At 43.5% G+C, this 144,179-nt stretch overlaps 5 protein-coding genes across 5 annotated transcripts; all 5 read right to left on the reverse strand.

Moving 5' to 3' along the window:
• Positions 1–20,681: 20,681 nt before the first annotated feature.
• LOC129327892 (vomeronasal type-2 receptor 26-like) lies at positions 20,682–34,759 on the reverse strand. Its single transcript, XM_054976639.1, has 8 exons — positions 34,536–34,759; positions 32,939–33,130; positions 31,884–32,175; positions 28,494–28,688; positions 28,068–28,178; positions 25,845–26,072; positions 22,701–22,827; positions 20,682–21,592 (listed from the first exon to the last, which is right to left on the reverse strand). The coding sequence occupies exons 1-8, from the start codon at positions 34,757–34,759 to the stop codon at positions 20,682–20,684; spliced, it is 2,280 nt and encodes a 759-aa protein (XP_054832614.1).
• Positions 34,760–39,791: 5,032 nt separating this feature from the next.
• LOC129327893 (vomeronasal type-2 receptor 26-like) lies at positions 39,792–57,554 on the reverse strand. The gene is made up of 6 exons (XM_054976640.1): positions 57,334–57,554; positions 55,490–55,781; positions 52,416–52,526; positions 46,593–46,820; positions 43,744–43,870; positions 39,792–40,702 (listed from the first exon to the last, which is right to left on the reverse strand). Exons 1-6 carry the CDS (start codon positions 57,552–57,554, stop codon positions 39,792–39,794), a joined length of 1,890 nt encoding a protein of 629 aa, XP_054832615.1.
• An 8,288-nt stretch (positions 57,555–65,842) lies between these two features.
• Positions 65,843–76,032, reverse strand: LOC129327894 (vomeronasal type-2 receptor 26-like). Its single transcript, XM_054976642.1, has 5 exons — positions 75,812–76,032; positions 74,531–74,822; positions 69,722–69,996; positions 68,511–68,620; positions 65,843–66,753 (listed from the first exon to the last, which is right to left on the reverse strand). Exons 1-5 carry the CDS (start codon positions 76,030–76,032, stop codon positions 65,843–65,845), a joined length of 1,809 nt encoding a protein of 602 aa, XP_054832617.1.
• A 10,385-nt stretch (positions 76,033–86,417) lies between these two features.
• LOC129327895 (vomeronasal type-2 receptor 26-like) lies at positions 86,418–103,012 on the reverse strand. The gene is made up of 7 exons (XM_054976643.1): positions 102,792–103,012; positions 100,057–100,348; positions 98,223–98,273; positions 95,188–95,298; positions 92,623–92,850; positions 90,874–91,000; positions 86,418–87,328 (listed from the first exon to the last, which is right to left on the reverse strand). The coding sequence occupies exons 1-7, from the start codon at positions 103,010–103,012 to the stop codon at positions 86,418–86,420; spliced, it is 1,941 nt and encodes a 646-aa protein (XP_054832618.1).
• Positions 103,013–129,863: 26,851 nt separating this feature from the next.
• LOC129327896 (vomeronasal type-2 receptor 26-like) lies at positions 129,864–133,678 on the reverse strand. Its single transcript, XM_054976644.1, has 3 exons — positions 133,493–133,678; positions 131,502–131,628; positions 129,864–130,774 (listed from the first exon to the last, which is right to left on the reverse strand). Exons 1-3 carry the CDS (start codon positions 133,676–133,678, stop codon positions 129,864–129,866), a joined length of 1,224 nt encoding a protein of 407 aa, XP_054832619.1.
• Positions 133,679–144,179: the final 10,501 nt, after the last annotated feature.

The raw sequence follows: 144,179 nt of genomic DNA on the forward strand, positions 1-144,179 counted from the left end.
ATGCTGGGGAGGGGTCCTATATAGAGATGGGCACAAACCGCATTGCGAACTTCAAAAACCCACGAAATTGGCAATTGCCCGATCGCGATCCAGCGGTTCATGATTGTCCATGGCCAATGAACCAGCATTCAGGAGAGGCCTGGTTCGGTGTGTTCGGCCTCGGTTCGGGAAGCCAGACAGTCAGGCACCAGCAATAGGGGTGTGCAATGGCACCCTGGTTCGTGTTTCCCGAATCTGGCAAACCCGAATCGAGAAGCCGATTTGGGTATAGCAGAAACCCAAATCGCCCAGCCGATTCGGGTATGCCGATTCGGGTTGATTCGGGTTGATTCGGGTTAGCTTTTTCAATGGGAAAAGCCTCCCGAAGCCTCTCTGAAGCCTGGGGGAGGCATTTTCCCACCGAATCAACCCAAAATTGGTGGGGTCCTTCCTCTAACTCCCCTCTAACAACCCCCCAAGTTTCAGACCGATTGGACTTTGGGGGGCCATGTTACGGCCCCCCAAACCAGGTCCCCCTATCCTCACCTTAAAAAGGGCATAGCTTTAGGTTGCTGCTGCTGATCTTCATTCATTTTTTCCTATGGGGAAAAAATGAAGAGGCAGGCTTCCTTTGCCAGGGGTGGCATTTCGCATGCAAAATGCCCCCCAACCCTCAGGGGCCCTTCTCCCACCTCTACTCCCACCCCCCACCAAGGCTCAGCCTGCTCCCACTTGGGGGGGGCATTTCATGGCCTCCCCAAGTAGGTGCTTTTTTCTCTACTACTTACAGCTGGGGGAGGCTTGTCTTCCCAGGGGTGGCATTTTGCATACAAAATGCCCCCCTACCCTCAGGGGCCCTTCTCCCACCTTTCCTCCCACCCCCCACCAAGGCTCAGCCTGCTCCCACTTGGGGGGGGGCATTTCATGGCCTCCCCAAGTAGGTGCTCTCAGCCCCCAAAGTCCACCCCCTACAGCCCCACACGAAATCAATTCCCCCCCAGCTGCCACACACAGACCCAAATCCCCACATTAGCCCCTCACAGACCCAAATCCACCCCCAGCAGTCCCACACCCATAACCCCAGGAACAGGCTGGCAAAGGCCAGCCCTCTCCCTTTGTTCCCTATGCTGGGAACTTCTAAACTCTCTTTCCCTGGGCAATTCTGCACAGCCCAGGGGTGCCACAATGGTGGACACACTTCTGAGTGCCAGCTGGTCCCTGTGAAAGAGCACCTGAACCACAGACACCCTCCCTCAAATTATCCCACCACCTACAGAGATGGCTGGCCAGCCAGCCCCATTGTTCCCTATGATGGGAACCAACTGCACAACAAAGAATAAAACACGAACAACACAAAATAAAGTTTTTAAAAAATTATTTTCTCCCTTTCAAAGTACAAGTAGGCAAAGCATTATGACACATTACACCAGCAGTCCACCTCACAGAAAAATAACACAACTCTCACTTAACATCAGAGAATCACAAAAGCACAATTCCTGTCAAAAACACTTTATTTCTTGAACAGTGTTAGGTTACACAGCAGGGGGGCACACCAAAGGGCATTCCAGCATTCCACCTCACAAAAATAACACAACTCACTTAGCATCAGAGAATCCTACAAGGATAGACCCATTTATCCTGGAAAGCCTGGGAGAAGATACAGTGTTATCTTTTGGTTTTTTCTGTTGGGTTCCACATTTTAGATCTGAAACTGAGTTTATCCTGAGAGTGTATTTTATGAGTGGTGTTTTGGGAGCAGCCAAGGGAATACTTGAGTAAAGAAATGTGAACCATAAACATTCAGATAAACAAATTGATTTGGGATGCTATTTTGGTCAAGGATTCTGGGCAACCTTGCCCAGATTCACATGGACCCTGCATGGTAGGCAAAATGGAAGCCAAGCTCAGAAGCACTCCTGCTCCCCTAGTAATACAAACCTCCTTGCAGTACATTGGCTTCCTTCTATCACAAGAACTGGGATTTTGCTCCAATCTTTTCCTTTTCTTCCTAGGTCACTTATGGGCTTGTTTCCCACATTATTCATGATCCAGATGAGTTTCCTTTTCTCTATCTGAAGATTCCAAAACAGGAACAACAATATCTGGCAATTGTCAAACTGCTCTTTCATTTCCAGTGGACGTGGATCGGACTTGTTGCACGAGATACTGATAATGGAGAACAATTCATGAAAATGTTCCCCACTTTGGCCAGCAAGGGTGGCATTTGCATTGCCTTCACACTCAGCATTGGAACAACAGCCAATGAAGCAGATATAGCAAATACATTTTTGTCATCTGCTGCATTTCGCTTGTGGAGAAAAGTCCATGTATTTGTTTACTTTGGTGAGCCAGCATCTTTTCTAATCATACCGCACGGCATGCATAGAGCAGCTGAAGAGCGGATCAAGCCCCCTGTGGGGAAAGTCTGGATCACAACAGCTTTGTGGGACGTCACTGCTTACATGTATTATATACTTTTAAATATTCATCCCATGCATATCTTTTTTTCTTTCTCCATGCACGGAAACAAAAGGACACATTTGGACACTAGTATGACAGCTGATATTGTGCGCTTTGTGGCAAAAGCATTCAGTTGTTTCTATTCTAAACCTTTGTTGTCTGTGAAAGGCCGAATAAAATGCAGAGAAAGAGAAAATTTGGAGTCCATTTCCCAAAACATGATGGAAACTATCCTGTCTCTAGACATCTACGGCTCTTTCAACGCCATTCTCACTGTGGCGTGGGCCCTACATGCTGCATACCTATCAGGATCCAAGCAGATGTTAGTGAGGGACCAGTGGGGCCTTCAAAGGATGCAGCCGTGGCAGGTATTCCTTTCTCTTCTAAAACAGCTTAATGAAAAATAATGCATAGAATCATCGGATCATCGGATCATCGAATCATAGGGTTGGAAGGTACTGCTAGGTTCATCTAGTCCACCCCCCTGTACAATGCAGGAAATTCACAAATAACTCCCTTCCCACACACACCCAGTGACTCCTGCTCCCTGCCCAGAAGATGGCAAAACACCATCAGGATCCCTACCCAAACTGGCCTGGGGAAAATTGCTACCTGACCCCAAGGAGGTGATCAGCATTGCCCTGGGCATGCAAGAAGGGCCACAAATAACGTGGCGTCAAGTCACAAGTGACTCATGGTGACTCCCTCCTTGGGAAGTGCAAGGCATGAAATGAGCACATGTTTGCCCTTCGTTTCCCTTGCATACTAACTCCAGTCTTCTTTGGTGGTCTCCCATTGAAGTACTGAACCTCCTTAGCTTCCGAAATATGATGAGATCGGGCTATATCATCCCGTCAAACTCCCCCCCCCCCCCGCATTGTTTTTAGGTATGCAGATTTTCAATGTTCATCAGGTGCTTTCAGTGTTTAGAGCCTACCTAGATGTTCCAAACTGCAGGAATTTGCCGTGGGGGGTTACAACTGTACTGTAGCTGCTAGTTCCTGGTGGGAATTCAGCAGTAAATGCACAGCAGGGCCCAATTCAGATTAGAACTGCAGCACAGGAGAAGGGAGAATTCTGGCCTTCTCCCCTGTGCTGTTTTTGGTGGCTGAAAATAGCACAGGGGGCCCCAGGTGGGAGCATTATTTTCTCTCTGTGGAACCAGCATTCACTGCATGTACTGACCTAGGGTAGCCAGGTCCCATTACCATCTCAGAGGGAAATGGGAGACCCAGCACTCCCCTTTACTGTGGATCTTTCAGCTCTGTAGTGGCCAATTTGGGCCTGTTTGGGGCTGAACTGGGCCTGTTTGGCACATAAATTGGCTTGCTGTGAAGCACGGGAGAATTCCAGGCCCCTGCATGACTATGTCGTGCTGCCCCGACAGCATTTCCGGTCCCAAATAAGCTGACTGTGGAGTGTAGGACAGCACTGTGCAACCTGGGACTATGCCCCAGGAAGCACATACCTTGGCCTTTCCCCTCTGCTGTCCAGATAAGTGGAGGATCCACAGCTCCGAGCAGGGGACTGGTAACTAGAGGTGGGCACGAACAGGAAAAAAAAATGAACACAATGTTCATTGTTCATTGCTATTCACAAACAGGGTATCACGAAAAACCATGAACATGACCCTGTTTATGAACATGTTTGTGGTTGGCTGTTTGAGGGAGGGAGGGGGGAGACTTGGAAGGGAAGAAAGTTCCCTGCGCCGTTTGCAAATGGCGTGGGAAACCTCCTTCCCTTCAAAGTCTCCCTCCTTCCAGCCAGCTGAAGGGAGGGGGGGATACTCTGAAGGGAAGAAGGCTCCCCATGCCGTTTGCAAATGGTGTAGGGAACCTCCTTCCCTTCAAAGTCTCCCTCCTTCCAGCCAGCTGAAGAGAGGTGGGGGGGGGAATACTCTGAAGGGAAGGTTCCCCATGCCATTTGCAAATGGTGTAGGGAACCTCCTTCCCTTCAAAGTCTCCCTCCTTCCAGCCAGCTGAAGGGAGGGGGGGGATACTCTGAAGGGAAGAAGGCTCCCCATGCCGTTTGCAAATGGTGTAGGGAACCTCCTTCCCTTCAAAGTCTCCCTCCTTCCAGCCAGCTGAAGGGAGGTGGGGGGGGGGAATACTCTGAAGGGAAGGTTCCCCATGCCATTTGCAAATGGTGTAGGGAACCTCCTTCCCTTCACAGTCTCCCTCCTTCCAGCTGGCTGGAGGGAGGGGGGGAAGACTTTGTCAGGAAACCTCTGACAAGCTGCTGAGTCGAGGGTGAAGTGCCCCTCTCCCTGCTGCTGTGCAGCAGCAGGGAGAGGGAAATTTTAACCCCGGCAGGCTGCACTCAGCCGCTTGTCAGGGGTTTCCCTGACAAGCAGCTGAGTGGAGGATTTAAATGTCCCTCTTTCTGCGCTGTGCAGCAGCAGGGAGAGGGAAATTTAAACCCCGGCAGGCTGCAATCAGCCCTTGTCAGGGTTTTCCCTGACAAGCGGCTGAGTCCAGGGTGAATGCAATAATGAGCTGCTTATTTATCAATAGAATTTAAAAAGAACTTGAAGGCAGCCTTTGGTCCCTAACAGCTAACAATTTAGTTTAGAGGGCACTCACAATGTACAAGAAGAGAAAAAACAACAACAGTGAACAAACCAAACCAATTACAACAAACAACAGAAACATCAATTGGTAAAGCAGCCAACAACAGTTCCCCCTGCAAAAAACTAGGAAAAATTAACAAGAAAAGAAGCAGGGGAAAGCACCCCCCATCCAAAGAACAGTCTAAACAAAGCAACTATAAAACAGTAAGTGAAAGCAGACTGGAGGGCGCTACGAGGGGGCGCCGGGGGCAGGGGCGCATGCTGTGGAGCTGGCGGCGGCAGTGCTGGTAGCTGAGAGGGAAGAATGGGAAGCCACACGCACACCACCCTGGCTGCCTGACATGTCTGGCCCGTAGCTGCTGCAGCCTCCTAGCCTCCCACACCGCCCCGCACTGCTGCTACCACCTGCATATGCCCCTGGCTTGGCGCAGCAGCCACGGGCCAGGCGTGGCAGGCATCCGGGGCAGTGTGTGGAGCAACGGAGCAGGAGGGCTGGGAGGATGCACGCACGCCTTCCCAGCCACCCGCCATGCCTGGCTGGGAGCATGCGCCAGTGGCGGCAGCGTGGGGCAGTCTGAGCGGGCAGCCTCCCATTCCTCCTGCCCAGCCATCAGTACACAGCTGCGGGCCAGGTGCAACAGGAGGCTGGTGCGGCCCGGGACAACCAAGCAGGAGGGCTGGGAGGCCACCCACATGCTGTCCCAGCTGCCTGCCGCACCAATGGTGCTGGCTGGCAGTGGTATGCTACATGATGACATCACACGCAGTGATGTCATCACACAGTCTGGGCACATGCGCATGTGGTGGCAGCAACAGACCTGAAGCTGCCCCCGGCCTCGAGCACCAGAAATGCTGGTGCCATTCCTGATTACTAAGCACTGTCTGTTGCTGTAAGTGGGTAGGTAGGTGAGTGGAAGGAAAGTGGTATGAATGGGATGGATGGTGGATGGGTAGATATATAGGCAAAACATTCAGTGCTAGTCTGAATCCAGAACTTGTGGCACAGGTCACAAGCCATACATGAATCTACCCATGCATTCTTACAATCTTTTGCTACCTTGGGGTTCCTAATTTCATGAAAATAGGCAAATAAATGTTTTAAATACATAAATAATAAAAAGAGAAGAGATCCAGATAACCTGGCTTGAGGTATTCACTCTGGTCTCCTGTTTTTTAATTGTCTGACTTTTCTATTCCAGCTCCACACTTTTCTAAGGAATATCCATCTTTACAACACTTCCATGGGTGAAGCATCCTGGGATGAGAATGGGGATTTTGATATCATGATATGGAAAGGATTACACAATAAGTCCATTGCTGTAGTGAAAGTGGGGAGTGTTGAGAGACAGGCATCCCCAGAGCTAAAGTTCACCATCAATCAGGATGCCTTTCGGTTAAACCAGGTGAGGAAATCTATTGGTTTCTTTTTACTTCATTAATCAATTGTTAACAGATCAAAATGGGTAGCTGTGTTAAGTTTGTATCAGTCGAAAGGGGCAACCGTTCAGTAGCTCCTATAAGACTAAGAAAATTTGTGATAGGGTATGAGCTTTCATTTTCAGCTCAGCGGCAAGGAATGGGGAGAGGGTAGGAGGCAAGGTGGGAAAAAAATACAGACTGAGGTGTTTAGAGTTAAAAGAGGCCACAAGTTTATTTTTTAAAAATTTTTAAATGATTTTATTTAAAAGGAGAAATAGAAAGAGGACAGTATTACAGTAACAATAAAAATAGTAAACCATAACATTGTCATGGATAGTAAACAACAAAGAATGATATACAGCACATAGTGTGATTCAAACAAAATAAAGATCAGTTACATGAAAATAAAGAGCAAATATATAAGACCTGACTATAGACTATTTCTTCTCTCCATTTCATTACTTGTATATACTCAGAATTATCTATTCTGCATAATAAAATTTTGACATTACAATTGGTCCACTTCAACAGTAGCTATTCTTTATTTTTCTTAGATTTCTGCTACTCAGCATTTTCTGTTCAACATTCTAAAACATTGACTTCAGAATTAATTCACTGCAGCAGTAGGCATTTTTAGTTTTCCTTAAATTAAAACCCACCTATTCGGAAAAAAAAATCTATTTTTTAAAAAAATTATAAGATTGCTCTATTATATAAAAAGAAGCTATTTTCCCCATAAACACTAATTCATGCTATAATACTTTGGTTGTTGTGGATTTCAATTGACACTGAGAGATCTCTGTCTTTCAGTGCTACACCTCTGAAGATGCCAATCACAGCTGCTGGCAAAACGTCAGGAACTACAATGCCAAGACCACGGCAATACAGCCCGGAAAATCCACAACAACCACTGTTCTCCAGACGTGAAAGCCTTCGACAACATACTATAATACTGTTAGATGAATCAAAAAGAGTCCAGTAGCACCTTTAAGACTAACCAATTTTATTATAGCATAAGCTTTCGAGAATCAAGTTCTCTTCATCAGATGCCTGATCAAAACTGGGCAGATACAGAAGAGGAGGGGGAAAGAGAGAGAAAAGGGAGGGGTCATAAATCACAAGAAGGCAGAATGCAATTAGCATAGAGGCAATCAAAACATTCCTTTGCTTGGAAATGTAAACATCTCCTTTTGGTGTGCAGTCAGTTTGTAGCAGTGAAGGTGTCCAATTCCTATGTAGTATAAGCCTTCGGTAACCACAGCTCTCCCTGCCAGTTGCATCTGACAAAGAGAACTGTGGTCCCCGAAAGCCCACACCAGGCGTCACTGGGCTCCCCTAGATCACGCCTCTGTAAAGAGAATCTGTTACCTGTGGTAATGTGATAACCATTCATAGTCTCTATTCAGTCCCCGCTTGACAGAGTCAAATTTGCATATGAATTCCAATTCAGCAGCCTCCCGTTGGATTTTGTTTTTGAAAGGTTTCTGTTGAACCACAGCGACCTTTAAGTCTTTGGTGGAATGTCCTGGTAGATTGAAGTGTTCTCCCACTGGTTTTTGGACGTTTCCATTTCTAATGTCAGATTTGTGTCCATTTATTCTTTTGCGTAGAGGTTGGCTGGTTTGTCCAATGTACAGAGCAGAAGGACATTGTTGGCACATGAGGGCATATATCAGATTGGAGGATGAGCAGCTGTAAGAGCCAGAGACAGTGTAGTTGATGCCATTGGGTCCTGTAATTGTATTCCCTGGGTAGATATAGGGGCAGAGCTGGCATCTGGGTCTGTTGCAGGGCCTGGTCCCTGTGCTGGTGACTCTGCTGGCCGATTCATGATTGTAAGTGAGAAGTCGTTTAAGATTGGGGGGCTGTCTGTAGGCAAGGAAAGGTCTTCCACCCAGGGCTTCTGAGAGAGAGGTATCATTTTCCAGGATGGGTTGTAGCTCACTGATGATACGTTGGATGGGTTTGAGCAGTGGACCCAATGGCATCAACTACACTGTCTCTGGCTCTTACAGCTGCTCATCCTCCAATCTGATATATGCCCTCATGTGCCAACAATGTCCTTCTGCTCTGTACATTGGACAAACCAGCCAACCTCTACGCAAAAGAATAAATGGACACAAATCTGACATTAGAAATGGAAACGTCCAAAAACCAGTGGGAGAACACTTCAATCTACCAGGACATTCCACCAAAGACTTAAAGGTCGCTGTGGTTCAACAGAAACCTTTCAAAAACAAAATCCAACGGGAGGCTGCTGAATTGGAATTCATATGCAAATTTGACTCTGTCAAGCGGGGACTGAATAGAGACTATGAATGGTTATCACATTACCACAGGTAACAGATTCTCTTTACAGAGGCGTGATCTAGGGGAGCCCAGTGACGCCTGGTGTGGGCTTTCGGGGACCACAGTTCTCTTTGTCAGATGCAACTGGCAGGGAGAGCTGTGGTTACCGAAGGCTTATACTACATAGGAATTGGACACCTTCACTGCTACAAACTGACTGCACACCAAAAGGAGATGTTTACATTTCCAAGCAAAGGAATGTTTTGATTGCCTCTATGCTAATTGCATTCTGCCTTCTTGTGATTTATGACCCCTCCCTTTTCTCTCTCTTTCCCCCTCCTCTTCTGTATCTGCCCAGTTTTGATCAGGCATCTGATGAAGAGAACTTGATTCTCGAAAGCTTATGCTATAATAAAATTGGTTAGTCTTAAAGGTGCTACTGGACTCTTTTTGATTTTGCTACTACAGACTAACACGGCTAACTCCTCTGGATCTATGACTGTTAGATGAAATATCTAATAACATATTTTTAAGATTCAGCACTATGCAAAACTAGTTGAACATTTTATGTTCAACCTTTATGTTCAACCTTATGTTCAGCATCATACTATTTGGTACATTCAGCTATTAGTTTGGCTGTTTAGTTCAACAATTAATCTATTTTAATATTAATTACATATTCTATATTTAATACATTGACCTGTTGTGTATATAAAGAAATTCATCTAATCATGAAAAATATAGCAATAAAAAGATATTAAAGAGGAGAGAGAGGAAAAAGATCCTTTAACGTAGTTATATATTGTATATATATACACACACAGAGATATAGTTATATAAATCAACAATAATTATAGACAACAAAGTGTTTAAGTTTTGAAATAGATCTCCATCTCCATTTATATTTCTTTCCTTCTTGCCTTCTTCCAATTTGCATGCCTTGAATTGATTCTAGTAATTTGCTCAGTGTCCAAAAAGCTGTAGAGTCTTTGGATCACCCCGTTCTGGGGGACCTCATGGGTCAAAGTCACCTTGGATTCTCAGATAATCTTGTACTGGCCCTTGGCATACACTTTCTAAATCCAAATCGACCAAGGTTTCCTGGATTCCGTGAGGCCCCAAATGATTACTTCTGAATTCCATTTCCCAAATTTCCATTCTCTGGCCTACTCTTACTGGTGAGCTTGCTTGTAATGCTTGAACTGATTTAATTTTTTCTTGTATCTTTCTGAATATTTTTTGCTGTGTTTTAGTTTCTTGAATGTCTTGATTATTTTCTTGAGTTTTCTGATTTATTTCTTGTAACCCAGAGTGTAATTTAGTTCTTAACTTCTGAATGTCTTCCCTTATTCCAGTAGAAAATCCTTGAGCAGGCTGGTCTGTTTGTTGTAGAGGGTTAATAATTCTTTGTTTTTCCGCAGTGATTCTTGAATCTCCTCAGTTTGCTGCTTCTGAGTTAAAGCATTCTTATACTCTTGCTTTAATTCTGTGAACAAAGTAAATTGTCTTGAAAGAGAGGAGATTATTTTTTGGAGGTATTGTAACAATGACACCTTCTGATTTTAGTTTAACTTTGACCTTTCTCATAGCTACAGCCATTTTCTTCAAATTGACTTATCTCTTCCTTCATCTGAATACCTCATGTCTATCCTTAAAATTAATAAGATTAGTAAGAAAAAAGGGGAAGTCCGTTCATTCTTCAAACCAATGAGTGGAGATTATCTAGTTGAAATAATTCACTGGTTAAAATTACTCTTAGCCAATGGGTGGCAGTATAGTTCAATGTAATTCAGTCTGTAATGTTGCTGAGAATTCAATTCAAGCTTTTGGCCATTTTAATTAAAAAGAGCGGAGACGGTAAAAAAGACAAAAAGTATTTCCAATAGTAATCCAGCAATTATATATTCTCAGTTTATTATAGGACAAGCAATAGAAAAGATTTAATATAATGTAATCCAAAAACAGCAAGTTGGTTCAGAATATAAGGTAATTTAGTCTGTTACAGTTTTGTTTCAGAGTCTGAAGGGCAAATCAAAACATAAGAGAATAAAGCAGATAATGTCCAGAATGTTGGCACTGTCTAAACAATCTAGCCCAATAATGTTTTGGAATTGAACGAATCTCATATACTCTAACAAATTACATACTAAAAACTCTAGTAAAATTGTTTACAAGATAATACTTAAAATTAAAAAGCAGTATTTACATTGCACACAAACAGCATACCATTCAAACCCCATTTTCATTGAGCCTCCACACTCAGGCAGTCTGAATACCTGACCCAAGAATACAAAACATTATACAAAAAATATTTACAAGGTATAACTTGCCTAACTTTTAAAATTTACCAGCAGGGTCAAGTTGTAACAAATTTCAATAAAACCATTTACAAGGTTCTGTTTAACAGCATGAACCCCACTAAAACTGCTGAGGAGTAGAGTGAGTTTCAGACTGGGATCTGGAACACCCAGGATTAAATCCCGACTCTGCCATGGTGCTCACTGGGTGACATTAGAACAATCTAACCTACCTCACAAGGTTCTTGTGAGGATTAAATGGAGGAGAGGGGAATGAAGTGAGCTATGTTGGGTCCCCATTGTGGGGAAAATTGGGAAATAAATAAAGCAGATAAATACTAAATATAACTGAAGATGTGCCAGGGGAGGGTTGCCAGGTCCCCTTACCATCCTAACCAATTGCAGAGAATCATGAGAAAAGATAGCAAGGGAAACAATAATCATGACAACCTAACAAAATAAACACTTATAACAATTGTATTGTCGAAGGCTTTCATGGCCGGAGAACGATGGTTGTTGTGGGTTTTCCAGGCTGTATTGCCGTGGTCTTGGCATTGTAGTTCCTGATGTTTCGCCAGCAGCTGTGGCTGGCATCTTCAGAGGTGTAGCACCAAAAGACAGAGATCTCTCAGTGTCACAGTGTGGAAAAGATGTAGGTCATTTGTATCTACTCAGGAGGGGTGGGGTTGAGCTGAGTCATCCTGTAAGAGTTTCCCAGGGTGTGGAATGTTAATGGCGGGAGGCTTCACTGTATCCTGAGGAGGTTCTTTTGCATATGGATTGGTGCTTGATGTGCTAATCTTCTCTGCAGGGCTATTGTCGGGTGTAGAGTGTTGTGTTAGCCTGGTGTTTTTCAGAACTGGAAACCATGCTCTGTTCATTCTTAAGGTTTCTTCTTTCCTGTTGAAGTTTTGCTTATGCTTGTGAATTTCAATGGCTTCCCTGTGCAGTCTGACAAAGTAGTTAGAAGTGTTGTCCAGTATTTTGGTGTCCTGGAATAAGATACTGTGCCCTGTTTGAGTATCAGGCCATAGCAGGCCATAGACTGGAAGTCCTGTTGAGGCTTTTCTGAATATGGCACGTTGACAAAATCTTAATCTCTTGTTTCTCAACTGCCATTGCTTGCCTTTCTGGTTAGCCAGTGCCCCGTTCCAGATGTACTGAGAGCTGCCATCCTGGATATGCCAAGAAAGCTCAGGAAGGGAAGCCATTTTGCTGCTATGACTGTGATCCATGCCCAGAAGGGACCATCTCCACACAGGAAGGTAGGAGATGCAGAAGAAATTTCAGCATCTTGAAGGCAAGATGTGACCAGTCTTTTCAATCCTTTGCTCTTCTGTCTGTCGCTACAGCTTGTGTTTTAGTAAAATGTGAAACTCTACTAGGCACAAGGTGGAGCCAGAACTCTGAACACGGTGTGAGGGAAGAAAGAGAAACCACACAAGAAAGGAACCTAATAGGGAATGTTATTCTGTCTATATATGTTTGTATAAGTCTTTAGAATGCTGGATGTATTTAAGAACATCTGCCTATTAGAATAGACTGCACTCTAAGACTGTACTCATTATTAACGTAAGTCAGTCAAACAGCTTCATAACTTGTTCCTGTATTTGGTAAGAACTTTTGTAATTGACTTTCTCAGGATCAAAACCCCAGTACTCTGAAGCTCGAGTGTATTGTTAGATCTGGTCTTTGCTTTGGAGAACCTAATGACATCTTCCTACAGAATAGGTGGACATGCCCTATTCCTCAACAACTCAACATTATTACTGCAATGGCATGTTCTTGGGTGTCCAGCTTTGGATGACAGGATACAGCAGACAGATCCCTGGCTCATTTGCAGTAAAACACCAGTACTTGATCAAATGGAATTTTATTCAGAAATCATATCATTTCCATATTCAGGTCCAAAGGTCTAATTAGGAGCAATACAAGCATCTAAGCAGCTTGGATAGCAGTTTGACTGGAATGGCTACATGGGAAAAAGACATCCCTTTTCTACCCTGCATTTCCTCCCCCTCCCAAATCCAAACAATTCTTTCCCTCTGTTGCTGTGTGAGAACAGTTTACTGAGTTGTACTATCATGAAGCATTGCTGGAAAGAAAGACATATCATAGTCCAAGAGAAAGTCCAAGGCCATCAACATTCGAGCTCAACAGATAGCTACCTGGGAAAATCTGGGAACAGACTATGGGAACTATGGGAACAGAATATGTATAAACTGAGCATCAGAAGTAGAAATAACATTAGCATGACCAACCAGTACTCTCCCTAAGAAACAGTGGGCAGCTTGAGTTTATTGTTAGCTCTAGTCTTTGCTTTGGAGAACCTAGTGGCTTCTTCCTACACCATAAGTGGACATGCCCTGTTCCTCCAGACATTTCTGTTTCCCCTGGTAGCAACTCAACATTATTATTGCAGTGTCATGTTCTTGGAGTTGTCCTTGAAGATTCCCTAAGTCACAACTGGGAAAAAGTCATCAGTTTTGAGGCCCTGGTTGTGTGAGCTCTCAACAGGTAACCACTTAGGCAAGATCTAGGCGACATGTCAAGACATTTTTATTCTCTCAAACTTTTAGCGTATGAACTACTTTCCAAATGACTTTTCTTACGTTTCTTATTTGTAGTGCTAGCTGTTCTTTTGTTATGGGGCTTCTATTGTTCGTAATATGTTCTATTGCTACCAACACAATTCATCCTCCAGGATATATTCTTATATTTTAGGAACCTGATCACCCGCACATAGAATTAAAATTATTGTATTTCTTCAGGAAGCACTTTCAGAAAGGAAAAAAGGCTGTGCCCCCAATCCTTAGAAAGTAGAGAGGGGTTTGTTTTCATGTTCATTGACAAGAAGGAACTTTGTTCCCAATCCTCAATTCCCTCAGCATGTTCTTTGATCCTGACCTCTTCCATCACACATGGTCCATAGAATTCTTCACTATCTCACAGTGGCTAGCCAGAGAGCCCACAGTAAATGGTATTCAGACATATAATGTTGCTTAGATGTATGGCCTTATAGTCAAAAATATCTTTTTCTTAATATTAGAATACTGTTTATTGTAGATGCAAGTCAAATATTCCTAATATCTTTCCAGATGCAGAGCATTGCTACAAATGCCCAGACAACCAGCATCCAAACATGGACCGAACTACATGTGTTCCAAAGGTCATAACCTTCCTCTCCTATGAAGAACCTTTGGGGATCAGCCTAGCCGTCCTTCCTCTCTTCTTGTCCCTAATCACCAGTTTTGTTTTAGGACTCTTCATTAAATTCCTAGACACTCCCATAGTCAAAGCCAACAACCGGGACCTCACCTACATTCTCCTGGTCTCCCTCATGCTTTCTTTTCTCTCCTGCTTTCTATTCATCGGCCAACCAAGGAAGGTGACCTGCCTTCTCCAACAAACTGCCTTCAGCATCATCTTCTCGGTTGCGGTCTCTTCTGTGTTGGCCAAAACAATCACTGTGGTGGTGGCCTTCATGGCCACCAAGCCAGGAAACACGATGAGGAAATGGCTGGGTAAGAGTCTGGCCAACTCCATTGTCATCTCTTGTTCCACTGTTCAGGTTGGCCTCTGCATCATCTGGCTGGGAATCTCTCCCCCCTTCCCAGACTCTGACATGCACTCCCAGCCAGGAGAGATCACACTGCAATGCAATGAAGGCTCTGTTGCCATGTTTTATGGTGCCTTGGGCTACATGGGCTTTCTGGCTGCCATCTCTTTCACAGTGGCTTTCCTGGCCAGGAAGCTGCCAGGGGCCTTCAATGAGGCCAAGCTCATCACCTTCAGCATGCTGGTGTTTTGCAGTGTTTGGGTTTCCTTTGTGCCCACCTACCTGAGCACGAAGGGGAAATACATGGTGGCCGTGCAGATCTTCTCCATCTTGGCCTCCAGTGCTGGCCTGCTGGGCTGCATCTTCCTTCCCAAATGCTACATTATTATCATGAGGCCTAATCTTAATACCAAGGAGCATCTAATGAGGAAAATGAACCAATTACATTGAGTGTAAGGTGGTGGTGGTGGTATTTTCTTGCTATATCCTGATGCACATGCAACGATTAATCGGGGAGAATGCCTAACACCTGAGGTGAAGTAATAATTACCCAGTCCATAATATCTATCTATCTGTAACAATAAGTACCCCTAATCCCCAATAAAAAGAATCTTGCTTTCCACCACCCATTAAATTGCTGTTAGTTAGAAGGAAATTGCATGCCACCTAGTTTGGAACATGCTTGTAGCTGTCATCAGTTTTCATCCATTTTTATGGATGAAAGGAAAAAGGAAAATGGGGTGGTGGTCATTAGGCAATGGGCTGTGGTCCCCCTTATCCTAAAGCAATTGTGGGGAATTAAAAACTCACAGTTTGGTTTTACTACTACTGAATATACAAACAATCGAATAGCTACCATGGAACAAACTAGGAAGAATTCAATAAAGAACGCATAACAAAATAAAGAGCTATTAACTTGTACACACTTCATATCCTTGATAGTTATAAATCATACACAAAGACAGCCAACAAAATAATACAGATCTCCAAGCTGTGGCAACGTTTTAGATGTCCTTAAAGGTGCTAGTGTGTGTGTGTGTGTGGGAGCAGAAATAAGACATGTGACTGAAGAGGGATGGGTTCACCATAGGAGGTTCCCAGAAACAACTCCAAGCTCACAAGCCAAAAAAGTGCCTGATTTAAAGGTACTGAGTGACTGTGAGAGCATATAAAAGGATGCAAAAAGGGTGTGCCAAGAAAAGAGGTGCAGTAGAAGACAGGCAAAGACAGGCAAAAGGGGAGGGTAAAAAGCACTGTGGGGATAGTTGGAAAAAAGCTAAAAGCATGGGTGAAAAGAAGGGCCAAATGACAGGCAAAGATAGACCAAAAAGCAGGAAAAAGGAGGCCAAAATGAAAGCAAAAAAACCCAGTGTTGCAAACGTATCTTTTACACACTAGGCCATGTAGACGTAACGTAAACAAGGCTAACTAATATGAGCACTTGGTATGTGTCTAAGGTCTAACTGCTCAGTTTGGATTAATTGGAAGTTGAGGTACTTGGGGGTGGGACATAGAAGTCAAAACCTGCAGATCAATTCCGGATTGCACAGGACTGAGGATTTTCGCTGAACCTGGGGGATCCCCCAACTAAACAGAAAAAAAAGTTATGTCCTTGACAAACGGGCAGAGTACCCCCCCCCCAGTGTTCTAATTGCAGTATCGATAGCTGCTTTAAAGAGCTGACTAAGGGCTTCCAGTCCCCTGGTGGGGGCAGGGGATCCTCCACTTTCACCCTCCATCCTCAGCCACCACTCACCTTGCCAGCAGGAGAAAAAGGCATGGTGAACAGGCCCAGGAGGAAAAATAGCTTCCAAGCAAGCTCAAAGGAGTTGCACTCCCAGCTGCAGTGGTGGACCTACATTTTTGGGACCCTGAAGCTTGAACTGTTATGGGGCCCCTTCTCAACCAGCAAGAATAGGGCAACATCCAATGAACTCAAAGGGTCTTTCTGCCCTTGCAAGGACCTTGATGCCCAAATGGCGGAGAATGGGATGATGGGATGGAGCCCTTGAAAATGGGCAGTACAGCGATCCCCTTAGAACTATTAAACCATGCACTGACAAAGGATTCGAGGATTCAACTGCCAAAATGTAAGCCATGAATAGATTCTGATGGGCTCTGCAAGCCCACTGTCAGACTATGAAACCCCAGTTATCCAGAGTTCCTCTCCCCCCATCTGCAAGAAGCACAAGGTTCCTTGGTTTCAAAAAGTTTATTGGAAGATTATGCTCAGGATACAGGTGTCCACAATCCAAGGGTTTGAGACCCTTGGCTGAAGGAAAGCTTTGGTGAGAATGACATATGAAATGAAAGTAACAACTTTTCAAACACCCATTCCCAGCCTCCCCCCTTAGTTCTGTCTGTGAAGGCATGGGAAGATGAGGACGTCAAGGTCGTCGGCCGAAACGGGCTGATAAGAACTCTTCTCTCCCATGGATATATGCAGCCTGGGCACCACCTGGGCCTAGAGGGAGAAAGCTAAACAACTATGGATTATAGCAAGTTAATATGGCGTAACTCTGGCTAGAAAACTGACAATCAAACTGACATTCTGACACCCACACAGCTGGGTGTTTGGGTGCTGCAAGCCCCTGAGAAATTTTTGAAATTTGACCAATTACAGGGACATTTTGAGGCCCTATGAAATGGGTATTAGAGCATATTCTAAGGTAAATATTAAGTACTTTATCCAATTGGCTTATGATTCTGTCACTAAAATAGCCTTATTTTAATAACAAACTCTGTCAATTTTGTTGAAAAATTCACTCATTAAAAAAGAGAAGTTACTTCAGGGTCCCTCCAGGATTTGGGGCCCTGAAGCTTAAGCTTCATTAATTTCATAGTAGATCTCCCCTGCCCAGTTGGGTGAAACAATGTGAATTTCAAAAGTGATGTCATCGCGCTGCCTGCAGGAGTGCTGACTTGGGCCTCAAACATGAACCCAAAGGGCAGGAGCATTCCCACAGACAGTGCGATGATGTCCTTCCCAGAAGTTTTTCCAAGTGGTGAGTACCGGGTCCTTCCCCTGGAAGTGACATCATTGCATCAGCACCAGGAATATGCGTGCACAAAGAGCTTCAGAATGGTGGGTGCCTGGTCCCTTCTTCCAGTGGGTGGGTAAAAGGACGTGGCAGTCCTAAGCCAACCATTCCACAAGGAGTCTGCCTAAACCCAAGGATGTGCCTGCAAGGTCCACCATTGCAAAAGCCTCATCTACCTCTCAGTCACCATTAGAGGTGGGTACAAACCTAAATACGACCCCAAAAAACCCACAAATGAGGCAAGTTTGGGGTTCGCGAACCAGGGTTTGTGAAAGCTGCTTTCCACGGAACTTCCACAAACTGTGCTGGTTCGTTGGGTCGTATTTACAGGGACCCTTTTAAGAGCCCTGCCAAAGCAGGTCCCTTTAAACTATCAGCTGGCGGGCAGCAGAGGGGATTCCCCCCACCATCACCTGCCAGCTGATAGTTTAAAGGGACCTGCTGCAGCAGGGCCCTTTAAACTGCCCAAACCCCAGCCCCCCTACCCCCCCAGCCCCAGCCCCAGCCCCACACTTGCCTTATCCTGCAGTGCAGCATCCTTCCTCTCCTCCAAGGATGGGCAGAAAGGCCGTTTTTGGCCTCTTCCACCACCCTGGGGGCCTGCAGGATGACGGAAGGGGCTGAAAATGGTCTTTCTGCTCTTCCTGCTACGGCAGCCATTTGAGGGGCAGGGAAGCCGAAAACGGGGTAGGAGGGCTGGGGTTTGGGAAGTTTAAAGGGCCCGGCCACTGGCAGGTCCCTTTAACTATCAGCTGGCAGGCGGCAGGGGGAGATCCTCCCCTGCCGCCTGCCAGCTGATAGTTTAAAGGGACCTGCCACTTGCAAGGCAGGAAAGGGCCCTTTAAACTGTTAAATGCCCCTTTCCCTGCCGCTGTTAAGGCCAGAAAGGGGCATTTAAACCCCACGAACCATGAACTGGTTTGTAACTGGTCCAGTTCTGTGGTTCGTGGTTTGTGAAACCCACAAACCACGATCCTCCTGGTTCGTTGTTTTTTATTCTGTGCCCATGTCTAGCCACCATACCAGCAACTCTCTTTCATCCACCAACCTCCCACCCTCAGCAAAAAGGGGAGCCAGTTAAAGGGAGCCATCTTCCCCCATCTCTCCTTTACTACCACTGTTGCTGCCTCAGAAGGACTTTTGCAGCTCCCTGGATCTGCACCCTACCATGATTCTCACAGCCCCCTCCCCTCATGCATGCCATTTATATGAAATTTTATGTTTTTAAAAATTTCTATGAAGCCCCAATACAGATTGAGCGTGTGGTGAGGTGTCGAATAAAAGTGGCAAGTTTTAAAAACCTGCACTCTCATATAAAATGGTGTTGTTGAGTGAAGCAAGGAGACGTGCACCTCAGGGTCAAACTACACAAGACAAAATACACTTGAATTACACTCGAACTACAAAATACACTCGAATTACCTGTGTATTTTGTCTCGTGTGGTGAGACCCTCAGATGTGCTGCTGTCATGCCATGACTGGTTCTTTAAAACCTTCTAACAAACGTAGTCTTTTCAGTTTGTTTTAGGCCAGTCTTTAAAGAATTGGTCCAGTCTCTGATGCAATGCTTTTGGTTTGGTTGTATAAGAAGGGATGTCATTGGCTGAGGACCAACTGATGATCAACAGGAAGAGGCCCCAATCACCGGGAGTTTGCCTGCCGTTGGCAGATACCTAGGAACCCTAGTTGCCCACCCAGGTAGCCTCAGATAGAGCAGCACTGGAAGCAGGGCCTCTGAAAATGATTGCAGCAGTTGGGTAGGCCATATGGGAGCAGGTGACTGATGGAGAAATTTCTTTTATCCAGCCAGGGGTTCTTAGGAAAGTGTCCAAATGAAGAGGCAGAACAACATTGGAAATGCCTCTTTATTAGCAATGATGCATCATCTGTCAGCACTTAAACGAACAGGATCAAGTTTAGAAAAATGGCTGCAACATTCCTCCAGACACACCAAAATATATAGCTGCTCTTCCTCATCTTCCAATCATTTATAAACAACATCAATTCAATTCAATTCAATTCAATTCAATTCAATTCAATTCAATTCAATTCAATTCAATTCAATTCAAATACCTTTAATGGCATACAAAGATCTAAGACAGCAAACAGGTCACTATAAAATTACATAAAATATCAGAAGTCAATATATTTATACAAATCTTGTATGATTATAAACAACATAATACAGTAGCATTCCTTATCCAATTGAGCAACAAATAACTTTACTAGTCTTAGTTATTAGCATAAACATATCTTGTTTATCACACATACCTATACTAATTTTTCCTTAGCTAGTTTTTATTGTATATTTTATTGTTTTATGTGTGATGGTTTATTGCATTTTTATTATTGTAATCCACATAGAGAACCATGTGGACTATTAAATAGGGTATAAATATTTTAAATAAAGAGAACTAAGAAGTGTCAACAGAGAGCTGTAGCTTGTTTGTAAAACATCTCACTGATAAAGGTAGCTGCCTCTAGTCTAATTTGGATACCACCTTGGATGCTGTGTAAGTGCAAGAAGTTCGCAGAGAAACATCTAATCACTTTCACTTGTATTAGTCCTGTTGTAGCATAGTGGGTAAGTGGTTGGATTGTGAATTAGCACTCTGCCAGTTTGAATCCTACCACTGCATGAGTTTAATAGGTGGCCTTGGGTAAGCCACTCCTCTCAACACCAGCTGAATCGTGGGGATAATAATAATGACTTTATTCACTGCTGAGTGGGGCACTAATCTGTCTGGAAAACCAGGATAGAAAAACAGTTATTATTATTCAGTTACTACAACCCAGAGATGAGGTCAAATTGTTTGGAGCCATAGTCTACCATCAATTAGCTTGGTCGGGTTGAGTTTTTCTAAAATGATCAGCTTGACATTTTTAAAGTGTACCTGCACATAAGGACTGAAGAGAAGATTGATGATAGATAGCAGGGTTATTTTAATTGTCCTTGAAATGAATTGTTGGCTCAGGCCAGATGTTAGGCATTCTACCTAAGTTATGTTTGCACGTACATCAAGATATAGCAAGGAGCGCCCCCCCCCCCACACATGCACACTTTAAATTCAATGTAAGTGGTTCACTTTTCTCATTAAATGGTCCTTGGTATTAAGATTAGGCCTCATGATAATGATGTAGCATTTTGGAAGGAAGATGCAGCCCAGCAAGCCAGCACTGGAGGCCAAGATGGAGAAGACCTGCACGGCCACCATGTATTTCCCCTTTGTGCTCAGGTACGTGGGCACAAAGGACACCCAAACACTGCAAAACACCAGCATGCTGAAGGTGATGAGCTTGGCTTCGTTGAAGGCCCCGGGCAGCTTCCTGGCCAGGAAAGCCACCATGAAAGAGATGGCAGCCAGGAAGCCCATGTAGCCCAGGGCACCATAAAACATGGTGACAGACCCTTCGTTGCATTGTAGGACAATATGTGCAGGCTGGGAGTGCATGTCAGACTCTGGGAAGGGGGGAGAGATTCCCAGCCAGAGGGCACAGAAGACAACTTGGACAGCGGAACAAGAAATGACAATGGAGTTTGCCAGAGTCTTCCCCAGCCATTTCCTCATCCTGTTCCCAGGCTTAGTGGCCATGAAGGCCACCACCACAGTGATCGTTTTGGCCAACACAGAAGAGACGGCAACCGAGAAGATGATGCTGAAGGTGGTTTGTCGGAGAAGGCAGGTCACCTTCCTTGGCTGGCCAATGAAGAGAAAGCAGGAGAGAAAGGAAAGCAGGAGGGAGGCCAGAAGAATGTAGGTGAGGTCCCGGTTGTTGGCTTTGACTACAGGAGTGTCCAGGAATTTAATGAAGAGTCCTAAAACTAAACCAGTGATTAGGGACAAGAGGAGAGGAAAGACAGCTAGGCTGATCCCCAAAGGTTCTTCATAAGACAGGAAGGTTATGGCCTTTGGGACACATTGAGTACGGTCCTTGTTTGGATACTGGTCTTCTGGGCATTTGTCACAATGCTCTGCATCTGCAAAGAACAGGAGTGACCTCAGTATTAGGAATATCTGCCAGACATCTACAATAATCTCTGTACTAAAATATTCAATAAAGGATATTTTTGCCTATGATACCATATGTCCAACAAATACTGTACCTCTCAATACTATTTGTTGTGGGATCTCCGGCTGGCCTCTGTGAGATAGTGAGGAAATCTATTGACCTTTGGTCAGATTCAGAACAGCGCCTCTTATGCTCTTATCAGAGAGGTCATGTCCTAACTATATGCAGATGGAAATAGGGCCTGGGGGCACAGTTCCTCTTTATACCACCAACAAAGATGACAACACAGCCCTCCTTTCTGAGAACTAAGGAAGAGATTCTCCTCTTCATGTAAAGTCCTTCCTGAAGGACGACAAAGTTTTAATTCTACATGGAGTTGATCATGTTCCTAAAATTTAAGAAATATGTTCAGTGGGCATTTTACTTTCAGCATCCCACAGAAAATATTGGGGGGCAGCACCACCACAACCACTGCTAACAGAACCTGCATCAACATTCTGGATCTGGCCCCTAGAGAATCATCCCTTGTGTCTGCCCCTAGTAGAGCTCCTAGAAGCTGTGACTGACCCAAGGTCACGCAGCTGGTTTCAAGTTGAGGAGTGGGGAATCAAACTCGGTTCTTCGGATTAGAGTCCTGCAGCTCTTAACCACTACACGAAACTCGCTCTGCTGGACTGACCCATACCATTAGTCTCTTTATCTTTGCACTGTCTAACAGGCAGAAGCCCTTAAATACACCCATTTGACTGTCAAGAGCTGAATCATATGCTTCTTCCAGACACACAGAGGAGCCAACAGGAACAACAGTTGTCAGATTAACGAGATACTTCATGTCTTTTCAATAACTATTTGTTGCAAATATATAGGCAGAACAACTTTCCATACTGGGTTCCTTTCCAGTGTGGTTTGTGTTTCTTTCTTCATACCATTTTAAGAGGACTTCTGATGCTACCTTGGGCCTAGTAGAGGTTCACGTTTCACAACACTAGTTGTGGTGTCAGTGAAAGGTGGAAAAAATGGTTACATCTTGCCTTTCTTTTTTGTCACCCAAAGATCATTTATTTGGTGGCACCCACCTTCCTGTGTGGAGATTGTCCCTTCTGGGCACTGAATACAGTCATAGCAGCAAGATACATTTCCTTCCTGAGCTTTCTTGGCATATCCAGGCTGACAGCTTTCAGAGCACCTGGAACGGGGCACGGGCTGACCAGAAAGGCAAGCAACGGCAGTGAAGAAACAACAGGTTAGTATTTTTATTGCTGCAAATGTACCATACTTGGAAAAGGTTCGACGGGACTTCTAGTCTGTGGCCTGCTTTGAGCACTGTTGACTTCAGGCCTTGTTTCGAGGACTAGAGGAAGAACGCCATTAATAAAAGTCTGATTTCTGCTACTTCCCTATTACAGGGAAGTTGACAAAGGAAGGCTCAGAGGCCAGAAGACACAAATGGGGGGAATGGGTAGTTCTGGAAAGGATAGGGAAACCATTGAAGGATTTATTGACTTGGGTGTAGGACACACATGTGTGATTGACAGATGTCTGAGAGGTCCCAGACGCCAGGCCTCTCAGAGTAGTGTGAAGACATCAGTCTGTGTGCTTCGAAAGGTATAACTCTGCTAAAGATTGCACTACAAATGCCAGTCTGCTTCCCCTCTCCCCCCAATAACTACAAGAGGCAGAAATGTAAGGACTTTTGGGACACATCTCACTTCTGCTCCCCCACTATTTCCTCCTTCACTTCCGTGAAAGCCCCCATAGCCTCTCCCTTTTCCTGCTTCCTTCTCTCCTTCCTACCCACCAACTCATGTTTCCTCCCATCTTCAGCTATATTTAGTATTTATTTACTTCATTTATACCCCACTTTTTCCCACAATAGAGAACCAAAACATCTCAAATCATTCTCCTGTCCTCAATTTTATCCTCATAACAACCTTGTGAGCTAAGTTAGGCTGAGAGCGTGTGACTGGTCCAAGATCACCCAGTGAGTATTAAGGCAGAGGTGGGATTCAGTTCTGGGTCTCCCAGATCCTAGTCTGAAACTCTTAACTACTACATCCCAGTGATTTTAGTAGGGTGGCTACTGTTGAAGAGCAGCAAGCAGCTGGGCCTGGGTGAGTTATGGAAGTTGCATACTAGCAAGTCATCCATTGGGACTGGCCCCAATCAGTTCTCCCTAAATGGCCATTACAACCCTGTAAACTCTGACATTCCTCCTTATTTTAAATATAAAAACCAAGGATTGAAGGAGGCCAATACCATTGTGGTTGCCTAGCAATGGCCACTAAGGGCATTCATTTCTTAAAGCTACAGATGCTCCTTTTATTATGGGGGTGGGGTCGGGATTGTGTACATGTATTTTAGATTTTTTTTCAATCCTAGATCTTTTGTTAGGTTTTTAGAATGCTCAGTCTTATCTGTCCATGACCCCAGTCTCTGGATTTAAATATGCACAGATCTGGCAGTGTTAAGAATTAGATATATTGTTTGATGATTCATATCTACACAGTACGACCATTTACCACTTACAGTTTTCCTTCCATAATCAAAATGAGCTTGGGTATAAAACAACCCCCAGATAAACTAATGATTTTTTTTCATTTGGGGGTGCTTTTTCAATCCTGTTCTTATGACATAATGGAGTACAAAAACACACCATAAAAGTTTAACAGAAAACACAGATCAAAGAAAGCATTTTAAGTGCTCTGAAGAGATGTAGCCCTTCTGCTAGTTTAATTATTCTTGCTGATTGCATGGAGAATGTTTACCTCCCTTTGTGGAGATATGTTCTTCGTGTAGAAAAATAGGGGGAAATAAAAACAACCCATCAATATTATTACTTTTTAAGGTTGTTTTACATATTTTAAAAACTGTTTACCTAACATCTTATATTTCAACTTAATTCAACATAGTTTTTGTTTCAAACTCGAAAAAGGTGTAGCTTTATAAGATTGCTGTATTGGGATGAGTGATTCAATATGCCAAAGGAGAGGAGGTTGATTTAGTCAAAAGAAATGTTCTGCCTCTCAAGAAAATCACTCTCAGTGATTAGGCGTTCAGAGAATCAATGACTTATCCAACCACAAATAGTTCATTTTGCATGAATGTTTCAACCTCAAGTTGAATTGCAGGTTGGCTTGGAGGTATGAGTATGCAGTCCAGTGTGTATATAAAGTACAACATGTGTAACTATTTTTGTTGTTGTTGTTGTTTATTTATAATTTGCCTTTCTCAGTGAGATCCAAGGCGGATTACATACTGCAAGTGAATACAATATGATCAATAGTTAGGACATTCAATGAAAGATACAATAGGGTATGTTAGCTGCTAATGTGAAAAGTAGCAGAAAGCCGAACATATGGATGAAACCTTTTGAATTAAATTGTAAGCAATTAACATGAACTTTTTAGCAATATAGAACTACCAAGTATTAATGTATCTACAACAGCAGACAGTATCCAATAGCCTAGTCAATAGTCCATGTCCCTTACCATTGTTGTTGTCCTGAAGGGCAGTATATAAATTGAATGTTGTTGTTGTTGATGATGATTCATAAGGTATTCTTCCCAAGGCTGAAGACTGTAGGTTAGCCAGAACAGTGACAAAAAAGCACGTTTGAAGATGTATTGTCGAAGGCTTTCACGGCCGGAGAACGATGGTTGTTGTGGGTTTTCCAGGCTGTATTGCCGTGGTCTTGGCATTGTAGTTCCTGATGTTTTGCCAGCAGCTGTGGCTGGCATCTTCAGAGGTGTAGCACCAAAAGACAGAGATCTAGCACCAAAAGACAGTGACTGTGACACTGAGAGATCTCTGTCTTTTGGTGCTACACCTCTGAAGATGCCAGCCACAGCTGCTGGAGAAACATCAGGAACTACAATGGCAAGACCACGGCAATACAGCCTGGAAAACCCACAACAACCACGTTTGAAGAGTTACCCAAAAACCTAAAACCAACTTCTCTGGCCTACTGTGTCCTAAATAATGATTTAAAGTTAAAATTTGCAACTCTGATATTCTTGCTATTATTGCAATCATATCCCCTGTTTTATAATTTTGTCAATTGTGAGTAAGAATCAGGATTTACTTTGAGTCCTGTTATAGTGAGAGTTGGAGTATAAAATAAATTCATTCATTCATTTTGGTTTCCACATCTAAAATCCAACAGACTATTAAATCTTAACTAATGTTTAATGGAATAAAAGGAAAGCAAAAGATTTCCTCACCTGGTTTAAACTCTTGGAGAACAGAACGGCCTCCTGGTCGATGGTGAACTTTATGTCTGGGGATGCTTGCTTTTCTATACTCCCCACTTTCACTCCAACAACAGACTTATTGGGGAATTTCTTCCATATCATGATATCAAAATCCACTGTGACATCCCCATTTTCATCCAAATAAGCTTCACCCATGGAAGTGTTGTAAAGATAAATGTTCCTTAGGAAAGTGTGGAGCTGGAATGGGAGAGAAAAGTCGGGCCCTTGGAAGCTAAGAACCAAGGCTCTAACTCAACTTTGATTGTTTGGATCTCTAATCTTTTTATTATTTATTTATTTAAAAATGTATATGCCACATTTCTGTCCAAACATGGTCCCCAAGGCAGCCAAAGATGACCACAGTGCATGGGTAAGTTAATGTACAGCTTATAACCTGTGACACATCTTCTGGATTCACAATAGTACTGAATTTTTGTCCATCCATCCATCCATCCATCCATCCATCCATCCATCCATCCATCCATCCATCCATCCATCCATCCATCCATCCATCCATCCATCCATCCATCCATCCATCCATCCATCCATCCATCCATCCATCCATCCATTATTGCTCAATTGAGCCAATAAATCTTGTTTATAATCCTCCTTTCTTATTGAGAATTAAAGTGGATTACAGAGTGTAAGTCAAAATGAGCAACACCAGGGATATTCAATAAAAAATGCAAAAGGGTATGAAATTCAAAATTTGCAGAAATTTGAAAACAAGGAGAGATCTGATATAGACTGAAACAATACAAAAAGAAAGTAGAAGCATTTAATATGGACACATTAAACTATCCAGAAACTACTCAGTAGGATCACACAGCAGCAGACTGTGCTCAGTAATACAGTTTACAGTCCCTGCCCCTTTACCAAAGCTTTTGTCTGAGCCATTTCCTACAGCACAGCGTATTACCTGAGTAAAAAAGCCCACCTGAATAATTTATAGTTTGTGGGGAGCAAAGAGAATGAGAGCTTTCCTGACCCTTTCAGAAAGGCCAATCCATAAGGAGAGGCCACCAAAGAATGTGCATTTATGGGCAGCTGTTGACTTAGGACCTTTACAAGTTGGTATCTGCAGAAGGCCTTGTTCAGATGAGCGAAGCTGCCATGGTGGCACATAGGGAAAGAGGTTGTCCTGCAGATATGAGGGGCTAAGGTCATGGAGGGCTTTATATGTGAAAACCAAAACTTTCAATTGAGCCTGATAGCTGATGGATAGCCAACCGAGTGACTGCAGAATGGGAGTAATATGCATACTCTGCCTAGCTCCTAATAATAATCAAGCTGCAGCCTTCTGCACCAGCTGGAATCTCCAAGCTGACTTTGAGAGAAGACCTCAGCAGAGTACATCACAGCAGTCTAGACTAGATTTTACTGTCGTATGAATCCAGGTAGCCAGGTCGGCCATGTCAAGGTAAGAGGCCATCTTCTAGGCTGATCTCTAGGAGAAAGTCTTTTCTGCATTTGTGGCTGAAGCAGCCTGGGACCAAGTGGGCAACTTGATCCTTTGGGTACAAGTACATGCATTGACTGCTGGCATGCCCTCACTCCACTCAGAGAAAATAACATTCTCTCCTGAGGTCCCCAGGCTGTCTCAGCCACCAAACACAGCACAGGGGAGAAGGCCAGAATTCCTTTTTCTCCTATGCTGCGCTCATGCAGTTTGTAACTCTAGTTAGGCTCTAACCCATTTAAAGCACCTGATGAATATTGAAAATCTGCATACCTAAAAAAACCAGTTTTTTGAGGGGCGGGGGGAACGGCATGGTATAGCCCAATCTCATATCTTGGAAAATAAGCAAAGGTCAGTACTTCAATGGGAGACCACCGAGGAAGACTGGAGTTAGTACACATAGGAAGCTAAGGGCAAACCACCTCTGATCATCTCATGCCTTGAACACCCCTTGGAAGGGGTCACCATGAGTCAATTATGACTTGACAGCACATTATTTATTATTATTCATTAAGCTATTTCAGACGAAGAAGGAATACCTGCCATGGCTGTACCCTTTGGGGGTCTATTCTGTTGCTAGTTAATGTCTGTTTGGATCCCAATGAGTACACAGCGTGTAAAGCCCACGCCACAGTGAAGATGGCATTAAAAGAGTTGTAGATATCTAGAGACAGGATAGCTTCCATCATATCCTGGGAAATGGTCTCCAGATTTTCTCTTTCTCTGCATCTTACTTGACCTTTCACAGAAATTGAAGATTTAGAATAGAAACAATTGAATGCCTTTTCCCCAAACCGCATGATATCAAATGTCATACTAATGTCCACATTTATCCTTTTGCTTCGCTGCTTGGAAAAAGAAAAAAATGTGTGCATGGGATGAAAATGTGACACTGTATAACGCATGTAGAGGGTGAGGTCCCATAAGGCTGTTGTGATCCAGACTTTTCCCACAGGGGGCTTGATTTGATGTTCAGCTGCTCTGTGTATACCGGACGGTATAACTGAAAACAATGCTGGCTCCCCAAAATAAACAAATACATGGACTGTTCTCCAAAAGTAGACTGCAGCAGAGGAGAAGAATGCATTTGCTATATCTGCTTCACGGTCTGTTGCTCTGATGCTCAGTGAAAAGGCAACACAAACGCCACTCTTGCTGACCAGTGCGGGGAAGATTTTCATGAATTGTCCTCCAATATCTGTATCCGGTGCAACAAGACCGATCCACGTCCACTGGAAGTACAGGAGCAGTTTGACAATCCCCAGGTATTGTTGTTCCTCTTTTGGAACTATCCGGTAGAGAAAAGGGAACTGAGCTGGATCATGAAGAATGTGGGAAACAAACCCGTAACTGACCTAGGAAGGAATGGAAGAGATTGGAGCAAAATCCCGATTCCTTGTAATGGAAAGAAGGCTGTGAAATGTGAGGATGATTTGTCGTGTTGTCGGAAAGGGGAATGAGTGCATCTGTGCTTGACTTACATTTTGCACACCCTGCAGGGCCCACATGAATTTGGGCAAGGGTGCCCAGTATCACAAATGAAGCCTTCACCAAAACATAGATTAGCCGTGTTAGTCTGTAGTAGCAAAATAGTAGAGTCCAGTAGCACCTTTAAGACTAACCAACTTTACTGTAGCATAAGCTTTCGAGAACCACACTTCATAGTTTTGAGAACCACCTTACATCTGATGAAGAGAACTGTGGTTATGCTTAGAGATGGGCATGAACAGCAATACGAACTTAAAAAAGCCACAAACATCCCAATCTGCTGTTCACGAACAAGCTGTTCATGAGGCCCCATTCTAAACGAACAGGTGGTCGTTGGAAGCCTTGTTCACTGCTGTTTGTTGCCGTTTGTCAAGGCAGACAGTCTGGCACCTGCAATCAATTCCCTTGGCAACTCAGGCAGGGATTGTCTGAACTCTGTCTGAACTCCTGCTGTTGCCCTGGAAACCCCAATCTAAGCCCAATTTAGCTTGATAAGCAGATCCTTCCAAATGTGGACTGGAGCTCCAAATTTGTTACAAGAGGAAAAGACCAGGGGGACAGGGGCTCCCAGCTCTGGGTTTCAGGGAGAGAGAGCTGCTTTTAGAGAGACAGGGAGAGTGCATTGGAGCTTGAATTTTCTTTGGGTGTGGTGGGATAGGGATCTACCCCTTCAGGTTCCGGGGCTGCTGCCAGGCTCTGGGGCCAAGCTATTATTTATTATTGGTACTTTTCCTGCTGCCTGCTCAGGTAGGGTTTCTGTGAGTGGTGCAGTAGGGATCTTGAGGGCTGGAGGAGAGCCTGCTGGCCACAATGAACATATTTGTGAAGAGGATCATGTCCATCAATGTTCATTGTTTGTCGTTCATGGATGGCAACGAACAACGAACACCGTGTTTGGTTTTGTTTTTTTTCTGTTTGTGCCCATGTCTAGTTATGCTACAGTAAAGTTGGTTAGTCTTAAAGGTGCTACTGGACCCTTTACTATTTCACCAAAACAACGTCCCAAGTCAATTTGTTTATTTGCATAATATTTATGGGTCATGTTTCTGTACCCAAGTACACTCATGGCCACTCAGAAAACACCACTCTTAAAAGATGCTCTCAGGATAAACGTGGTTTCAATTCTAAAATATGTAATCCATCAGAAAAAAGCCTGAGATAACGTAATTTCTTCTTCAAGGCCTTACTGGATATATGTTTTTTTCCCTTGTAGGATACTACCAGGCCCTGGACCTGATTCAAGATACTGGTCTTTCTCTTTCTTGTCCCAGTATCTTAGGGCCAAGCTACACATGACAAATGACACTTGAACAGCAAGTGTATTTCTCCCTGTTCACTTGCCCTCCACTAAATCCACTTGCCGTTCAAGTGTCATTCGTCATGTGTAGCTTGGCCCTCAGTCTCTGGGATTGCAATCAAGTAATGGCCAGTAGCCCTATAGCTGTCTAGTACCTCATGATGTTCCACAAAGAAAAAAAGCAATGTACAGGACCACCACCCCCACACACACACTTAATTTCCCCCCTATGCCCCATGGTATCATATGACCTTCAAACTCCCGGGATAAAGATGCTAAACTCTCCAATTCAAGGATATTTGCTGCTCTGAGTCCCCCCTCTTCCCCACAAACATGAATGTGTACAAGTGCTATGTCCTCAAAGCATGGATGAATGTGGCACTAACTCAGGGTGACCTGTGGTTCCTCCTGGATTCTGGAATGCTCTGAAGATTTTAGGATCCCAAACAACAGCTCCGTTGTGGCTAGGGCAGTAGGTTGGAATGAGGAGGTATTGATATGGCTGCCCCACACCAACCTCTCCTGCCCTTGAGGCACCCTGGTTTACTGTGGAGCTGGTTGACCTGAAAAGGGCAGAGAGATGCCTGAGGTAGCAGTGGCAGAAAGCTGGAACTGAATCTGAAGAGCTCACTGGAGCTCTGTTTCTCTGTTCCTATGGCATCAGCAAGTTTGCTGCCAGCTCAGTTTTTTAAGGTATGTTGGCACTTTTGGACTCCCAAGTCTGAGCTTTTATATTTCCAGGAAGTGACGATCAGTGGCGACATCTCTGCAAAGTTTTCTTCTCTTTGAATGACGTGCTCAATTATCACCCAGTCTCTAATTTGCTCTTTCTGTGGAAGATGATGCAGAGAGTGGCCACAGAAGGACTCTTGGTGTTCCTGCTCAACTGCTCTACCCTAGACTTGTGCATGGGAGTTTCTTTCATTTCATTTCTTTCATTTTTAGTATCCATTTCCAAAGAGACTGTTTTGTGATTGGGTTGTTTTGTATGGTTTTGTTTCATTATTGTTTCATTTGTTATTGCTTCATTTTTGTAATTCTATGTCGTTATTATTTCCTATTGGTTTCAATGGAAGTGTGCCCCTTCTTTCTTAGGTCTCTGCCTTCCTGGTTTTCTATTTGAACTGGACAAAACTCAGGGGGTGGGGGCTGCAGTACTTCACTGGGTCAGCTACATTGCCAAGTATCATACAGTTAGAATAAAAGGTTTCCCACTTCTGAAGTAATGATTGAAATATGCCCATGTTAAAATCTATGGGGGAACTTTTGCGGGGCAGGTGAAATGAAATATGCTGTCAGAGGTGTGTCAAAGTGTTGCAAGTGGAGTTTGCACTGCCTCTTAGCCATGAAGAGCCAAAGAGATTGATAGGACAGGACTTGTGTGTCCTTCCTTCATGAGAGATCATCCAATTATTGCTCAAATAGTGGCAGACATTTATAATTTTTAATTCTCTAGTGAAAAGTGGTTTTACTATTTTTCAAATAGATCTGATGGACTATAAGTCACAAAGTCGCAAAGGGACACTTCTGCAAGGAAGAGGAAGCAAAATTTCTCATACCTCTCTGAAAGACTAAGGTCTGTTTCCAGAATTTCAATGTGATGCTTGGAGCCATTGCAGCAGAAGCTCAGAATTTAAGGAGTCCAAGAGCACGAGAACCCAGTAAGAACTTGTCTAAGGGATTAAAGGCTCAGGGGCTTGTTGCAAAAAACCCAAAACAAAACCCTAAAAAACCTAGTGTAATCCCTCCACTCTCTACTTCATACCAGTGGGATTTTGTAGATGCCCAGTAGACTGGAAACCTGGATAGGGATTTCAGATTCAGACCCTTCAAGAACAGCCAGCAGGTTCTTCTGACCTCCACAGTGGTAGTTTGGAATATTCTCCTTCCTCATGAAGAGCAGGTCTAACGCTCCATCGTAAGTCAGCCTTGCGCTGAAATAGTTGTCATAGATGTCGTAGCCCAAAGTGACATTGGGCAAGATCCTGGGATTCTGATTGATCTCCTGAATGGCAAGTAGGAAGGTCAAGATGATGGTGTATTTTAAGTATGAAGTTCTACCAAAAGAAAGAATACATTTTCATCTTCTGTTCATTGAGAACATTACATCAGAGGAATGGTGGATAAAAGTGCTGGAGTTTGTGTCAATGGCAAAACTTACTTCATTGATCAGGGAAAAGACATTCGTTACATTTTTGACTGAATGGAAACCATTTATAGACTTTTTACATGAAAAGGATAAAAAGGACTTGATGACATCTGGATTTCTGGATTAAGAATCATGAACAATAGAAAAAAAGAGACCTCTTATGTTTAACTTAGAATAAGTGAGAATAAAAATAATCTATATTTGTGGCAGAGAAAATCGGAAACCAATCTGTAGTTTAGTTTAAGATTTTTTTCCTTTTTTTCCCTTTTTTCTCTTGTTTATGTATTGTTAGAGTGTCTTCTTTTTAGAATTTTTAAAATCTTCTGTTTGTTGTCTATAGCTTTTATGTTATTGTTTATGGTTTAAAATAAAGAAAAAATCCACTCCAAGAACATTACATCAAAAGCTGGCTTCTTTCCCAGGAAATAAAAATGTCTGGGTTTTATTCTTAGATCTGTACTTATTGTATGTCCTTGTCAGAGTTGAGGGAAAGAGCTTTATACAAAACCATTCCAGGGGAGATGCACACTCCAGTGTTGGAAAGTGAATTCACAACTTCCAAAGACCTAACTCAAATTCAATCAGTGTTCAAAGGACCATGAAAAAGAAGCAATGTTCTTGCAAAGGGACAGAGAGCTTTGATGCTCTTGACCTTCCCTCTCCTCACTCACATTGCAAAGGCTCTGCTGGCTTCTACTGGGGGACAGGATTTTGTGGTTTCCCTGTTGCTGGTACAGCTGCAGATAAAGCTCAATAGCATCCGAAGTTCCACATGGATGGTTTTGTTGTAGTTTCCCTGCTCCAGAAGCAGCACCAACAGAGAATCAAAGAAGGCCAGCAGAGGATTTGCAATTTTTAAAAAACTGCAATAGAATATTTTTATATCAACATGCTGAAAAAAACCCAAGATATTATCATCTTAGGTAGTTCAGAGGAACCTCTGCAGGCTGAAGAAAATGAACTGACTGTTGCATGCAAGATGTTGCGTTGCTGCTCACACAGCCACCTAATATTCTCTAAAACAGATTGAGGACATTTCTCATGGACAGAAGTGATGGGGAAGAGCTAGAGCCAATGAAACTCAAACAAGTGGAGACACAATAAATCACCACCAGAAATTACTTACACTGCCTATTGTAGATCCTGGAAGATTAAAATGTTTTCCCACTGGCTTTGGAGTGTGGTGATTTTTAATGACAGTTTTATGTCCAGCAGGATTTGACTCAAGTAGAACCTTAGGAACCAACAAGATTTTCAGGGGATAAGCTTTTGAGAATCCGAGCACCCTTCTTCAGACAAGATTTATGTCCACTTATTCTTTTTGCATAGGGACTGACCTGTTTGCCTCCTATTGGAGGGCTAGCCTTTTCTTGCCTGTAGACAGCCTCCAGCTTTAAACAGCTTCTCACCCACAGTAATGCACTTCCTAACATGAACATGGGCTCTGCGACCAGGGCTTGCAATAAACCAAGGTGCCGACTCTGTCCTCATATTTATTCTAAGAACACAATCACTGGACTGAACAACATTGGCCATACCATCAAAGGCTTATTCAGTTTTGCATCTTCCAACATGATCTATGCCATCAAGCATCAGCAACGCCCTTCCATTTTCTACATTGTACAGTCATGTCTGTCCTTGAGCAAAAAATAAATGGACGTTAAGCTGACATTAAAAATGACAACACTCAAGAAACTTTGAGGGAACATACCATTGTTACCTTAGATGGGAAGTCCTCAAACTTCAAGAGGAGATTTCAGTACATGATTGAGGAACTTGAGTCCACCCACAAATTTGGAACATGGATCCCATGCTTGGGGCTGAATAGGGACGTAGAATTCTTACCTTATCACAAAAGCTGGTTTTCCATATTTCCAACCCCTAAGCATTTCTCTCCTGCTCTAATTAAAATGCTAGTTCCATTTTGCATTGAATCCTGACTCCATTCTTTGCAACATCCTTTTGTCTATCTATCTGTCATTCATTTTCTATCACCTTCCTTCCTTCCTGTTGAAGTTCTGCTAGGAAAACCTAAACGAATGGTAATGTTTAAGAGGTCAAAAGGAATCTCAGCAAGCTAGAGATCTTGTGACATGGCCTTCTGCATGCAAGGTGGGGTCTTGCTGCTCATACAGCGTGGGCATATTCTCCAAAATAAAAAATATGGACAAGATAAATAGAATGATCTACCAAGAAAAGGAGGAATGAGACACTTTGAAACCAGATTCAAGCAGAGTTAGATTCAATTTACCAGCACAAATTACTTACCTCTTGATTTTGGTAAGGGGAGGCTCTGTAAAGTTGAGTGACTGCAGATAAGCAGTCTTCAGAGCTATGATCCCACCAAGGAGGAGTTCTCCTGGTCTGTAAAAATTCCATGGTTCATTTTCATCCTTGATCAAATTCAGTGGGCATTTTGCTTTCAGCATCCCACAGAAAATATTGGGGGGCAGCAGCAGCACCAACACAGCTAACAGAACCTGCATCAGCATTCTGGATCTGGCCCCTAGAGAATCCTCCGTTGTGCCTACCCCTCAACGACAGACCCTGCTAGTTAGGAGAAGCCAAGCTCTTCCTTCCAACATCAAAACAGCGAAGACTCCAGCATTAGAGCTGAGGCTTCAGATCTAAAAGGGGGGATATTCAAGCAAACAATGGCACTTTCCACTCCTGCCCAAAATTCCCACCCAGATCCTCATTATCACAGGAGGCATTTATTCACCAGAGGAGGTGACTATTTTTTTCTTGATTCTAATGATGGCATCATTGTTTTTCAAGCTTCTCTTTGATGAAATCCCTTGATGAGAAGGAGAAACCATGATGATGTTCATAATTATAAGGGGAAGAATTGTTTATGCAACCTACTCCAACTTTCTGCCATTCTCTGCTCAGTATGAGAAAAATATGTTTGGGTTTGAGAATCCCATCAGTTCAACTCCAAATTCTCTACTGCAGCCCCCACCTGATGAGATCAGGAACAAGAAGGCTCCTGCACCTGTAGTTTTCAACAAACTGGACAATTCTAAGGCTATCATACTTTGGTCATATCATGAGAAGACAAGATTGTCTGGAAAAGTCAATAGTGCTAGGAAAAGTGGAAGGCAATAGGAAAAGAGGAAGACCTAAAATGAGATGGCTTGATTCAATAAAAGAAGCCACGTCCTCCAGTTTGCAGGATCTGCACAAGTCTGTTAATGATAGGACTTTTTGAAGGTCTTTCCTTCATAGGGCTGCTGTAAGTTGGAGGTGACTTGACGGAACATAACACACATGCTAAACTGAATTATTCAACAGGGCTATAGGGCTGTGCCATAACAAAATGGTTTGGAAAGATGCTTTTCAAAGAGACGCAGACTTTGGTCTACTATACTGTGTAGAGTATGAGTCTAGTAGCACTTATAAGATGATCAAAATTTGTGCTAGGGTATGAGCTTTTGTGAGTTACAGCTCACTTCTTCACCATGAAAGCTCATACCCTACCACAAATTTTATTAGTCTTATAGGTGCTACTGGACTCTTGCTCTTTTCTACTGCTACAGACAGACTCATATGACTACCCATCTTGATCTGAGTAGACTATGTATTGTCTGTTGATGTGACTATGTAATTTCTGCCTCATTTAATAGGTAATATTAATAGAGATGTTAGGCCTTCTTCTATAATTTATGCTTGTTAAGCCCTCACTGAGTGCGAGGAATCCTCCACTATTAGCAGGCACTTCCCACTGGTGCTCAACTGCCAGCAAGACTGGGAATGGTAAGGAGGGGGGGACATCACCAGAGTCCTGAATCACTGACATGACTTCTTGTGCACCCAGAAGACACATTAGCATGTCTCCAGGGGATTCTGGGGATGTTCTGGCATTTGGGTAAAAATCTATGGTTAAACCATAGAGTTATGCCCTAATACAGAGAGTCCCTTGTATCCCTGGCAAAGCACTGAGATTAATGTCAGTGCATCACCAGCGACGTAATGATGTTGCTGGTGAGCCCCCTCCTACCTGGTATTTCCCCCAACCCCGCACCAGTTGACAGGAGGGATCTGGCAACCCTTCTGCAATGGGAGAACTCTCAGCTACTTGCGTCTTTGCCCACTGGTGCCTCAGGTGCAAGTAGGAGGAAATGGGGGCGGGGGAGAGACTGGTGCATTGTGCTGGCTTCCTGAACTCACATCCAGTAAAAAAACAAAAGTGGCACAGCGGACATTCTAGAATTTACAAAAACTGCTAAATCATCTAAAGACCTTCCTATTTAGAAAGTGATGCGAGTGCACCAGAGTGAGGCCAGTGCACCACGCCCGACGCCTACAACTTCTCCCGGGCTGCATGCAACCTAGCGAATCTAATGTTAATGTTTATGCTTTGCTTCAGCTCCGTTTTCAGGTTTCTGCCTCGTTCCAGACTTCTGCAATCCCAATCCTATTGCATTGTTTGTTGGATGTCCCATCCTGGTGATTGTATTGAATTACACTGTGTAAGCCTTGAGTCAGATTGAGAAAGGAAAACCCACAAAACCTGTCTATATGCAGATGACATGGCAATCTATTTAACAAATCCTCTAGACTCTCTCCAAGCTTTAAACAATATTTTACAGCTTTTTGCCACTATCTCAGGCCTAAATATTAATGCAGCCAAAACTGAAATATACCCCATTTATATTAATGCCTCCTTCTGCAAGGCCATTAAAACCTCATTTACTTTCATATGGTTAGAAAAACCTTGGCGCTATTTAGGAGTTTTAATTCCAGAAGACTTAAGGACCTTTTCAAACACAACTATACAAACTGGATAACAAAATTGAATTTATTAATCCGGAGTTGGAACAAACTATACTTCTCATTGTCTGAAAATGTGATCTGATCAAATCTAGTGTGCTTCTACACTTTATTTTTCTTTTTCAAACTCTACCTATACATATGCCAAGTAAGAATCTGAAATCCTGGCAGACATCTATAAATTCTTTCATCTGGAGAAATAAAAAACCTAGATTGAGCTTTTCTATCTTATCTTGCCCATCTAAACTTGGAGGATACGGCTTGCCAGACTTAACTGGATATTATGAAGCCATCCAAATGAAGAATATTATTACATACCTTAATTCAGACCAACCAAAAGGTTGGATTGCAATTGAACAAGCCATTCTGGCTTCCGTATCTATGAAAGATTTAATCTGCAATACTCCCAAAGAGAGACCAAACCTAATCCAAATGCTTCTACTCTTAAATTCTACTTTACAAATATGGGACATAAAAAGAACATCATTAGCCCCCAACGTCTCTCCACTATCTTCTTTTTTACAACAAAAATGGTTCATCCCAGGCAACTCTAAAGAATCTTTCCCTTTGTGGAGAGCACTAAAATTAACAAGATTATGGGATGTTATCTCCAAAAATTCTCTAAAACCCAAATCCCAGCTGGAGTCACCAGCTATTGTCAAATTACCATGGTTTGAATATTTTCAGTTAAACCACTTAATTCACAGCCCAATGATACAAACTCAACTTAAAAAACCTTGCACTGATTTTGAAAAACTGTTAATTTCTCATAGTAAAAAAGAAAAAGGTCTCATCTCTATTCTTTATAAAATCCTAAACTCCCAAAAGTAGAGTAAAAAAAGGAAACTATCAGCTACGGTGGCAGTCAGACTGCAATACAACTATTTTTGCCTCACAATGGTCCCAAATTTGATCCTCAAAAATATGCTCCACTAATGCTATTAATATCAGAACAACCTTCAGAAAAATCATGCACAGGTGGTACCTAACCCCACTCAAACTACACTACATAAATCCTTCATGTGACCCACAATGCTGGCGTGGCTGCAAACAAACAGGCTCTTTTTCCCACTGTTGGGCGAATTGCCCTTTGATTTCACATTACTGGAGCTTGATCTTCAACATGATTGGGAAAATAACTGGTTATGTCACTCAACCACATCCTGAACTTGTTTTTCTTAATTTGTAGGGAAATGAGGACATCCCCATAATCCGAAAAGATCTCATTTCAATTATGGTCAGTGCGGCCAAAGCCATAATCACAAAATCATGGAAATCCAAAGTCCCACTCACAACACAGCCTTGGATGAATAACATATGGGAATTTCTCACAATGGAGAAAATCACAGACCACATCTCAAGCACTGAGAACCAGAACTTCCAGTCCAATTTATATGAGAAATGGTGGCCTTTTCTGGACTATATGGAAAAGCAAAACAAATACTTGAAGTCAACACCTGACAATCTCAAAGTTATAGCAATCTATTAAATTTTATGTTCCTTCATTGGTTTTTACCACATATATTGTAAATACTGCCAAGGCAATTGATAGCTGTTTCGAGCATATGTTTATATTCATACTGTTTATATAGTTATATGGTTATATATTTGTTTTTGTACTATTGTATATTGTTAAAAAAAATCAAAAATATATATTTTTTAAAAGATTGAGAAAGGACAGATTGAGATTGCAGGACAGACTGGTTGACTCAGAGCCGAGCTACAAGTGACGAATTACACTTGCCTGGCAAGTGAACAGACTCGTGTGTATTCCTCCTTGTTCACTTGCTGTTCACTTGCACTCCACTTGATCAAGTGGAGCTCAAGTGAATGGCAAGTGAACAGGGAGGAATACATGTGAGTCTGTTCTCTTGCCAGGCAAGTATAATTCGTCACTTGTAGCTTGGCTCACAGCCACTAAATTTAGAGCTCCCTGTAATATGTAATTCCGTTTCTCTGGGACAACAGCTTCCCTCTCCCCTCCTTCCTGTTGCATGGGAAACATGTAAAATGGGAAAATTATATGCTTAGAATCCTTAAAATGCTGGCCCCAGATATTCCCAAATGTTTTTGGTAATATTTGGGACAGAGATACCAGTATTACTAAGATTCCCAAATATCATCCAGATACTCAAATGTACCCCCAACATAACAGAAAGGTATTTTTCGGGTATCTATTTGCACTAGATATATTTGAGCGCATATCTCTAGGTCAGATTCCCGAGAGTTCATCCAGAATTCCAGCTGCTTTCCAAACTAAAGGAACTACAGTTCCCCCTTGCAAACAAGACTGGAGTAATCCGTTTCTTATTGTATCTTGAGGGTGGCAAGTTAATGCTGTCTCCCAGGGCACTTGTGTGACCAACCCAGCCCTTCTTTTTGGAATCAGCAAATGAGAGTGAAAATAAGGGCCAAGCTCCAAGTGACAAATGACACTTGAACAGCAAGTGTATTTCTCCCTGTTTACTTGCCCTCCACTCAATTCACTTGCTGTTCAAGTGTCATTTGTCACTTGTAGCTTGGCCCTAAGACTGATGAAAGCTGCAAACATGTTCCAAACTAGGTGGTGTGCAATTTCGCTGTAACAGAAAGCAAACCAATTGGACAATAGATAGCTTTATTCTTTTTATTGGTCTTGTAAGGGATAGGGATAATTATTGTTTCAGGACAGGTTTTCAGTATTCTACTTGACTTATAGTTGCATGTACATCAGGATATAGAAAGAAGACACCTCTTCTGGACACTTTAAATTCAATGCAAGTGGTTCACTTTTCTCATTAGATGCTCCTTGGTATTAAGATTAGGCCGAATTATAATAATGTAGCATTTGGGAAGGAAGATGCAACCCAGCAAGCCAGCACTGGAGGCCAGGATGGAGAAGATCTGCACGGCCACCATGTATTTCCCCTTCGTGCTCAGGTAGGTGGGCACAAAGGACACCCAGACACTGCAAAAGACCAGCATGCTGAAGGTGATCAGCTTGGTTTCATTGAAGGCCCCAGGCAGCTTCCTGGCTAGGAAGGCCACTGTGAAAGAGATGGCAGCCAGGAAGCCCATGTAGCCCAGGGCACCATAAAACATGGCAACAGACCCTTCATTGCATTGTAGGATGATGTGTGCAGGCTGAGAGTGCATGTCAGACTCTGGGAAAGGGGGAGAGAAGCCCAGCCAGAGGGCACAGAAGACAGCTTGGACAGCAGAGCAAGAAATGACAATGGAGTTGGCCAGACTCTTCCCCAGCCATTTCCTCATCATGTTTCCTGGCCTGGTGGCCATGAAGGCCACCACCACAGTGATGGTTTTGGCCAACACAGAAGAGACGGCAACCGAGAAGATGATACTGAAGGCAGTTTGTCGGAGAAGGCAGGTCACCCTCCTTGGCTGGCCGATGAATAGAAAGCAGGACAGAAAGGAAAGCAGGAGGGAGATGAGGAGAATGTAGGTGAGGTCCCGGTTGTTGGCTTTGACTATGGGGGTATCTAGGAATTTAATGAAGACTCCTAAAACCAAACCGGTGATTAGGGACAAGAACAGAGGAAAGACAGATAAGCTGATCCCCAAAGGCTCTTCATAGGATAGGAAGGTTATGGTCTTTGGGACACATCGAGTTCGGTCCTTGTTTGGATGGTGGTCTTCAGGGCATTTGTCACAATGCTCTGCATCTGGAAAAGAACAGGAGTGATGACAGTATTAGGAATTGACTTTGACAATAATCTGTTCTAAAATATTCAATAAAGCATATTTTGCAGATTGTATACCATTCACTTAACAAATATTAACCCACAGAATGCCATTTATTTTGGGCTCTCAGGTTGGCCCCTGTGAGAAAATGAGGAACTATATGGAACTTTGGTCTGATTCAGAACGGCTCTTCTTATATTCTGTTCAGAGAGGTCAGGACACAAGAATATGCAGAATTGGGGCTATGTGTACAGTTACTTCTTGTGTCATTAAAAACAACGACAACTGAACTATCTCACCTTTCTAAAAAATGGGGCAGAGTTTCCTCCTCATGAGAAAGGGATGGAATTGTGCCGTCCTCCCCGTACATAACTGCTACTGCCTTTGGCCTGACTCTTCTTTTTGAAGTGTCTTGCTATACTTTTTGACCATTTCAGAGGACAGAAACTCCTATGGGAAGCATATGAGTTGTCATTTATGGTGGGTAGGAATGGCAAACTGTGTATGTTTAGAGCTATCCAGTTCCTTCTGATAGAGCAACCCTGTGAATTAGTGCCTTCTGAAATGTCCCATCATTACCAACCTTGCTCAGGTCTTGCAAACTGAAGCCCATGCCTTCCTCTTTTGAGTCAACTCATATTGGATCTCTTCCTACTGTCAGATCTTTTTTCTGGCAATATGCACCTATTTTTGGTACTGGCATCTAGAGATGGGCACGAACAGCAATACAAACTAAAAAAAGCCAGGAACAGCCCAATCAGCTGTTCGCAAACAAGCTCTTCATGAGGCCCCATTCTAAATGAACTCTAAACGAACAGGTGTTTGTTGCACGCCTCGTTCATTGCTGTTCGTCAAGCCAGACAGTCTGGCACCTGCAATCAATTCCCTTGGCAACTAGAGGCAGGGACTGCCTGAACTCTTTCTGAACACCTGCGGTTGCCTTGGATAGGCAGGTCTTCCTTTCAAGTGTGGAGTTCCAAATTTGTTACAAGGAAGCAAAGAGCAGTGGGGAGGGAGTCTCCCAGCTCTGGTTTTGCAGACAGTGAGGGAGAGACAGTTGCTGTTGGCATTTTGAGAGAAAGACAGGGAGAGTGCATTGGAGCTTGAATTTTCTTTGTGTGTGGTGGGAGAGGGATCTACCTCTTCAAGTTCCAGGGCTGCTGCCAGGCTCTGGGCCAAGCTATTATTTATTATTGGTACATTTACTGCTGCCTGCTCAGGTAGGGTTTCTGGGAGTGGTCTGGTAGCGATCTTGATGGCTGGAGGAGAGCCTGCTGGCCCCCATGAACAACGAACATGTTCGTGGACAGGTCATGTTCATCAATGTTCATTGTAGTTGTTCATAGATGGCAACGAACAACAAACACCATGTTCATTTTTTCCCTTTTTGTGCCCATGTCTACTGGCATCTCTTTCTGCAGTACCACTACCTCTCTCCACTTGAGCCTCTAAGACATCATGTGCACCAGCACATTTTTTAAAAATTAAGGCACTGACTACTGCCTTCAAATTTTCCTAGCGTTATTGTCTTTCCTTGTGAATCTTGTCTTCTCATGGTGTGACCTAATTATGACAGCATCAGTACACTCATTTTATCTTCTGGAAAGAATTCAGGATTTCTTTGATTTAGAATACAATTATTTGTCTTTTTTGCAATGCATGTATCTGCAAAAACTCTCTTCCAATACCATATTTAAAATGAATCAGTTTTCTTCCTGGAGGACTACAACAGTTTTAAAAAGGCGGGTGATCATTGCTAAAATTTCAGAAATACTGTCAGGAAGGAGTAATCAAGTTATCAAACATAGAATGAATTAACATAGAATAAACAGTGTTACTAAACCTAGAGCATTGGCTTTTGTTAAGTTGTAATTGGAAAGGACAGGATCAAAAAATATGCAGATGGAATTGATGGTGGGCCAAAGTTCTTTCTTGTGCTGTCAATAAAGATAACAGGAGAACCTTCTCACCTATCTATGAATTGGGACAGAAACTTTCCTCCTCATGGGAACAGGATGGGTCTGTGCCCCTCCCATAAAGAATCAACTATTGTCTGAAACCTGACCATTTATTTTGAAGTCTGCCTATATTTTTTTTAGTGTAGGAGGACAGGAGCTGTATGAATTGCCATGGTGTCTGACACCAAATTAATTGTGATTATCAAACATAGAAGATGTTACAAACAATAAAATCACCATAACTATATATCTACCAACACTGCAAATGATAAACACGAGGGGGATGGGGGTGGAATCTGGAAAGTAGTCCATACTTTAAAAGTTTAGGAGAATAAAACTGCTTTGACTTGACACCCAGATGTTCTCTAAGTGGACACTCGCTGGAAATCCAGATTAGGGCAGCAAAACTGAAGAGGCCTTTTCCTCATTTGCTACTTCATGAATCTTCAAGGATCACCCCCAGAACATGACACTGTAGTAATCAAGCTGGGATATTACCAATGGAAACAGAATTTCCACAAGGCTGTCTTTGGAGGAACAGCTAGGAGAAGATGCTTCCTGCTGCTAACTTGAAGTTTCCTGCTGTATGAGTGAGTGAAATGATGAAACTGCACCGCCAACACTCATATATTTCAGGGTCCATTAACAAGAGTCCTCTTATTTGTGTGTCCCAGAAACCCAGTGAGTCGATAGTTCAGATGGACACCTGTACTCAGTGTCATTTTGGTGCCATTGAGTGCAAAAACAGCTGTACCAAAATCTCCAATTTGTCCTCCTTTTCCTTCCCCATTGAAAAGGACTGCTGTGAAAATCATAATGACAGAAAACTAACTAATTTCAAATCCAACCCAATGTCTTCACACAGCAATGCCCATTGGGAAACTACCGAGTCACAATAAACATTTAAGTCAACAGCCACAGATTTGAAAACATCACAAAATTTTTCCAAATCCACATCTGTAGTTGTAATGGCAGACAGGAAAGCAGAGGGTGGAAAAAACTGCTCACATCTTGCCTCATAGCCCTTTTTTTGCCTTTAAAGTAATACCTTTGTTGTCACCCACCTTCCTGTGTGGAGATTGTCCCTTCCGGGCAGGGATCACAGTCATAGCAGCAAAATGGCTTCCCTTCCTGAGCCTTCTTGGCATATCCAGGCCGACAGCTCTCAGTACACCTGGAACGGGGCAGGGGCTAATGAAAAATGCAAGCCACAGAAATGCAGAAAAAACAGATTAATATTTTTCTTGTTGCAAATGTGCCGTACTCAGAAAAAGGCTCAACAGGTCTTTTAGTCTATGGCTTGCTTTGAGCTGTGCTGTCTTCAGGCCCTCTTTGAGAGCTGTGACTTGGATGCAGAACTCCATGAATGGGAGACTGATTTCCTCTGCTTCTCAATAACAGGGAAGTTGACTAGAGATGGGCATGATCCGCATTACGAACATCAAAAATGCACGAAAATGGCAATCGCGCGATCGTGACCTGGCAGATAGTGATAGTCCACGGCCAACGATCCAGTGGTCGGGAGAGGCCTGGATTGTGGCGTTCAGGCTCGATTCGGTAATCCAGACACTCAGGTGCCAGCAATCTATTCCCCTGGCAACGGAGCCAGGGGAATGCTGTTTGCCCTCCTTCTGTCGCCCTGGAAACCCTAATGGAAGCCCAGTTTTCCTTGATCAGCAGGGCTTCCTTCCAACTGCAGAGCAGCAAAGCAGTTACAAGTTGGGAGAAGACACCCAGGGGAGGGAGGGGGAAGGGGTGTTCTGTAGCCATGGGCACTCCAATCTCATCCCTGCAAACCCTGATAGGCAGCTCTGATGGCCAAACACAGACAGCCAAACACAAACACAGATGCCGCCGGCATCGCCCAATGTTCCTGTATCGCTGGGAACAGCGGGGTGCCCCTCCGCTGCGGCATCCACGATCCACGGTTCAGGTTCGGGAACGGGAGATGGTCATTACTGTTTGGGAAGTCAGGATCGTGGTCTGCACCGAACCACGATCCTCTTGTCCTGTAATTTTTTTGGGTTCGTGCCCATGTCTAAAGTTGACCAAGGACGAATCAGAGACCAGAAGACACAGATGGGGAACGTGAGGAGTTCTGGGGGGGATGGGGAGACTAGTGAAGACTTTTGTTGACTTGGGTGCAGGATATGAACCTGTGAGTGAACAATATCTATAAGGGTCCCAGATGCTAGGCCTCTCAGAGCTGTGTGAAGACATCAGTTTGTGTGCTTTGAAGGGTATAACTCTACTAAGAATGGCACTGTAAATACCAGTCTGCTCCCCCCATCAATAAATATTACAAGAGGGTGGAAGAGGGTGGACATGGAAGAACTTGAGGGTGCATCACGTTTTCCCTCCCCCACTATTTCCTCTTTCCCTTCCCTGAAAGCCCTATAGCCTCTCCTCTTCCCTGCTTCCTTTTCTCTTTCCCAGACAACCTATCTTTATCTGCCCCCTTGTATTCAGCTTTTCTTCCTTCCCTCCCCCTGACAGCCTCTCCTTGGGAAAACTCTGTCCAAATTGTTCAGTGGAGAACCTGGAAGGGCTTTTGTGGGGCAACCTCACTTTGTTTCCTCTTCCAACGCTATTTCCTCCTTTTCTCCTCTGGGCAATCCCCAGATTCTCAAGTTTCTCTGTTTCCTTCTTTCATACCCACCCACTGATCTACCTTTTATCTGTTCCATCTTCTGCGATATTTAGTATTTATTTACTTCATTTATACTTTGAGTTGCCAGGTCTTTCTTGAGATTGGCTTTACTGGACTTCCCTTTAGGTAAAGTGTACTCAGATTGATAATATCACTTCTGGGAGTTTGCTTGCTATCGATGGGCATGAGGCAGCCCTATTTTTACCCCACCTTTCTCCACAACAAGGACCCAAAACAGCTCACATTATTCTGCTGTTCTCCATTTTACCTTCATACCAACCCTGTGCGGTAGTTGAGGATGAGCATGTGCGACCAGTCCAAGGGCACCCAGTGAGCACCTTGGCAGAGCAGGGATTCTATCCTGGCTCTCTCAATGCCAGCCTCCTTCACCTGGATGGGATCAGGAGAGGAGCTGGCAACAATGCCCACCCCCCTTCACTGGGCTGGGATCTGGAGCAAAGCAGGAGGCAGCACCCTCCCCCTTTCACCCAGCTGGAATCAAGCACAGAGAAGGTGGCAATGCTTACCCCCCCTTCACCCGGTTGGTATCAGGTACAGAGCAGGTTTCAATGTCTGCCGTCTTCTCCCTTCCAGGATAAGGTGCAGAGCAGGTTGCAATGCCCACCCTCCCCCTTCACCTGGCATGGAGCAGGTGGCAATGCCTGTCCCCCCTTCATCCAGCCAGGATCAGTCATGGAGCAGGAGGCAGTGCCCGCCCACTCTTCACCCAGCCGTAATCAGGCACAGAGCAGGAGGCAAGCCTGCCCCCACGCTTCACCCAGCCAGGATCAGGTGCAGAGAAGAGGTAATGCCTGCACCCCCTTCATCTGGGTTGGGATCAGGCACAGAGGAGGAGGCAATACACACCTGCCTGCCCGCCACTTTCTACAGCCCGTTGAATTTTCCCCCACAATGGGCTTTATTGTTAGTGGATTCATAAGTTATTTTTCAAAAGGCTGTGGCATATTTGAAGATTTACACAAAAAGTTAAAACCAACCTCTCAGGTCTACCCCATCCTGAACAACAGCTTAAAATTAAAAACTGCCACTCTGTTATCTCTTATTACTTTATTAATATTCCTTGTTTTATGAGTTTGTCAATTAAATGAGTAAGCAGCAGGAGTTGGCTTGAATCCTGCTTAAAGAGGAAGATGGTATATAAAATCTATTCATTCATTCCTGTTTTCATGTACTGTAACTGACAGATTATTAGATCTTAACAAAGGATAAATAGCATAAATGAAAACCGGTATATTTTCCAACCTGGTCTAAGCTCTTGGAGAACAGAATGGCATTCTCGTCCATGGTGACCTTTAGCTCTGGGGATGCCTGTCGCTCTACGCTCCCCACTTTCACTCCAACAATAGACTTATTGGGGAATCCCATCCATTTCAAGATATCAAAATCCACTGTGACATCCTCATTATCACCCCAATATGTTTCACCCATGGAAATGTTGTAAAAAGGGACCTTCCTTAGAAAAGTGTGGAGCTGGAATGGAAAAATCAGGCATTTAAAAAAAGAAGCAAACATAAATAGCTCAACCAATATGAGCTCTAATCTTTCTTATTAGTTATCTAGTTGTAACATTTATGTGCCACCTTTCCACCAAAACAGAGTCCCCAACGCAACCAAAGAACATTTAGGTTCTTCTATGGCTTATGATGTGGGTCACTTCCAGATTCACAGTAGTTTTCAAAGTTTTGTCCATGTGAAGTGTCATAAATCCTGTAAGTTTGTCTTTCTGTTGCAGTGTTTTAGATTGGGACTAAAAATGCTGCTTCAATTAGAGCTCTCAGGCCTGTGCCTACAACCACCAGGGAATTTATGAGGTGGGGCAGGGGAGGTTCATGTCTTAAACCACATGACATCACTTCCAGGAGATACTCTCGGAACCCTTCCTTATCTTTATGGTAAGCACCATCAAGACTAGGGGATTCCTAGAGTGTAACTCAAAAGTTATATCACTTCCAGGTCAGACTGCATCTCCTCCTTTTCTCCTGCAATGAACATCAGCAGTGGTGGAATTGCAAACACAATGGTAGGGGTTCTCCTGAACATGGGCACTTAGTAAGCATAGCTCTCAGAACCAAACTACATATTAAAAATTATATGAATTCACCCTGGAGACCTGTGGCTATATTGTACCTGCTAGTTCCTCATTACAGAAACTGAGTCCAGCAAAAGCTTAAGAATCTGTCAGTAAATAAGGAAAACAAAATGATGGTCCACAGACTGGAAAAGCCCAATCTACATTCTGCTTTCAAAATAAAATAAAATAACATAGCGCAGCTACTACTAGACCATCATATTAATTTCCCATACAAGCAAAATGATGCTCAAAATTCTACAACAGTCTTACCATATATGGAACAAGAAATGCCAGATGTTCAAGCTGGTTTCAGAAAAGGAAGTGGCACTAGAGATCACATTGCAAATTTTCAACGGCTAATGGAACATAGCAGGAACTTCAGAAGAAAATCAGTCTGTATTTTATGGGGTCTCAGATGCTTCACTAACGAGTTGGGGATCATAAACTTCATCACTATTTTTGCCTTATATATTATCTGCTGCTTTAAATATGTACTCCTATGTACAACCAGCACGCCATGTTGTCTAATGTCAGTCCTAGAATTGATTATGTTTGCTTCAGTATTTTTTCTACTCTTTCTTGGATCCTTCCTAATGCTATGTCGTTTAAACTTGTATCTGTTCACCTTATGGTATTGTATTGGAATGTACTTAATACTGATTGTACTAACCCCATACTGTGTAATCCGCCTTGAGTCTCAGTGAGAAAGGCAGACTATAAATGATGTAAATAAATAAAATAAATAATAATAATAAAATAACGGCAAAGCTTTGGACTGTGTGGATCAGGAAAAGCTGTGTGTAGTGGAACAGCCCCAATGACCTGTGAGCTTCTGGCCTTCTGGGGTTTACCGGTCGGAGTCCAAGACTCCGCAATTGCCTGGGCAGGCTTGCCATCCTGAGCCCTGCCTTCTGCCTAGTCTCCCGCTGTCTTGTATGCACCCTCCACGCCATTGTTATATACCTCATATTATGTTCTGATTTCATATTGTGCTATTGCTGCCATAATTTGCATTAGGTCCACAGACTAAGTTCTTGCTTTGATCCCTGCTTGAAATCAAAAGTATTTTGCTTGTTAATAATGCTGTTCACAGGAATGAGTGCCCGGCTTGTTATCTATGCTTCTCGAGTCCGTTGACGTTGCAGCTGTGAAACAGAATGGTAACCAGTTCAAAGGGAGGAGGAAACCTCTGATTCCTTTGTAATGTTGCCTAGACAAAGCTATTGTGTTCTCATGCAACTTCTGAGAGTTTCGCGCCTAAATGCAGACAGTACAAAAGGAGGGGGGAAATGATGCTTGATATAACAATAGTACCTCTGCTTGTATAGTTATTCCAGTGAATCTCTTTCCCAACTATGGATGTACCTATGGACTGAACAGATCTCTTAATAAAAGTCTTTTCAACCAATGCACTGGTGTGCTTGCTGTGAGGGACTTGGGGATCTAGCTGTCATAGACTGCCATTCCTGGAACTGACACCCGCTAGCTAGCACCTGTCTACTACAGGGACTGCCTTCTGTTCTTGATCACCACTGGGGGGGGACAGCCAGTTGCCAAGAGAGTACCCCTTTCCCATGGCGCCTATTTTAGGTAGGGAAGTTAAGCAGTGGGAGTCCATGTTGTACAGAGAACTGCTACCGTCACTTAAGAATTGAAAAGTATCTATTAATGAAAGGGGGAAAAATGTTTACATTCACATGTCTGAGCCCAGCAAAGTGCTGGAAAGTACTGAAAGTGGCCTACTTTTGAGCAGAGCACTTTTGAGCAAAGCACTTTCAATATTCGAAGTATACATGATCTTGCTCATTTCCTTACAAAACAATCCTATAACGTAGGTTAGTATTATATTGCAAATGAGGAGGGTGGGGGGAGAAAGATGCTTCCTTAACTCTGCCTGGCAAGTTCATGGCAGAGCTGAGATTTAAACTTAGAATTTTGTGGATCGCAGTTCACTCTCTCAGCCATTGTCTCTCACCCGCTCAAAACTTTCCCCCACAAGTTGCCAGCTCTCATGGTGGCATACATGCTTTTGAAAATTCAATGGCTGCTTTTTAAAAAATGTTGACGCAGGAAGTAGGAGAGAGGCCAAAATTGAAATGGTTTCCCAAGAGAAAGATTGGCTCAATCATCATCAACCAAAAAGGAGACGGCACCCAAGAAATCAGAAGGAGATTGAGACTTGGAAAAGCAGCCATGAAGGAACTTGAAAAGATTATTAAGGGTAAGGAGGTCTCTTTCAGGGCCAATATCAAGATAATGGACTCTGTGGCATTCCCCATTACTATGTATGGATGTGAAAGTTGGACACGGAAGAAAGTTGACAGGAAGAAGGTTGTTTCATCTGAAATGTGGTGCTGGAGGAGAGTTTTGCTGATACCATGGACAGCCAAAAAAGACAAATAAGTAAGTACTAGATCAAATCAAGCCTGAATTCTCCTAACAAACTAAAATGATAAGATTAAGGCTATTGTACTTTGGTCACATCATGAGAAGACAAGACTCTCTGAAAAAGTCAATAATGCTAGGAAAAGTGGAAGGCAGGAGGAAAAGAGGAAGACCTAAAACGAGATGGCTTGACTCAATAAACGAAGCCACGTCCTCCAGTTTGCAGGATCTGAGCAAGTCTGTTAAAGATGGGATGTTTTGGAGGTCTTTCCTTCATAGGGTCTCCATAAATCAGAAGCTACTTGATGGCATATAACACACACACAGTTCCTTGTGATAAAACATGAATAAATGTGCAGCAGGTCCAGGTTTCGATCAGAACTGCTGTGCAGGAGAAGGAAGAATGCCTGCCCTCTCCCCTAATAATGTTTTTGTGGCTGAAACAGCCTAGGTGGAGATGGATAATTTGCTCCTTTGGTCACCAGTACATGCACTGAATGCTTCCCAGTCCAGGCTTCCCATAAATTAAATAATGCTTCAACAGCTTGGTAATACCTGCCATGAAACAGGAGATTTTATTACTGAGAAGATCATTCAAATGAAACAGGTTGCAGATTTGGAGCATAATGAAAAGACATCAAAATTGACGGGGCTATTTAGATTTCCTGCCTGAGGAACCAACAGGCATTTCTACCTGCCAGGCATCTACCTTAAGAGCTGCACCCGATGAATTGGTAGGTTCTGTGCATTAAATGCCCCAGCAGTAATAAATGACATTGAGTTTGAAGGCACGTGTAGCTGGTAGCTTCCAATGTGAGATTAGTTCCCCTCGATAAAAGAGGGACTTCTGCCAAGGCAGGTTGTTAAAACAGCAGGGACAGGGTGTCTGTGTAGTAGTCCAGTCTGGAAGCAGGATGGGGTAGGTAGAGATACAGAGAGCTCCCCCTGCCTACCTTCCATATAGACAGGTTCTCCCCCAGCAGTGAAACATAACCAAGGACCATGGAGTACAACAGGGGAATTTCAAGCAGAATTTCATTTTGCTGATGGGAGGGGAACTCCCTATGCAGGGGGCTACTGGTGAAAGGGAAGCATCCTCCAAAGTCACCAAAGCGATTTTTCAGGGGATGTGTTCTGTCCTGGGCAACACAGCAACATCTGAGATGGTATTAACATTACAATGCATCCTATTATATAAAAGGCAAGCCATATTGGTGATGACTCACCTTTTATCCTTGTGCTTCCAGAGGGTATGTATGGTAGGCAACAATCAGAACTTGTATGGCAAACAACCAAGGAAGTCTGGGGTTACTAAGTAAGGCAAGCTAAGGGCAAACCATCTGCTCATCTCTTGCCATGAACACCCCATGGAAGGGGTCCCCATGAGTCAGTTTCAACGTTGTGGCACATTATTTATTATTCATTTTTGTGTTATGTGCCATCAAGTTGCCTCCGACCTATGGTGACCCTATGAATGAAAGACCTCCAAAACGTCCTATCATTAACAGACTGGCTCAGATCCTGCATACTGGAGGACGTGGCTTCTTTTATCGAGTCCAGCCATCTCATTTTAGATCTTCCTCTTTTCCTGTTGCCTTCCACTTTCCCCTAGCATTATTGACTTTTCCAGAGAATCTTGTATTCTCGTGATGTGACCAAAATGCAATAGCCTTAGTCTTGTCATTTTAGCTTGTAAGGAGAATTCAGGTTTGATTTGATCAAGTACCTACTTATTTGTCCTTTTGGCTATCTATGGTATCCACAAAATTCTCCTCCAGCACCACATTTCAAATGAATCAATTTTTTCCCTGTCAGCTTTCTTCACTGTCCAACTTTCACATCCATACATTGTGATGGGGAATACCATAGTTTGGATTATCTTAATCTCGGTTCCCAGGGAGACATCTTTATCTTTAAGGATCTTATCTAGCTCCCTCACAGCTGCTCTTCCAAGTCTCAATCTTCTTCTGATTTCTTCATTGCAGTCTCCCTGTTGGTTAATGTTTGAGCCAAGGAATACAACATTTTGAACAACTTCAATTTCCTCTTTGTCAGCTTTAAAATTGTGTAATTCCTTGGTAGTCATTACTTTTCTCTTCTTGATGTTCAGCTGTAATCCTGCTTTGGCACTTTCTCCCTTAACCTTCATCAATAGTCATTTCAAGTCTTCACTATTTTTTTGCCAGTAAAGAGGTGACATCTGCATATCTGAAGTTGTTAATGTTCCTCCCACCAATTTTCACTTCACCTTCTTCTAGATCTAATCCAGCTTTCCTTATGATATACTCTGCATAGAGGATGAACAGGTAGGACATAATATGGATCCTTGTCTGACAGTCTTGCCAACTGGAAACCATTCTGTTACCCCATATTCTGTCCTGACAGTAGAAGTATGTAAAAAGAGAAAGAAATACCTGCCACGGCTGCACCCTTGGGAGGCCCAACCTTTCCCTGGCTAATGTCTGCTTGGATCTTGATGAGTACGCAGCATGTATGGCCCGTGTCACAGTGAAGATGGCATTGAAAGTGTTGGAAATGTCTATAGACAGGATAGTTTCCATCAAATCCTGGGAAAGGGTCTCCAGATTTTCTCTCTCTCTGCATCTTACTTGCCCTTTCACAGACAACAAAGGCTTTGAATAGAAACAGTAAAATGATTTCACCCCAAACTCCAGCATATCATGTGCCATAGTCATGTTCCAGTTTATCCTTTTGTTTTTCTGCATTGAGAAAGAAAAAAATCCCTGTACACGATGAAAATATGGGACCATATCAGGCAAGTAGATGGTGAGGTCCCACGAAGCTGTTGTGATCCAGACTTTCCCCACAGGGGGCTTGATCTGCTCTTCAGCTGCTCTGTGTATACTGAATGGTATAATTGGAAAAAACTGTGGCTCCCCGAAATAAACTAATACATGGACTTTTCTCCATAAGTGAAATGCAGCAGAGGACAGGAATATACTTGTTATATGACCTTCAAGGGCTGTTGCTTGGATGCTCAATGAGAAAGCAACACAAACGCCACCCTTGCTGGCCAGAGGGGGGAAGATTTTCATGAATTGTTCTCCATTCTCAGTATCTGGTGCAATGAGACCGATCCATGTCCACTGGAAATGCAGGAGCAGTTTGAGAATCCCCAGGTATTGTGTTTCCTGGTTTGGAATTATCTGATAGAGAAAAGGGAACTGAGCTGGATCATGAAGAACGTGAGAAATGAGCCCATAAGTGACCTAGCAAGGAAAGGAAGAGATTGCAGCAAAATCCCAGTCGTTGTGATGGAAGGAAGCCCATGTAATGCGAGGATGATTTGGTATATTACTGGGAGTATGGAATAAGTGCATATGTGATTGACTTACATTTTGCCCATCCATGTGAATTTGGACAAGGCTACCCAGTAGTAGGAATCAAACTTTCTCCAGAGCAGCATTCCAAGTCTATTTGTTTATTCGTGTAACATCTTCTGTACACAAGGGCACCCTTATGTACACAAAGCACCACTTGGGAAATACACTACCATACAAAATTTGGTTACAAATCTAAATCTTGTAATCTAATAATAATAGCAATAATAATAACATTGGCTTTATATACCGCCCTTCAGGATGACTTAACACACACTCAGAGTGGTTTACAGAGTTTGCTATTATTATCCCAACAACAAACACCCTATGGGGTGGATGGGGCTGAGAGAGTGCCTAGAAGCTGTGACTAACCCAAGGTCACCCAGCTGGCTTCAAGTGGAGGAGAGGGGAATCAAACTCGGCTCTCCAGATTAGAGTCCCATACTCTTAACCACTAAACCAAACTGCATAAACTCTGGGATAACACCATTTCTTCTCCAAGGGTCTCCAGGATAAATGGGTCTATCTTTGTAGGATGTGATGGTCAGAAGGAACCCATCCGTGCAGGATGCTCCCAGCATTTGGCCTGATTCAACATGGGGTGTTTTTTCTTCTGTTTCTGAAATCTTAAGCTCTGGGTTTGCAAGAGTCATCTAGAATGCCTCATGAAGCTCTAGAAAATAGGAAAAGATCTGTTCTCTAGCCCTGGTTCTCACTTATTTCCTGCCCTGAGTAAAGATTCCAAAACAGCAGGGGGGGGAATGCAGTCAGATCAGACTCAGAGGGAGTTAAACACCAATTAAATTATTTGAAATATAAAATGAGGCACCATTTTTAAGCTAGTTCATCCTTAAAGCAGCACCTTGATTATCTGAGATTATTTCAGATTCCAGCTCCCACAAAACGTTCAATGTTTGTAACAGGAAGGGACAAATATTACAGCAGACTTAAAGTGACTTTCAAGTCTAAACACATCAAAGATACCAATCTCATCTACTTACTAAAATAGTCAGGGGGGAAACCCCTCCTGTGTACCTTTTCTCCCAAGATATCTGTAAGCAAGTTTTCTGTCACTGTTTTTTGATTTAATCATCATATTAGCATCATCTCCTGTCACATTTAGATTTTGTCCAAGACATATATTACAAAAAAGAAATAAGTTTTAAAGGGCTGTATATAATTAGCTATATAAGGTTTGTATCTCTGACCAGCATTTCATATATTTTTTCCATCAGAGCCTACTTGCAACCAAATTTTCTTTTCCAAATCATAGTGAAAACAAAACAGAGAAGCCACTTGATTTAACCTGCTCAGATATTTGTGGCCTTCTATCTGTGCAGGATCTGTGAAAGCACAGATATTTCTCAATATTCCTAGATGGCCACAGCAGATACACCATCCTATACCTCTTCAGTAAAATATTCGAGATGCTGGGCCATCTTAGAGACTACAGAGCAATGGTCCAGAATGAATTTGGAAGGAAACCACAGATCCTGCATTCAGGTAATGGCACAGAATACATGTCACGCAGCAGCTCCCAAGAGGAAGGCATGCAACACCAGACCACCGTGGCGTATAACCCAGAACAAAATGGAGTGGCAGAAAGAAAAAAAATAGGTCATTATTACTAGATATGATGAGATGTATGTTGCGTGATGCTCAGCTATCAATTGAATTTTTGGGGGAAAGCAATAATGGCTGCTACATATCCATAGAACAGGATGCCAACAAAACTACAGGTGCAACACATAAGACTGTTTGGAAACAAGGCCTATGCATACATTTCAAAGGGGAAAAGGTCCAATCTAGATGAAGGAATCTCAAAGGAATTCTTGTTGGATATTCATCATAAAGCAAAGGGTACAGAATCTTTGATCTATGCAGCAAAAGGGCCAGAGTGTACAAACTTGTATACTTCAATGAAAGTGAGAAGGCTACCCCATAGAGAGGCCCCAAATTGAAGAGAACAGCCGGCCTGTGTTTTCTGATATCTCTCCTTCTAGAGGGATCACACAATGATCGTTCATAAAATGATGGGCATGTGTCATTTTTTATTCTCTAGTGAAACAATGATTTTATATTGTTCCCAAACCCAGCCAGATCTGTTGGACAAGGGGGTGAAAGAAACGCTTCTTCAAAGAGGAAGAAGCTAAATATCTCTGAACTCTTAAAAACTACTGTCTGCTTCTAGCATCAAAATTTGATCTCCAGCTCCATTGCAGGAGAAGCCCAGAATTTAGGGAGTCCAGGAGCACAAGAAAACAGCAAGAACTTGTTAGAGAGATTAAAGGCTCAGAGGGTTTTCCCAAAGAAAACTAGGATTACACCCGGCCCGTTCATACCAGTGGGATTTTGTAGATGCCCAGCACACTGGAAACATGGATGGGGATTTTAGACTCAGCCCGGTCAAGTACAGCCAACAGGGTCTTCTCACCTCCACACTGGTAGTTTGGAATATTCTCTTTCCCCATGAAAAGCAGATCTAACACACCATCATAAGTCAGCCTTGCATTCGAATAGCTATCATAGATGTCGTAGCCCAGAGAGATGTTGGGCAAGATCCTGGGATTCTGATTGATCTCCTGAATGGCAAGCAGGAAGGACAAGATGATTGCATATTGTGTGTTTGTAGAACTGTCAAAGGGAAAAAAATACATTTTCATCTTCTATTCATTGAAATCATCATGCCAATCCCTCGCGTCTTTTCCAGGAAAACAAATGTCTGGATTCTATTCACAGAACTGTCACATTTTATGTCCTTTCTTATGCTGAAAGGAGGAACTTTGTACAAAGAAAGCAGCTCTCTGCTATCTAGAAAGCGTTCCAGGGGAGATGCACCCTCCAGTGCTGGGAGGGGGAACTCACAATTACCAAAGACCGAAATCAAGTCAAATCGGTGTTCCAGAGGACCATGTAAAAGAAGCAACACTCGGGAAAGGGGAGTGAGAGTTTTGATGTTCCCAAACTGCTTTCTCCCAATTCACATTACAAAGGCACTGCTGGTTTGCACTTGGCGATAGGATTTTGTGGTTTATCAGTTGCTGATAAAACTCGGCAGCAACAGAACTTGGACACAGCAGGTTTCCCTGCTGCAGTCCCCAGTAAGTTGCTAACCTAACCCCCCCCCCTTTCTGTCACCAGAACTTTTGCACATTTTACCTTTAATACTTCAAAAGGAACCTTAGCAGGGTGATGGAAATGAAATGACTCATCACATGGACAACGCTGTATGGCTGCTCAAAACACAAAAAAAGGATATCAAAGTGTCAGTGATTTTCCAGGGACATGAGTGCTGAAAGGCTATGAAAGTCAAATCAGGTGGAGTCAGATCAAATCATCGCTACAAATTACTTACACTGCTGCTCTTAGGTTAGCAAGAGAATGTCCTGGAAGATTAAAATGTTCTCCTGCTGGGTTTTGAGTATTGTGATTTTTAATGACAGGTTTATGTCCATTTATTCTTTTTGCTGAGAGACTGACTTGTGTGTCCAATGTAGGGAGTGACCAATGTGCCTCCTATTGGGAGAGGGGTTGCCATAAACCAAAATGCCACTTTCCCCTAAATTCACCTTAAAAATAGTCACTGGTCGTAATAACGCCAGCCATAACATCTCACGTTCATTCATTTGTTCATCTTCATAGAATTACAGAATCCAACCCCCCGCTCAATGCAAGATAAGCCTAAAGCATCCCTGACAAATATCCACAGTCAAACTCTTCTACCCCGGAAATTCTGTTGGTTTTCAAGGTGCTATTGTGCTCAAATTGTGTTGTTCTACTGTGGACCAAAATGGCTACCTGCCTGAATCTATCTATCTATCTATCTATCTATCTATCTATCTATCTATCTATCTATCTATCTATCTATCTATCTATCTATCTATCTATCTATCTATCTATCTATCTATCTATCTATCTATCTATCTATCTATCTATCTATCTATCTATCTATCTATCCTTTCCTTTCCTTCCTTCCTTCCTTCCTTCCTTCCTTCCTTCCTTCCTTCCTTCCTTCCTTCCTTCCTTCCTTCCTTCCTTCTGTTGAAGTTCTGCTAGGAAAACCTAAGCTAATGGTAATATTGAAGCGATCAATAGGAATCACAACAGCCACATCTGAGACATGTCCTTCTGCATACAAGATGAAATTTTGCTGCTCATAAGCTGTGGGATACCACAAATTACTTACTATTCAGTTCTGGTAAGGGGAGGCTTCTTAAAGGTAAATGGATACAGATAAGAAAACTTTAGAGTCAAGATCCCGCCAATGAGGAGATCTCCTGGCCTGTAAAAGTTCCATGGATCATTTAAATCCTTGATGAATTTCAGTGGGCATTTTGCTTTCAATGTCCCACAGATGACATCATTGGGAAGCAGCACCACTGCCGCTACCAGAACCAGCAACAGCATTCTGGACCTGCCCCCTACAGAATCCTCCCTTGTGGCTGCCCCTCAAATCCAGGCCAAGCAAGTTAGCAGAAGCCAAACCCCACTTTGAAAATCAAGACAATGTAGACTTCAACATTAGAGCTGAGACTTCTGATCCTAAAGGTGTAATATTGAAGCAAACATTGCACACAGTTCATTCCTGCCCAAATGCCCTGCCCAGATCCTTGCCATCACAGGAGGCATTTATGCACCAGAAGAAGTGATTGTGTTTTGCTTTAGATCTTGACGATCATGTCATTGTTTTTGAAGTTTCTTTCTGAAGTAATCCCTTGATGAAAAAACAACAAACTGTTATTTTCATAATTATAAGGGGGGAAATTGTTTCTGCAACCTCCTCCAACTTTCTGCCACTCTGGACACAGCAGGAGAAAAACATGTTTGTTAGAACCCCTTATGGAGTGGCCTACCTCATGAAGTCTGAAAGGCTCCCATGCTCCCAGGCTTTCCATTAAGTATGCAAAACTGAACCATTCAGTAGGGCTACAGGGCTGTAGTGTAATAAAATGGTTTGGAAGGATACTTTTGTAAAAGGAGTTACTGTGGAGTATACTACATATTGTCTGTTGCTTTAAGGCTGTTCTATGTAATTTCTGTATTGTTTAATGGGTTGTGTTAATGTGGCGGTAATGGTTAAGAGTGGCGAGACTCTAATCTGGAGAACCGGGTTTGATTCCCCACTCCTCTACTTGAAGCCAGCTGGGTGACCTTGGGTCAGTCACAGCTCTCTCAGAACTCTCTCAGCCCCACCCACCTCACAGGGTGATTATTGTTGTGGAGATAATAATAACACACTTTGTAAACCACTCTGAGTGGGCATTAAGTTGTCCTGAAGGGCGGTATATAAATCAAATGTTGTTGTTATTAATAGGATGCCAGACCTTCCACTCTAATGTAGACTTGCCAAGCCCACCAACATCGGGTGCCCCCTGCTAGCACTAAGGTGGCCAGCAGAGGGGTGGTTGAGAAATGTCAACAGTTTCCTGGCTTGCTAACATCACTTGTCGTGCACATGAAAGTGACATCCATGTGTTGCTGGGTGATGCTGGAGACAATCTGGTATTTGGGCAACACTTTCTAAGTTTAAACTATAAAGCTTTGCCCAAATAATATATTGTCCCCAGTGTCTCATAGTGATGCTCTGTCATCCCTTTGGGCACATGGGGAGTGATCAGCACATCACTAGCAGTCAAATGACAGCACCAGCTGGTTGCCAGAGGGAATTTGGCAACTCTACTATAATGTATCAGTCTATGGAAGACAGGCTATGTTGAAGCAGACTCACAACCCTTGCAGCAAGAAATCAGGCTCTTGAGTAAATGGGTTTTTATGGAGATAGCTTGGCTTCACCATAGGATATCCATCCATAGGATACACAGAAGCAGTTTAAAGGCAACTGGTGGTACACAGGCTCCTTGTTAGGAATGACACATTTGGTACATGATACAATATATCTATCCCTCTACATGTCGCCCCCCACCTCCAAGTCCATCCATCAGAACATAATCTATAGCGGGGCGGAAGGAGCTGTTCCAAGACCACTGCGACAAGCCATTTGAGATAAGGGGTCCGCTGTACTGGAATCTGGAAAGCAACAAGGGAGCAGGTGCACAAGGCTATTGCAACATATATCTAAGCTGGGTAGCAATATGGAGGGGCTGTGGGCAACAGACCTGACATAATGCAAGACTGGTGGTGTGTGTTGCGGAAGTCCTGGATTTAGCATACTCCAGGAAGTTCTGATATCACTAATTGAATTCCCCACCAGCAGTCAAGCTCCATGCTGTAAGGTGGATACAATGGGGATAACACAAAGCCATTTCAGCCACATTTCCCATAGATCATTCAACCCAGGGAACTGTAACAGACAGCCCTAGACCACTCCCATCAGGGATTCAGATACTGGCCATTTCTTTAAAAATATTTTAATTTTCCAAACATATAAAAATCATCTTATTATATAAAAGAGTAAGCGTATTCTAGACAACTCACTTCCTACTCTGGTGCTCCATCAGAGAGCACTGCTGCAGCAGGAAACTTAGGCTGAGATCAGGAGTGAAGCAGGTGGCAATGCCTGCTCCCCACCTTTACCCAACCAGGATCAGGACGGAAGCAGGAGGCAATGCCCACCTCTCCTTCACTCTGCTAGAATCAGGAAGGAAGAAGGTGGCAATTCCTGCTCCCAGCCAACATCTGGCTGGGATCAGGAGTGCAGCAGGTGGCAATGCCCCCCACCCCCCAACCTGGCCAGGATCAGAAAAGGAGCAGGAGGCAATGCTCACATTCCACCTTCACCCAGTCAGGAACAGGAGCGGAGAAAGTGACAATGCTCAGCCATCTGGCTTCATCCAGCCAGGATCAGGCACTGAGCAGGTGGCAATACCCGCCCTTTCACCTTCATCCAGCCAGAGCAGATAGCAATTCCCACCCCCGCCTTCACTCAAACAGGATCAGGAGGGAAGCAGGTGGCAAACCTCACCCTCAACTTCACCCGGCTGGGATAAGACACGGAGCAGGTGGCAATGTCTGTCCCCCTTCACCCGGCCAGGATGAGGTGCGGAGCTGGTGGCAATGCCCACTCCCCACCTTCACCCAGCTGGGATCAGAAGAGGAGCATCAGGCAATGCCCATCTCCCACCTTCACCCAGTTGGGAACAGGAGCAGAGCAAGTGGCAATGCCCGCCCAGCCTCCTTCATCCAGCCAGGATCAGGCACTGAGCAGGTGGCAATACCTGCCCTTTCACCTTCACCCAGCCGGGATCAGGAGCAGAGTAGATGGCAATGCCCTTCCCCCCACATTCACTTAAATGGGATGAGGAGTGAAACAGGTTCCAAACCTCACCGACTTCACCTGGCCAGGATCAGGCACAGAGGAGGTGACAATGCCTATTCCCCTTCACCTGGCCAGGATGAGGCATGGAGCTGGTGACAATGCCCAATCTCCACCTTCACCCAGCCAGAATCAGGAGCAGAGCAAGTGGCAATGCTCACCCACCTGCCTACATCTGGCTGGGATCAGGCACAGAGCAGGTGGCAATGCCTGCCCACCCACCTTTCTTTCAGCCAGGATCAGGCACTGAGCAGGTGGCAATACCTTCCCTTTCACCTTCACCCAGCCAGGATTAGGAGCAGAGCAATTGGCAATGCCCACCCACACACCTATATCTGGCTGGGATCAGGCGTGAAGCAAGTGGTAATAGCCCCTGCTTTTACCCAATGGGGGTCAGGAGCAGAGCAGGTGGCAATGCCTGCCCCCTGCCTTCACTTGGCCAGGATTAGGAGTGAAGAAAGCGGTAATGCCCACCCCCCACCTTCACCCAGCCAGGATGAGGAGCGGAGAAGGTGGCAATGCCCACCTTCCACCTTCACCTGGCCAGAATCAGAAACAGAGATTTGGCAATGCCCAACCACCTCCTTCTTCTGGCCAGGATCAGGAGCAGACCAGGTGGCAATACCTGCTCCCTGCCTTCACCTAGCAGGGATAAGTAGCAGCACTGGTGGCAATGCTTGCCTTCCGCCTTCACACAGCTGGGAACAGGAACAGAGCAGGTGGCAATGCCTGCCCTCCCACCTTCACCCAACAGGGATAAGAAGCAGCACTGGTGACAATGCTTGCCCTTCGCCTTCACCCAACTGGGATCAGGCATGGAGCAGGTGGCAATGCCCACTCTGTGCTTTCACCCAGCCATATCAAGAGATGTGCAGATGACAATGCCCACCCCTGCCTTCAACCAGCTGGAATCAGGAGTGCAGATAGCAACAATGCCCATGCCCTTCACCTGGTTGGGTGAAGGCATGGAATAGGACACAATGCCTGCCTCCTTCACCTGGCTGAGATTGGGTATAGAGGAGGCAGCAATGCCCATCCTCCTTCACTTGGTCTGGATCAGACACGGAGTAGGTGGCAATGACCACCCCCCCTTCACTAAGCTGGGATCAGGTGCAGAGCAGGTGGCAATGCCTGCCCCCTGCTTTCACCCAGCCACACACCCCCACCTTCACCTGGCCAGGATCAGTCATGGAGGAGGAGGGAATGCCTGCCTGCCCATCGTCCCCTTTCTAGAGCCTATTGTATTTTTTCTAACAATGGGCTTTATTGCTAGCACTATATAAAAGAGTAAGAGTGTTCCAGACAACTCACTTTCTACCCTGGTATGCTTCCAGAGGGTGCTGCCATGGCCGGAAACCCAGGCTGGGATCAGGAGCAGAGCAGGTGGCAATGCCTGCCCCTGCCTTCACCCAGCCAGGACCAGGAATGGAGCAGATGGCAATGCTCACCAATCACCTTCACCTGGCTGCAGAGCAGGAGGTAATACTCAACCCAACCTTCACCTAGCTGGAATCAGGAGCAGAGCAGGTTGCAATACCTGCTTCTTGCCTGCACTTGGCCAAGATCATAGATGGAGCAGGTGGAAATACCTCCCCCCCCCTTCACCTGGCTGTGATCAGGAGTAGAGTAGGTGGCAATGCCCACCCACTCCAGCTTCATCCAACTGGAATAAGGAGTGGAGGAGGTGGCAATACCCACCCCTCCACTTTCACCTGGCTGGGATCAGAAGTGGAGGAGGAGGCAATGCTCACCCCCAGCTTCATGCTGCCAGGATCAGGAGCTGAACAGATGGCAATGCCCTCTCCCACCTTCACCCGGGTGGGATCAGGAGCAGAGCAGGTAGCAGTGCTTGCCCTCCAACTTCACCCAGCCGGGATCAGGAATGGAACAGGTTTTGTCACTCACTCCACCTGATAGCATGCTGTGTTATAGCATCTGCTTTACTGTGTTATTGCATCTGCTTCAGCAAGAACTGAGGTTGTGCAAAGAAGTAGGGGTCACAATGGGAAAGTGGAAGTAAATCATTTGATTGGCAAATTGATATTAAAGGACAATTCATCACAGTCACTAAGTGTCAGAATTTGTGGGTTCATGTAATGGCATGGTGGAATGCTACCAAAGAAATCCATCCAAAAGTCATTCTAAAGAAAGGGGTTGCATGTATGCACTCAGAACCAAGAGACCATTGAGGTAATTTCCCCTGTCTGCTCAGTTCGTAGAGGCATCATGGACCTATTGCCACATCTAGATGCCTAGGAAAGGCTAGGGCCCAGAAGAGGAGGCTAGGTGGGGAATTTTCCAGTGGAGTGCAGAAACATGCAAAGCTGTCACACAGGGCACAGAAGTCAAAGATGTGACCTGATCTTTCTACCAGATTAGCACAATTGACGAGTGGTAGTGAACCTGGCCTAGGCTGCAATAATCCTGTCTTGTTGAGGTGACTGTGGACCTGTTTGACAAGGTTAAGTAATGGTTGTTGGGGGTTTTCCGGGCTGTATTGCCGTGGTCTTGGCATTGTAGTTCCTGACGTTTCGCCAGCAGCTGTGGCTGGCATCTTCAGAGGTGTAGCACCAAAAGACAGAGATCTCTCAGTGTCACAGTGACACTGAGAGATCTGTGACACTGAGAGATCTCTGTCTTTTGGTGCTACACCTCTGAAGATGCCAGCCACAGCTGCTGGCGAAACGTCAGGAACTACAATGCCAAGACCACGGCAATACAGCCCGGAAAACCCCCAACAACCATCGTTCTCCGGCCGTGAAAGCCTTCGACAATACAAGGTTAAGTAAGTTCACTGGCCACTAGTTCATAGCTGTGGGGACTCCTAGGGTCAGGTGACAGTGTCTATGCTCCCGTGATTAAAATCCAGGGTTGTATTGTCTTGGGCCTTGCCTTTGAGTTTCACAGTTTGGCCATGGGGTTATTACTTGATTTAGATCACCAAGGACACTGTCGTAAAGGGAGCAACATGTCGGGGGTTAACCATCCTTTTCAGAGAAGTGAAGGAGAAGGATGAGGTGGACCTGAGGAGGGAGATAAATGAATGAGATTTAGGAGGTTTACTGCACCTGGGCCAGGCGGTTGATACCTGGCCTCTTTTATGGGAGTTTCAGCAGCTGGTGGGGCACCAAGCCTTGTCTCCAGGGTGTTGTCACCTAGAAGTGGAGTTTCAGGCACCTCCCTGCCTAGGGGCCCAATGGCTTCTGGGTTTGGTTCAGGGGCACTGGTGGGTTCAGCAGTGGCCCATTGACCAGTCAGAATGGAGATCTTACTACTTGGATTTACATGCTTGGGCCTTACATGCTTGGATTTTTCCAATCCTCATGGTAGTTGGATTGTGGGGGAGGAAATTAGACAACCCCTCATCCCCCTTCACATGGACGATTAGGCAATGGTCCCCATACCTAACCTTCTTTCATCCAAGTCACATAGGATCTTGAGATGGATCCTAGAGTCCGGCATTTATATTTCAAGGCAGCACTGGTCTCACCTGCAGATGGAATAGTGCAGCTTGTACCTTGGATTCCCTGAGCTATGCTGTGGGGAGGGCCATGGTTGCTTGGCAACCAGGTTCCATCACTCCCGTTATGAGGTGTACCTATGAGGCCAGGAGTCGCTGGACAGAAGTGTTGTTAGGCTAAGGCGCAGGTTGTTCTGTAGGGATTATGGCTGAGCCAGTGGATCTCTGCCACAGTTATGGGGGAGTGGAAAGTTAAGGAGCTTGCCTCATATCCAGCAGCAACCATCAGGTGGCTTAGGTACCTTTAGGTTCACCTCCAGGTTTCCTACTGGTGCTCAACTGCCTGCAAGGCAGGGAATGGTGAGAAAGGGAGGAACATCACCAGAGTTCTGATTCATTGACATGACAGCTTGTGCACCCAGAAGATACATCAGTGTATCTGCAGGGGACACTGGGAACATTCTTGTATTTGGGTCAAAATCTATGGTTAAACCATGGAGTTATGGCCAAATACCCGAGTCCAAAGCATCCACTGGCAATGCTCTTATGTCACTTTCAGGTACACAGGGAGTAATATCAGTTCCTTGACAGGAATGTAATAATGTAGCCCCACCTGGTGAGCCCCACCTACCTGGTATTTCCCCCTACCCCACACCAGTTGAGAGTAGGGATCTGGCAACCTTTCTGCAATGGGAGAGGTCTCAGACACCTGCCACTTTGACCACTGGTGCCTCAGGTGCAAGCAGGAAGAAATGAGGAAAAACTGGTGCATTGTGCTGGCTTCCTGAACTCACATCTGGTAAAAAAAATCAAAAGTGTCACAGAGGAAATTCTAGCATTTACAAAAACTGATAAAGCACCTAAAAAACTTCCTACTTAGGAAGTAATGCAAGCGCAACAGTGTGAGGCCAGTGCACCAAGCGCCACGCCTCCAATTTCTCCTGGGGCAGCTGGATGCAACCTAGCAGATATGCATGTTGATGTTTATGCTTTGTTTTAGCTCCGTTTTCAGATTTCTGCCCCGTTCCGGACTTCTGCAATCCCAGTCGTATTGCGTTGTTTGTTGGATGTCCCATGCTGTTGATTATATTGACTTACACTATTTAAGCCTTGAGTCTGATTGAAAAAGGCAGACAGTAAATAATATAAATACATAAAGATTGTGAAATGAGTCAGTAAGACCAGAGATGCTCAATGGGACCAAAGGTCTATTTAGCCAAGCAACCTGTCTCTGAACGTGGTTAGTTAGATGCCCTCTCCCAAGTAGGAAGATAAGTGTGGCGGATCTTTCCCATCTTTCTGGTTTATGTATACTTAGAAAATATCCTCTTGGAAAAAAACATCCTTGGAATGGATTACAGGGGGAAAACACTATCATCCCCCTCCCCACCAATTTTGCCTGGTCTTCCCCCACCTGAGCCACTTCAGGTCTCTATAAACGCATGAACAAGACAATGGAAATAAACTTGTAAATGGTTGAATAAAATGGAATGCAAGAAAGTGCAAGGTGTGCTATTGTTTCTGAAAGCACATCCCTAGAGGCAATGGTGACTCCACCAGATATGCTACCAGGGTCATATGACTTTGAGGAGGTCCCTGGAATCCCAACAGTCAGAAAAACTAGGTTTTATCAGCTCCCACCATTTCTGTATCCACTGCAAGCCAGATTGGTTGACTCAGCCACTAAATTTAGAGCTCCCTATAATGTAAAATGCTATTTCCCTAGGAGAGCAACTTCCCTCCCCCCTCCCTCCTATGGCCCAGGAAACCTGTAAAATAGATGGCATACAAGTTCCCTATAACAGACAGCAAAAAAATTGGGTGAGAGACAGCAGGACACTTTTTATTGTCTTTGGGGATTGCGATAATCATTGTTTCAGGTCACATTTTAAAAATTTCTACTTGAGTTATAAGTTGCATGTACATCATGCAAGGATAGCAAGGAGTCCCCCACTCTTGCATTCAATTTAAACAGTTCACTTTTCTCATTAGATGCTCTTTGTTATTAAGATCAGGCCTGATGATGATAATGTAGCATTTGGGAAGGAAGATGCAGCCCAGCAAGCCAGCACTGGAGGCCAAGATGGAGAAGACCTGCACGGCTACCATGTATTTCCCCATTGTGCTCAGGTAGGTGGGCACAAAGGACACCCAGACACTGCAAAAGACCAGCATGCTGAAGGTGATCAGCTTAGCTTCATTGAAGGCTCCAGGCAGCTTCCTGGCCAGGAAAGCCACCGTGAAAGAGATGGCAGCCAGGAAGCCCATGTAGACCAGGGCACCATAAAACATGATGATAGACCCTTCGTTGCATTGCAATGTGATCTGTCCAGGTTGGGAGCTCATGTCAGACTCTGGGAAGGGGGGAGAGATTCCCAGCCAGAGGGCACAGAGGACAACTTGGATAGCGGGACAAGAAATAACAATGAAGTTGGCCAAACTCTTCCCCAGCCATTTCTTCATCCTGTTCCCTGGTTTGGTGGCCATGAAGGCCACCACCACAGTGATCGTTTTGGCCAACACAGAAGAGATGGCAACTGAGAAGATGATGCTGAAGGCAGTTTGTCGGAGAAGGCAGGTCACCTTCCTTGGCTTGCCAATGAAGAGAAAGCAGGAGAGAAAGGAAAGCAGGAGGGAGGTGAGAAGAATATAGCTAAGATCCCGGTTGTTGGCTTTGACTATGGGGGTATCTAGGAATTTAATGAAAAGTCCTAAAACAGAACAAGTGATTAGGGACAAGAACAGAGGAAAGACAGCTAGGCTGATCCCCAAAGGTTCTTCATAGGAGAGGAAAGTTATGGTCTTTGGGACGCATCGAGTTCTGTCCTTGTTTGGATGCTGGTCTTCTGGGCATTTGTCACAGCGTTCTGCATCTGGAAAAGAATAGGAGTGACTTCAGTATTAGGAATTGACATTGACAATAAATCTGTGTTCTAAAATATTCAATAAAGGAAATTTTTGCGGATAATATATCATTCACTTAAAAAATATTGTTCCGTTTGGTTTGGGCTCTCTGTCTGGCCGCTGTGAGAAACTATATGGAACTTTGGTCTGATACAGAATGGCTCTCTTGCCTTTTGTTCAGAGAGGTTAGAACATGCAAAATTGGGGCTATGTGCACAGTTCCTTCTTGTGCCATTGACAATGATGACAACTGAACCTTCTCACCTTTCTACAATTTAGGGCAGAGACTTTCCTCCTCATGAGAAAGAGATGAAATTGTGCCCCCCTCTGCAGAATAGCTACTGTCTGAGATCTGAACCTTGCTTTTGAAGGGTCTTGCTATCATTTTGAGCCTGTGAGGGGACAGAAGCTCCTATGGGAAGCATCTGAGTTGCCATTTACATTAGGGAGGAGTGGCAAACTGTTATAAGTGCCAGCCAGTAGCTTCTGACGTATGTCAACCCTGTGAATTAATGCCTTCTGAAATGTCCTATAATTACCAGCCTTGCTCAGGTATTGCAAACTGAAGGCCATGGCTTCCTTTACTGAGTCAACTATCTCATGTTGGATCTTTTCCTACTGCCAGCCCATTTTTTCTACATAGGTAAAAGAGGCTCCCCTGGTAATAGAATAAATACTGAACATGGAAACCCATAACCATGGGCATCAAAGTACAAATGTGTGTGAAAAAATCAATCTGTATGATATGATATAAGTATAATATATAATATTATTATAATATTATAATATATTATAATATAATATATCCATCCACATAATACTCAGTAATCAATCACAAATCAATGCAAATATATCAAACAGTTACAAAAGTCCTATATCCTGATTGTTGGCCAAAGTTGTACAGTCAGTATTAATCCAAGTTATATTAAGTATAATAAATTCTTCTCCTTTCTCTTTTCTTGTTGGTGCATGAAAGATGGGTGATCTGGATGGAGCACTGTAGCTGTCCAATATTTTTTATTTTTTATTTCCAATATTTTTTATTTCCAATAGTTTTATTGTAGAATTAAAAGCCCAATGAAAAGGGCATAAAGCAAAAGAAAAAGAAAGTAAATGAAGCTTATAAGAAGAAAGAAAACAGAGCTTAAAAATAGAAGAAAACCATAATACATATTTAATTTCCATTCTTTTTTACAACACAATAAGATACGAGTTGCCATGTAAGTCCTAAATGTAGGCAACAGTATCTATTCTCTTTTTTTTTTACAGTTGGAACAATAATGGGCGAGAAAACTCCCTGTGAGCCCAACAACAGGCCAGCTGATTATTAAATATATTTCATGTGTCTGCCTCTTCAGAGTCCAATACCGAGTGTGCCACAAACTAATCTTCAATAAAAATTTACCCTTCATAAAATGTACTTGTCAAGCCATATACAGTTCCCAAATTTGATTTTAATAAACTCGCCAAATACAAAGGCTACAGTGTCTCTACTGCCGTTCTCGGCACACCTCAGGTCTCAGCTATGCGGGCCCCACCAAGAGAAAGATTAATTAAACAGCTTGTGACTCTCAGGTTAAAGGTACAGATATTCATAAGTTAAAGGTTCATTGTCCATAGTGTAATGACAGACAGGAAACTGGAGAGTGGAAGAAACTGCTCAGATCTTGCCTCATAACCCTCATTTTTTTTTTGCCTTTAAGGTAATGCTTTTGGCATCACCCACCTTCCTGTGTGGAGATGGTCCCTTCCGGGCATGGATCACAGTCATAGCAGCAAAATGGCTTCCCTTCCTGAGCCTTCTTGGCATATCCAGGCTGGCAGCTCTTGGTACACCTGGAACGGGGCAGGGGCTAACCAGCAACAGCAACAGCAACAGAAACAATAGGTTAGTTTTGTTGTTGTTGCAAATGCACCATACTTGGAAAAGGCTCAACAGCACTTCTAGTTTGTGGCCTGCTGACTAGTCTGTGGCTGACTACTGACTTCAGGGAATTGTCTCATTCAGCAGGCACAGTTATTAGAACAGACCTGTTTATGTACATTCAAGATCCAACTTGTACTGCAAGCTTTACTGACTGGATAGGAACAGGGACAGCGTACTCAGCTGGATAATGTCACTTCTGGGAGTTTGCCCCCCACTGATTGTCACCTGAAAACCCCATTTTTACCGTACCTTTTCCCACAATGGGGATCCAAAGCAATTCACATCTCATTTTAACTTCACACCAACCCTGTGAGGTAAGTGAGGCTGATAGTGGTGACTGGTTCAAGGTCACCCAGTTAGCACCATGGCAGAGCAGGAATTCAAACCTGGCTCTCCCACATCCCAATCTCAACCCAGACATTTGGATGAGATGAGCAAGTCATGTGGTAGTAAGTAACCTGGAGGTTGCTACCACACCTGCTCCTAATGAGACTTCCCTCAGGCTGCCAATTCTGTTGTGATTGCTTAATAATGACAAACAGATTATTAAATCTTAACAAATGAGAAATGGAATAAAAGAAAAATAGTATATTTCCCAACCTGGGTTAATATCTTGGGGAACAGAATGTCATCCTTCTCAATGGTGAGTTTGAGGTCTGGGGATGCCTGTCTCTCTACACTCCCCACCTTCACTCCAACAACAGACTTATTGGGGAATCCCATCCATTTTGTGATATCAAAATCCACTGTGACATCCCCATTCTCGTCCCAATATGCTTCACCCATGGAAGTGTTGTAAAGAGGGACTTCCCTTAGGAAAATGTGGAGCTGGAATGGAAGTGAAAAGCCAGGCATTTAAAAACTAGGAGGCAAAACTAGGAGTTCCATCTTGTGGAACGAGTTGCTATGAGTTGGTTGCGACTTGATGGCACATTATTCACTACTATTCATCAAGTTATGTAAAAAGGAGAAGAAATACCTGCCACGGCTGCACTCTTGGGAGGCCCAACCTTTCCGTGGCTAATGTCTGCTTGGATCTTGATGAGTACGCAGCATGTATGGCCCGTGCCACAGTGAAGATGGCATCGAAAGTATTGGAAATATCTAGAGACAGGATAGTTTCCATCAGATCCTGGGAAAGGGTCTCCCGATTTTTTCTTTCTCTGCATCTTACATTCCATTTCATAGTCAACAAAGGCTTTGAATAGAAACAATCAAATGAGTTCATCCCAAATGCCACCATTTTACTTCCCATATTAATGTCCACATTTATCCTTTTGTTTCTCTGCATGGAGAAAGAAAAAAATCCCTGTATATAATGAAAAAATGTGACCATACTTGAAAAGTAGATGGTGAGGTCCCATGAAGCTGTTGTGATCCAGACTTTCCCCACAGGGGGCTTGATCTGCTCTTCAGCTGCTCTGTGTATACTGAAGGGTATAATTGGAAAAAACAGTGGCTCCCCAAAATAAACAAATACATGGACTTTTCTCCATAAGTGAAATGCAGCAGAGGACAGGAATGTGTTTGCTATCTGTTCTTCACGGGCTGTTGCTTGGATGCTCAGAGAGAAGGCAACACAAATGCCACCCTTGCTGGCCAGAGGGGGGAAGATTTTCATGAATTGTTCTCCATTCTCAGTATCTGGTGCAATGAGACCGATCCACGTCCAGTGGAAATGCAGGAGCAGTTTGAGAATCCCCAGGTATTGTGTTTCCTGGTTTGGAATTATCTGATAGAGAAAAGGGAACTGAGCTGGATCATGAAGGACATGGGAAATGAGCCCATAAGTGACCTAGGAAGGAAAGGAAGAGATTGCAGCAAAATCCCAGCCGCTGTGATGGAAGAAAGCCCATGTAATGCGAGGGTGATTTATATATTTCTGGGAGCATGGAATGAGTGCATATGTGATTGACATACATTTTGCCCATCCATGTGAATTTGGACAAAGCTACCCAGTATTAGGAATAAAACTTTCTCCAGAGCAGCTTTCCAAGTCTATTTGTTTATTTGTGTAACATCTTCTGTACACAAGGGCACCCTTATGTACACAAAACAACACTTGGGAAATACACTACCATAAAAAACTTGGTTACAAATCTAAATCTTGTAATCTAATAATAATAGCAATAATAATAACATTGGCTTTATATACCGCCCTTCAGGATGACTTCACACCCACTCAGAGTGGTTTACAGAGTTTGCTATTATTATCCCAACAACAACAAACACCCTATGAGGTGGATGGGGCTGAAAGAGCTCCTAGAAGCTGTGGCTGACTCAAGGTCACCCAGCTGGCTTCAAGTGGAGGAGAGGGGAATCAAACTCGGCTCTCCAGATTAGAGTCCCATACTCTTAACCACTAAACCAAACTGCATAAACTCTGGGATAACACCCATTTCTTCTCCAAGGATTTCCAGGATAAATGGGTCTATCTTTGTAGGATGAGATGGTCAGAAGGAACCCATCCATGTAGGATGCTCCCAGGCACTGGGCCTGATTTAACATGGGGTGTTTTCTCTTCTGTTACTGAAATCTTAAACTCTGGGCTTGCAAGAGTCATCTAGAGTGCCTCATGAAGCCCTATAAAATAGGAAACGATCCATGCTCAGGAATGCCTCCAGCCCCCTGGTTCCTGCTTAGTTCCTGCCCCGAGAGTACAGGTGCCAAAATGGTGGTGGGGGGGGATGCAGTCAGATCAGACTCAGAGGAGGTAAAACATCAATTAAATTATAAAATGAGGCCCCATTTTAAGCCAGTTCATCATTAGAGTAACATCTCGGTTACCTGAGATTATTTCAGATTCCAGCCCCCGCAAAATGTAGTGTTTGTAACAGAAAAGGACAAATATTAACAGCAGACTTAAAGTGACTTTCACATCTAAACACATCAAAGAGAGCAATCTTGTCTACTTCCTTGAGCCTCAGTGAGAAAAGCGGGATATAAATGACATAAATAAATAAATAAATAAATAAATAAATAAAGACCCTTCCTATGTACCTGACCCCAAGACTTCTCTAAACAAGTTGTCTGTCATTGTTTTTTATTTTAATCATAATATTAGCCTGTAATAATAATAATATTATAATAGCATCCATTTATATACTGCCCTTCAGGATGATGTAACACCCATTCAGAGTGGTTTACAAAGGATGTCATTATTATCCCCACAACAAAACACCCTGTGAGGTGGATGGGCCTGAGAGAGCTCTGAGAGAGCTGTGACTGACCCAAAGCCACTCCACTAGTTTCAAGCCGAAGAGTGGGGAATCACCATCTCCTGTCATATTTAGATTTTATCCAAGATATATGTTACCAAAGAAAAGTTAAAAAGCTATAAATAATTAGCCTTATAAAGTTTGCATCTGTGACCTACATTTCAGGTAAAAAGTTTCATCAAAGCCTACCTGCTATCAAATCTTCCTTTCCAAATTATAGTGAATGCAAACCATTTAATTTAATCCACTCAGATATTTGTGGTCTTCTATCTGTGCAGACTTTGTGAAAGCACAGATATTTCTCAACATTCCTAGATAACCACGTCAGATACACTGTACTATATCTCCTCCTCAGTAAAATATCCATGATGCTGGATCATCTTAAACACTATACACCTATGGTCCAGAATAAATTTGGAAGGAAACCACAGATCCTGCATTCAGGTAATGGCACAGAATACATGTCACATGTCACACAGTAACTCCTGAGAGGAAGGCATGCAACACCAGACAACAGTAGCATATAATCCAGAACAAAATGGAGTGGCAGAAAGGAAAATAGGTCATTACTAGACATGGTGACATGTATGTTGCGTGATGCTCATCTATCAATTGAATGTTTGGGAAAAGTAATAATGGCTGCTACATATCCCCAGAACAAGATAATAACAATAACAATAATAACAACAACATTCTATTTACATACCGCCCTTCAGGATAACTTAATGTCCACCCAGAGCGGTTTACAAAGTAAGTTATTATTATCCCCACAGAACACCCTGTGAGATGGGTGGGGCTGAGAGACCTCTGAGAGAGAGCTGTGACTGACCCAGGGTCACCCAGCTGTGTGGGGGGAGGGGGGTTTCAGAGTAAAATTGAACTTGGAGAAGAATTCTTCCCACCGCAAGTGTTTGACGCACAATCTGTGTGGGAAGCGTAAGGCCTCTAAGTTTTTATGATCAGTCCCTTAGCTCCCTTTAACCAGTGTCTCCAAGTAGTTAACGCTAATTTAATAGCCGAAGCTTCTTTGTCCCAGATCGCCCAGTGACATTCAGTCTCAGAGAATTTTTTTGACACATAGGCACAGGGGTGCAACTTTCCCTCATCATCTGTTTGCAAGAGTACCCCTCCCCATCGCAATGTCGCTAGCATCCACTTGCACAATAAACACGATTTTCATCTTGGTGCTGCAGAACAGGTTCTGAGGTAAAGTTTCTTTAAGTGGTCGAATGTCCCTTGAAATTTCTCTGGAGACAGCCACTTTTAGGTCAGCAATGGAATGTTCTGGAAGATTAAAATGTTTGCCCACTGTTTTTTGAGTGTTTTGATTTCTAATGTCAGATTTATGTCCGTTTATTCTTTTGTACATCTGACGAAGAGAGCTGTGGTTCTCAAAAGCTCATGGTACAATAAAGTTGCTTAGTCTTAAAGGTACTACTGGACTCTTTGCTATTCTGTGTTCTGGCACCCACCTTGTGCAACACCCTGCCAAAGGAAGGGCCCCTCACTTCTACTATTCTGTTATTAAGAGCAGGTGTGGCATAGTGCGTAGAGTGTAAGGCTAGCATCTAGAGAAGCCATGTCTGAATCTCCACTCTGCCATGAAAACTTGATTGGTGACCTTGGGCTGGTCATGCAGTCTCTGCCTAAGCTAGCTGATTGGGTTGTTGTGAGGATGAACTGCAGGAAAAGAGAATAATGTGAGGCACTTTAGTCCCCATTGGGGGGAAAGGCAGTGTATAAATGAAGTAAATAAATAAATAAGAGAAGTGACGGGAATGACTGTGACTGGAGTGCGCCTACTCATTACAGGAACAAGCATGATCTTGATAGACGATTGGTCTTCTAGTAAAAATCAGCTTTCTGTGTCTTTTTGCTCCTGACCCATTCATCACCCTTTGCCCACTGGGGCAATATAGAGGACCTGAACTTAGAAGTCAACCTACTAAACCCCATCTCCTTCTCCTCCTGTTTCCTCCCCACAACAGCTTAAGCCTATTCATCTGCTTCTATCAGGACTGCAACATTATTATGCACACAAGATCACACCTTCTACCTTAAAAACATAAAAAAACTTTTGGGAGAGAGCTGAAATGAAACATGATGTGTAAGCAGTTCCAATTTGTTGAACGCAAAGAATTTTGCACTGTCTCATAGCCTCAGACTGCAGAGGGGGAATACAGAGATTCAAAGAGATAGTTATATAAGGACTCTCTAGTAAAGGGTCCAGTGGCACCTTTAAGACTAACCAAACTTATTGCAGCATGAGCTTTCAAGAACCACAGCTCTCTTCGTCAGATGCATCCTTCCTTCTAAAGGGATCACACAATGATGGTTCAGAAAGTGATGGGCATGTGTCATTTTTTTATTCTCTAGTGAAACAATGATTTGATATTGTTCCAAAACCTAGCCAGACCCATTGGACAATGGGGCAAAATAAACTTCTTCAAAGAGGAGGATGCAAAATATTAAGCTCTCTCAAAAACTACTGTCTGCTCCAAGAGGACCAGAAAAAAGCATGAATTTGCCTAAGAGATTAAAGGCTCAGAGAGTTGTCCCAAAGAAAACTTGGATTACCCCTGCCCCTTACCCCCTTCATACCAGTGGGATTTTGTAGATGCCCAGCACATTGGAAACATGGATGGGGATTTTAGACTCAGACTGGTCAAGAACTGCCAACAGGTTCTTCTGAGCTCCACAGTGATAGTTTGGAATATTCTCCTTCCCCATGAAGAGCAGATCGAACACACCATCATAAGTCAGCCTTGCATTGAAATAGTTATCGTAGATGTCGTAACCCAGAGTTATGTTGGGCAAGATCCTGGGATTCCGATTGATCTCCTGAATGGCGAGCAGGAAGGACAAGATGATGGCATATTGTGTGTTTGAAGCACTGCCAAAGGAAGGAAATATATTCTCATCAATCTATTCATTGAAATCATCACGCCAGTCCCTGGCTTCATTTCCAGGGGAAAAAATGTCTGGATTCTACTCATAGATCTGTACATATTTTATGTCCTTTCCTGGGCTGAAGGGAAGAACTTTGTACAAAGAAAACAGCTGTCTGCTATTTAGAAACCATGATGTACCTCCGGTGCTGGAAAGGGGAACACACAACTTCCAAAGTCAAATCAGTGTTCCAGAGGATGCTCTTGAACTGCCTTTTCCCAAATCACATTGCAACGATTTCTGGTTTCCACATGGAGACGGGATTTTGTGGTTTCTCAGCTGCTGGTGCAGCTGCAGATAAAGCCCAGCAGCAATGGAACCTCGACATGGGAGGTTTCCCCACTGCAGTCCTCAATAAGCTGCCAACCCAACCCTCGTTTCAGCCACCAGGACTTTTGTATTTTTTATCTTTAATAGTTCAAAAAGGAACCTTCGCAAAGAGAAGAAAATGAAATGACTCAGTGTGTGGAAAGTGGCGTCTTGCTGCTCAAAACACAAAATAAGAGTGTCAGTGAAAGATGCCAACTCCCCCCCCCCATATTCACTCTAAAAAAGAAGTCACTGGACCTAACAACATCTCATGTCCGTTCACTTGTTCATCTTCCAACATTCTATCTGCCCTCAAGTGTCAGCAGTGCCTTTCTACTGTCGAAATCAGACAAACGTGTCAGTCCTTATACAAAATAATAAATGGGCATAAATCTGACAATAAAAAATCACAACACTCAAAAAAATTGGGAGAACATTTTAATCTTCCAGGGCATTCCATTGCTGGCCTAAGAGTGGCAGTTCTCAAAGAGAGAAATTTAAAGGGAAGATTACAATGCGGAACTACTGAATTTGAGTTCACGCACAATAGACACCCCCACATGCCACTGAGCCTGAGTAGGGAATATGCTGCTTATAAGCCCTGGGATACCACAAATTACTTACTACTCAATTCCGATAAGGGGAGGCTTCTTAAAGGTGAATGGATGCAGAGAAGCAGACTTCAGAGACATGATCCCACCAATGAGGAGGTCTCCTAGCCTGTAATAATTCCATGGATCATTTAAATCGTTGAGCAAGTTCAGTGGGCATTTTGCTTTCAACGTCCCACAGATGGCATCATTGGGAAGCAGCACCACTGCCACTACCAAAACCAGTAACAGCATTCTGGATTTGGCCCTACAGAATCCTCCCTTGTGGCTGACCCTCAAATCCAGGAGCAGCTAGTTAGGAGAAGCCAAAACTCATTTCAAAATCAAGGCAGCGTAGACTCCAGCATTAGAGCAGAGACGTCAGATCCTGGAAGGAAAATATTGAAGCAAACATTGACAAAGTTCATTCCTGCCCCAAATCCCCGCCCAGATTCTATCCATCACAGGAGGTATTTATGCACCAGAAGAAGTTATTGTCTTTTGCTTTTGACCCTGATGATCATGTCATTGTTTTTGAAGTTTCTTTCTGAAGCAATCCCTTGATGAAAAGAACAACAAGCTGTTATTTTCATAATTATAAGGGGGACATTGTTTCTGCCACCTCAAACTTTCTGCTACTCTGGGCACAGCTGAAGAAAAATATGTTTGTTAGAACCCGTTATGGAGTAGCCTGCCTCATGAGATCAAGTCTCCCATGCACCTGGCTTTCCATCAACTATGCAAAACTGAATATTAAGTAAGGCTACAGGGCTGAAGTGTAATAAAACGGATCAGAAGGATACTCTAGTAAAAGGAGTTACTAGGGATTATACTACGTATTATCTGTTACTTTAAGTATGTTATGACTATGTACTTTCTGCATTGTTTAATTGGTCATGTTAATAGGATGCCAGGCCTTCCACTCTAATGTAGAATTGCCAAGCCCACCACACCGGACACTTCCTGCTAGCACTAAGGTATCCCACACAGGGCAAGCCTTCCCAGATAGAAAAACTGAAGCAAAAAGTGGAAAATCTCAATCCAGGGAATAGAATACTCACTGAAAGTTAACAAATTAATTAATGCCTTCTATTAAATATATTGGTGTAAAGTGTACAGAATCGATATGAACAATATTAATGTCTTTTACTACTACTATACAAAAATACATTCATGCACAAATACTTACATACAGAAAGACATGCTATAAATAGTACTCTGTTCCACGACTGGCTACGGCCAGGCAATAAATAACCAAAAGTCCAACAACACCATGGGTTGTATGTTCTGTTCTCTTATAGGTGTGTGGATCTGTGGTGCTCCAAGTAAATGTACAAAATCCAACAGGTAAGTGGGGGACAGGTCAAAGACCAAAGTCCAAACTGAACTTCCATCGAATCTTTTTCCTTCTGTAAATGGATCCAGAGATGTCAGGACTAGACATGGGCATGAACTGCATTATGAACGGAAAAAACCCACAAACAGCCCATTCGTCTGTTCGCAAACAAGCTTTTTCATGAGGCTGCATTCTAAATGAACAAGTGGTTGTTGCAAGCCTTGTTCGTCGCCTTCGTCAGCCATTTGTCAAGCCAGACAGTCTGGGGCCTTTCAATCAATTCCTCTAGCAACGGCAGGGACTGAACTCTGTCTGAACTCCTTCTGGCTTTCCTTCTGGCTTTAACCTTTCAAAGTACTTCCAGCAGAGAGTCCTGTTTTTTCCACTGTGAAGAGAAAATGACAACAGAGGGGGAGACCCATGCATCATACCTTTCCCGGGGTGCCATCTCTCTGAAACTTGGGGGTCTTTGGAGGACAGTGAGGACTATGTCCCCTGCAAATTTGGTGGGTATTGGACATTGGGAAGGTCAGTTTGTGTGGTGTTTAAAGGGCCCTTCCCCTTGCACGTGGCAGGAAAGGGCCCTTTATCAGCTGGCAGGCGGTAGGGGGGAATTCCCCCTGCCACCTGCTAGCTGATAGTTTAAAGGGATCTTTAAGGGGCCACAACCAACGAACAAGTTTTGAACAGGGTCAAGTTCATTACTATTTGTTGTTCATGGATGGCAACGAACAATGAACAGCTTGTTCATCCCCCCCCCCCCCCGTTTGTGTCCATGTCTAGTCAGGACTCAATCCTTCTGAGAACCCAGAACATTTTCTTGAGCATCATTCTAAAGAGACTGAATTTCATTTCTCTGTTACATGTCTCCTCTGAAAAGGATTCTGCTCACCAGCACACAAAATTGGCTCGCAAGGAAGCCTTCTGGAGTCATCATCTGAAACGTTTAAAACCCGATGGACTGAACTCTGAATTGTCTCTGATGTGCTTTTTGTAAATATTTGTGCACATGCTTCCCTGGTCATTCTCTGACCCTTTAAGAATTGTATTTATATTGCTAGTTTAGTCTTTGACAGCGGCCACACCTTTGGAGGTGCTTGCCTTCCCACCAAAGAGCTTCCTGGTGGTAATTTACTAATGTAAGTGTGAGTTTTGTTGTTTACAATGTTGTGTATTGTGTTACATGCTCTTTATGCATACTAAGGATGAGCTTCTGCCACCTTACTTTCAAATTCTTTTATTTTTCAGTTCAGGTGTTATTTGTATCGCAGCTCCTGAGGAAGACGTTTTGAAACACGTTCCTTGCCTGGCTCCTTCTAGAGTCGCTGGGATCTTGTGCCCCCAGGCATTCTTGCTGACACCTGCTAAAAGAACACCAGCATCTTTAATATGAAACAATAGAAAAAACTGTATTTATGACGTTATATGTAGCACTTACCTTTGTACTCTGCTACTCTGGCTGGTTGTATTGGTCACTGCTGCCCTTCCTGATTGTACTATCATAGTACTGTATTACCATGATAATTTAATATTAAACAATAGAAAAAACTGTATTTATGACTTTATATGTAGCACTTACCTTTGTACTCCACTACTCTGGCTGGTTATATTGTTTGCCGCTGCCCTTCATGATTGTATTATCATGATACTGTAGCATGTTGCATTTCAATTGCCTATATATTGGTTTGTTACTTTTTCAATAATACTTTTTCAATAACACTTTATAGTTATTTTCTCTGTGTTGCCCTTGTACATACTGCTTGCTTTGGTATTCCCTGAGTGTTGCTCCCGTTGGTTAGTACCTCTGTTTGGCAATATAATTTGAAATTTGGAATGGCTAAGCCTCCTTTTTCTTTTCCCCATCCTGTAATACTTTAAATCTTCTTCTTGGTTTCTTTCCTCCTCATACAAAGTTATTAATCATTTCTTGCCATTTTAAAAAAAATCTCTTCATTTATATGAATCGGTAACGTTTGAAACAAAAAAAGTCAATTTTGGTAATATATTCATTTTGACTGTAGAAATTCTTCTTAGCCATGAAATTTTCAAGTTTTCCCACCTTTGGAAGTCTTCAAGAATACTTGCTCATACTTTTTGATAGTTGTCTTTATAGGGATTATAATTTTGTCCTGTTACATATATTCCCAAATATTTTATTGATTTTTTTTAGTTAACGAAACGTTATTTTTTCTATCTCTGTGTCTTTAGCGGTTGCAAATAATATTTTGTCTTCTTTTTTTTAGTTTATATCCAGAGTGGATTCAAAATGTCACTATTCACTCCATTGTATATTTTAGGGAACTAGATCCCAAACCACAGCCCTGTGGCGGCTAGGGGTGTAGCTTGGAATGAAAAGCTACTGACATGGCTTCTGCCCATTGACCTCTCCTACCCTTGAGGTAGAACCCAGCACCTGGGTTTACTTTAGAGCTGGGTGACCTGAAAAAGGTTGAGAGATATCTGAGGTGAGGGTGGCAAAAATCTGAATCTAAAAGAACGTGCTGTAGAGCTCACTGGAAGATCTATGAGACTGTAGTGAGAGTGGCAAACAAATACTGTTTCTCTGTTCTCTGTTACCATGGCATCAGTTTTTAAAGGTATTTTGGCACTTGTGGACTCCCAAATCTGAGCCTTTCCATTTCCAAGAAGTGATGTGACATCTCTGCAAAGTTTTCTTCTCTTGGAATGATGTGGTCAATTATAACCGAGTCTCTAATTTGCTTTTTCTAAGCCAGATGATACAGACAGTGGTCACAGAACAATTCTAGGTCTTGTGCATAGGAGTTTCTTTCATTTCTTTCATTTTTATTATCCATTCTCAAAGGGACTGTGATATTTTTGGGTTGTTTTGTATGGTTTTGTTTCACTATTGTTTCATTTGTTATTGCTTCATTTTCGTAATTGTATTAGTTATTATTTCCCACTGGTTTTAATGGAAGTATCCTCCTCCTTTCTTGGGTCTTAACTGGACAAAACTCAGACAGGTTGCAGTATTCCACTAGGTCAGCTACATTGCCAATTTGTCCCTCCCAGCCAGCAGCATAGCTATTTGGGGCTGGAAGCCGCATTTTGCCCTCCCTCCCTCCAGTGGAAGAAGAAATGCAGCATACTCTTCCTGACATCCAGGGATCTGGGGAGGGGACGGAGCCGAGGTCTTGAGAGGCAGCTTTGCCCAAGCTGATGGATATAGATTTGAAGAAAGGGATTTTATATACTACTTCTGTGCCTTTCAATATTACATGCCTTGCACTTTTTCTATGCTCAGGAGCCAATGTAGTATTTGTAATGCAACCTGTAAGAATATGACACTTGAAACAAGAAGATCAAGAGAAGTATGCTGAAACTCTGCAAGAACCGAGGACTAATAATATACTGCTTGTAGAGCTGCACTTATAAAATATTACGCATATGTTATATTATTCTATAAGATTCCAATAGGAATCAGTACCAGAGAGCCTTTTGTAGAAAACTGATTTGATGCAGCAAGCTGGGCCGATTCCAGACGGCCCTCCCCATCCCGAAACGTCACGCGTCGTCACGCAGAAAACACGAAATATCGTGTTTTCTCGCGCGAGTTTTGCGCGACGTCGCGCAAAACTCGTGTGAGAAAACACGATATTTTGCATTTACTGCACGACGACGCGCGACATTTCAGGATGGGGAGGGCCATCTGGAATCGGTCCTGGTTTTGGCCACCTGTGGCCTTATCTTCCTTAAGGCTGAGAAGAAACTGGGGGAAAGGGCACAGATGGGAAAAAACATCCCTTCCTACCCACAGACTTCAGTTATCAGAGGGTACCAAGGCTGCCAGATTGAGACTCATTGGCGCCATTGAAAGTATTATGCCCAGAAGAAAGTAGGTGAGAGGTTAGAAGGTGTCCTTCCAAATTGAGGGCAAGATAAGGGGGTTGCAAGATTTGGAATTCCCCCAAGTAGAGGGGCCAACCCAGAATTGCATCTTCAAATCAGAACTGACCCTAGATACCTTACAAGCCAATAAGATAACAAATATTAGAATATTGTAATATTGTTATGATTATCTGAAAGTATTAATTGCTCTGCGCTTCTATTGTAATTTTGATGAGCTTTGAACACAAGGAGACCACCTACTCCTGTGTAAAAGGGCTCCTCCATTATTTAAATTAAACAATCATATATTGCTTCATTCTACAGGACTCCATGGTGTGTGTGTCTCTTATTGTGATTGGCGGGAGGGACACCTAAGGCACAAGTTTGTGCATAACAAGCCTTCCTCAGCAGTTTGCACCATGCTTGGCCTGAGCAGAGCATACCTCAAGCTCTCTCAGCTGAGCTCCTCTGCGGCTGGTTTTATTGAAGGCCCTCAGAGTTAGGTGGCAGCAGCTGCTTTGGAGAAGCTGTGCTATTCCCCTGCTTGCTACCTTCAAACTCCAGGATGAGAGGCAGGGCCCAGCGCCAAGCTCACTGGTTTGGCAGAGACTTTTTTCTTATGTACATTTGAGGCCCATTGTCTATTAGTCAGGAGGGCTAAAGCAGGGCTGGACGGAGCCCCTGCAGTCCTCTGGCCTACCTTGGCTTCTCTCCTCTCCCACCTCCAGTTTTCACTTTGTTGGGAGGGAGTATTTACAGCAGCAACAGAAGAGATTTTGCTGTAGGCCGCAGGGCTGAAGTGCAGCCATCTGAGGGATGGATTGCTTCATACATTATGGCTACTTGCCTAAAGAGGGGTCTACATTTCCTGGGTGGATGTTTGTAGGCCCTCCCTCCTTGTGTAGGCTTTTCCCTCCCACCCGTTTACACTTACTTTCGGAAGCAATAGCAAAGGCTTACTGAGGCCATAGGGATGGCTCGCAGCCATTCCCTGCACAGCCTAAGGCATTCAGGCAGCAGGGTCCATTTTGCGTGAGGGCTTGGAAGTTTATTCAGTTGGGTGCAGCCATTTTAAGAGTGGCACTCGTTGGCCTGCTTAGCCTCCTGGCTGTGGCACCCATGTTGTGAAGGCATCTACAATATGACAGCTATGGGTGTGGACATTTTGAGTGTGGCATCTGTGTGTCCTGATTTGCTTCCTGCTTACTGGCAGTAGTGGTCATTTTGGTGGAGCTTTCGCAGCTTATCCTGTGCTGGAGGTGGCACCCAGTGGCCCACTTAGCCTTTGTGCAATGGCAAACATGTTGTGAAGGCATCTACAATATGCCCAGCTCTGGGGGTGGCCATTTTGAGTGGGCCATATTGTGGGGCTGGAATGTCCTGCTTACTGGCAATAGCAGCCATTTCAGTGTGGCTTTTCCAGTTTATCCTGTGCTAGGGCAGCCATTTTGAGTGTGTAACTTGGTGGCCTGCTTAGCCTCCTTGAAGTGGCAGACATGTTGTGAAGGCATCTACAATATGCCCAGCTTGGGGGGGGGGCATTTTGAGTGTGGCATTTTGTGGGGCCTGAATGTCCTGCTTACTGGCAATAGCAGCCAATTTGGTGGGGCTTTTCCAGCTTATCCAGTGCTGGGGCAGCCATTTTGAGTGTGTCACCTGGTGGCTTGCTTAGCCTCCTGGCATTATTGGCCATTTTGTAGAAGCCTCTGCAGCCTACACAGTGTTTGGGCTGCCATTTTGGGGGCGCTGTGTTCCTACTGGGCTTTGAAGCAGTAAAAGCAGTCATTTTACAGTACATAATATTACATAATATTACATTACTGTACATTTCCATTATGCCACCCCAAAAGGGCAGCCAGCAAATAGGCCTCCTGCAAAGCGGCCCTACCTGTGAACTCATCCTTTGAGGATGATAAAGTGGCCAAAGGGAGGAAAGAAATACTGAGCTATCAGTGTCTCTAAGTCAGGAGGGCTGAAGCAGGGTTCAGCCCAGCCCCTGCTGGTCTCTGGTCTATCTAGGAATCCCCCCCCCCATTGTCACTTTGTTTGAGAGAATACTTACAGGAGTAGCTACAAAGGCCTGGCTGAGGCTAGGGAGGGGGCTTGCAGTCATATGAAGGGTAAATTGCTTCAAACATTTGCAATTGGCTTAGTAAGGATCTACAGTCCCAGGGTGGTGACTGGTTAACCCCCTCCCATTTGCCTGGCTCAATTTTGCAGCTTTTGTAAGACTAAAGAGCTGTTTTTAGGTTTTGTCACTCACGACACCTAATACCATACTGTGTTATTGCATCTGCTTTACTGTGTTATTGCATCTGCTTCAACAAGAACTGAGGTTGTGCAAAGAAGTAGTGGACAGAAGGGGAAAGTGGAAGTAAACCATTTGCTTGCTTAAAGGACAATTCATCTCAGTTACCAGGTGACCTGCTTTGTGGGTTGATGTGATGACATGGTGGAATGCCACCAACTAAATCCATTCAAAAATCACTCTAAAGAAAGGGGGGGGCATGTATGCACCCCGGAACCAGGAGACCCTTGAGGTAAGTTTCCCTATCTGCTCAGTTTGAGGAGGCATTATGGACCTATTGCCACATTTAGATACCTAGCAAAGTCTATGGCCCGGAAGAGGAGGCTAGATGGGGAATCTTCTGGAGGAGTGCAGAAACCTGCAAAGCTGTCACACAGGGCACAGAAGTCTAGGATGTGATCTGATCTTTCTACCAGATTAGTACAAATGGCCTAGACTGCCGTAATCCAGTCCGGTTGAGGTGAGAGTGGACCTGATTGACAAGGTAGGAAAGTTCACTGGCCCCTAGTGCATGGCTGTGAGAACTTCTAGGGTCAGGTGAGAGTGTCCATGCTCCCATGATTAAACTCCTGGGATGTATTGTCTTGGGTCTTGCCTTTGGGTTTCACAGTTTGGCCATGGGGTTATTATTTGATTGAGACCATTAGGGACACTGTCGTAAAGACAGCAATATGTCAGGGGTTAACCAGCCTCTTCAGAGAAGTGAAGGATGAGGTGGACCTGAGGAGGGAGATAAATGAATGAAATTTAGGAGGTTTACCGCACCTGGGCCAGGTGGTTGATAGCTGGCCTCCTTTATGGGAGCTCCAGAAGCTGGCGGGGCTCCAAGCCTTGTCTCCAGGGTATTGTCGCCTAGAAGTGGAGTGTCAGGCACCTCCCTGCCTAAGGGCCCAATGGCTTCTTGGTTTAGTTTAGGGGCACTGGTGGGTGGAGCAGTGGCCCATTAACCAGTCAGAACAAAAGTCTTACTGTAGAACTTATATGCTTGGAATTTTCCAATCCTCGTGGTAGTTGGTTTGTGGGGGAGGGAATTAGATAACCCCTCATCCCACTTCACGTGGACTATTAGGCAGTGGTGCCCATGCCTCTTTCATTCAAGTCACATAGGATCCTGAGACGGGTCCTGGAGTCTGGCATTTATATTTCAAGACAACACTGGTCTCACCTGCAGATGGAACAGTGCAGCTTGTACCTTGGGTTCCCTGAGCTATGCTGCGGGGAGGGCCATGGTTGCTTGGCAACTGGGTGCCATCTCCCCTGTTATGAGGTGTACCTATGACCAAGAGGCCTGGAGTCGCTGGGCAGAGGTGTTGTTAGGCTAGGTCGCAGGTTGTTCTGTAGGGATTATGGCTGAGCCAATGGATCTCTGCCACAGTTATGGGGGAGTGGAAAGTTAAGGGGTGTGCCTCATATCCAAAGGCTGCCATCAGGCAGCTTAGGTACCTTTAGGTTCCCCTCCTGGTTTCGCACTGGTGCTCAACTGCCTGCAAGGCAGAGAAAGGTGAGAAAGGAAGGAACATCACCAGAGTTCTGATTCACTGACGTGACAGCTTGTGCACCCAAAAGACACATCAGTGTATCTTCAGGGGACACTGGGAACATTCTTGTATTTGGGTAAAAATCTATGGTTAAACCATGGAGTTATGGCCAAATACCCAAGAGTCCAAAGCATCCACTGGCAATGCCCTTATGTCATTTTCAGGTACACAGGGAGTAATATCAGTTCCTCACCAGGAATGTAATGATGTAGCGGGTGAGCCCCATCTACCTGGTATTTCCCCCTACCCCACACCAGTTGAGAGTAGGCATCTGGCAACCTTTCTGCAATGGGAAAACTCTGATACCTGCCACTTTGATCTCTGGTGCCTCAGGTGCAAGCAGGAAGAAATGGGGAAAGACTGGTGCATTGTGCTGGCTTCCTGAACTCATGTCTGGTAAAAAAAATCAAAAGTGTCACAGAGGAAATTCTAGCATTTACAAAATTCTAGAATTTCTAGAATTTTGTAAATTCTAGCATTTACAAAATTTAGGTGATAAAGCACCTAAAAACCTTCCTATTTAGGAAGTGATGCAAGTGCACCAGTGTGAGGCCAGTGCACCAAGCACCACGCCTCCAATTTCTCCTGGGGTAGCTGGATGCAACCTAGCAGATATGCATGTTGATATTTATACTTTGTTTTAGCTCCATTTTCAGATTTCTGCCCCGTTCCGGACTTCTGCAATCCCAGTCGTATTGCATTGTTTGTTGGATGTCCCATGCTGTTGATTATATTGATTTACACTATTTAAGCCTTGAGTCTGATTGAAAAAGGCAGACAGTAAATAATATAAAAATATATAAAGATTATCAAATGAGTCAGTAAGACCAGAGATGCTCAATGGGACCAAAGGTCTATTGAGCCAAGCAACCTGTCTCTGAATGTGGTTAGTTAGATGCCCTCTCCCAAGTAGGAAGATAAGTGTGGCGGATCTTTCCCATCTTTCTGGTTTATGTATACTTAGAAAATATCCTCTTGGAAAAAAACATACTTGGAATGGATTACAGGGGAAAAACCCTATCATCCCCCTCCCCACCAATTTTGCCTGGTCTTCCCCCACCTGAGCCACTTCAGGTCTCTATAAACGCATGAACAAGACAATGGAAATAAACTTGTAAATGGTTGAATAAAATGGAATGCAAGAAAGTGCAAGGTGTGCTATTGTTTCTGAAAGCACATCCCTAGAGGCAATGGTGACTCCACCAGATATGCTACCAAGGTCATATGACTTTGAGGAGGTCCCTGGAATCCTAACAGTCAGAAAAACTAGGTTTTATCAGCTCCCACCATTTCTGTATCCACTGCAAGCCAGACTGGTTGACTCAGCCACTAAATTTAGAGCTCCCTATAATGTAAAATGCTATTTCCCTAGGAGAGCAACTTCCCTCCCCCCTCCCTCCTGTGGCCCAGGAAACCTGTAAAATAGATGGCATACAAGTTCCCTATAACAGACAGCAAAAAAAAATGGGTGAGAGACAGCAGGACACTTTTTATCGTCATTGGGGATTGCGATAATTATTGTTTCAGGTCACATTTTAAAAATTTCTACTTGAGTTATAAGTTGTTTGATTATCACGCATGGATAGCAAGTAGTCCCCCACTCTTGCATTCAGTTTAAACAGTTCACTTTTCTCATTAGATGCTCTTTGTTATTAAGATCAGGCCTGATGATGATAATGTAGCATTTGGGAAGGAAGATGCAGCCCAGCAAGCCAGCACTGGAGGCCAAGATGGAGAAGACCTGCACGGCCACCATGTATTTCCCCATTGTGCTCAGGTAGGTGGGCACAAAGGACACCCAGACACTGCAAAAGACCAGCATGCTGAAGGTGATCAGCTTAGCTTCATTGAAGGCTCCAGGCAGCTTCCTGGCCAGGAAAGCCACTGTGAAAGAGATGGCAGCCAGGAAGCCCATATATCCCAGGGCACCATAAAACATGATGACAGACCCTTCGTTGCATTGCAATGTGATCTGTCCAGGTTGGGAGCTCATGTCAGACTCTGGGAAGGGGGGAGAGATTCCCAGCCAGAGGGCACAGAGGACAACTTGAATAGTGGGACAAGAAATAACAATGAAGTTGGCCAAACGCTTCCCCAGCCATTTCTTCATCCTGTTCCCTGGTTTGGTGGCCATGAAGGCCACCACCACAGTGATCGTTTTGGCCAACACAGAAGAGATGGCAACTGAGAAGATGATGCTGAAGGCAGTTTGTCGGAGAAGGCAGGTCACCTTCCTTGGCTGGCCAATGAAGAGAAAGCAGGAGAGAAAGGAAAGCAGAAGGGAGGTGAGAAGAATATAGCTAAGACCCCTGTTGTTGGCTTTGACTATGGGGGTATCTAGGAATTTAATGAAAAGTCCTAAAACAGAACAAGTGATTAGGGACAAGAACAGAGGAAAGACAGCTAGGCTGATCCCCAAAGGTTCTTCATAGGAGAGGAAGGTTATGGTCTTTGGGACGCATCGAGTTCTGTCCTTGTTTGGATGCTGGTCTTTTGGGCATTTGTCACAGCGTTCTGCATCTGGAAAAGAATAGGAGTGACTGCAGTATTAGGATTGACATTGACAATAAATCTGTGTTCTAAAATATTCAATAAAGGAAATTTTTGCGGATAATATATCATTCACTTAAAAAATATTGTTCCTCTGAATGCCATTTGGTTTGGGCTCTCTGTCTGGCCGCTGTGAGAAACTATGTGGAACTTTGGTCTGATACAGAATGGCTCTCTGGCATTCTGTTCAGAGAGGTTAGAATATGCAGAATTGGAGCTATGTGCACAGTTCCTTCTTGTGCCATTGACAATGATGACAACTGAACCTTCTTACCTTTCTACAATTTAGGGCAGAAACTTTCCTCCTCATGAGAACGAGATGGAATTGTGCCCCCCTCTGCAGAACAGCTAGTGTCTGAAATCTGAACCTTGCTTTTGAAGGGTCTTGCTATCATTTTGAGCCTGTGAGGGGAGAGAAGCTCCTATGGGAAGCATCTGAGTTGCCATTTACATTAGGGAGGAGTGGCAAACTGTTATAAGTGCCAGCCAGTCACTTCAGACTTATGTCAACCCTGTGAATTAATGCCTTCTGAAATGTCCTATAATTACCAGCCTTGCTCAGGTATTGCAAACTGAAGGCCATGGCTTCCTTTATTGAGTCAGCTATCACATGTCAGATCTCTTCCTACTGCCAGACCTTTTTTTCTACCCAGGTAAAAAAGGCTACCCTGGTAATAGAATGATTACTGAAGGTAGAAACCCACAACCATGGGGATCAAAGTACCAATGAAAGTGAAAAAAACCAATCTGTATGATATAACTACAAATTTAAAAATTTTTGCATATAAAGTTTTTTTTAATTTTTAAAGTGCAAAGTGATTATGTGCGTATATACATACTAAAAATACTTTAAAAATCTTACAGATATCCATTCACATAATACTCAGTAATCAATCACAAATCAATGCAAATATATCAAACAGTTACAAAAGCCCTATATCATGATTGTCAGCTGAAGTTGTACAGTTAATATTAATCCAAGTTATGTTCAGTATAATAAATTCTCCTGATTTGTCGTTTTTTTGCAGGTGCATGAAAGATGGGAGCTCTGGACACAGCACTGTAGCTGTCAGGTAAGAAATGTAGGCAACAGTATCTAATCCCTTTTTCTTTTACCGATGGAACCATAATGGGGTATAAAACTCCCTGTGAGCCCAACAAGAGGCTAGCTGTTATTGAACTTGTTTCATCCATCTACTTCTTCAGGGGCCAACACCCGGTCCACCACAAACTAATCTGCAATAAAAATTTAACCTTAAAAAAATGTACTTATCAAGCCATACACAGTTCCCAAATTTGATTTCAATAAACTCACCAAATACAAAGGCTAAAGTGTCTCCAGTGCAGATATTGGGGCACCTCAGGTCTTGGCTATGCACAACAGCCCCACCCAGTGAAAGATTATTTAAGCAGTGTGCTGATGCTCATACGACTCTCAGGTTAAAGGTACAGATACTTAGAAAGTTAAAGGTATACTGTCCAAAAGTACATCAGCTAACAGGGTTACAATCAGTTCTACCAAAAACATGTCAGGTTTAATTCACTGTTCAGACCCTGAGGTTTCAGACTTTCTAATTTGTTTCTTTCTGTAGCAGTTTCTGTTAGACCTTATATGGAGAATCCTTAGATGCAACATGTATGACTGTAAACTGAAATTCATCATTTCTCTGGTGACAATTCAAAAAGTGATCCACCAGAGGTGCTTCAAGGGATCGATTTCTGATTCTTGACATGTGTTCCATGATACGGACATGGATAGGGTGGACAGTATTCCCTACATACAACTTCCTTCAAGGAGGAAGACTACCCCTGATGTCTGGCAAGTAGAAAAGTATCTACCACTAAAGACAGATAGTCATAAGGGATTTATAGTGTTAGCAAACATAGAAGATATTACAAACAATAAAACCACCATAACACAAATAACAACCAACACTTCAAACCCAGGGGAAAAAAAATCTGGAACATGGTTCAGACATTAAAAGTTTGGGAGAATAAAACTTACTTTACCTGGTGCCCAGGTCTTCTGCTAAGTGGCCACCCAGTGGAAGTCCACAACTGGGGCAACAAAACTGAAAACACATACTCTCCATCTGCTGCTCAGTGAATATGAGAGGACAACCCACAGAACATGACATAGCAATCATCAAGCTGAGATGTAAAAGATACAGAACTTTCACAAGGCTGCCTTTGGAGGAACAGGGTGCTTCCATCTAAGCTAGAGGAAGATGCCTTCTACTGCTAACTTGCAGTTTCCCACCATAAGAGTCAGTGAAATGATGAAAGTGTGCAACCAACACTAACCTATTTCAGCATCTGATAACAATGATCCCCTTGTTTTTGTATGCTGGTTTAGATGGACACCTCTATTCAGTGTGATTTTGGTGCTTTTTTATGCAAAAACAGCTGCCCCAGAATTTGTCTTTCTTCTCCTTCTCCATTGAAAAGAACTGCTGTGTAAATCATAAAAATGACATAAAACTAACTAATTTCAAATCCAACTCAGCAATGCCCTCTGGGAAAATATCAAGTCACAATAAACATTGTCGAAGGCTTTCACGGCCGGAGAACGATGGTTGTTGTGGGTTTTCCGGGCTGTATTGTCGTGGTCTTGGCATTGTAGTTCCTGACGTTTCGCCAGCAGCTGTGGCTGGCATCTTCAGTAGAGACCCCCTCACCTCTGCAGGAGTATACCATATATCCTGCAGCTGTGGACAAGTTTATATCGGGACCACAAAGCGTAGCATCCAGACAAGAATAAAAGAACATGAAAGACACTGCAGACTTGGACAACCTGAAAAATCAGCAGTGGCTGAACATAGCCTAACTCAAACAGGGCACAGTATCTTATTCTAGGACACCAAAATACTGGACAACACTTCCAACTACTTTGTCAGACTGCACAGGGAAGCCATTGAAATTCACAAGCATAAGCAAAACTTCAACAGGAAAGAAGAAACCTTAAGAACGAACAGAGCATGGTTTCCAGTTCTGAAAAACACCAGGCTAACAAAACACTCTATACCTGGCAATAGCCTGGCAGAGAAGATTAGCACATCAAGCACCAATCCATATGCAAAAGAACCTCCTCAGGATACAGTGAAGCCTCCCGCCATTAGCATTCCACACCCTGGGAAACTCTTACAGGATGACTCAGCTCAACCCCACCCCTCCTGAGTAGATATAAATGACCTGCCAACATCTTTTCCACACTGTGACACTGAGAGATCTCTGTCTTTTGGTGCTACACCTCTGAAGATGCCAGCCACAGCTGCTGGCGAAACGTCAGGAACTACAATGCCAAGACCACGGCAATACAGCCCGGAAAACCCACAACAACCATCACAATAAACATTTAAGTCAACAGCCACAGATTTGAAAACATCACACAAATGTTCAAAATCCACATTTGTAGTTGTAATGATAGACAGGAAAGTGGAGGGTGGAAGAAATGGCTTGCATCTTGCCTCATAACCCTTTTTTGCCTTTAAGGCAATACCTTTAGCATCACCCACCTTCCAGTGTGGAGATTGTCCCTTCTGGGCATGGATCACAGTCATAGCAGCAAAATGGCTTCCCTTCCTGAGCCTTCTTGGCATATCCTGGCTGGCAGCTCTCGGTACACCTGGAACGGGGCACAGGCTAACCAGCAAGAGAAGTTGAGAAACAATAGGTTAGTAATTTTGTTGTTCCAAATGTGCCATACTTGGAAAAGGCTCAACAGGACTTCTATTCTGTGGCCTGCTGAATAGTCTGTCGCCTGCTGACTACTGACATCAGGCCTTGACTTCAGGGAATCATCTCATCCAGCAGGCACAGTTATTAGAATCGACCTATTTTTGTACATTTGAGATCCAACTTGTACTGTACGCTCTACTGACCAGACAGGGATCCAGAGGCGTTAGCCGTGTTAGTCTGTAGTAGCAAAATAGTAAAGAGTCCAGTAGCACCTTTAAGATTAACCAACTTTACTGTAGCACAAGCTTTTGTGAACCACAGTTCTCTTTGTCAGATGTATGGAGGGTGAGAAGGAACTGGCCAGATATATATATATATATATATATATATATATAGGAGGGGAGGGGGGAGTAGATGCAAAGCAATTTGCTTCTGATAATGAGATCAGTTTGCTTCTGTTAATGAAATCAGTTACTTCTGATAATGAGATAACCATTCATAGTCCCTATTCAATCCAAGTCTGACTGAGTCAAATTTACATATGTATTCCAATTCAGCTGCTTCCCGTTGAAGTTTGTTTTTGAAAGGTTTCTCTTGAACTATGGTGACCTTTAAGTCCTTGATGGAATGTCCTAGTAGGTTGAAGTGTTCTCCCACAGGTTTATGGATGTTGCCATTTTTAATGTCAGATTTGTGTCCATTTACTCCTTTGCAAAGAGGTTGGCTGGTTTGTCCAATGTACAGAGCAGATAGACATTGTTGGCACATGAGGGCATATATCACGTTGGAGGATGAGCAGCTGTAAGAGCCAGAGACAGTGTAGTTGACACCATTGAGTACTGTAATCATATTTCCTGGGTAGATATGAGGGGAGAGTTGGCATCTGGGTCTGTTGCAGGGTCTGGTACCTGGTTGGTGATTCTGCTAGCTGATTCACGGTTGTTAGTGAGAAGTAGACATGGGCACAAACAGGAAAAAAATTCAGGACTATGAAAGAAGTAGCCCCAAACGGCATTCTGGTAGAGCTGGATACAGCACACTTTTCAATGGGAATGTGCTCGTCATATTATGATTGTATTTGATTGTTGTTGATTCTCTTGACTGTCATAGAGAGTTGGTACTCCATTATACTATTTTTGATACATTCTGAGACTGTTTTTATCCTACTTGTTTGTCTCACACCTTACTAAAAGAATAATTGTTGGAAACTCTGTTCCATTTGTTCTTGGATTTATATTGGTCATAAAGCCCTGGATTCGTAAATTATTTTTCTGAAGGCTGAGGCACATTTGCAGATTTGTACAAAAAGCTAAAACAAGCCTCTCAGGCCTATTGTGTCCTAAACAACAGATTAAAGTTAAAATCTGCTACTCTGTTATCTCTTATTACTCCATTAATATTCCCTGTTTTATGAGTTTCTCAATTGCATGAGTAAGAATCAGGAGTTGGCATTAATCTTATTTATAGAGAAGATGGTGTATAAAATCAATCTTTCCATTCAGTTCTGTTTTCACATACAGTAACCAACAGATTATTAAATCTTAACAAATGATAAATGGAATTAAAAAAAATCTGTATTTCCCAACCTGGGTTAATATCTCAGGGAACAGAATGTCATCCTTCTCAATGGTGAGTTTGAGGTCTGGGGATGCCTGTCTCTCTACACTCCCCACTTTCACTCCAACAACAGACTCATTGGGGAATCCCATCCATTTCATGATATCATAATCCACTGAGATATCCCCATTCTCGTCCCAATATGCTTCACCCACGGAAGTGTTATAAAGAGGGACCTTCCTTAGGAAAGTGTGGAGCTAGAATGGAAGTGATAAGTCAGACATTAAAAAACTAGGAGCCAAGGGTAAATAGCTCAACCCAGTCAATAGGAGCTCTAATCTTTTTTATTATGTATTTATTTATAATATTCCACCAAAATCGGGTCCCCAAGGCAACCAAAGATTACTGGAGTGGACAGTTAGGTTCTCCTATGGCTCGTTATCCGGGCCGCATCCAGATTCTCAGTAGTTCTCAAAGTTTTGCCCATTTAGAGTGACATAAATCCTGCAGGTTTTCCTTTCTGTTACAGTGTTTTAGATTAGGACTAAAAACGCAGCTTCAATTAGAGCTCGCAGACCTGTGCCTACAACCAAACTTATGGAGTGGGGCTGAGGGGAGTGGGTTTATGTCTAACACAAAAGTGACATCACTTCCAAAAGATACTCTAGGAATCCTCCCATATCTTTATGGTAAACTCCATCAAGATTGGTGGATTCGTAGAGTGTAATCCCAAAGTTATACCACTTCTGGGTAAGACTGCACTCCCCACCCCTTTTCTCCTGCAGTGAACATCAGCAGTGGTGGAATTGCAAACATAGTGCCAGGGGTTCTCCTGATAATGGGCACTTGGTAAGCATAGCTCTCAGTGTCAAAGTACATTTTAGAAACTATACAAGTTCACCCTAGGGACTTGTGGCTGTATTATACCTGCTAGTTCCTTGTTACAGAAACTGAGTCCATCAAAATCTTAGTTAGAATCTAAACAAGAATTAATTTCTCACACAAGAAAAGTGATGATCAAAATTCTACAACAAAGTCCCTTAGCATATATGCCAGATGTTCAAGCTGGATTCAGAAAAAGAGGAGGCACTAGAAATCACACTGCAAATTTACGGTGGCTAATGGAATATACCAGAGAATTTCAGAAGAAAATCAACCTCTGCTTTATAGATTACAGCAAAGCTTTGACTGTGTGGATCATAAAAAGCTCTGTGTGGCAGAACAGCCTGTCTTCTCCCCTGTGGTGTTTTTGTGGCTGAAACATCCTGAGCCAAAGTGAGCAATTGGATTCTTTGGTTGCCAGTATACGCATGAATGCTTGCACATGCTGGTTTCCCAAAAATGAACAAATGCTTTACTGCTGATAAGAGGGGAACTCTGCATGAAGGTGGCTACTGGAGAAAGGGAAGCATCCTTTGAAGTAATCATAGCAGTTTTTAGGGGGAAAGTGTTCTGTCATAGGCAACACAGCAACTTCTGAGACTGTATCAACATCACAATGCATGAAGATATAACTAAACAACAATTGTTGGTTGTTGTGGATTTTCCAGGCTGTATAGCTGTGGTCTTGGCATTGTAGTTCCTGACGTTTCGCCAGCAGCTGTGACTGGCATCTTCAGAGGTGTAGCACCAAAAGACAGAGATCTCTCAGTGTCACAGTGTGGAAAAGATGTTGACAGGTCATTTATATCTATTCAGGAAGGTGGGTTTGGGCTGAGTCATCCTGTAAGAGTTTCCCAGGGTGTGGAATGCTAACGGAAGGAGGCTTCACTGTATCCTGAGGAGGTTCTTTTGCATATGGATTGGTGCTTGATATGCTAATCTTCTCTGCAGGGCTATTGTCGGGTATAAAGTCTTTTGTTAGCCTGGTGTTTTTCAGGACTGGAAACCATGCTCTATTCATTCTTAAAGTCTCTTCTTTCCTGTTGAAATTGTGCTTATGCTTATGAATTTCAATGGCTTCCCTGTGCAATCTGTGCATCTTTTTCACACTGTGACACTGAGAGATCTCTGTCTTTTGGTGCTACACCTCTGAAGATGCCAGTCACAGCTGCTGGCAAAACATCAGGAACTACAATGCTAAGACCATGGCTATACAGCCCGGAAAATCCACAACAACCATCATTCTCTGGCCGTGAAAGCCTTCGATAATACATTAAACAACAATTATTGTTTTATTCAAAGCTTGGAATCTGCGCATGGTAGGCAATGGTCAGAACTTGGATGGGAGACCACCAAGGAAGACTGGGGTTACTCTGCAAGGGAAACTAATGCAAAAACAACTGTGCTCATCTCTTACTTCCAACACCTTGTGGAACCATTTGCTATGAATTGGTTGCAACTTGATGGCACATTATTCATTACTATTCATCAAGTTATGTAAAAAGGAGAAGAAATACCTGCCACGGCTGCACCCTTGGGAGGCCCAACCTTTCCCTGGCTAATGTCTGCTTGGATCTTGATGAGTACGCAGCATGTATGGCCCGTGCCACAGTGAAGATGGTATCGAAAGTGTTGGAAATGTCTATAGACAGGATAGTTTCTATCAAATCCTGGGAAAGGGTCTCCAGATTTTCTCTCTCTCTGCATCTTACTTGCCCTTTCACAGACAACAAAGGCTTTGAATAGAAACAGTAAAATGATTTCACACCAAACTCCACCATTTTACTTCCCATATTAATGTCCACATTTATCCTTTTGTTTCTCTGCATGGAGAAAGAAAAAAATCCCTGCATGTGATGAATAAATGTGACCATAGTTGAAAAGTAGATGGTGAGGTCCCATGAAGCTGTTGTGATCCAGACTTTCCCCACAGGGGGCTTGATCTGCTCTTCAGCTGCTCTGTGTATACTGAAGGGTATAATTGGAAAAAACAGTGGCTCCCCAAAATAAACAAATACATGGACTTTTCTCCATAAGTGAAATGCAGCAGAGGACAGGAATGTGTTTGCTATCTGTTCTTCACGGGCTGTTGCTTGGATGCTCAGAGAGAAGGCAACACAAATGCCACCCTTGCTGGCCAGAGGGGGGAAGATTTTCATGAATTGTTCTCCATTCTCAGTATCTGGCGCAATGAGACCGATCCATGTCCACTGGAAATGCAGGAGCAGTTTGAGAATGCCCAAGTATTGTTTTTCCTGGTTTGGAACCATCTGATAGAGAAAAGGGAACTGAGCTGGATCATGAAGAACGTGAGAAATGAGCCCATAAATGACCTAGGAAGAAAAGGAAGAGATTGCAACCAAATCCCAGTTGTTGTGATGGAAGGAAGCCCATGTAATGCGAGGATGATTTCGTATATTACTGGGAGCATGGAATGAGCGCATATGTGATTGACTTACATTTTGCACATCCATGTGAATTTGGACAAGTCTGCCCATTATTCGGAATCAAGCTTTCACCAGAGCAGCTTTCCAAATCTATTTGTTTATTTTTGTAACCTCTTCTGTACACAAGGGCACCCAAGGCAGCTCACAAAGCACCACTTGGGAAATACACTACCATAAAAAACGTTTCAAATCTAAATCTTGTAATCTAATAGAGTAAACTCTAGGATAACACCATTTCTTCTCCAAGGATTTCCAGGATAAATGGATCTATCTTTGTAGGATGAGATGGTCAGAAGGAACCCATCCATGTAGGATGCTCCCAGGCACTGTGCCTGATTTAACAGGTCCAGACTAGTACCCAGAAACAGCCTGCTCCAGGACAAACCTAAAGGAACTAACAACAGAACACCACTGGTTGTCACCTATAGTTCCCAGCTCAAACCCATCCAACATATCATCAGTGAGCTACAACCCATCCTGGAAAATGATACCTCTCTCTCAGAAGCCCTGGGTGGAAGACCTCTCCTTGCCTACAGACAGCCCCCCAACCTTAAACTACTTCTCACTTACAATCATGAATCGGCTAGCAGAGTCACCAGCACAGGTACCAGACCCTGCAACAGACCCAGATGCCAACTCTCCCCTCATATCTACCCAGGAAATATGATTACAGTACTCGATGGTGTCAACTACACTGTCTCTGGCTCTTACAGCTGCTCATCCTCCAATGTGATATATGCCCTCATGTGCCAACAATGTCCATCTGCTCTGTACATTGGACAAACCAGCCAACCTCTACGCAAAAGAATAAATGGACACAAATCTGACATTAGAAATGGCAACATCCAGAAACCAGTGGGAGAACACTTCAATCTACCAGGACATTCCATCAAAGACTTAAAGGTCACTGTAGTTCAACAGAAACCTTTCAAAAACAAAATCCAATGGGAAGCTGCTGAATTGGAATTCTTATGTAAATTTGACTCTGTCAAGCTGGGACTGAATAGGGACTATGAATGGTTATCTCATTATCAAAGGTAACTGATTTCTTTTACAGAAGCAAACTGATCTCCATATCAGAAGGAGCGGTTTGCATCTACTCCTCCCTCCCCTCCCCTCCTCTATATCTGACCAGTTTCTTCTTGCCCTCCATGCATCTGACGAAGAGAACCGTGATTCTCGAAAGCTTATGCTACAATAAAGTTGGTTAGTCTTAAAGGTGCTACTGGACTCTTTTTAATTTAACATGGGGTGTTTTCTCTTCTGTTTCTGAAATCTGAAGCTCTGGGCTTGCTAGAGTCATCTAGAGTGCCTCATGAAGCCCTATAAAATAGGAAAAGATCTATGCTCAGGAATGCCTCCAGCCCCCTGGTTCCCATTTACTTCCTGCCTTGAGTACAGATGCCAAAACAGCAGGGGGAATGCAGTCAGATCAGACTCAGAGGAAGTAAAACAATTAAATTAGTTGAAATATAAAATGAGTCCCCATTTTTGTTGGGGGGGAAATAGTTTAAAGTTAGAAGTGCAATGGATCTTGAATCAATAGAGTGTCAAAATCTCACATTGCTTTTAAAAACATTTTCTTCTAAAGGAAAATGGTACACAGGATTGCTACAAAACAATAAAACTTATGACCTATATCTTGCTGACCACGCGTTCAGAACAAAGATAATTGCAAGTGGGGATTCTTCCTCTTTCTTCTTGACCCTGAAAGAAAATCAACTGACCTATTGACCAATAACAGTTTACAAAAACATCTTAGTTTCCCGGACTTCCAGGCTATTGGCTCTGTGCCAGGTCCTCTACCAGGTCAATCTAAACAATAACACGGAGTAAACACATTATCCCAATAATGACTGAATGTCAGACCTTGCAATTGGAATGTCCAGTCGGGTGCTATGGGAATCGGAGCGTCAAGGATTAATGATCTAATGTAATATTGCCCAGGAAGAAGTTATAGAACGAAACGGGAATTGAGAATTGCACGCACAAGCCCGTCGGCAATATGCAATTTGGTTATGTGGTTCCATTCTCGGATTGTGGACTATTTCTCATTGCAATCTGTTCCTGACGCATCTTCAAGCACTCCGGTTCTTGTACAGTGGACATTGCTCATTTGAGCTAAAAAATTGACAACATTGTGGATGACAGATTTTGTACATAGTATTTATTGCATGTATTTATTTATCAATTGATGTATTTATTGCACAATTTTGCACTTGGCACTTTGATAACATTAAATACTAAAAGTTGGTTATAATAGAGTATTGATTCCCCGGTTGTGTGTTAGCAAGTTGTACCTCTTTACCGGTGGAACTCCCTGGTTGTTTCAGGTCCTCTACCAGGTCAATCTAAACAATAACACGGAGTAAACACATTATCCCAATAATGACTGAATGTCAGACCTTGCAACATATATATTCCAAAAAATTTTAAGCCAGTTCATCCTTAAAGCAACACCTCGATTATCTGAGATTATTTCAGACTAGGAACAAAGCCCATTGTTGGAAAAAATACAACGGGCTCTAGAGAGAGGGCAGGCAGACATTTCCTCCTCCTCTGTCACTGATCCTGGCCAGTGAAGGAAGGGGGTGGACATTGCCACCTGCTCCACACCAGATCTCAGCAACTGAAGGGGGTGGGCTTTGCTATCTGCTGCACTCCTGATACAGGTCAGGTAAAGGGGGGCAGGTATTGCCACCTGCTCCACTCCTGATCCCTGCCAGGTGAAGGGAAAATGGGCATTGCCTTCTGCTCTGCGCCTGATTACAGCTGGGTGAAGGGGGGGAGGCATTGCTGCCTGCTCCAAGCATTGCCACTTGTTCCCTGCTGGATCGCACGCTGATTTTCTGTTTCGAGAATCTTGGTGTCCATATGGTGTCCGTATGGAAAAAGAGGAGAGTCAAGTGATGGTGAATAGCACAACTATTATTATTATGCGCTCTTGAAAAAGATTCCCGAAACAGGAAATCAGCGTGCCTCCTGTTGAGCGCGGAGCGGCTTCCCCCCTTCCCCTTTGATTGCATCTGGTCTGCAGGTCCTCCCGGCTGGGGAGTGGGCTCCAGAGTGCTTCTGCTGACGGACCATTGCAGCTCTAAGAGAAGAGAGAAATGCAATCGTTTTTCAAATTGGGAAACCTCATTTTGGACTTTATTGACTTTGGGTAAGGTGGTCCTCTCCATTCCGGTTTGTGGTTGTGCTTTCTGTTACTTATCATGTAAAAACATGTTTATGTTTCAAATACTGACGAGTGATTGATTACTATTGTGCAGATAAAATTTATTATTGCTTTTGTAACAACGTGTCTGTACCTGCAATTATCATTCTGTGCTGTGGGTTTCTTTTCCCTGCTCCCAAGTTTACCCGGCAGCTTTGCCCCTCTTGGCTTTTTCTTCCACTTCTTATCCCGGCTGGGTGAAGGGAAGAAGGGAATTGCCTCCTGCTCTGTGCCTGATCCCACCCAGGTGAAGGCGCTGGGTGGGCAATGGCACCTGCTCCACTCCTTATCTCAGCTGGGTGAAGGGGGCGGGCATTGCCATATGCTCTGCTCTTGATCCCAGCTGGATGAATGGGTGGGTGGGCATGGCCCCCTGCTCCAATCCTAATACCAGCTGAGTTAAGGCAGAGAGTAGGCATAGCCACCTGGTCTGCTTCTGATCCCAGCTGGATGAAGGGGGGTGGGTATTGGCACCTGCTTCGCTCCTAATACCAGCTGAGTTAAGGTGGGGGTGGCCATTGCCAACTTCTCCACTCCAAATACCAGCTGGGTTAAGGCAGGGTTGGGCATTGCCACCTGCTCCGCTCCTAATACCAGCTGGGTTAAGTTGGGGGTGGGTGGGCATTGCCACCTGCTCTGCTCCTAATGCCAGTTGTGATAAGGCAGGGGTGGGCATTGCCACCTGCTTCTCTCCTAATACCAGCTGGGTTAAGGTGCAGGATGAGCATTGCCACCTGCTCCACACCTAATACCAGCTGGCTGAAGGGGGTGGGCATTTGATCTCCAGCTCCATTGCAGGAGAAGCCCAGAATTTAGGGAGTCCAAGAGCATGAGAAAACAGCAAGAACTTGCAAAGAGATTAAAGGCTCAGAGAGTTGTCCTGAAGAAAACTAGAATTACACCCAACCCCTTCATACCAGTGGGATTTTGTAGATGCCCAGCACACTGGAAACATGGATGGGGATTTTAGACTCAGCCCGGTCAAGTACAGCCAACAGGGTCTTCTGACCTCCACACTGGTAGTTTGGAATATTCTCTTTCCCCATGAAAAGCAGGTCTAACACACCATCATAAGTCAGCCTTGCATTTAAATAGTTATCGTAGATGTCGTAGCCCAGAGTTATGTTGGGCAAGATCCTGGGATTCTGATTGATCTCCTGAATGGCAAGCAGGAAGGACAAGATGATTGCATATTGTGTGTTTGAAGCACTGCCAAAGGAAGGAAATACATTTTCATCTTCTATTCATTAAAATCGGCAAGCCAATCCCTCCCTTCTTTTCCAGGGGAAAACATGTCTGGATTCTATTCATAAAACTGTACACATTTTATGTCCTTTCCTGTGCTGAAAGGAAGAACTTTGTACAAAGAAAGCAGCTTTCTGCTATCTAGAAACTGTTCCAGGGAGATACACCCTCCAGTGCTGCAAAGGGGAATTCACAGTTTCCAAAAATCTATATCAGCTCAAATCGATGTGTCCAGAGGACCATGTAAAAGAAGCAACACTCGTGAAAGGGGAAAGAGAGCTGTGATGTTCTCGAACTGCCCTCTCACAATTCCCATTGTGAAGACACTGCTGGTTTGCACATGGAGATAGGATTTTAAGGTTTGTCAGTTGCTGGTGCAGCTGCAGATAATGCACAGTAGCAGGTTTCCCTACAATTTCCCTGATGCAGTCCTCAAGAACCTGCCAACACCACCTCCCTACAGGCCACCAGGACTTTTGCATTTTTTTATCTTAAAAGGAACCTCTGAAGGCTGAAGAACACAGCGTCTTGCTGCTCAAAACAGAAAATGAAGATATTAAAATGTCAATGATTTTCCAGGGACAAGAGTGCCGAGAGCCTATGAAACTCAAATCATCACCATAAATTACTTACACTGTTGCTCTTAGGTAGAGATGGGCATGATCCGCATTACGATCGAAAACCCCCCACGATAATGGCGATCATGAAATCATAACCCGGCGGATCATTATCGTCCACGGCCAATGATCCAGCAATCGGGAGGGGCCTGGATTGGGGCGATCGGGCTCAGATCCGGGATCCAGACACTCAGGCGCCAGCAATCTATTCCTCTGGCAACGGAGCCAGGGGAATCCCTGAGCTGTGTTTGCCCTCCTTCTGTCGCCCTGGAAACCCTAATGGAAGCCCAGCTTTCCTTGATCAGCAGGGCTTCCTTCCAACCACGGAGCAGCAAAGCAGTCACCAGTTGGGAGAAGACACCCAGGGGAGGGAGGGGGAAGGGGGTGTTCTGTAGCCATGAGCACTCCAATCTCATCCCTGCGAACCCTGATAGGCAGCTCTGACGGCCAAACACAGACGGCCAAACACAAACACAGATGCTGCCGGCATCACCCACTGTTTCTTTATCGCTGGGAACAGCAGGGCACCCCTCTGCTTTTGCCTCCATGATCCACAATCCACAATCCACGGATCGGGAACGGGAGATGTTCGGTGTGGGTTGTTAAATCGGGATCGTCGCCGGCGCCGATCCACAACCAGTTTGATCGTTATTTTTTTTGGATCATGCCCATCTCTACTCTTAGGTTAGCAAGAGAATGTCCTGTGAGATTAAAATGTTCTCCCACTGGTTTTTGAGTACTGTGATTTTTAAGGACAGATTGAGATCCTTTTTTTCTTTTTGTAGAGAGACTGATAGTGTGTCCAATGTAGGGACTGACTTGTGTGCCTTCGGCAAGCCGTTTCTTGCTTATAGACAACCTCCTCTTCTTTAACAGCTTCTCATTCCCAATAAAGCACTTCCTAACATGGACACAAGCTCTAAGGTAAGGGATTTCTGTAAACCAAGATGCCAACTTCCCCCCCATATTCACTCTAAAACAAAAATCACCGGACCCAACAACACCAGCCGTAACATCTCACGTTCATTCACTGGTTCATCTTCCAACATTCTATTCACCCTCAAGTGTCAGCAATGCCCTTCCACTGTCGACATCAGACAAACATGTCAGTCCTTATACAAAATAAGGAATGGGCATAAATCTGACAATAAAAAATCACAACACTCAAAACCATTGGGAGAACATTTTAATCTTCCAGGGCATTCCTTTGCTGGCCTAAGAGTGGCAGTTCTCAAACAGAGAAGTTTCCAGGGAAGATTAAAATGTTAAACTTCTGGATTCGAGTTCATTCACAAAATCAGACGAATAGACACTCCCATATGCTGCCCAGGCTTTATAGAATTTTAATCTCACGTCAAAGTCTGATTTTCTGTATTTCCTCTCCTTTAGCATTTCTCACCTGCTTTATGAGGGCTCAGGGATCTCCATTCCTACTTTTATCTGATGGAAAAAGCTCTGGCTGTCAAACTTCTACCCTGGAAATTCTGTTGGTCTTCAAGGTGGTACTGTGCTTAAATTGCATTGTTTTACTGCAGACCAATAAAGCTACCTACCTGAATCTATCTGTCTGTCTGTCTGTCTGTCTGTCTACCTTCCTTCCTTCCTTCCTTCCTTCCTTCCTTCCTTCCTTCCTTCCTTCCTTCCTTCCTTCCATTTGTTGAAGTTCTGCTAGGAAAACCTAAGCTAATGGTAATGTTGAAGAGATCAAAAGTTACATTTGAGATACGTCCTTCTGCATACAAGATGATATTTTGCTGCTCATAAGCCCTGGGATACCACAAATTACTTACTACTCAATTCCGGTAAGGGGAGGCTTCTTAAAGGTGAATGGATACAGAGCAGCCGACTTCAGAGACAAGATCCCGCCAATGAGGAGGTCTCCTGGCCTGTAAAAGTTCCATGGATCATTTAAATCCATGATTAAGTTCAGTGGGCATTTTGCTTTCAGCATCCCACAGATGACATCATTGGGAAGCAGCACCACTGCCGCTACCAGAACCAGCAACAGCATTCTGGATCTGGCCCTACAGAATCCTCCCTTGTGGCTGCCCCTCAAATCCAGGCCCAGCTAGATAGAAGAAGCCAAACCCCACTTCAAAAATCAAAGCAGCGAAGACTTCAGCATTAGAACCGATACTAACATTGACACAAACATTGACACAGTTCATTCCTGCCCAAAGTTCTGGTGCATAAACGCCAAGAGGCATTTGTGCACCAGAAGAAGCGATTGTGTTTTGCTTTTGATCCTGGGAATCATGTCATTGTTTTTGAAGTTTGTTTCTGAAACAACCTCTTGATGAAAAGAACAAGAAATCACTGTTATTTTCATAATTATAAGGGGGAAATTGTTTCTGCAACCTCCTCCAACTTTCTGCCGCTCCAGGCACAGCTGGAGAAAAACATTTTTGTTAGAACCCCTTATGGAGTGGCCTGCCTCATGAGGTCAGAAAGGCTCCCATGCAGCCGGCTTTCCATAAAGTATGCAAAACTAAATATTCAAGAGGGCTACTGGGCTGTAGTATAATAAAATGGTTCAAGAGGATACTTTAGTAAAAGGAATTACTAGGGAGTATACTACGTATTATCTGTTACTTTAAGTATGTTATGACTATGTCATTTCTGCATTGTTTAATCGGTCATGTTAACCGGATGAAATTATCCTGTATTGTATTTATTTATAGCACATTGCACTTTCCACATTGAATATTTGAGTTTACATTGTTATAGAACCTTGACTCTTAACTCATGTACCAGGATAGCATGCTGTGCACAATTCTCTTGATAAGCACATTCACCATTTTATATGAATAGCATAATACACACATTTTCCAGTTTCAGTACATACAACTGAAACCCCAGATTACTGATGGTATATGTTCACATATACTGAAGCTGGAAAATATACATGCACTATTCATACAAAGAGCAAATGCATATTTTAAGATGCTTTCATATAGCATGCTTTCCTAGTACGTGAGGGGGAGTGTGAGGAACTGGCAGCAGCCATGTATCTTGAAGAACAGGAGCTTCAGCTTGCTTGGGGAACTTTCAGTGCCAGGTAGACTGCTACTGCTGTTCACCTGTGAGGTGACAGGTGAGGCCAGCTCTCAGCCCCCCATTCCCCCGGAATTGTGCTAATGATCCTGATACAAAAGGGCCTTGCCAGAGCTCCTGAATTAATAACTGCAACACACCCTATCAATCTTCCGTTAACCAGGATTCGGTTTTGTTTTCCCAGCCATGTCGGATGCTCCTCTCTGCAGGTCCGGGAGGAAGCGGCCGAGCAGCCTGACCGGGTGGTTGACCTGCGAGGGTTAACCCCCAGGACTCCCAGGTAGGGGGTCAGGGTCCGGAGTGCTGCAGGAAGAGCCCCCTGAAGTCGATCCAGGGGGTAAATAGCCCATCTGCTCCTATGGAGGCCGGCAGACTTGCGCAGCACATCGCGTGCTTCCAGGCCATGGAGAACGGCAACAAGCAGATTTAAGGTGAAAACCTGTAAGTAAGCGGATCCCTTCTGTTACTCTAAGCGTATGCGAAGGATTGGTGGGAGTTGAAGCTTAAGAAGGCTCGGATATCTTCCCCATTGAGTTTTGGAACTTAGTTGGCGGTCTCCCCCCCCCCCAAGATGGCAACGAAAAAGCAGAGCCCTGCTGTGGGTAAATCGGTTTCGACTGTGTTGCAGGGGAAGGGAGAGACTCTTGAAGAGGTGGTTAAACGGTCGGTCGTTGAAGCTATGAAGCCCTTTGTTGATAAGCTAAATGAAATCGGACAAAGGGTTGGCTCAGTTGAAAATGAAGTGAAAACCATTAAAGATGTAGGGCTCGAGGCAGAGGAATCTGCTCGTGAAAATGCAACACTCATGAGAGCTACAAACAAAGAAGTAAAGCTTTTGGAGAATCAATTGATAGAACTACAAGTGGATCGTGCTCAGACGGTATTGCGTTTACAGAATGTGAAGGAGGAGGAAAGTGAAAATTTAAAGGACTTGGTGTCGGAACTTTTGGCGTCATTCGCAAAGGCAACTAAAGAAGAGTTAAAAAGCGATATTCTGGAAGTCCGTCGGACATCTTCAAAATATGCAATGAAGCGTCAGCTGTCTCGCGAGATTATTATTGATTTTTCATCTAAGAAGACTCGGGACACCATTTTATACAATTCGACCAACGTGGACTTGGACTTTCTTGGCAACAAGGTTAAGATATTGAAGGACGTTCCATTTTTAGCTCGGAAAAGAAGATTCAAATACAAAAGGTTTGCAGCTCTTCTGAGAAAGCGTGATATAAAATACAAATGGTTATTTCCGGAAGGCATCTGGTTTAGATATAAAGACCAAGCCTACAAGATAATATCGGAAGTACAGCTGAAGGATTTTGTGCTTAATCATCAAGAGTTCGAGCAAGAAGAAGATCCAGAATCTGAAGGGGGAGTGGGGAGGAGGGAGTGAGCGCAGCTATTGTAGCTGTTCAAAGAGAACTGAGACCGAGATGCAGGGGGGGGAAGAAGATCTGATCCTGACTGTAGTTTGTATCTTATAAGATCTACCAATCTAATAGCATATTAGAAAGTTTAACTTTAAATAATTGTATTATGAAGGGAATTCAATACTTTTAGTTGTAGTTTGTGTTTTTATGTTGTTTTTCCCTCTCCCCTTGTTTCCTTTTTCCTTTTTCTGTTTGTAGTTTTGATGTTAGTAATTAGAAAATAATTTTTTTAAAAAAAAAATCTTCCGTTAACCACCCTTCTACTCTTAGGAGACTCAGGGTGCTGATAGCCTCACCCACCCAGACTCTGCAGGACGTCGATCATAGCTGATAACTTTAGTTTCACCCAGGAAGACTTAATCAAACTGTCCCAGTTCATTGTCTCACCCCAGAGATAGTGTCCCAATCCTTTGTCCCGCCCTAAGAATAACCATTAAGTCATTGATTCGGAGCAGAAAATGCAATCTTGCTCCTGGGTATGTTCCACTGGATCGAGGCGGGTCAGCGCTGCTTGTGTTACTTGATCTCACAGCAGCGTTTGACACGGTTGACTATGATTTGTTGGCCAGCCGCCTTGCCGACGTGGGGATTAGGGGGACAGTCTTACAGTGGCTGGTCTCCTTTCTCCAGGGTCGGGGACAGAGGGTGGCGCTCGGGGGAGATCTATCGGCCCGTCACCCTTTGGTGTGCGGGGTTCCCCAAGGGGCGATACTCTCCCCAATGTTATTTAACATCTATATGCGCCCCCTCGCCCAGTTGGTGCGGAGGTTTGGGCTGGGTTGTCATCAATACGCGGATGACACCCAACTTTTTCTGTTGATGGACGGCCGGCCAGACACGGCCCCAGACAATCTGGCCAGAGCTTTGGAGGCTGTGACGGCATGGTTGAAACAGAGCAGGCTGAAATTGAACCCAGTGAAGACGGAGGTCCTGCAGCTGGGACGGGGGCTGCCAGATGTTGGGATCCAGCTCCCTGCCCTGGATGGGACACCACTGGCAACTTTGCCAGTGGTAAAGAGTCTGGGTGTGTTCCTGGATGCCTCCCTATCGATGGAGGCCCAGGTCACGGCGGTTGCCAAGTCTGCATTTTTCCATCTTCGTCAGATCAGGCAACTTGCCCCCTACCTGACGCCCCAGGACCTGGCTACAGTGATCCATGCAACGGTCACCTCCAGGCTAGATTACTGTAACTCACTCTACGCTGGGCTACCCCTGGGCCTGATCCAGAAACTACAACTGGTCCAGAATGCGGCGGCACGGGTCCTGACTGGTATACCTTACCAGTCACACATCACACCTGTCCTGCGCCAGCTGCACTGGCTTCCGGTTGAATTCCGAATCAGGTTCAAAGTGTTGGTTCTTACCTTTAAAGCCCTGAGTGGGTTGGGACCGGCATATCTTCGGGACCGCCTCTCCCTGTACGTTCCCCGGAGATCGCTCCGATCAGCGAATAAATATTTACTTGTGGTCCCCGGCCCTAAGGAAGCCCGCCTTGCTTCAACCAGGGCCAGGGCTTTTTCAGTCCTGGCCCCAGCCTGGTGGAACGCTCTGTCAATGGAAACCCGGGCCCAGCGGGACATATTATCATTCCGCCGGGCCTGTAAGACAGAGCTGTTCCGCCAGGCGTTTGGTGATTGAAGGGGGCGGGCCATGTCGGCCTCCCACCTTTGGGGTGGGGAAGGTTCTCCCCACCACTGCACCTTGTTAATTTGTTTTATTATTTGTATATTGATTTTAGTTTTTGTTTTTATCAATTTTAACTGTTCACCGCCCAGAGCCCCTGGGATGGGCGGTATATAAATTGAATAAATAAATAAATAAATAAATATAATTGGACTGCCCCTCTGCCATAGTTGTGTTCATGCTCTGGGATCCAGCATCCATCCTTGAACCTCTGTTGGAGCTTTCTACATTGACATGCTGGTTGCGCGATGCTCTCTCTCCCAAACATCCTCTTCTAGAAGTCACTAGAAATCTCTCAAACTCTTTCCAAGTTTCACCACTGCTTTCTAATTAGCTCTGAGTGTATGTTGTGGGTGTTTTGTGTGGTGTTGATCTTTATTATTTTCAATGAAAAACCCTTTTTGATTGAAACATCTGCCTGATCATTGAAAGAGTTTGAAATGAGCCAGAGAGAACAGAAGAGCAGCAATGCTCAATGGACCAAAGGTCTATTTTGACCAGCATGCTGTCTCTGACCATGGCTTGTTAGATGCGCCCCCTAAGCAGGAAGATGAGTTTGGCTTGACTGTGAAAGCTGAGCTTGGCCTGCCCATTCCTTCCTGCATCAGAACAGCTCCCAAGGTCTTAGGCGAAGGAAGGTCTTTCCCATCCCTCTGGTTTATACATACTTAGCAAATATCCTATTTAAAAAAAACATCCTTGGGACACAGTACAGAGGGGGAAACCCTATCACCACCACCCCCAGCCTTCCCCCACCAGAGACACTTCAAGTCTCTATTTACACATGAACAAGACAAAGGAAAGTGCAAGGTATGCTATTGTTTCTGAAAACAATGGCAATGCCACCAGATATGCTACCAAGGTTATTCAACTTTGAGGAGGCCCTCTGGCATCTTAACAGTCAGAAAGACTGGGTTTTATCAGCTTCTACTATTTCTGCATTCATTTCAGGCCAGACTGGTTGACTCCGGAACTAAATTTAGAGCTCCCCGTAATGTGTATTCCCATTTCCTTGGGGGAGCAACTTCCCTCCCCCCCTTCCATTGCCCACGAAACCTGTAAAATGGAAAAATATATATATGCTTGGGATCTTTAAAATGCTGGTCCCAGATATTTCCCAATGGTTTTGGAAATATTTGGGATAAAGATACCAGTATTGCTAAGATTCCCAAATATCATCCAGATACCCGAATGTTTCCTCCAAATAACAATAAGGTATTTTTTGGGTATATATTTGAACTAGATATATTTGAGTGCATATCCCTAAGTCTAAATCACAGGATTTTGCCCAGAATTGCAGCTGCTCTCCAAGCTACAGAAGCTACAATTCCAAACTAGGTGGTATACAACTTCCCTAAAACAGGCAGCAAACAAATTGCATAATAGATAGCAGGATACTTTTTATTGTTCTTTTCAGGGATTGGGATAATTATTGTTTCAGAACAGATTTTAAAATTTCTTATAGAGTTAGAGTTGCATGTACATCATGCAAGGAGAGTTAGAAGATACACACTCTCTATATTCAATATAATTGGTTCACTTTTCTCATTAGATGCTCCTTGGTATTAAGATCAGGCCTGATGATGATAATGTAGCATTTGGGCAGGAAAATGCAGCCCACTAAGCCAGCACTGGAGGCCAAGATGGAGAAGACCTGCACGGCCACCATGTATTTCCCCTTCGTGCTCAGGTAGGTGGGCACAAAGGACACCCAAACACTGCAAAACACCAGCATGCTGAAGGTGATCAGCTTAGCTTCATTGAAGGCTCCAGGCAGCTTCCTGGCCAGGAAAGCCACCGTGAAAGAGATGGCAGCCAGGAAGCCCATGTAGACCAGGGCACCATAAAACATGGTGACAGAGCCTTCATTGCATTGCAATGTGATCTGTCCAGGTTGGGAGCTCATGTCAGTCTCTGGGAAGGGGGGAGAGATTCCCAGCCAGAGGGCACAGAGGACAACTTGTATAGCAGAACAAGAAATAACAATGAAGTTGGCCAAACTCTTCCCCAGCCATTTCTTCATCTTGTTGCCTGGCTTGGTGGCCATGAAAGCCACCACCACAGTGATGGTTTTGGCCAACACAGAAGAGACAGCAATTGAGAAGATGATACTGAAGGCAGTTTGTCGGAGAAGGCAGGTCACCTTCCTTGGCTTGCCAATGAAGAGAAAGCAGGAGAGAAAGGAAAGCAGGAGGGAGATGAGAAGAATGTAGGTAAGATCCCGGTTGTTGGCTCTGACTATGGGGGTATCTAGGAATTTAATGAAAAGTCCTAAAACAAAGCCAGCAATTAGGGACAAGAACAGAGGAAAGACAGCTAGGCTGATCCCCAAAGGTTCTTCATAGGAGAGGAAGGTTATGGTCTTTGGGACACATCGAGTTCGGTCCTTGTTTGGATGCTGGTCTTCTGGGCATTTGTCACAATGCTCTGCATCTGGAAAAGAAGAGGAGTGACTTCATAATTAAGAATATCTGCCTTACATTAACAATAATCTGTGTACTAAAATATTCAGTAAAGGATATTTTTGCAGATGATATACCATTCACTTAACAAATATTGTTCCTCTGAATGCCATTTGCTTTGGGCTCTCTTGCTGGCCCTGTGAGAAAGTGAAGAATTATATTGACCTTTGGTCTGATTCAGAATGGCTCTTCTTACACTCTGTTCAGAGAGGTCCGGACCCAAGAATATGCAGAATTGGGGCTATGTGCACAGTTCCTTTTAATGTCATTAACAACGATGACGATTGAAACGTCACGCCTTTCTACAACTTGGCGCAAAGACTTTCCTCCTCATGAGAAAGAGATGGAATTGTGTGCACGCCCCCCCCCTTACAAAACATCTACTGGCTGATACCTGTGCCTTACTTTTGAAAGGCCCTGCTATAGTTTTTGAGCATGTGAGGGAACAGAAGCTCCTATGGGAAGCATATTAGTTGCCATTTACACTGAGGAGGAGTGGCAAAATATGTATATTAAGAGCCATCCAGTTGCTTCTGACTTATAACAACATTGTGAATTAATGTCTTCTGAAAAGTCCCATCATTATCAGCCTTGCTCAGGTCTTGAAAATTGAAGGCCATGGCTTCCTTTATTGAGTCAACACAGCTCATCTTGGATCTTTTCTTACTGCTGGACCATTTTTTCTCATGTTATGCACCTGTATGTGGTACTGGCACCTCTTTCTGCAGTACCACTGTGAGCAGTCCATATAGCTCTCTGTAATAGAAGATGCCCTTATGATTATGAGAATCATAAGCCCTCTCACTAAAGCGCAGTAGCAAGCTGCTCAACTGGGCAAAATGCTGCCGGCTCCCAGTTGGGAGACCAGAATGTGAATGGAATGTTAATGGAACGCAGAGTGATTAGGTGTGACAGGTTCTCACTCTCCTTGCCTTGGGACCTTGCCGCCTTCCTGACAAAAGAGGTGCTTGAGAGGTTTTCCTTAACAAACCCCTTGGACTTTCCCACCTCCCTTCTCCATTCGAGATTGATTGAAACTGAATCCTATCCAGAAATCAAGGGCCACCAATCACCTCTGGTAAGTTTAAACTCTTCCTGGGAAAACTTAATCTAAACTTTAAGTTCATTATCCAATCCCGGAGACACTTAATCAAAACTGTAGTTTCATTGTCTTGCACCAAGGCCGATTAATCTAAATCTCCCCAGCTCCCATTGTCATACCTTGGGATGCCAATCAAGGCTCTGCAATCCCTTTGTCTATCCCAGGAGACAATGGTTTTGTTCATTGGGCTGAAGTCACCTTCTTGCCCCAGGGCCGATTTTGCCCCATATTTGATGAGGCTTTGCCCCAGCCAAAGTGTGCGCACTTACTTGGATCGAAGTGCCATACTCTCAGATTCCTTTGAGTCTTGCTAACAAAGGACACTGGTTGTTGGAACCACCTTCCTCTGCAAACCTCTCCACTCTTCTGAAGGTAACTATCACCCAAATCCCATAATCTATATCCAATGTCCTCACTGCTTTTCCTAGGATTCTTGTATGCTTGTGATTTACATTGTTTTTTTGCTGTGTGTGTGAATTTCCCCTCTAAATAAAAAACATTCTGATGGTTGTTGTGGGTTTTCCAGGCTGTATTGCTGTGGTCTTGGCATTGTAGTTCCTGACGTTTCGCCAGCAGCTGTGGCTGGCATCTTCAGAGGTGTAGCACCAAAACTCAGAGATCTCTCAGTGTCACAGTGTGGAAAAGATGTTGGCAGGTCATCAACACCAACATCTTTTCCACACTGTGACACTGAGAGATCTCTGTCTTTTGGTGCTACACCTCTGAAGATGCCAGCCACAGCTGCTGGTGAAACGTCAGGAACTACAACGCCAAGACCACGGCAATACAGCCCGGAAAACCCACAACAACCATCGTTCTCCAGCCGTGAAAGCCTTCGACAATACAAAAAACATTCTGGTCAGTTTCCTTGGGGAATGGATCTGGTATATATTGACCGAGGATCTTGCTTGTTACCAGCCACTCACAGCTTCTCCTTGGTTGCTGATCCCCCCAAGGAGACCCATCTAGGCAACATCACCACTACTCTCCACTTAAGCCTCCAAGATGTCATGTGTACCAGCACATTTAAAGAAATATAAATAAAGCACTGACTACTGCCTTCACGTTTTCCTAGCATTATTGTCTTTCTGTGTGTCTTCTTATGGTGTGACCAAATTATGACAGCTTCAGTACAGTCATTTTATCTTCTAGAAAGAGTTCAGGATTTCTTTGATCTAGAACACAATTATTTGTCTTTTTTGTAGTGCAGGGTATCTTCAAAAATTCTCCTCCAATGTGTATTTTATGTGGCGTTAAGTTGTCTCCAACCTATGACGACCCTATGAATGAAAGACCTCTAAAACAGCCTATCTTTAACAGATTGTTCAGATTTGCTTGCTCTTGGATACACACCTTAATGCAGTGAGGGGGGTTGAGTATGTCAGTGAAGCTGAGAGCAACACCGTCAGGAGCACAGGCTTGGTCAAGAGTCTAAACTTCTGGAAGAGTCACTCGTGGCTGATTGGTGAAAGCTGAGACACCAGACTAAAATGCATCCACCGTCTTCAGGAATCAACAATCACATCAGCGGAAGAGAACTGAATGTTCCAGTGTCGATGGGAGTGGAGGAATTCTTGAAGGTTAGCTACTGGGCAGAGCAGTAGGGTGGAGGATATTTCACAGACAATGGCAGTGTCACTTCAACTAACCCTAGTTAGTACCATGAAGCAGAAGAAGGCAATGGTAAACCACTTCTGCTAATCTTTTACCTTGAAAACCCTACAATGAGACAATCCAAAACGATCTTCTCCAATACCATATTTAAAATGAATCAATTTTCTTCCTGGAGGACTACAACATTTTTGAAACGGGAGTGGGGTGATTACATTGCTAAAATTTTTGTCTTTAAGGTAATACCTTTGGCGTCACCCACCTTCCTGTGTGGAGATTGTCCCCTCCGGACATGGATCACAGTCATAGCAGCAAAATGGCTTCCCTTCCTGGGCCTTCTTGGCATACCCAGGGTGGCAGCTCTCGGTACACCTGGAATGGGGTACAGGCTAACAAAAAAGGCAAACCGCAGGAATGAAGAAAAAACATAATATTTGTCTTGTTGCAAATGTACCATACTCAGAAAAAGGTTCAACAAGATTTCCAGTCTATGGCCTGCTTTGGGCTCCGCTAACTTCAGGACCTATTTTGAGGATTGCAATTTGGAGGAAGAACTCCATTAATGAGAGTCTGATTTCTGCTGCTTCTCAGTTACAGGGAAGTTGACAGTGGAATGATCAGAGATCAGAAGACACTGATGGGGAATATGAGGAGTTCTGAAGGGAATCGGAAGACTAGTGAAGAATTTATTAACTTGGATATAGGATATGAACCTGTGAGTGAAGGATTTCTGTGAGGTCCCAGATGCCAGGCCCTTCAGAGCTGTGTGAAGACATCAGCCTGTGTGCCCTGAAGTATATAACTCTGCTAAGGCTGGCACTGTAAATTCCAGTCTGCTTTCCTCCCCATCAATAATTATTACAAGAGGGTGACATGCAAGGACTTGGGGGTGCATCACATTTTCCCCTCACTATTTCCTTTTTCTCATCCCTAAAAGCCCCCATAGCCTCTCTCCTTTCCTGCTTCCTTCTCTCCTTCCCAATCATGAGACAATCTATCTTAATCTGATCAATCAGATTGATTGCTTATCAATGACCACCAAAGACCTTGGTTTCTCAAAGCTACAGGTTCTTCTTTTATGATTGGGGGTTGGAGGCTAGCTCCCCATACGAAACTAATAAGAGGGGTGTTTGTTGAGTATGGGTGCCACAGGACATCTATTCAGGGGAGGAAGGAGTAAAAATGGACATCATCCCACTTTTAACTCTCCCAAATGGATTCAACATTTTTTTTTTTTTAGATTTTAGATTTTTCTGCAAATGTGGAGTTTTTCTCAGGTATGAAGAAAGATCTGTCCTGCCTACTGGCCTCAGTCTCTGGATTTAGGTATCCACACATTTGGTCATCTTAACAATTAGATATAGCGATGCTTGATAGCTACAAAATATAATCACTTGCCACTTACGGTTTTCCTTCTGTAATCAAAATGTGTCAGGGTATAAGACAACCCCAGAAAAAGTAATGATTTTGTCATTTGGGGGTACTTTTTCACCCCCATCCATATGATATTTTGGGTTACTAAAACACACCATGCTGTCCCTGGAATGACTAAGGGATTAACACCCTTGGCTTAAAATCTAAAGGATTGAAAATGTGACTTAAGATGATGTATACACAATATATATATTGTGAATATATATATTCACAATATATATTCACAATATATATATATTGAAATATGGACTACACAATGAAGGTCTTGCACACGAGTCTGTTACTGAAAAGTGTTATGTAATTCCCTTTCCCATTTTAAAAACCTAATAAAAATAATTTACAAAAAAAACCACACCTGATGACAGGAGGCATTTAAGTGCTCTGAAGAGACGTAGCCCTCCTGATAGAGTAATTATTCTTGCTGGTTATATGGAGAACATTGATCTCCCTGTCTAGAAATATATTCTTCATGTAGAAAAAGAAGGCAAAATTGTACTTTTCACCATAGTTCAAGATAGTTTTTGTTTCATATTGGAAAAAAGTCTAGCTTTATAAAATTGCAGTACTGGGGTTAATGTTCCAATATGACAAAGGAGAGGTGGTGAATCTATTCTAAAGAAACATTCTGCCTCTTGAGAAACTGAGAGCCAAGCTACAAGTGACACCTGACATAGGTTGGACACTTGTCAGCTTCCCTCAAGTTTTGATGGGAAACGTAGGCATCCTGGTCTTACAGCTTAGCTCTCCATTTAATTGAAGTTTACAGACCCCCCCCCCCATACACACCCAGTGGAGGGGGAGGGGGGCGCCCGGCAAGAGCCTGACGCCTGCACTCCCCTCTCAACCACATGTTTTCCCTCCCATAGACTGCCGCTCTGTAAACTTGAGGGAAGCTGACAAGTGTCCAACCTGTGTCAGGTATCACTTGTAGCTTGGCTCTGAGTGTAGGCTTTTAGTGATTAGGCATTCAGAGAAACAATGACTTCTCCCACCACAAATATTTGTTTTTTAAGAACTTTCCTGCCCTAAAACCCAGACTTCTGCCTTTGCCTGGTCAAAAAGACTGCAGGGTCTTCACCAAGAAACACAACTTCCAAGTCTGGATACTAAAGTCTTCATCCTGACCCCAGCACCGCTGGGTGCTCATCTCTGTACCTTTGTCCCATTGTTGCAAGAGATTCTGGGATTTTAGGGTGTGGTCAAATTTTACTGAATTTGCTCTGTATTGCCAAACCAAACAGGAAAATATATTTGGTATTCGGGGAATACTGGATTTCCCCCCAGTTTCGTAATATTGAACCGAATGAGCCAAATCTTTTTCCTGGGCACACCTCTAGCCATAGCTCACTTCATCGGATTTTAGGGTGTGGCTTTCTTATATAGACAAACTTACATGTGACTCACATCACTTTACTAAACTATCTAATACATTTTTGTTGCAAGCTCTGTTCAAATTGTTCTTGGATATATTCTGGGCATAAAGCTGGGGATTCATAAATTATTCTTCTAAAGGCTAAGGTATATTTGCAGATTTACAGAAAAAGTTAAAACCAGCCTCTCAGGCCTACTGTGCCCTAAAAACAGAGCCAAGAGTCCAGTAGCACCTTTAAGACTAACCAACTTTATTGTAGCATAAGCTTTCAAGAGTCACAGCTCTCTTCGTCAGATACATTCATCTGACATCATGCATCTGACGAAGAAATCAGGATTTGGCTTGACCCTTACTTACAGAGAAAGATGGTGTATAAAATCAATGTTTCCATTCAGTTCTTTTCTCACATACAGTAACCAACAGATTATTAAATCTTAATAAAATGATAAATGGAAAAAAAGGAAAGCAGTATATTTCCCAACCTGGTTTAACATCCTGGGGAACAGAATGGCATCCTTCTCAATGGTGAGTTTGAGGTCTGGGGATGCCTGTCTCTCTACACTCCCCACCTTCACTCCAACAACAGACGTATTGGGGAATCCCATCCATTTCATGATATCATAATCCACTGTGACATCCCCATTCTCGTCCCAATATGCTTCACCCATGGACGTGTTGTAAAGAGGGACCTTCCTTAGGAAAGTGTGGAGCTGGAATGGAAGTGAAAAATCGGGCATTTAAAAACTAGGAGCCAAGGGTAAATAGCTCAACCAATAGGAGCGCTAATATTTTTATTATTTATTTATAACATTTATATGCCACCTTTCTACCAAAATAGGGTCCCTAATGCAACCAAAGTTCACTGAAGTGAACATTTAGGTTCTTCTATTGCTCATGATGTGGGCCATTTCCAGATTCACAGTAGTTTTCAAAGTTTTGCCCATTTGGAGTGTCCTAAATCCTTAAGTTTTTCTTCCCGCTACAGTGTTTTAGATCGGGACTAAAAATGCAGATTCAATTTGAGCTCGCAGACCTGTGCCTACAACCACCAGAGAATTTACAGGGTGGGGCTGGGAGGGTTTCACATCCAAGACACAAGTGGCATCACTTCCAAGAGATACTCTAGGAAACCTCCCTTATCTTTATGGTAAACACCATCAAGATTGGGGGATTCATAGAGTATAACTCCAAAGTTATATCCTTTCTGAGTTACAATTGCAGAAATCATACACCACCCCTTTTCTCCTACAGTGAATATCAGCAGTGGTGGAAATGCAAGCATGGTGTCAGAGTTTCTCTTGAACATGGGTACTTGGTGAGCAAAGCTCTCAGAGCCAAACTACGTATTAGAAACTATACAATAAGGATACGGATATCACTTTGAGGACCAAGATCAAGATAATGGATTCTATGGCATTCCCCATTACTGTGTACGATTGTGAAAGTTGGACACTGAAGAAAGCTGACAGGAAGAAAGTTGATTTATTTGAAATGTGGTACTGGAGCCGATTAAAGAATTTGAGGAGAAATGGGGAAATTACTTTGCTTACAACAGATGAAGTTTGGAAAGAAAAATAGGAATAAAATATAGCAGTCCTAAAAATTTGAATATGATTATATATTGATGCCTGTTAATTCGACTGTAAGATAATTAGTTGAATTAAGACGATTGGCAAAATAGAATTTACGATAGATAACATTGAAATATTGTTTAGAAGTCAGCGCTGAAATATTGCTAAGGAATGTATAAGTAAAAAGTAATGATAATATAGGGGTAATAATGCGTTTTCCATTTTTCTACGATAAGGAGTAGAAATAGGTTTGAATTCTGTATGTGTTGTTTATTTGAAAATAGATACCTTAAACTGTGTCAAATATTATTCTAACACTTTTAAATGTTATAAGACTTTTGTACTCTGTACTTTGATAATCCTTGCAGCACACAGCTTTGTATTCTTTTTTTTAATTTTGTCCCTTTCTCTTCTTCCTTCTTTTTCCTGTATCTCCTTTTTGGTTTTAATAAAATAAAATATTTTTTAAAAAAAGAAATGTCATGCTGGCAGAGAGTTTTGTGGATACCATGGATGGCCAAAAAGATAAATAAGTGGATCTGTTAATGATAAGATGTTTTGGAGGTCTGTCATTCCAGGAGTCTCCATAAGTCGAAAGCTACTTGATGGCATATAACATAACAGTTCCTTGTGGTAAAACATAAATAAACGTGCATCGGGGCCAGGTTTTGATCAGAACTGCCATGCGGGAATGCCTGCCTTCTCCCCTGTGGTGTTTTTGTGGCTGAAACAGACTGGGTCAAAGTGACCAATTTGATCCTTCAGTGGCCAGTACATGCACTGAATGCTTGCACATGCTGGTTTTTCAAAAATGAACTAATACCTCAATGCTTGGTAATACCTGCAGTGCAACAAGAGACTTTATAGCTGAGAAAATCAATCAAATGAAGCAGGTTGCAGATTTGGAGCGCAATGAAAAGACATCAAAATTATCTGGACTGTTTGGATATCCTGCCTGAGGAACCTATAGGCATATCTACCTGTCAGACATCTGCCTTAAGAGTTGAACCCTATGAACTGGTAGGTTCAGTGCATTATCTGCCTCAGTAGTAGTGAATATTACTGAGCTGGAAGGAATGTGTAGCTAGAATCATCTGTTGCACGATTTGCTCCCCTAGACAAAGGAGGGACTTCTGCCAAGGCAGCTTGATGCAATGGCAGAGGCAGGTCAAGTGTGCAGTAGTCCAGTTAGGAAGCAGGAAAGGGTAGGTGGAGATACTGATAGCTCCCTCTGCCTACCTCCTATATGGATAGGTTTTCTTCTCGCAGTGAAACATAATGAAGGACCATGGAGTAGAACAGGGGAATTTCAGGCAGTGATGAGGCGTTTCATTTTGCTGAATGGAGAGGAACTCGGCATCCAGGGGGCTGCTGGTAAAAGGGAAGCATTCTCTGAAGTCACTATAGCAGCTTTTTATGGTGTGAGGTCTGTGCTACCTCTGAGACCATATCAACAACACAATGCCAGATAATATAATTAAATAACAAGGAGTGTTTGGTTCAACTATTTAGTCCAGCCTCGTCAGAGCTTGGAAGCTAAGAAGGGTGGGCCATGGTCAGTACTGGAATAAGAGGCCACCAAGGAAAACAAGGGGTTACTAAGCAAGGGAAACTAAAGGAAAAACAACCGTGCTCATCTCGTACATCGAACAGATCGTGGAAGGGTTTGATATGAGTCTGTTGCGACTTCCTGGCACATTATTCATTGTTATTCATCAAGCTATGAAAAAGGGAAAGAAATACCTGCCATGGTTGAACCTTCGGGAGGCCCAACCCTTCCCTGGTTAACATGTGCTTGGATCCTGATAAGTATGCCGCATGTAAAGCATGTGCTACAGTGAGGATGGCATTGAAAGTGCTGTAGCTGTCTATAGACAGGATAGTTTCCATCATATCCTGGGAAAGGGTCTCCAGATCTTTTCTCTCTCTGCATTTTACTTGCCCTTTCACAGAAAACAAAGGCTTTAAATAGAAACAGTTGAATGCTTTCAGCCCAAACAGCACCATAGCACGCAGCATATTCGGGTCCAAATTTATCCTTTTGTTTCTCTGCATGGAGAAAGAAAAAAATCCATGTATGTGGTGATGGAAATATGGAAGGATATCATAGAAGTAGATGGTGAGATCCCACAAAGCTGTTGTGATCCAGACTTTCCCCACAGGGGGCTTGATCCGCTCTTCAGCTCCTCTGTGTATACCGTATGGTATAATTGAAAAAAACTGTGGCTCCCCAAAATAAACAAACACATGGACTTTTCTCCACAAATAAAATGCAGCAGAGGACAGGAATATACTTGTTATATCATCTTCCAGGGCTGTTACTTGGATGCTCAGAGAGAAGGCAACACAAATGCCACCCTTGCTGGCCAGAGGGGGGAAGATCTTCATGAATTGTTCTCCTTTATCAGTATTTGGTGCAATGAGACCAATCCACGTCCACTGGAAATGCAAGAGTAGTTTGAGAATCCCCAAGTATTGCTGGTCCTGCTTTGGAATCTTCTGGTAGAGAAAAGGGAACTGAGTTGAGTCATGAAGAACGTGAGAAACGAGCCCATAACTGACCTAGAATGGAAAGGAAGAGATGGAAGCAAAATCCCGGTCCTTGTGAAGGAAGGAGGTAATGCGAGGATGGTTGCATATATTATTGGGAGCAGGGAGGGAGTGTGGTTGACTTATGTTTTGTACACCCATGTGAATTTTAACAAGGCTGCCCAGTATCAGGGACCAAGCCTTCACCAGAGCAGCTTCCCAAATCTATTTGTTTATTTGTGTAACATCTTCTGTACACAAGGGCACTGAAGGCGGCTCACAAAGCACCACTTGGAAAATACACTGCCATAATAAACTTGGATTCAGATCTAAAAATTATAATCTAACAGAGAAAACTCTGGGATAACACCATTTCTTCTCCAACGGTCTCCAGGATAAATGGGTCTATCTTTGTAGGGTGTGATGGGCAGATGAACCCCATCCATGTAGGATGCCTCCAGGCACCAGGACTGATTAAAAGTGGATTCTCCATGCATCTGATAAAGAGAACTGTGGTTCTCGAAAGCTTATGCTACAGTAAAGTTGGGTAGTCTTAAAGGTGCTACTGGACTCTTTACTATTTTGCTACTACAGACTAACACGGCTAACTCCTCTGTAGTTTTCTAGGGATCTTAGGATCCCAACCAACAGCTTTTTTGTTGCCAGAGTGGTTGTTTGGAATGACTCCCTTGAAATCTCCTACCCAGAGCTAAAAAGTAGCACCTGGGTTTACTATGCAGCTGGCTGCCCCCAAAAGGTCTGAGAAACATCTGAGGTGGCAGTGGTGAAAAACTCAAACTGAATCTGACAGACAGTGTTATAGAGCTCTCTAGAAGATGTATGAGGCAGTGGTGTGAGTGGCAAATAAATCAATTTCTCTGTTACCATGGCATCAACTAGTATGCTCCCAACTCTCTTTTAAAGAATTTTGGTGCTTGTGGACCCACAAATCTGAGCCCTAAAATTCACGGGGACTGATGATTAGTGGTGACAGAGTATTTTGCTAAAAAATTCTCTCAAATAATGGCCAATTTAAATTCAGTGAACCATCTGGTCTATCTTGAAGCATTTTAACCAAGTGACCATTATGGTCTGAGGAATCTTGGAATCTGTGAAGACCAACTCTTGTACTCTGGATCCTCATCCATCCTAGTTGCTGAATTGAGTCCTTAATATCAATTATAAGCCATTTCCCGGCTCAGGGCATCTTTTCTTGGTCACTTAAAGTGGTGGTTAGCCTTCAGTTCCTTTAAAAACCATTGGCTGATAAATGTATATATCATTCTTCCCTAAGAATGAGGCTGTCTTTAATTTGCCTTTCTGTTAAAGAAGATAGAGAGATGGGTCGCAGAAAAACTCCAGGTCTTCCTTAATAACCGCTGTAGACCCCTCTGAGAGAGAAGATGCCACCCTGCAAGAGAGTAAGATTGACAGCTGCCCATACAGATACATTCTGTGTTCTTCTGGCAGCTACCTTGTGCAATACCCTGCATAAGGCAGTCAGGAAGGGTCCCTCACTGCTAGTATTCTGTCCTTAGAGGTCCACCTAGTGAACACCATATTCTCCTCCTCCTGTTTCCTCCCCACAACCCAATCCCATTCATCTGTTTCCATCAGGACTGCAACATTAATATACACACAAGGTCACACCTTCTACTTTAAAGAGATAAAAGACTTGTGGGGAGAGCTGGAATTAAATATGTTGTCTAAGCAGTTCCAGTTTGTTGAAAGCAAAGAATTTTGCATTGTTTCTTAGCCTCAGACTACAGGGAGGGCGTAGAGAGGTTCAAAAAGATACATTAGTAAGGACTCTCTGTACCCTTCCTCCTAGAGCGATCACCCAAATATGGTTCATAAAGTGATGGGTGTGTCATTTTTTATTCTCTAGTGAAAAAATGATTTTATATTGTTCCAAAACCCACCCAGATCTGTTGGACATGAGGGTGAAAGAAACACTTCTTCAAAGAGGAGGAAGCAAAATATCCCTGAGCTCTCTCAAAAACTACTGTCTGCTTCCATCATGAAAATTTGATCCCCAGTTCCTTTGCAGCAGAAACCCAGAATTTAGGGAGTCCAAGAGCACCAGAATCCAACAAGAACTTGCCTAAGGGATTCAAGGCTCAGAGTTGTCTGAAAGAAAACTAGGAACTGCCCGCCTCTCCCGCCCTTTCATACCAGTGGGATTTTGTAGATGCCAAGCAGATTGGAGATCTGGATGGGGATTTGAGACTCAGACCCTTGAAGGACTGCCAACAAGGTCTTCTGACCTCCACAGTGATAGTTTGGGATATTTTCCTTTCCCATGAAGAGCATGTCCAACACGCCATCATAAGTCAGCCTTGCATTGAGATAGTTGTCGTAGATGTCGTAGCCCAGAGTTATGTTGGGCAAGATCCTGGGATTCTGATTGATCTCCTGAATGGCGAGCAGAAAAGACAAGATAACTCCGAATCGTGTATTTGTAGCACTGCCAAAAGAAGGAGATATATTTTCATCTTCTATTCACTGAAATCACCAAGTCAATCCCTTGCTTCTTTTCAAGGAAAAAAAAATGTCTGGATTCTAATTAATAGAGCTGTACACATTTTATGTCCTTTTCTGTGCTGAGGGCAAGAACTTTGTACAAAGAGAGCTGCTCTCAGCTATTTAGAAACCGTTCGAGAGGAGATGCACAATTGCTAAAGACCTAAATCAAGTCAAATCGGTGTCTCAGAGGACCATGAAAAAGAAGCAAGATTTATGAAAGGGGAAAGAGAGCTTTGGTGCTCTCGAACGGCCCTCTCCCAATTCACATTGCAAATACACTGCTGGCTTCCACATGAGGATGGCATTTTGTGGTTTCTCAGTTGCTGGTGCAGCTACAAATAAAGCACGGCAGCAACGGAACTTAGACATGTCGGGTTAACCCAGAGTTTCCCTGCTCCAGGGAAACTGCCCCAAGAAACTGCCAATTCCACCTCACATAGGTCCCCAGGGCTTCTGCACTTCCTTAATTTAATAGTTCAAAAGAAATCTCAGCCAACTCCAGAAAATGAAATTACTCTTTTCATGGAAGACAATGTATTGCTGCTCAAAACACAAAGTAAGGATATCAAAGTGTCAGTGATTTTCCAGGGGCAGGAGGGCCGACAGCCTATGAAACTCAAATCGAGTGGAGTCAGATCAAATCATTGCTACAAATTACTGACAATGGCAGTCTTAGGTTAGCAATAGAATGTTGTGTGAGATTAAAATGTTGTCCCACTGGTTTTTGAGTATTATGATTTTTAATAACAGATTTATGTCCATTTTTTTTTGCAGAGTGTCAGTGTAGAGGATCAACAACCTGTGTACTTTCTATTGTGAGGCAAGTCTTTTCTTGCCTACAGACAGCCCCCTCTTCTTAAACCACTTCTCACTCCCAATAAAACACTTCCTAACATGGACACGGACTCTGGGACAAGGACTTACCATAAACCAAGATTCCAACATTGTCCCTATATTCACTCTAAAGAAACAATCAATGGACCCAACAACACCAACCATAACATCTCAGGTTCATTCATTTGTTCATCTTCCAACAATTCTGTCTGCCCTCAAGTGTCAGCAATGCTTTTCTACTGTTTACATCAGACAAACGTGTCAGTTTCTACACAAGATAGTAAATGTACATAAACATGATATTAAAAATCACAACACTCAAAACCAATTTAATCTTCCAGGGCATTCTATTGCTGGCCTAAGAATGGGAGTTCTCAAACACAGAAGCTTCAAGGGAAGATTAAATGTGAAACTGATAAATTCAAGTTGATTCACAAATTGAGAATAATAGACACCCCCACCCCACCTGGGCTGAATAGGGACATAGGATTCTTATCACATGACACAGGCTGATTTTCTGTATTTCCTATCCTTAAGCATTTCTTACATGTACTATTCAAAATGTTGTTTCCATTTTGCATTGTATTTTTGCATCCAAACCCTGACTCCCTTCTTTGCAACATTCCTCCTACCTTCTGAATAGGATATGAAAGCTCAGGGAGCTCTATTCCCATTGTATCTGATGAAAAGATCTTTGACTCTCAAAATCTTATAAACCGAAATTTATCTTCCTTCCTTTCTTCCCTCCCTTCCCCCCTCCTTCCTTCCTTCCTCCTTCCTTCCTTCCTTCCTTCTGTTGAAGCTCTGTAAGGAAAACCTAAGCAAATGATAATGTTGAAAACGTCAAGAGGAATCTCCACAAGCTACATTCGAGACATGTCCTTCTGCATACAAGGTGATGTTTTGCTGCTCATACAGCCCTCAGATATTTCTAAAGGCATAAGGACATAATAAAGAGAGTTATCTACCACAGAAAGGAGTGATGAGGCCCTGTGAGATACGAATCAAGCAGAGATGCATTCAGTCCGATACCACAAATTGCTTACTACTTAATTCTGATAACGGGAGGCTCCTTAAAGGTGACCGGATGCAGATAAATAGATTTCAGAAACAGGATCCCACCAACGAGGATGTCTCCTGGCCTGTAATAATTCCATGGATCATTTAAATCCTCAGTCAAGTTCAGTGGGCATTTTGCTTTCAGCACCTCACAAATGACGTCCTTGGGAAGCAGCACCACCACCACCACCAGAACCAGCATCAGTATTCTGGATCTTGTCCCTACAGAATACTCTCTTGTGTCTGACTCTCAACTCCAGGCCCAGCTAGTTATAAGAAGCCAAGCCCCCCTTCCAAAATTAAGGCCGTGGAGAATCTAGCATGAGAGCCGAGACTTCAGATCCTAAAGAGATAATATTGAGACAAACATCGACATGGTTCATTCCTGCTCGAAGTCCCTGTCCAGATTCTTGCCATCACAGGAGGTATTTATGCACCAAATGAAGTGATTGTGTTTTGCTTTTGATCCTGATGATTGTATCATTAGTTTTAAAGTTTCTTTCTGAAGCAAGCCCTTCATGAGAAGACTAAGATACCACTTGTTTTTCATAATTATTTTCATAATTATAAGGGGGAAAATTGTTTCTGGAACTTCCTCCAACTTTCTGCCACTCTGGGCACAGCAGGAGAAAAACATGTTTGTTAGAACACTTTAGGGAGTCGCCTGCCTCATGAGGTCAGGAAAGCTCCCATGCACCTGGCTTTCCATGAAATCTCCAAAACTGAATTATTCAGTAGGGCTATAGGGCTGTAGTGTAATAAAATGGTCCAGAAGGATACTTTAGTAAAGAGAGGTATTGGCAAGTGTACTATGTATTGTCTTTTGCTTTAAGTTTGTTCCAACTATATAATTTCTGCATTGTTTAATGTTAATAATGATGCCAGCTCTAACATAGGCATGCCAAGCCTACCATCACTGGGTGCTTCCTACTAACACTATTCTGGCCAGCAAAGGGTGGGTGAGGAATGTCACCAGTTTTCTGTCATGCTAACATCACTTCCCATGCACCTGGAAGTGATGTCTCTGTGTAGCTGGGGGATGCTGGAGACACTTTGGTATTTGGGCAAAACTCTATGGTTAACCATAAAATTTTGCCCAAATATCATTTTGTTCCCAGTGCCTCATAGTGATGCACCAACATCCTTTTGGGCTGCTGCACACATCATCAACTAGTAGTTACTGAATCCCCTCCTCACCACAGCACAAAAATATAGGACATTTATATGTCTGGTAGTTCCTCAGTTTTTTTCCCAGATAGTCCATGGAAAAACCTGAATGTCTGGGACAATATCTGACATTTGGTAACCCAAGTTGACCGTAACCTTTTCCTCCTCAGCAGTAACATGCAATTGGTCCTTTCCAAAACCCCATATAACCAAAGGTTTTTAAAAAAACTTCTAAAAACATCAACATTGATGGGGGACTCCCTACAAAAAGCACAAACACTTTCAAAAATTAAACTGGAAAATTACTGATATGGGAGTCGCCAGGCAAGTCTAGCTTTTGGCCCCACACCCCAGAGATGCGCATAGATCCTAAGACAATAGGGTCTTCCAGGAGTCCCTGAATTAATCACCTTAACACATCCTTCCAATCTTCCCTCATCCCCATCTGTATTCAAGGCAAATCAGGGCTCTGATACCCATCCAGTCATCGCAGATAATCAATCACCACTGATAAATTTAGTTTCGCCAAGGAAGGTTTAATCAAACCTTTTCCGTTTCTTTGACTCGTCCCTGAGGCAGCCATTAAATTATTGTTTGGGGGCAGAAGATGCAATCCTGCCCCAGGGTATGTTTCACAGTATAACTGGGCTACCCTTCACCATAATTCTGTGTGTGTGTTCTGGACCTACCCACACCTTCAGATTGCATGCCCTATCCCTCTTCCTACCACGAAGCGCTGGATGCTGAAGCTGCTCCCCTTCTGGATGGGTAAATATAACCCCCAAACCCTGCAACTCTATCCAACCTCCTCTCTGCTTTTCCTAGGAATCGCTGTATGTCTATGGAGTATGGTCTTCTTTAAACACTTGCTTCATCATTTCGAGAGTCCTCTGATAGAAGGGACCTGTAAAAATTGGTGGAGGGTCTTGCTTGTTACCCTCTCTTGCTGCCTCTCCTTGCACGCTAATTCCCCCAACTCGTAAGGAAACAACCTATTAGGGTAACAGATGCCAATATTTCTGAGATTCCCAAATATCATGCCAATATCTGAATGTATATATTTGAACTGGGCATATCCAAGTGCACACCCCTAGTTCCACTTCCTAAGCACACATCCCTTGTTCTGATTCCCTTCATTTTAGTACTGCAACTGTCACAATAATTTTGAAGCTGGTGGCCTGTTTTGAGACTCCTAGCTTTATTCTCTGATGAGTTGTGTGCACTGTGGACAAATGAACAATCAGACAAATGGAAGATCCTTTTATTATTGTAGATTTTAAAAGATATTTATACTCCACTCTCTCTACCACCACTTTAAAACTATTTATGCTCAAGGCCTTCACTACATCCACTGGCATTGAATTCTGATGTTTAATGTTTTTGTTGGAAGAGGAGGATCCAGTGCTGTCTCTCTCCTCAGGTTTCCCAGGGGGACAAACCAAAGAGTTAGAAAGATAGAGAGGTCAGGGCACTCTGTTTACTGTTTACTATTGTTTACTGATCTGACTGTCCTTTAATATGCAGATTGCCATTCTCAGGATTTCCTCCTCCTGACTTCCTCCCTTTTGCTCCTTCTCTTCCTGGCTTTGTTCCAGGCAACACCTCTCCCCTTCTCCTCCTTCCATCTCGGCAGCATAGCAGGTTATGCCCTGCTATTCATGTCCGTAGATAGGTAGTTAAGATCTATCTCTCTTCCTTTCCTATCAGAGTATGAAGTTCCTTCAATAAAGAACTCTTATTTCTTTTCTAAATATAAACCATAAGTGTATGCTTTTCTTATTTTCAGTCCTGCACACACAGCAGCCGGCAGAACGAGCTCACAACCACCTATAATAATGCCTCCTATGTCACACAACAGATTCTGCTAACGGTGCAAAAATTGAATCCTTTAATTAGGTTTCTGGGGCCTACATAATGCTTTGTTTATCAGTTTTGTTAGGAAATGGTCAGTTGCCACTTCTACATGAAGAAAAGATGGTCTTGAGTGACAGATCCACCTGCTCAGGCTGAGAGTGCAAAAGATTCTTTCTTTGGTGCCATTACTCAAAGGGGGGGAGGTGTTATTACGGTCACACAACCAGCCAAGTAAAATACAGATAAAAAGAACAGTTTTTAAATACTTAAAATGGGTAAATACATAAAAGATAAAATCATATATATGTATATATCTCTAACAGTAAAAACTCACTCACTTCGTTAATTCACTTCCCAGCAATTGATGTTTCCTTCGTCAAATGATACCACTTTCTGAGTGATGTCACACAGAATTTTGCAACTGCATAAGATACAGTTCTCTGGCTATCCTCTAAGAGATATACCCGAAGGGTTCCGGGACTAAAATCCATGTAATACTCTAATGGTTTAAATCTATGGAGTAATGGGATAATTAATTGTATCCTTTCTTCTTGATAGAATTTGCAGTGCAAAAGTATATGTGTGATATTTTTGACCACTTTATTTGAACAGGGACAACAACGCTGTTGCAAAGGCAGGTGAGAGAATCTCCCATACAAAACTGCAGAGGGGAATGCATCAAATCGTGCTCTAGAGAAGGCCCATCTACATCTTTCGTTTGTAATGTCTGAAAGATAAGAGGATATGGTGTAACTCAGTCCTTTTTTAAAGCTCTTATAGCTTAGAGGAAGCATTGCCTCTTCATTTTGGGACTCTATATTAACTAGTCTTTGGTTGATTAAAGCTTTTGCTTTGTTGAGTCCCATATCAAACAGGGCTACCGGGTCCAAGCCAATCAGTTTAATTTTATCAGCTGTCTTTGAGCACCATGTAGGAGAAGGGTCAGAAGCTAACAACAAGGGAATTAAACCCTTTGGCTCAAGATGAATTCTTAGCCAGTAATAGATGACATGTTCCCATATTTTTATTTCAACTCTGGACAAACCAGCTTCTTGCCTAAGAATGATATTAGGAGTACATCTAGGTGCATTAAATAGAGATCTGAGAAATTTAGATTGAACTGTTTCTAAGATCTTAACATTAGCAGTTAGTCCCATTTGTGATCCGTATAAGAGTTGTGCTAATGATTTTGTTTGGAATAGTTTCAGGGCCGCAGGTATAAAGTCCGCACCTTCTCTTCTAAAGAGTCTAAGGATGGGTGCCATTACTGAGAAGACCCTTTCTTAAGATGCTACTATGGTTACCAGGTTCCCCTGGCAACTGGTAGGTGGGAGATGTGCTGTGTGGGGTTCTGGTTATTTACCCCATCTGTGCACGCACAGTGTTGCACAATGATGTCGAAGACACATGTGGTGATGCGATGATGTCATGCCAAGGCCAATTCTTTAAAACTCATCCTCATAGTGTTTTCACTATATTTTAGACTGAGTTTTAAAGAATTGGCTCTGGTGTGATGCCATTGGTTCTGGGTTATGCTGGAAGTGACGACATCAGCTGGGGTCTTGGGTATGTTTACACCCAAGTCTCCAGTTTGTCTCCAGGCCTGCTTACCACCGATCATCAGTGCAAATTGCAAGAGTTTGCCTGCCATTGGTAGGCAACTAGCAACTCTAGTTGCCACCTATCTCACCTCAGATAGTGGGGGCAGAGACCCTGAATATGATTTCAGTGGTTGGGTAGCTCCACATGGAGTTGGTGTTCCTCATGGTATGCTAATCCAGAGCTGCCATCCAAAGTATGGCCTGGATTTATAGAATTGCAATTTGTTTCCAGACTATAGAGATTACATTTCCTTGGGTAACCCTTGTAACAAGCAGTTTATGGGAACTATTACTGTCTTGTAGGGCTTTTGAATGATCCGCCCAGCCTTTCTTCTTGAAATTTGCACAGAAGTGAAATGCAGGTGTTGTAATCAAGGTTCAGTTCAAAGTCTAGGGTTTTCTTTCTTAAAGTAATTTGCTTTGTGCTCATACAACTTGGTATAAGTACAGCTGGTGGGGGGTGTCAGGGGAACAGACCTCCAGGGCATGTGTCCGGGCCCCGCATGATGATGCCACTTCATGCATTTTGCACTGGGTTGATTGGGGCCCCAAAGGGACCAAACTAGGCCTCTTTGTGACCCAAATAGACCCACTGTAAAGTGTGAGCGCACTCCCAGATGCAGCATGATGATATCATTTCCCAGAAGTGATTATCATTGCACCATGGTGGGAGCGCACATGTGAGGACATCAAAAAGGTATATGCCTGGTGTCCCCCTCCACCCGGGGAGGGTAAGGAGAACTGGTAACCCCAGTTATGACAGGGATAAACAGAACATGTAATGCTGGTTTTGGAACACCCCCTCCCAAAGACCCAAAGTCTGACTATGAAACGCCTCTCAAAAACCAGGACCTTCCATACAGTCACCTAAAAGTGCAGGTCTCCTTGCAGAATCTGAAGTACACTGCAGTTCCTGAGTTCCAGGGCCAATTTCTTCCCTGGGAATGAATTCAGCCAGCAGACGAGGAGGGACCACACCAGACACAATTAGCTGTCATACAAAAAGTCAGTCTGGGGATCAACCTCCTGTCCAGGAAGTGAGTCTAGTAAAGAAGCCCTGCACCAGAAAGAAATGAGTTCAGCAGCAAAGTCCTCATGAAGAGTCCAATAGAACCTGCCCTTGTCGTTGCTTCTGTCTGCAGCTTTTTCAACTGAACAACAACAAATCAGTGGCTTGGAACAAGCACAAGCGTTTCCAAAAGGCTTCTCCCACTCTTCAGTTCAAAAGAAACAGCCCTCATGCTCTACAAACCACCAATGTTGCAGTCAAAAAAAGTAGCTATATACATTCCTTCAAGCATGCAAATTAAGTAGTTGCTTTGCTCCAACCGACAGCATACATTTCCAAATCTCTACATAAGGAATGAAATAAGTCTGATGAAAACTAGAAACATGTTCCTAACTAGCTGACATACACCTTTCCTATTACAGAAAGCAAATTAAATGCTAGAGAACAAAAAAAAAAATTTCTTGTCCGTGTAACACATTGGGATAATTATTGCTTTAGCCCAGCTGTTAGGCATTCTTCCTACAGATACATGAGGATATAACCAGGAAACCCCTAGGACATTTTAATTCAATTTAATTGGTTTATTTTTGACATTAGATGCTCCTTCGTATTGAGATCAGGCCTCATGATGATAATGTAGCACTTGGGAAGGAAGATGCAGCCCAGCAGGCCAGCACTGGAGGCCAAGATGGAGAAGACCTGCACGGCCACCACGTATTTCCCCTTCGTGCTCAGGTAAGTGGGCACAAAGGACACCCAAACACTGCAAAACACCAGCATGCTGAAGGTGATCAGCTTGGCTTCATTAAAGGCCCCTGGCAGCTTCCTTGCTAGAAAAGCCACAATGAAGGAGATGGCAGCCAGGAAGCCCATGTAGCCCAGGGCACCATAAAACATGGCAACAGACCCTTCGTTGCATTGTAGGACAATATGTGCAGGCAGGGAGTGCATGTCAGACTCTGGGAATGGGGGAGAGGTACCCAGCCAGAGGGCACAGAGGATAACTTGGAAAACAGAACAAGAAATGACAATGGAGTTGGCCAGACTCTTCCCCAGCCATTTCCTCATCCTGTTGCCTGGCTTGGTGGCCATAAAAGCCACCACCACAGTGATGGTTTTGGCCAACACAGAAGAGACGGCAACCGAGAAGATGATGCTGAAGGCAGTTTGTCGGAGAAGGCAGGTCACCTTGCTTGGCTGGCCAATGAATAAAAATGAGCACAGAAAAGAAAGAAGGAGGGAGACGAGGAGAATATAAGTGAGATCCCGGTTGTTGGCTTTGACTACAGGAGTGTTTAGAAATTTAATGAAAAGTCCTAAAACCAAACCAGTGATTAGGGACAAGAACAGAGGAAAGACAGCTAGACTTATCCCCAAAGGTTCTTCATAGGTGAGGAAGGTTATGGCCTTTGGGACACACTGAGTTCTGTCCTTGTTCGGGTGCTGGTCTTCTGGACATTTGTCACAAAGCTCTGCATCTGGAAAGAACAGGTGTGACTTCAGTATTAGGAATGTCTGTCTAACATAAAACAATAATATGAGTTCTAAAATATTCAATAAAAGATACTTTTGCACATGATACCATGTGGTGGTGGAGAATGCTGTGAAAATCATAGCTGACTTATTGCAACCCCAGGTGGGGTTTTCATGGGAAGAAACTATCAGAGGTGGTGTGCCATTGCCTGCCCTGCAACCCTAGTCTTCTTTGGATGTCCCCCATCCAACTACTAACCAAGGTCAACCCTGCTTAGCTTCCCAGATCTGACAACATTCATCTTGCCTGAGCTATCCACATCAAGGTGCACAGTACCATACTCCTAACAGATATTGCTTCACATTTGACCTTTGCAGGACAGTACTGAGTTTAAGAAACTGGGAAGAAGTAAATTAGAAATGCTCTAACCAAATAAAGAAACAAGATACGACGCTGCTGGACTACCCCTCATCATTGGCCAATTAATCAAAGTTTTGGCTACTCTAACAGGAAGAAAATTTTAAATACATATAGTAGATACTTTTATTAGAATTATTTTTTAAGGTGAGATGGCCAAGTGTTGAACCTCCTGCCTTGTACAAACACTCAAACAAACTAGAAGGAACAACAGAATTATAATGCCAGACAGAATAGCGGTGGGTGGAAAAAAATGCTCACAGCTTGCCTCTTAGTTCCCCCCACTCAAAGGAAATTTCTTTGGCATCACCCACCTTCCCGTGTGGAGATTGTCCCTTCTGGGCATGGATCACAGTCATAGCAGCAAAATGGCTTCCCTTCCTGAGCCTTCTTGACATATCCAGGCTGGCAGCTCTCAGAACACCTGGAATGGGGCACAGGCTAACCAGAAAGACAAACAACAGTGCAGAAACATCAGATGGGTATTTTAGTAATTGAAATGCAACACAGTATACAACACCCCCAGAAAACTGACAATTTTGTCATCTTGGGTGCTTTTTTACCCCTGTCAATAGGAAACAAGCTGCTGCCCAGTGCCTGTTCCTGCTACTGAAGTACAAACCAAAATGAAACACACAAACTTTTTGGCTGGTTTCCCAGATTTGTTTGAGCATTCCAGAAGCTGCTTTAACGAACTGAGCCAGTGATTTCTGTGTGTAATTTTGGCTCATTTTTCCCATTATGCACACCCCTGGTTGCAATTCCATGGCCAGCACTATGAAAATACAGTACAGGTATTAATATAAACAAACACACTTTGAGTGATAATTCTCAACTGCTTCCTGCCCTTATGATATCAGAGCATCCCTGAATTTCCCTGCTGCTGATTCCAGATGAAATGGCCCAGACAGGAAGGGCTTCTCAGTAGAGTTAAGATTCAAAGCTGTCTAAATGATATAGACATGAAAGGGTGGGGGGAATACAGGGGAAATGGAGAATGAAGACCACACAGACCTTTACTAAGTAGAAGATGAGAAGAGAGGAAATGGAAGGTTTGGTTATGAGTTTTGATACATTGAGAAATACTAGCTTTTGGGATCTGAGCAGGTTTTTCTAAGGACTGTTCCTGCGTTTTTTCAGGGCATCTCAGCATTAACCATGAACTCTACTAAGTAATGTATCTACATTGGCCACACACCTATTTTCAGGTGCCATAGATGCAGGATTGTGTGCTGTGTGCAACAGCACTTTCGTAACTGGAATAAAGCATGAAGATTTTAGTTTTGATTGGCCATAGCTGCTATGAAGACAAGAAGCTAGACTTCAGCCTTTGTCTGGTCAAGAGAGCAGGGCCCTCACGAGGAAACTCAGCTTTCAAGTTGAGATACCAATGGCTTCATCTTGGCCCTAAAACCACTATTTTACTTGGAATCATCTCTACATTTTCCCTATTGTTGCAAGAAATTTGAAGATTTGAGAGTGTGGGTTTCCTATATAGACACATTTACATGAGCCTCACATAAATTCCCAAAGCCATTGAATTTGTTCTCTCTAAAGGTGTGAGGTGAGAAACCTCTGAACATTCAAAGGTTAATTTTAGCAAACTCTGTTCCACTTGTTCTAGGATTTATTCTGGGCAAAAAGGCCACTGATACATACATAATTAGGAGCCCCATAGTGCAGAGTGGTAAGCTACAGTACTACAGTCCAAGTTCTGCTCACGACCTGAGTTCGATCCCAGCAGAAGCTGGGTTCAGGTAGCCGGCTCAAGCTTGACTCAGCATTCCAACCTTCCGAGGTTGGTAAAATAAGTACCCAGTTTCCTGGGAGGTAAAGTGTAGATGACTGGGGAAGGCAATGGCAAACCACCTCATAACAAAAAAAAAGTCTACTAAGAAAACATCGTGATGCGACATCCCGCCATGGGTCAGTATTGACTTGGTGCTTGCACAGGGGACTACCTTTACTTTTACATACATAATTGTTCTCATGGCTGAGGCACGTTTGCAGATTTACACAAAAAGCTAAAACTAATCTCTCAAAGCTACTGTATGTCCTAAATAATCGTTTAAAGTTAAAATATGCAAGTCTACTATATTTTATTATACTATTTATATCCCTTGGTTTATGAGTTTCTCAATTAATTAATTAAGAATCAGGCATTGGAATGAATCCTACTTACAAAGAAAGATGGTATATAAAATAATGTATCCATTTAATCCTCTTTTCACATACAGTAACCAATAGATTATTAGATCTTGACAAATGATATATGGAATAAAAGAAAACCAGTATATTTCCCAACCTGGGTTGATATCTTGGGGAACAGAATGGCATCGTTTTCAATGGTAAACTTCAGGTCTGGGGATGCCCGTCTCTCTACACACCCCACTTTCACTCCAACAACAGACTCATTGGGGAATCCCATCCATTTCAAGATATCAAAATCCACTGCAACACCCTCGTTCTCATCCCAGTATGTTTCACCCATGGAAGTATTGTAAAGAGGGACCTTCCTTAGAAAAGTATTGAGCTGGAATGGAAAAGAAAAGTCAGATATTTAAAAAATAGAAGCCAAGAGTAAATAGCTCAACCCAGGTCAATAGGAGCTCTAATATTTCTGTCTATCTATCTATCTATCTATCTATCTATCTATCTATCTATCTATCTATCTATCTATCTATCTATCTATCTATCTATCTATCTATCTATCTGCAACCAAAGATGGCCAGAGTGGACATTTAGATTCTTGTATGGCTCTTGACCTGTGCCACATCTTCTGAAAGTTTTGCCCATTTAGAGTGACATAAATCCTCATGTCAGTTTCCTTCTCTTACATGGTTTTAGACAGGATCTAAAAATGCAACCTCCTTTAGGGCTGACTGGTGCCCACCACAACCAGCACGGAATTTATGTGGTGGGGCTGGGGAGGTTCACATCTGACACCTCTGACATCATTTCTGGGAGAAACTCTAGAACCCCTCCCTTATCTTTATGGTAAACACCATTGAGGGATTCATAGCGTGTAACCTCAAAGTTATATCACTTCCAAGTCAGACGCCCACCCCCCGCACGCCCCCGAACATTAGCAGTGGTGGAAATGCAAGCATGGTTCCAGGGGTTCTCCTGAACATGGGTACTTGGTAAGCATAGCTCTCAGAGCCACACTACATATTAGAAATTATACGAATTCACCCTGGGGACTTGTGGCTATATTGTACCTGCTAGTTCCCTGTTACAGAAACTGAATCCATTAAAATCTTAACAAGAATCTGTCAACTAATAAAGAAAACAGAATGATGGTCCACAGCCTGGAAAAGCTCAATTTACATTCTGTTTCCCAAAAAAGAAGATGAGAGAGTGCAGCCACTACCAGAACATCGTATTAATTTCCCACACAATCAAAGTGATGCTCAAAATTCCACAACGAAGACTCTTACTATATATAGAATGAGAAATGCCAGATGTTCAAGCTGGATTCAGAAAAGGAAGAGGAACCAGAGATCACATTGCAAGTTTATAACGACTAATGGAATGTACCAGGGAATTTCAGAACAAAATCAGCCTGTTTTATAGATTACAGCAAAGCTTTTGACTGTGTGGATCATGAAAAGCTATGTGTGGTGGAACAGCCCAAATTACCTGTGATGTGAGCACTCTCCCTTTTTGAGCGCTTGGGTATCTTGGGTTTACCAGTTGCAGTCCAAATCTCTGCCTGACATGAGCCACCCACATGGCTTTTGGTAAGGTTCCACATAATATCCTTGTCGACAAGGTGGTAAAATGTGGTTTGAATCCTATTAGTATTAGGTAGATCTGTAACTGGTTGACAGATCGTACCCAAAGAGTGCTAGTTAGGGATGTGCGTTTCAGCTTTCTGAATGCCGAAAGAAAGCCGAAACAAAAGTGTTTCGGCTTCTTTCAGGTTAGCCGAAACGTTTCGGAGAAAGCCGAAACGTTTCGGCTAGCCGAAAGAAAAAAAGCCGAAACGTTTCAGCTTCTTTCAGCTTTCTTTCGGCTTTTCAATGGGAAAATGCCTCCGTCTTCCCGGACGTCTGGGGGAGGCATTTTTCCACCGAATCAGCCCAAAATTGGTGGGGACCTTCCTCTAACCCCTCTCTAAAACCCCCCCAAGTTTCAGACCTATTGGACTTTGGGGGGCCATGTTATGGCCCCCCAAAGCAGGTCCCCCTATCCTCCCATAAGAAAGCGAAGGAGCAGCATATTGTTAGCATGCTGCTACTCATCTTCTTCATTATTTCCTATGGGGAAAAATGAAGAAGCAGGCAAAATGCCCCCCAACCCTCTGGGGCCCTTCTCCCACCCTTCCTCCCACCCCCCACCAAGGCTCAGACTGCTCCCACTTGGGGGGGCCATTTCATGGCCTCCCCAAGTAGGTGCTCTTTTCTCTACCACTGACAGCTGGGGGAGGCTTGTCTTGCCAGGGGTGGCATTTTGCATGCAAAATGCCCCCTTACCCTCAGGGGCCCTTCTCCCACCCTTCCTCCCAGCCCCCACCAAGGCTCAGCCTGCTCCCACTTGGGGGGGCCATTTCATGGCCTCCCCAAGTAGGTGCTCTAATCTCTACCACTGACACCTGGGGGAGGCTTGTCTTGCCAGGGGTGGCATTTTGCATGTAAAATGCCCCCCAGCCCTCAGGGGCCCTTCTCCCACCCCTCCTTCCACCCCCCACCAAGGCTCAGCCTGCTCCCACTTGGGGGGGGCATTTCATGGCCTCCCCAAGTAGGTGCTCTAATCTCTACCACTGACACCTGGGGGAGGCTTGTCTTGCCAGGGGTGGCATTTTGCATGCAAAATGCCCCCCAACCCTCTGGGGCCCTTCTCCCACCCTTCCTCCCACCCCCCACCAAGGCTCAGACTGCTCCCACTTGGGGGGGGGCATTTCATGGCCTCCCCAAGTAGGTGCTCTTTTCTCTACCACTGACAGCTGGGGGAGGCTTGTCTTGCCAGGGGTGGCATTTTGCATGCAAAATGCCCCCCTGCCCTCAGGGGCCTTTCTCCCACCCCTCCTCCCACCCCCCACCAAGGCTCAGACTGCTCCCACTTGGGGGGGCCATTTCATGGCCTCCCCAAGTAGGTCCTCTCAGCCCCTAAAGTCCACCCCTTACAGCCCCACACAAACCCAATTCCCCCCCAGCTGCCACACACAGACCCAAATCCCCACATTAGCCCCTCACAGACCCAAATCCACCCCCACCTGCCCCACATCCATAACCCCAGGAACAGGCTGGCAAAGGCCAGCCCTCTCCCTTTGTTCCCTATGCTGGGAACTTCTAAACTCTCTTTCCCTGGGCAATTCTGCACAGCCCAGGGGTGCCACAATGGTGGGCACACTTCTGAGTGCCAGCTGGTCCCTGTGAAAGAGCACCTGAACCACAGACACCCTCCCTCAAATTCCCCCACCACCTACAGAGATGGCTGGCCAGCCAGCCCCATTGTTCCCTATGATGGGAACCAACTGCACAACAAAGAATAAAACACGAACAACACAAAATAAAGTTTTTTAAAAATTATTTTCTCCCTTTCAAAGTACAAGTAGGCAAAGCATTATGACACATTACACCAGCAGTCCCCCACACAGAAAAATTAACACAACTCACTTAACATCAGAGAATCACAAAACACGATTCCTGTCAAAAACACTTTATTTCTTGAACAGCTTTAGGTTACACAGCAGGGGGGCACACCAAAGGGCATGGCAGCAGTATCTTACACAAAAATAACACAACTCACTTAACATCAGAGAATCACAAAAGCACAATTCCTGTCAAAAACACTTTATTTCTTGAACAGCTTTAGGTTACACAGCAGGGGGGCACACCAAAGGGCATGGCAGCAGTATCTTACACAAAAATAACACAACTCACTTAACATCAGAGAATCACAAAAGCACAATTCCTGTCAAAAACACCTTATTTCTTGAACAGCTTTAGGATACACAGCAGGGGGGCGCACCAAAGGGCATGATAGAAGTGTACTACACAAAATAATACAATCCACTTCACCGTTTTTGACAGCAGTTGTGTTTGTGTGATTCTCTGATGTTAAGTGAGTTGTGTTATTTTTGTGTAAGATACTGCTGCCATGCCCTTTGGTGCCCCCCCCCCCCTGCTGTGTATCCTAAAGCTGTTCAAGAAATAAAGTGTTTCGGCTTTCGGCCGACAACCTGAAAAATCAGCAGTGGCTGAACATAGCCTAACTCAAACAGGGCACAGTATCTTATTCCAGGACACCAAAATACTGGACAACACTTCCAACTACTTTGTCAGACTGCACAGGGAAGCCATTGAAATTCACAAGCATAAGCAAAACTTCAACAGGAAAGAAGAAACCTTAAGAATGAACAGAGCATGGTTTCCAGTTCTGAAAAACACCAGGCTAACAAAACATTCTATCCCCGACAATAGCCCTGCAGAGAAGATTAGCACATCAAGTACCAATCCATATGCAAAAGAACCTCCTCAGGATACAGTGAAGCCTCCCGCCATTAGCATTCCACACCCTGGGAAACTCTCACAGGATGACTCAGCTCAACCCCACCCCTCCTGAGTAGATACAAATGACCTACATCTTTTCCACACTGTGACACTGAGAGATCTCTGTCTTTTGGTGCTACACCTCTGAAGATGCCAGCCACAGCTGCTGGCAAAACGTCAGGAACTACAATGCCAAGACCACGGCAATACAGCCCGGAAAACCCACAACAACCATCGTTCTCCGGCCGTGAAAGCCTTCGACAATACAATAGCATACTTATCAATAATCCAATGCTTTGTTAAAGATTTTGTATCCTTATAGAAAGTTTCAGGCACTATAAGGGTCTATTGAGTATGGTTTACTTAGTTTAATATTATATAATATTGGTTGTATCAAATATAACCATACCACCTAATACATTCTTAATAAGTGAGACAGATAAATCATTCAAACAGGTACCCTGTAGTCCATCTCAGACAAATACTTCCAAAATTAAGATTAGTTAAAGGGCCACGCTGCAAGTGACGAATGACACTTGAACAGCAAGTGAACAGACTCACATGTATTCCTCCCTGTTCACTTGCACTCCACTCGATCACATAGAGGAGCGCAAGTGAACAGGGAGGAATATATGTGAGTCTGTTCACTTGCTGTTCAAGTGTCATTCGTCACTTGTAGCTTGGCCCTACGATTATATAAGGTTTGTTGATAGGAAGGATTTTTAGATTTCTTCTTCCTGGCTAATATTTGTCTTGCCCTCCTAGCTTTCTTAAACATAGAGCTTCCAACCTTGTGAAATTTAACACGAAAATGAATAGAAGTCAAATAATTCAAATGATTCCCTCTTTCAAAAGTTAGGAAGGAAAAAAAAGTTCCCTCTCTCCCTAACCCCTTTCCCATCCCTTCTCTCAAATAACAATTTACACTGGAATTACTCTGCAAAAAAATTAAAAAAATAAAAACAACAAACAAACATAAGGTACCACCTGGGTCTGACTTTACACAAGGAATCGGAGTTGTAGAGCACTTCAGGATCTACTCCTGGGGTACAACATTTTGTGGGGGGAAATCTACTGAAAGCTTCAGATTCCCTGCCCCCACTCCAACCCCGATGGATATGTTAGTTTGATTTTTCCAAATGCATAGATACAGTACTCAGCTGTAAAAAGGATTAAAGTCTACTATTTTGATGGGATCTGGGGTTAATCTTCTTCCATTTAGCCATCATCTAAGGTATTTTCAAGTCCCTTGGTGCCAGTTCTTGGATAAGTCAGGCGAGAGGTTAGATGTTTCTGAATCCTTTAATGAAGGCTTTTCTGGTAACTCTGGTGAAAGAGTCAGATTTAAAAGATTTAACAAGGCTGGTCCTTCATCCAAATCCTTAGCACAGCACACAGTTCCATTATGGATTAAAGATAACTTATCCAAGGAGCCAACCCATCTATATTTTATATTAGCTTTAGATAGGATGTTAATTATTGGTTTTAAACCACGGCGCAGTCTCAAGGTTTCTGATGGGAGATCTTGATATACTTGGATTTTCTTTTGCTGATAGAGAAAGCGGCCATACTTGTGGGCTGTTTGTAGAATGTTTTCTTTCGATTTGTGGTCCCGAAAAGTCACTAATATGTCTCTTGGATTTTGAAGTCTGTTTGGTGTTTTGGAGCCCAGTCTACATGGTTGCTTGATAGTGGGGGCAACAACCCCATCTTCTGGTTGAAGAAGAGTTGCCAGCCATGAGGATATAAATATACAAAGATCATAATTTATTTATTTTTTTGGTTTTAAAAGATTTTATTTAAAAGAAAAAAAAGGTGAAAATAGGAAATGCATAATAAAAGATTATACAGGTACTAGATTAGAAATTGAGACTTATACAATTCTGTATATACAATACATATAAAATAGTTTTGAGAGTTGTACAAGCACTACGTTTGAACTTACGTTGAACTAGTAAAGAAATACATTCAAAATTTGCCATACCTAAGCATAAATGCATCATAATTCTCCTTCTCTCTCTTTTTCTCCTTCACTCTCCTTGATTAGTTATACAGACTACAATATCAGCTCTTTTTTTCATTTAATTCTTGTCTTTGTATTAAGTTGCCTTAATTTCTGCCTAAGTAATCAAAAAGATCCTTCCATATTCCCAAAATTCGGCTGTCTATTATGCATATAGTAGTCAGTTTACCCAATGTTGCATATTCATTGATCTTATCTCTCCACTCTAACACATCAGGACATACATCTGTTTTCCATTTTACTGCAAATAATACTCTTGCTGCTGTCACCATGTAATGGAAAAGATCTACCTGTTCTTTTCTAAGATTAATTGGTCAGATAATTAAGAGCATCTTTTTCAGATTTAATTCAAATCTAAGTTTGAGAATTTTTTGCATCACTTCATGTAGCTTTATCCAATATTTTCATGTTTCCTTGCAAGTCCACCACATATGATAAAACGTTGCATCCATACTTTGACATTTCCAGCAGTGCCCACTGTAGCCCTTACTGATTCTCGCAATGTCTTTGGGAGTAGTGTGCCATCTAAATAACATTTTATACCAATTCTCTCTCAGTAAATGATAGTCTGTGAATTTTATGTCCTTGGTTCACACATTTTCCCATAAATTTCTCCGAAGTTTTCCATCCATTTTATCATACAAGTTTTTCCTTGCTCTGTTTCTGAATGGTATTACAGTAAGATTTTAGAAATCTTCCCAAAGAGATGCTTCAGATTTTCAGATATTAATAGTTCATATTCTGTTTTTTCTCTCAGCCCACCTCCTTCTTTGAGAATTTGTTCCTTTAGTCTTGATACCTTTTGGTGAGATATCAGCCACGAAATATTTTTACTTGGAGCTTGGATTTCTTGCCAGGTTTTTATGTTTCTTTCTTTATCCATCATTGATTCATAACTAGAGATGGGCACGGACAGAAAAAAAAACAAACATGATGTTCTTTGTTCATTGCCATCCATGAACAGGGACTCACGAACAACCGCGAACATGGCCCTGTTCATGAACATGCTCGTGGTTGGCTGTTCGTGGGGGCCAGCAGGCTCTCCTACAGCCATCATCCAAGTCAAGATGCCTACTGCACCACTCCCAGAAACGTGACCTGAGCAGGCACCAGGAAAGGTACCAATAATAAATAATAGCCTGCCCCCAAAGCCTGGCAGAAGCCCTGGAACTTGAAGGGGTAGATCCCTACCGCGCAACTCCCAGAAACCTGACCTGAACAGGCAGCAGGAAAGGTACTGATAATAAATAATAGCTTGGCCCAGAGCCTGGCAGCAGCCCTAGAACTTGAAGGGGTAGATCCATATCCCACCACACACAAAGAAAATTCAAGCTCCAATGCACTCTCTCTATCAAAATGCCAACAGTAACTGTCTCTCCACTGTCTGCAAAGTCAGCGCTGGGAGCCCCCCTCCCCCCTGGTCTTTGCTCCCTTGTTGTAAAAAATTTGGAGCTCCACACTTGAAAGGAAGACCTGCCTATCAAGCTAAATTGAGCTTAGATTGGGGTTTACAGGAGAGTTCAGGACAGCAGGAGTTCAGTCAGAGTTAAGACAATCCCTGCCTAAGTTGCCAAGGGAATTGATTGCAGGTGCCAGACTGTCTGGCTTGACGAACAGCAACAAACAGCAATGAATGAGGCTTGCAACGACCACCTGTTCATTTAGAATGGGGCCTCATGAGCATCTTGTTCGCGAACAGTAGATTGGGCTGTTCGTGGCTTTTTTTTTTGTTCGTATTGCTGTTCGTGCCCATCTCTATTCATAACTGAGCTGATCAATTCTATTTCTTGTGGCGGCATCACAGTGCATATTAATTGGCGACGTCAATGCGGAGATCAGTGGACTCAGACTATTTCTGCACTGGAACCATATTTTAAGCAGTCCATCACAATTCTTTTCTTCATCTTCTGCGAGACCCCTAAATTTCAGATTTTTGGCTTTAAGTTTTGTTTCCAGTTCAATGACTTTGGCAGATAAGGTGTCCTCCACTGTCTGGATTTGTCTTATCTCTTCTTGTAAAGTGATCCCCAATTCTAGGGCTGTGTCTGCCGTTTGTGCTACTGTTGTTATAGAGTTCTTAATATTCTTAAGCTGATTAATTATTGGTTCCAAGCAAATATTTATTCTGTCAGTCAGTCTTTCAGAGATTGTGGCTATAATATTATTCTCCAATGTTTGGAGTGAGTCTATAAACCCTTGCTTCATAAGCCTGTTTGAATACAGGCTTGGTTCCACCATTTTAAATTACTTACTGGAGGGCACAGCCTTGCTGTTTTTCTGGTCTTTTGTTAGGAAATAGTTCCTCATGTTTGCAGATTGTGACTGGGAGAGCTTTGATGTGTTTGTCACTGTTTTCCCCATCTCTTTAGAGTGCAGTTAAGTGATTTATTTTTGATTTGGGTGCGGGTGAGGTCTGGAGCCTCAGCAAGGAGTGTCCACCATCTTCCATGTGGAGATCCCCCCCGATGTATTTGTTTTTAATGCATTTTACCTGTGTATGATTTATTTTGTTGTGACCCACCTTTAGCCTGCTTGCAGAGAGGGAAGAATATAAATAGAATAAAAAACAAATATCAAATTAGGAAAAAAAGAGACCTACCTGCCACGGCTGTACCCGTGGGAGGCCCAATCCTTTTCTGGCTAATGTCTGCTTGGATCCTGATGAGTATGTGGCATGTATGGCCTGTGCGACAGTGAAGATGGCATTGAAAGTGCTGTAGCTGTCTAGAGACAGGATAGTATCCATCAAATCTTCGGAAACAGTCTCTAGATTTTCTCTCTCTCTGCATCTTACTTGCCCTTTCACAGACAATAAAGGCTTTGAATAGAAACAGTAAAATGCTTTCAAACCAAACCACATCATTTCACTTGCCATATTCATGTTCAAATGTATCCTTTTAAGTCTCTGCATGGAGAAAGAAAAAAATCCATGTATGTAAGGAAAATATGGAAGCACATCATATAAATAGAGAGTGAGGTCCCACAAAGCTGTTGTGATCCAGACTTTCCCCACAGGGGGCTTGATTCGCTGTTCAACTGCTCTATGTATACTGTATGGTATAATTGAAAAAAACTGTGGCTCCCCAAAATAAACAAACACATGGACTGCTCTCCACAAATAAAATGCAGCAGAGGACAGGAATATACTTGTTATATCATCTTCAAGGGCTGTTACTTGGATGCTCAGAGAGAAGGCAACACAAACCCCACCCTTGCTGGCCAGAGGAGGGAAGGTTTTCATGAATTGTTCTCCATTATCAGTATCTGGTGCAATGAGACCGATCCACGTCCACTGGAAATGCAGGAGCAGTTTGACAATCCCCAGGTATTGTTGTTCTTGTTTTGGAAACTTCCGGTAGAAAAAAGGAAACTGAGTTGGATCACGAAGAATGTGGGAAACAAACCCATAACTGACCTAGGAAGGAAAGGAAGAGATTGGAGCACAATTCCTGTTCTGATGATAGAAGGAACACCATGTAATGTGAGGATGATTTGGTGAGTTATTGGGTGGCATTACAAAAACAGGATCATCACTGCTTGCATCTGGGTGATGTCAGAAATCATGCAAAGAAGCTGCCAGCATTCCGTGAGTGTTGCGATAATTTAAAGATGTGGGGAAACGGCCACAGTAAAAATCAGTTTCCTGTGTCTGTGTGTTCCTAGCCCGTTCAACCTTTGCCCACTGGGCCAATATAGTGGACCTGTCCTTAGAGGTCAATCCACCAAGCCCCATCTTCTCTGCCTCCTGTTCCCTTCTCCCAACACTCTAATCCTATTCATCTCCTTCCACCAAGACTGAAACATTATTATACACACAAGGTCACACCTTCTACCTTAAAGAGATAAAAAAGACTTTTGGGAGAGAGTAGAAATGAATTTATCTAAGCTGTTCCAATTTTTTGGAAGCGAAGAACTTTGCTACCAGTACCACTCTCGAACTACAGAGAGGGAGTATAGAGAGTCAAAGAGATAAATAGCTATGATCAGGCATCTGATGAAGAGAACTTGATTCTCGAAAGCTTATGCTATAATAAAATTGGTTAGTCTTAAAGGTGCTACTGGACTCTTTTTGATTATGAACTCTCTGTATCCTTTCTTCAAGAGAGATCATCCAATTATAGTTCATAAAGCGATGGACACGTGTCAATTTTTTATTCTCTAGTGAAAAAAATGATTTTATATTGTTCCAAAAACCAGCCAGACCTGTTGGACTAGAGGGTGAAAGAAACACTTCTTTAAAGAAGAGGAAGCAAAATATTGCTAAGCTCCCTCAAAAACGACTGTCTGCTTCCATCATGAAAATTTGATCCCCAGCTCCTTTGCAGCAGAAGTCCAAAATTTAGGGAGTCCAAGAGCACCAGAACCCAGCAAGAACTTGACTAAGGGATTAAAGGCTCAGAGAGTTGTCCAAAAGAAAACTAAGAACCTCCCCCTCTCCCCTTCATACCAGTGGGATTTTGTAGATGCCCAGC

The sequence above is a fragment of the Eublepharis macularius genome, chromosome 4 (assembly GCF_028583425.1).
Source record: "Eublepharis macularius isolate TG4126 chromosome 4, MPM_Emac_v1.0, whole genome shotgun sequence".
Classification (NCBI taxonomy): Eukaryota; Metazoa; Chordata; class Lepidosauria; order Squamata; family Eublepharidae; genus Eublepharis; species Eublepharis macularius.

Coding starts and splice junctions, on each gene's coding strand:
- LOC129327892 (XM_054976639.1), bottom strand. CDS start 34,759: ATGCTGATGCAGGTTCTGTTAGCTGTGTTGGTGCTGCTGCTGCCCCCC. Junction 28,689..31,883: donor GCATCTACAAAATCCCACTG/GTATGAAGTAGA, acceptor ATTCCTTCCTAG/GTCAGTTACGGGTTTGTTTC. Junction 28,179..28,493: donor TGAAAATCTTCCCCGCACTG/GTCAGCAAGAGT, acceptor TTTTCCAAGCAG/CGAAGCAAAAGGATAAATGT.
- LOC129327893 (XM_054976640.1), bottom strand. CDS start 57,554: ATGCTGTTGCTGGTTCTGGTAGCGGCAGTGGTGCTGCTTCCCAATGAT. Junction 46,821..52,415: donor TGTTGTCTGTGAAAGGGCAA/GTAAGATGCAGA, acceptor TTTCCATTCCAG/CTCCACACTTTTCTAAGGAA. Junction 40,703..43,743: donor GACAATCTCCACACAGGAAG/GTGGGTGACAAC, acceptor GTTCTTTTCCAG/ATGCAGAGCATTGTGACAAA.
- LOC129327894 (XM_054976642.1), bottom strand. CDS start 76,032: ATGCTGTTACTGGTTTTGGTAGTGGCAGTGGTGCTGCTTCCCAATGAT. Junction 74,823..75,811: donor CCCCTTATCGGAATTGAGTA/GTAAGTAATTTG, acceptor TTCCTTTGGCAG/TGCTTCAAACACACAATATG. Junction 69,997..74,530: donor GCATCTACAAAATCCCACTG/GTATGAAGGGGG, acceptor TTCTCCATGCAG/AGAAACAAAAGGATAAATGT.
- LOC129327895 (XM_054976643.1), bottom strand. CDS start 103,012: ATGCTGTTGCTGGTTCTGGTAGCGGCAGTGGTGCTGCTTCCCAATGAT. Junction 98,274..100,056: donor GCATCTACAAAATCCCACTG/GTATGAAGGGGT, acceptor GTTATTGTTTAG/ATTGACCTGGTAGAGGACCT. Junction 92,851..95,187: donor TGTTGTCTGTGAAAGGGCAA/GTAAGATGCAGA, acceptor CTTCCATTCTAG/CTCCACACTTTCCTAAGGAA.
- LOC129327896 (XM_054976644.1), bottom strand. CDS start 133,678: ATGGGTGAAACATACTGGGATGAGAACGAGGGTGTTGCAGTGGATTTT. Junction 131,629..133,492: donor TCCCCAAGATATCAACCCAG/GTTGGGAAATAT, acceptor CTTTCTGGTTAG/CCTGTGCCCCATTCCAGGTG. Junction 130,775..131,501: donor GACAATCTCCACACGGGAAG/GTGGGTGATGCC, acceptor TGTTCTTTCCAG/ATGCAGAGCTTTGTGACAAA.